Consider the following 144,179-nt stretch of genomic DNA (forward strand, 5'->3'; position numbering starts at 1 on the left):
CATGCAGACTAATTCTCTGCTGACATGAAGCCAGATTGTCTGTTACGGGACCTCTCTCCTCTGCCTGGGTGCTGGGCCTAAATTTATGACAATGGACTGTTGCAGTGGTGGCTGACGTGAAGCCTGATTCTCTGCTATGACATGCAGACTGATTCTCTGCTGACATGAAGCCAGATCCTCTGTTACGGGACCTCTCTCCTCTGCCTGGGTGCTGGGCCTAAATTTATGACAATGGACTGTTGCAGTGGTGGCTGACGTGAAGCCTGATTCTCTGCTATGACATGCAGACTGATTCTCTGCTGACATGAAGCCAGATCCTCTGTTACGGGACCTCTCTCCTCTGCCTGGGTGCTGGGCCTAAATTTATGAAAATGGACTCTTACAGTGGTGGGTGACGTGAAGCCTGATTCTCTGCTATGACATGAAGACTGATTCTCTGCTGACATGAAGCCAGATTGTCTGTTACGGGACCTCTCTCCTCTGCCTGGGTGCCGGGGCCTAAATATCTGAGAATGGACTGTTCCAGTGGTGGGTGACGGGAAGCCAGATTCTCTGCTATGGAACCTCTCTCCAATTGATTTTGGTTAATTTTTATTTATTTAATTTTTATTTTAATTAATTTCCCTATCCACATTTGTTTGCAGGGGATTTACCTACATGTTGCTGCCTTTTGCAGCCCTCTAGCCCTTTCCTGGGCTGTTTTACAGCCGTTTTAGTGCCGAAAAGTTCGGGTCCCCATTGACTTCAATGGGGTTCGGGTTCGGGACGAAGTTCGGATCGGGTTCGGATCCCGAACCCGAACATTTCCGGGATGTTCGGCCGAACTTCTCGAACCCGAACATCCAGGTGTTCGCTCAACTCTATTCATCTGATGAAATTACCTGATGCGCAATGCTTTCCTACAAATTTATCTCACAGAAAGTAAGAAATTTCAAGAAAGATCAACAAAGAGAGCTGCTTTTGTATGCAAAGAGACTTTCTGTCATTTGAAGTTTCTCTTAATTGACAATGTCTGATACGCTAACAATCTCCTCCTTTAACGTAAGGAGTATTAAGGGAGCATCTAAGAGAGCTGCTGTTTTGGCTTATCTGGAGACAGTCAACTGCGAGATCATCTTTTTACAAGAATGTGGAATAGAATACTCCCCAAACTACGCAGACCTAAGGGAAAGTTGGACACAGGGCCCTTCATTGTGGTCTGGAGACAACAATAACAAAGCTACTGGAGTTGGAATACTATTCAAAGGAAATAGTTGCCAAATCATTTCATACATACAATTGATTCCAGGAAGAGCTTTATTAGTAAATATCAACTTTAATGGCAGAGAAATCAAATTACTAAATGTATATGCTTCACCTGAACTTCATGAAAGAGCTGAGATACTAGAGGACATACAACCTTTCTTAGCTGGTCAATCACCAGTGTTTATGGTCGGAGACTTTAATTGTACCCTAAAAGAGGAAGACAGAACTAGTGAGCAAGTAAGAAGGGACAAAACAGTGCAGCAACTTAAAAATATGATTTTGGACTTTAATTTAATTGACATTTGGAGTAATGTAAAGGACAATGACCCAGGATACACATAGAGTAACTCTTTAGTTCAATCAAGATTGGATTATTTCTTCATTTCAAAAGTCCTGAAGCCTGTGACAATGTCCCTGGATGGTAATATCGTCTCTGATCATAAGTTGCTTCTAGCACAAATTCAAGTAAACGACGGTGAAAGGCAAAGACGTATGGAGGCTAAATGTGGATCTATTGAATGATGAAGAGGTAAAGAAGGTATTCGTTCAAAACTACAAAAAATGGACTTGTAAAGAAAAGTTCACATCAATATTGCTATGGTGGGAATATGTAAAAACCAAAACTAAAGAATTCTTCCTCAAAATTGGAATTAAAAAAGCAAAAGAAAAAAAACAGTCATTCAAAAAACTTAATGGAGAAATGGAGGCATCGATGTCTCAGACCTGAGAAAAAACTAAAGGAGAAATTAAAAAGGCAAAGAAATAATATTTAATACCAAAGTGAAGCAGGTTGAAGCTGATGAAAAATTTACAAGATTCTTCTTAAAAAAAACAACTGGGCAAAAAACAGTAATATCAAATATTGGTGGTGAAACAAAGAAAGAAGAAATGCTTAAAAAAGTCAAACAATCCATTTAAGAGCTGTTTAATAAAAAACAAATAGATACAGTAAAGCCTTTGTTGAAGATGCCTTAAACTCTTGGAGAGCACCCGACAGGATAGGGAGGGTGATGAGGGACTGTTGGTCCCCTCTTCCCTCTCCTTATTTTACCTGGTTTGGAGGAGTATAGGCCGGGTAGTGTTTGGTAGGGAGGATAGGAAGGGGTTAGTGGAAGTGGGAGGTGGAGTGTTAGGAAAGTGGGAGAGACGGTGGGAGGAGGTTTAGGGGAGGTATATATAGGGGAGTGTAGGGGAGAAGACTTCCTCTTGACAGGGTAAGCGAGTTGCCCGCCCTCCCGCCCCTTTTTAGTGGTTTGATTTGTTTTATAGCAGGTCTATTTTATATATTTATACAAAAAAAAAAAAAAAAAAGTTTCTCTCTTTTGAGGTTCGGTGGACAATGGAAGTCACAGCTGGAGGCGGCATTTGGAAAGCAAGTCGTGGTGAAGAGTGACTGGCGTACGTACGCCCTGGGGATCCAGGGTGGTACACCGCATAGGAGGAATGGTCTGTGGAGGAGGTGGTGTTTTGTTACCATTTTTGTTAAAGAATTTTTTTTGCTGTGGCCGATCATCACCCAGTAAAGGATTGGTTAAAGAGCTGAGGTGTCGGAGTTTTTATTTGGTTGAGAAAAGGGGGGGGGGGGTCCGGTGGTCCCCGCTCCTCCCTCTCTCCCTCATTCATTTCCCTGCCCTATCCCTAGGTTAGTACCAGCAGTCTTAGAAAACAAGCTGGAGAAAGAGGAGCAAGAAATGCTCTGCAAGGACATCTCGCTAGAAGAATTGCATGCTGTCTTTAAAGACTTCACAAAAAACAAAACGCCAGGATCTGATGGACTTACAGTAGAATATTACTTAACATTCTGGAATGTATTGAAAGGAGAACTGATGGCTATCTTCAAGGAAGCTTTAAATACAGAAGTGTTGCCAGAATCTTAGAGGAAAGGTATCGTGACATCGGCTTAGGTAGGTTTAGCATAGGACCTGCCTGACCTGAGATCACCTTGGTGCTGGGTAGGTAGGCACAGATGTGTTTTGATCAAAATATATTGGCTAAAAGTCTCATATTTTATTACATCAGAGACAGTGAAGGCTTGGTGTAGCTGGCCAGCTAAGACCTGTCCTAGGTTGCTAACATAGCGTATATGTTTATACAGCTAGACCTGCCAATAACCTTAATACAGTTCCTATGTTTGTGTGTTAAAGACAAAAGCAGAGTTATTTACAGTGACTTCATGTTTGGATGTCATGTAATAGTAAATTTTTTGGTCCACAGAAGTTAATAAAGAAGTTATTTCAAGCATTTGGTGTGCTCTTTAAACCTACTGCTTCCATAGAACAGCGCTAGAGGAATTACAGAGTAATAGACAGTCTGGTTAGACTAAAAAGTCAGATATATCAAAATTCTTCTAATGCGACAGCGCAAAAGGCACTTCATAGTGCTGCGCCTGCCATAGTGAAACTATTACCCTCAGAGGGCGAAGCGATAGCGCTCCTCAACTTGCACAGAAAAGAGCACATTAGGGCAGTGTAGCGCCAGCATATGCCGCCGTGCAGCAACTGTTCCCTGAGTAAGCAAGCAAAGACACCTCAGCGGAGCTACCATAAAGGCCATAGAACGTGTGCATTAGTCAAACTGCAGCCGACTCTTAAAGTAGCAGAACGGCAAAGGAAAAATAGTCAGTGAAAGAGTGCCAACCCTCCTGCGATTTCTAGAGAGAGAAAGAGATGCATGGTGGGAGGCCCAAGTCCAGAGCTAGAGTGCCCGCACCGCTATCCATGAAGAGACCACTTAGTGCAGCCAGCTAGTTTCCCGCCACTAGGCCCAAAGCCTGCAGCAGCGTATCCAAGCCAGAGCAACGCAAGTCTGCACAGAGCATCGCAGGTCTGCACAGAGCATCGCAAGTCAGCGCAGAGCATCGCAAGTCAGCGCATAGCATCGCATCACAACAAGAAAATACACGACTCCTTTAGGACTGACATTTGTTCCGCTCTTCAGAATAAGGTCAGAGCTTTTCTTTTATTACTTATCATTGCACATAGGTTTTGGCATAAAGAGACATTTTTGTGTTCAGGAATAAAAGACAAAGGACAGTTTGTAACACATGTCAGTATTGCATTTAAAGTGAAAGTCATTTATTTCTGCATTTTTTAGTATTGCATTTAAATTGAAAGGCATCTTATTATTTGTATTGATTGTGATAGCAGTGAAAGTAAAATTTCTGAGCCTAGTATTACCATGCCACTGTTAGAGGATGCAAAGATAGATAGAGTAGAGGGGAAGAGCAAGAGAACCTGTCAGAGGTAGAAGAGTCTGATGCAGCATTAGTCTTGCCTCAAACAAATCTAGTCCAAACAAATGAACTAAGATGTTCATCACATGCCAGAAAACAGACCCCAAAGATACTGGAAACTTTGGAGCAAGAAGCAGCATTAAAAGAGAAAACATTTCCCTGAATGTATGATAAATGGAAATTATACATTAGAGGCATTTGGTGGAAAGCTAAAACATGAAAGTATAAAAAGGAACTTGAGTGATATGGTAGAGACGGTAGAAGAATCTGAATCAGAGCTTATGGCGGCATATATCAACCTGCGGTCGCTTACGACACCTTCCCAGGACATTGTAAGGAACATGGACACATTTACTGCAGTCACTAAAGATTTAGTAAAGCTCATGAGAGAACTTTCATCTGCAGCTAACTATGATGAAGTTAAAGAAAGAAGTAGGGGGGGGGGGGCGGAGCTAGCGCCGGACTGTGATGGCTGCATAGTCAGGAGCTCTCTGATCTAAACCCTACACAGCACAAGCTAGCGCAAGCTGACAGACGTGACGATGGTCAAGATTGGCAACCCAAGGGCCGGTGACAATTCTGGCACTCCTAAACCTCCGAATAGCAGTGGTGACATGGACAAATTTTTTAAAAAGGCGGCCGCCACAGTAGCGGCCAGAGAACCTAAGATGGCGCCGGCTTCCTCACATAGAGCGCGCGAACGCTCCGCCGACATGTCTGAGGGAGGAAGTGACACAGAGGACTCGCATTGCAAGACCGCACTCCCGATCACTCGTCGATTTCTTAAGCAGTCCCTGAGCAAAGCTATGGAGCCGGTGCTGACTGAACTATCAGCTCTCCGCCAAGACGTCCACCATATAGGGGACAGAGTCGGGGCCCTGGAAGCGCGGCAAACGGCAGTCCTAGAACATCAATCTGCCACGGCTGTCTCTCTGCAAAAATGCCGTTCCTACCTGAATGATCTCCATAACGCAGTGGAGGACCAGGAGAATAGGGGACGCAGAAACAATCTGCGCTTCAGAGGAGTGCCTGAAATGATTGAAGCGGCGGACATCCCTGCGGCGGTGAACGAGATATGCACCTCCATCTTGGGCCCTGACCAGCCTGCTGACCTGATAATAGAAAGGGCGCATAGGGCACTGCGCCCCAAGCCCAAACCCTCGGAGCCTCCCAGGGACATTATCTGCAGATTCCTCAACTACCAATCCAAATCAGCGGTCCTGGAAGCTGCAAGAAACATCACCGACCTGACCTATGAAGGAGCTCCGATTGCGGTCTTTCAGGATCTGGCCCCTTCCACCCTGAAGAAAAGGAGAAGCCTGAAGCCCCTGACGGACTGGCTCAGGGCTAAGAAAACACCTTACAGATGGACCTTTCCTTTTGGAATCTCTTTTTTCTATGAGGGACGCCGCCTTACTGTTACAGCTTTCCATGATTTGGCTGGCGTATACGAACATCTCCAGATATCTCCGCTGCCGATTGAAAATTGGGAGCTTTATCAAGATCTGACAGACTTGCCTGAGATACCGAGGTTCGCTCCCTTTGAACCCCCGCGCACCCCAAGATCCCAGAAGAATAAGCGCAGGACCACCCAGACGACACCGTAGATTCCGGTTATCTAACAATAGTCTGAAAATTAGATATTGTTTGATTGCATATGTCTGATTTTCTGTTTCATTTATCTTCTTTATACATCTTTATACATCTCTGGTTTCTGAGGTGATTAACCTATTACTGGTATTACTCATTCGAGAATCCACTTGCTACCGCTTCCTATTCTTTTATCTCCCCCCCTTTTTATTCCCTTTCATTTCTCTCTCCACTCTATCTCCATAAAATCTGCTTTGTCACTCTGTCATAACGCCTCATGATTGGGGCTATTTCTAAGTGCTGTGAGGGTCACAACTGGGTTGACATACCTTTCCCCCCTTGCGATCCTTACCTCCCTTTTTCAAATGACCCATATAGGTGGGCTCTGTTTTTTGAAAGTTGATCTAATGGTTTTTTGTTCTGTTATTTACTTTTGTTTAAAGGTACTTACTCACAATGTCCTATTATGCATGACGACACGGAAGATTCCTCTGGCTCCTGACTCACTCCCCCAGATCAGCATAAATAGTCGCACCCGTCTAGGCTTACCTGGTCAGGGGACCTGGCATCCTCAAGGTAAACGCATTTATATCAGACAATATGGCTGATCTCACGATTGCGTCCTTCAATGTTAAGGGCTTTAACTCCCCTTCCAAGAGGAGTCAGATCTTCACATTGCTGCGCAAATCTGGAGCCAGTGTCCTCCTTCTCCAGGAAACCCATTTCAAATTTGATCATTACCCCAACCTTTCTTTTTCTAATTACCCAATATGGTACCATTGTGGGGGTAATTCTGCGGCATCTGGGGGGGTGAGTATTGGATTCCAGAGGAAAATTCCCTTTAGGTATATTTCCCACATCCAAGATCCAGAAGGGAGGTATATTCTAGTCAAGGGCTCTATTGGTCCTCAAACCTATACTATCATTAACATGTATGCTCCCAATACAGGGCAACATACCTGGTTTGCTAAAGTTTTCCCGATAATAGAATCTCACGCTGAGGGTCTGATAGTAGTTGGAGGAGATCTAAATATCACTATAAACCCTCTCCTGGACTCATCCTCCAATAGATCTGCCCTGTCTCTTAGATCCCTTCGCTTCATACAAGATGGCCTCCATAATCTTCACCTTTTAGATGTATGGCGGATTTTCAATCCTGACGTGAAAGACTATACGTTTTATTCTCACCCCCACAATTCCTATCATAGGTTAGATTACCTTTATGTATCGAAGGAACATCTCCAGTTGTGTAATAACCCCAAAATAGGTTCCATCCTCCTATCAGATCACGCCCCTATTTTTCTATCAATCTCGGCCCCTGTACCGAACCCCAGTAAATTTAGATGGCGTCTTAACGAATCCCTCCTCGATAACCAGGATACCAGGGAGAAGGTTTCTGGGCTTCTCAAAGAATACTTCTCTTTTAACAACCTCCCTGAGGTCTCAAAACAGTCACTTTGGGATGCCCACAAGCCTTTTATCAGGGGACACCTCATAAGTCTCGGTGCTTTCTTAAAAAAGGAAAGGAATAAAAAAATAGACTCATTAATTAGTAGGATATTCTCTCTAGAGAAAATGCATAAAAAATCCCTTTCAGAAACACAATTTGCTGAGCTCTCGTCTCTTAAAGCAGAATTGAAATCCTACATGAATCAATCCACTGCTAAGTATTTTTTAAATTCACAGCATAAATTTTTCGCGCATGGAGACAAGGCGTCTAAATTTATGATGCGCAGAATAAGAGACAGGCGTTCTGCAAACTATATACACCAGATAGAGTCCCCCCAAGGAGAGTCCCTATATTCCTCAAAATTAATTGGTACTCAATTCCGTGCTTTTTATGAGGCCCTTTATAATCTCCCCCCAACTCTGAATCCTGACTCTCACTCAAATCTTCTCAAGTCCTTTTTGGAGTCAATCTCTCTGCCCAAACTCTCCCCTGAACAAAAGCTAGACTTAGCTTCCCAATTTACTTTAGAGGAATTAACTTTGGCTCTAAAGCAATCCCCCCAGGGCAAAAGCCCAGGCCCAGACGGGTTTCCAGTATATTATTATAGAACATACCAACAAATAGTCCTCCCTCACTTGCTCTCGGTCAGTAATTCAGCCTTAATGGGGAATCAGCTCTCTCGTGATATGACGACAGCCCACATAACCTTGATCCCCAAAGAGGGGAAAAATCCTAAACATTGTGCAAGCTATAGGCCCATATCACTCCTCAACATAGACCTCAAACTGCTTGCGAAAATGTTGGCAAACCGCCTGGCCGCCTTTCTTCCCACGCTTGTGCATGGGGACCAGGTGGGCTTTGTCAGAGGTAGAGAGGGGAGGGACAATACGACTAGGGTTTTGAATGCGATTTTTTATTCTGCCCACCACTCCAAGCCACTACTCCTCCTGAGCACGGATGCAGAAAAAGCATTCGATCGAATTAGCTGGGATTACCTGAAACAGGTGCTATCTGGCTTTGGCCTGCCTGGTCCCTTTGCACAAGCTACCTTTGCAATGTATGCTCAAGCCTCAGCTTCGGTACTAAGTCAATGGAGACTTAACTGACCCTTTTAGGATTAAAAACTGGTACCCGCCAGGGATGCCCATTATCGCCCTTGTTGTTTGTACTGGCCTTGGAGCCTCTCCTTATCAAACTGAGGGCGGATCAGGATATTCGCGGTGTGACATTGGGAGGTCATGATCATAAACTTGCTGCCTTCGCCGACGACATTATGATCATGACCTCTAACCCGGGCATATCACTTCCCATAATCCAAAACTATCTTGATACCTACAGCCTCCTATCTAATTTTAAGATAAACAAGCAGAAGTCCCTAGTAAAATGTATAAAGATGTCACGACATACTCAATTAGGTCTTAAACAGCACTCTCCATTTGATTGGGCTTCTCCCCACCTCACCTATCTAGGAATTAAAATCAGTTCCAACCCCTCTGACCTCTTTGCTCTCAACTATCTTCCCCTATTGCAGTCCATAACGGCGGAAATAAATAGGTTGAATATACCTACCATTTCCTGGTTCGGCCGTAAAAATCTCTTAGTTTCATTAATACTGCCTCGTCTTACCTACCTTCAACAGGTCTTACCTATACCGGTCCCTAAATCATACTATATTTCCCTTAGGAAATTATTTAGCTCGTTCGTTTGGAGCCAGAAGAAACCAAGAATCGCCTATTCCCTTCTATCCCGACCCAAGCATATAGGAGGCATAGCTTTTCCGGATCCTGAGCTTTACGGCAGAGCTGTTCTGTTGTCTAGAGTGGTAGAATGGCTTAGAACCTCTAATCTTAAACCTTGGGTGGCAATGGAACAGGAATTGGTGAAACAACCCTTCCGCTCACTGTTGTTGGGTACCCCCAGAACAAACAACATCCCTTCCTCCCCTTTTCCATTAATCCAAGCTACCCTTCTTTCAATCCACACATTGTGGGATACCCTTTCCAACACCGCTTCTTTCAGTAGGAGATGTTATAGGCACTTCCCTCCCAGTGATAAGAGATTGCACTCCACGAGCCATCAGGGATTCGAACCTCTCTATTTTCACACTTCTTCAACAAGATACCCGCTTCTCCCACTTTAGGTGAAATTCAAACAAAATTAAATCTCCACCACATGTTTTCTCCACCCTTATTGTGCTTGCAGTCATTCATCTCGCAACATATCACGGGAAGTGACCAGCTTCGACCCTTGGTTTGGGTGGAATCTCTCATCATTCATCCCTTCCCCTCCTAGAAAGCTAATTTCACAGCTGTATCGTAAACTTAATACCCCTCCATTACTTGTCAAACCTGCATTCATTTGCAGATGGGAAAAGGATCTAACTGTTGATCTCTCAATAGTAGACCTGCCTAACCTGATGCTGACCCCGCACAAGTCCTCTCGCTGTGTTAGGGTGCAGGAGAATGGATACAAACTTTTAACAAGATGGTACAAAACTCCAGATGTGACCTCCCTTTACTCGAGCACAGCGTCGGATGAATGTTGGAGATGCCTGGGAGACAGGGGGACGTTCTTCCACATATGGTGGTCCTGTCCTATAATCAATAAATGGTGGAAAGATATTTTTGATCTATGCAACCAAATTTGCCACACTAATATACCGCTATCCCCTTCTCTAGCATTACTCAACCTGAACACCCAAACAACCCCTCCTCATCCCCCAATGCTCTTCAGACAGCTTCTAACTGCCGCTAGACTATTGGTCCCTAAGTTGTGGCTATCGACCTCTATCCCTCCAGTGGAACAATGGAAATTGAAAGTTGATCAACTGTATAGGTTCGAGGAGATGTCCTCCTGGGAAACACGCACACATAGCAATTTTTGCAAACGTTGGAAATTGTGGTCAGAATATAGACACCCCTAAGGAGAGGCATAGCATCTTCCCTGAGCACTAATGGCAAGGTTGTGATAACGTCTTTATTGAGGTACTATATTCCTGTGTCCTATACTTTCACCATAACGTCTGTACAATGTCAATATGCTATTTGTCTCTTCGGTACAGGTATTTGAGCTATGTGACAATGCCTCTTGTAACATGGACTATCCCTCTGATGTACCAATTTTTGTCATGCTTGACGTACAAGATACATGTACAAGTACCTTGTTATGTTCTTCTTTTATTAAATAAAAATTTTATAAAAAAAAAATAAATAAATAAAAAAAGAAAGAAGTAGAATGAATGAGCTTTTTATGAGAGACTATGTTAGGTTCTTAGGTGGAACCACAATCTCAAGTGTAACTTCCTTCGCTAGCAAAAGTGCCACCCACATATCAGAGTCCTCAAGTATTTCAGCCAAAAGAAAGGAATTGGGTGAACAACTTGCTGTCAGGAGAGGAGAAATTGAGATGGAAGCTGCCATCAAAGCACAGTGCTGTCAAATGGAAGCACAGCACCATCAAATAGAAGCTGAAATGGTGGCACAGCGCCATCAAATGGAAGCTGAAATGGAAGCACAGGGCCAACAGATGAAAAGTCTGGAAAGGCAGAAAGAAGTTAAGATCATAGAAGCCAGACTCAGAGTACACGAAGAGGATATGAATCAGAGTAGTCATAGGTTCAAATCTGTACTAAGTGAAGAGGCAGACTTCTACTTTCCTACATACTCCCAGGAGAATGGAAGGAAATCTCCAGCACTTAGTGAGGAAATAAGTCATTATCCTTCCATCTCTGCTCAGAAAGACAAAGATAGGCCTAGTCCAGTATCAGGAAAAAGGTGTGTGAATTTACTCTCTATCTTTACTAGAAAAGATAAAGAAAGGGACTCACCTAATTCAGAACTAAGTGAGAAAATAGAATAAGATGATTCTATTCCTAGATGTCACGGCAATGCTCAGGAGAGCTTTACAACCATTGTCCCAGCAAGACAACAGAGAACAGTCCTAGATAGACTTCCTGTTCTGGAACCTACTGTATTTTTAAGAGACGTACTGAAGTTCATAGAGTGGAAGGCAAGTTTTGAGATGAACATTGAGCATCATTGCTTCAGTCCAGCTGACAAGTTATTCTACCTTCAGTGATATGTAGGTAGACAAGCCAAGGAAGTTTTTGAAGGTAACTTCTATAGAAAAGACAAAGAAGCCTACAAGCAAGCTTGGGAAAAATGTAATGCAAGATATGGTCATCCTTTCATTTAATGCAAGAAATTGAATAACTGGCCTAAAATAGGTCCTAAAGAACACTACAGACTCCAAAAGTATGGTGACTTCCTGCAAGCATGCAGCAATGCCAACCCACATGTTTAAGGACTAGAAGTACTCAACAACTATGTAGAAAACCACAGGATGCTAGCCAAGCTACCTAAAAAAGTGGCTTCTAGATGGAATCGCTATGTGACTGAACAGTTAGATCTAGGCAAGAACTTCCCAAGTTTTAAAGAATTCTCTGAGTTCATAAATAAGGAAGCACGGATAGCATGTAATCCAGTAACATCATCTTATGTCTTAAAATCCTTAGAAGAAAGGCCTGCAAGATAGATAAGACATGCAGGAGCAACTAGCTTTGCAACCAATGCAGCAGCTAAAGGTCTAGACACCTATAAGAGCAGTTTCAAAGTCACTACTGGGATCAGTAGAGAGACAGAACCGACAAATCTTCAGACTACCTTCAAGTGTATGTTCTGTGGAGCGAACCACTCCATACACAAGTGCCAACAATTGAAGGAGAAGTCCCCAGAAGAAAAGAAGAAAGATAAATCCTCAATACCTAAAGATACTGAGGAAGGAAAAAAAGTATTGGTATTCTCTTGCAGAGTGAGGGAAGGAAAAAGCAACAGCACATCAATGGTTGTACCAGTGTGCATTTCAAATCCTAAAAGGAGGAACAAGAAGGTATACGCCTATGCGCTACTGGATGCCCAGAGTGATATTGCCTTTATTGATCAAGAAATCTGCAAGAAATTACAAGTGACTGCAGAACCAGTGAAGCTCAAACTCACCACGATGACGGGAAGAGACACATTAGTGAACAGTCAAAGGATCAAGGGACTGAGAGTTAGAGGACTTCATTAAAACTTCACATTAGATCTACCTCCAGCTTATACAAAAGACAACATACCTCTAGATCAAGATTGCATACCTACCTATGAAACAGCCAATGAATGGGAGTTCCTATCTGTCATATCTCATTAAATGTCCCCGCTGAAGAAGTTTGGTGTTGGACTGTAGGCTACGATTGTCCCGAAGCCTTGGTACGACGAAAGGTAATCACAAGAGGAAAGGGTGAACCCTACGCTGTTCAAACTGATCTAGGATGGGGTGTTGTTGGAGGAAAACAGCAGATCGCAAACTCAAGACAGGTGATAGGATTGTGTCATCGAATATCTGTCCAAGAGTTACCAACCGTAAGTCCAGCAAAAGTAATCAAGATCCTTGAATCCGACTTTGCAGACATAAGTTCTAAAGAAAAGAGTGTATCCCAAGAAGACATAAAGTTCGTACACACTCTAGAAGAAAATATTCAGCAAAATCAACAAGGTCATCTTGAAATGCCCTTACCTTTTAGAGAATGACCTCATCTGCCAAATAACTGAAATCTTGCCCTAGCAAGATTGAAATGTTTGAAAAAAAGGATGGGAAGAGATCCCAAACTCAAGAATGATTACTTGAAATTCATGGAAGGAAGGTATCCTCAAAGAAGGACATGCAGAGAAAGTTAATAACCAACCTAAAGAAGGAGAAGTGTGGCACATTCCACATCAAAGTGTTTACCACTCAAAGAAACCAGATAAGATTAGAGTCGTATTTGATTACTCAGCAAAGTACAATGGTGTTGCATTGAATGATCATCTACTAAAAGGACCAGTTCTTATAAACACTCTGCCTGGAGTACTCTGTAGATTCAAAAAGTATCCCGTAGCGGTTATGTGTGACGTTGAAAAGATGTTCCACCAGTTTCATGTGAAAAATGAAGATAGAGACCTCTCAAGGTTTCTATGGTGGAAGGACAGAGATACAGATTCAAAGCCAGCAGAATATAGAATGAAAGTACACTTGTTTGGAGCAGCATCGTCTTCACGTCTTCAGGTTGCGCCAATTATGGTATGAAGTACCTGGCCAATCAGAATAAAAAGGATTGCCCATCAGCAGCTAATTTTCTGTAGAAATACTTTTATGTAGATGATGGTCTCATAAGTCTAGAGTCCATAGAATCTGCAATCAAACTAATGAAAAAAAGCCAAGAGTTATGAGCAAGAGAAAACCTGTGCCTTTATAAATTCATCTCAAACAGAGAGGTACTGGAATCCATCAGTGACTCTGAACGTGCATCATCAATATAGAATGTAGATCTCAATTATGATCATCTTCCGGTCCAGAACGTACTTGGGTTGTGATGGAATGTAGAGAATGACAAGTTCTTCTTGGAAGTATCTATTGAAGAGAAAATTGCAACTAGACGTACCATTCTTTCCGCAGTGGCTTCTAAATTTGATCCATTGGGATTCTTGGCCCTAGTAATCTTCAGAGCAAAATAAATACTACAAGAATTATGCAGACAGAAGTTGGGATGGGATGAGCCCATACCTGAAAATTTGAGACCAATGTGGGAGAGTTGGATAAGAGACCTGCAAAACTTGAAAGAGGTTTGGATACCCAGATGTTTTGTACCTCATGATTTCGGAAAGAACAAGAAAATAGAACTTCATCACTTTTCAGTTGCCAGTAGTTATGGTTATGCTCAGTGCTCCTACATCAGAGTGATAGGAGAAAAAAAATACACTGTTCCCTGGTTATGGGAAAGGCCAGAGTTGCACCTACCAGTATTCAGACAATACCAAGACTTGAACTGACAGCAGTTGTTGTTTCAGCATCAGTAAGCAAGTTTCTGAGAGAAGAATTGGAATTAAAAATAGATGAAGAATATTTTTGGACAGACTCACAAGTTGTCCTAGGATACATAAACAACGAAGTGTGAAGATTCCATATCTTTGTCACCAACAGAGTTGAGAATATTTGGGAAATAACAAATCCGGAACATTGGCATCACATTGACACAAAGCATAACCCAGCAGATCATGCTTCAAGAGGCCTGAATGTAACAGAATTGAAACAATGCAAACTCGTTCACCGGTCCAGAGTTCCTTTGTGAAAAGGAAATCACGCCCAGTAAAGGTTACACAGAATTGTCTATGGGTGATCCAGAAGTAAAAGTTGTACAAACATTGAGCACTGCTGCCAAGTGTCAAGATGACATACTTGAAAGACTAGCCAGATGTTATAAATGGAATACGGTCATAGATGTAGTAGCTCAAATTCAACGTTTGGCAAAGGGAATCAGAAATAAGGAATCATTGAATGTAGAGGAAATAATGAAAGCTGAAGAAACAGTCATAAAACTCATTCAACAGATATACTACAGTAAAGAGTTGAAGAGACTTAGTCAAGAACCTAAAAGTCTTCCCAACAACCACCCATTGTACAAGCTTAATCTTGTTCTGCAGGATGGTATACTGAAGGTGGGGGGAGACTGGAAAATGCATCGTTACCTAGCAGAGTAAAGCATCCAGCAATACTACCCAAAAACTCTACCTTCACAAGATTGATTATTGGTCACTACCACAACAAATCCTTGCATCAAGGAAGAAGCTTTACCAAAAGCTGTTTGAGAGAAGGTGGTTAGTGGATAGTGAAAGGAAAGTTATAGCAAAGCATATAAGTAAATGTGTAGTCTGCAGAAAGGCATGTAGACCTACCATGAACAAAGAATAGCAGATTTAGCAGCAGATCGTGTAAACCCATCATTATCATTTCTTATAGCGGAATGGATTGTTTTGGCCCATTTATCACCAAACAAAAGTACAAGAGATATGGACTAATATTTACATGTCTAAGCTCCAGAGCAATTTATCTGGAAATGTCAGAAGATATATCAAATGATACATTCATCAACGCCTTAAGATGTTTCATAGCTATTCGAGTTACTGTCAGAGAGCTTAGATCTGACCAAGGATCTAATTTTGTCGAAGCAAAGAATTAATTGAAGAAAGCTCTAAAAGAGATCCATAAAGAAAAGGTAACTGAGTATTTGTTAGACAAACAGTGTGATTTTCACATGAATGCTCCACATGCAAGCCATACAGGAGGAGTTTGGGAAAGACAAATAAGAACTGTAAGAAATGTGTTAAGTTCAGTGTTGAAAAAGAACGCCAGAAGAATAGATGATGCTTCACTTAGGACCCTATTCTATGAAGTAATATCTATTGTTAACAGTTGTCCACCTACAGTTGATAATATCAACAATCAAACTTCATCTAAAGTCGGATTACATACAGCCACCACCTGGCAAGTTCATCAAAGAAGATTTATATGCTAAAAGGAGATGGCAAAGAGTTCAATATCTATCAGAACAGTTTTTGAATAGATGGAGAAAAGAGTACTTAGCCAATCTGATGCTAAGAAGTAAATGGCAAACACCCAGAAGAAATGTCCAAGTTGGTGACATAGTGTTAGCGAAAAAAGAAGATTTACCTAGAAGTCAATGGGAATTTGCCAAAGTTCTAGAAGTTCAAAAGGATGAAGACAAACTAGTAAGAAGAGTGCTGTTACAAGTTAGGAGACTCAAAACTTGACAAAAAAGGAAAACGTCTCACTACTCCACTCAAGTTAGAACGTCCTATACAGAAGTAGTTGTTCTACTTGAGAGTGATAAAAGACACTTGGAAGTTGAGAACCTGATAGAAAAATTATTCAAATTTATGTTCAAGTCCTACTACTGAGAACATAGAATTATAGGTAATTTTGGTGGGAGTGTAGCTGTCCAGCTAAGACCTGTCCTAGGTTGCTAACCTAGCTTATATGTTTTTACAGCTAGACCTGCCAATAACTTTAATACAGTTACTATGTTTGTGTGTTAAAGACAAAAGCAGAGTTATTTACAGTGACTTCATGTTTGGATGTCATGTAATAGTTATATTTTGTGTCCACAGAAGCAGAAAAAGATAATGTGCCTTTAAGATTTCTGGTATGCCAGACCGACAGGGGAAATTATACGTGAGGTCACGGTGTGAGCATTAGGTGGGCAGAGGTAAATACAGTTCTGGTTACTTATGGTTAAGTCTTCCCTGGGCAGGCTCGCATAAGTGAAGAGGAGAACGGCACAAGCATTCTCTGGGGCACACTCTGGTGTAAGGGAGACAGGCCAGATGGTGGTTTGAGGTGCCCTTGATAGTCTGTATTAATGTGCCTATGGCAAGGTCCCTTGTAGTCGTGACGCCAGTACCTTTTGTGGCGGTACAACAATTTACTGTAGTGTTAATTGAGGAACTGAAGACTGAGACGAGGATGGTGTAATTGAACTTAGAACTTTTACTGAACGTTGCTCCTTGTAACAGTAACATCCAAGTATAGAATAGTCTCTCCAAGATGAACTTTAAAATCAAAAGGTCCTTAGGCGCTCGTAGAGATGGCCGTAACCATTTGGGGGCTTCTTTAGTATTCTCCGAATTGATATCCTGCTGAGTATATGGAGCACTTCAACTCAGGGCTCAAGACTCCAGACTGAACTGGACAGTACTAAACTCCACTAGAGACTAACACCACACCCAGACTGCCCACCCCACTAGGCCTGAGCTGGACTATATATATGGGAGGAATTATCTCCCCCTAGTGGTAGGCTCAGTGTAATGTAATCTAAATACACATGTAAGCAGGGATTATACATAAAGATGTATTGCAGTATAAAACAGGCTATATAAGGAATGCAAAGCAATACACAACAACTTTGCAGTACCCACGAGGGTAGTGGGACACTGCAGATTCATTATATAATGTAAGGTGGGCTCAATGACACAGCAGACACAACAGAAAGCGCAGGGGTTAAACTGTTGTTGCTAAGCACGAGTTTTGACCAATCACAGCCAGCCTCACACACAGTCTGTGTGGGAAAACCCTCTAGCAGGAGCTGCTCAAATTATTATTCACCAGAGAGAGGAGCTAAACAGACACACACTCAACTAAGAGCTGTGTTTTATGGAAGCGACAGGCCAAAATAGGTATTTAAAACAGTTATATAAGTTCCTATTGTTAATATAGTGATTAGAACTGTATACTAAACTGGTTATATGTAAGTTTACTTACAGTTCCACCATACAAATGAACTACTGAGCCATACAATCATACAATTCAACCAAATTGCATACAAATGCGAACTGCTCATACCAGATCATAAGCAATTGTATAGAGCAAAGTGCAAACCAAGTAGAGCAAGTGAACTGATGGTTAACCTCAGATATACCTCTCAGAGAGATCATAAAGTGCTTAAATAACTGAAAGTACAAATACTCAAGAGAGAAATATATCCACCATTTTATGTTGAATGACAAGATTGAACAGTTGAACCACCATCTTATGCATACCGCCATTTTGTGATATCTTTTCAACACGTGTTATGTACATGGACTATAAAGTTAATAATGGAAAATAATAACGTCCCACGGCGCAAGAAACCATCCACAGGTCACCAGGATCAGGAGTACAATATTTTATTGCAGCAATACAACGCGTTTTTGGGAATCACTCCCCTTTATCAGGTACAAAGGGCTTCATATGTGTGTGACATATCCAGCCCTTTGTACCTGATGAAGGGGGGTGATTCCCCGAAATGCGTTGTATTGCTGTAATAAAATATTGTACTCCTGATCCTGGTTACCTGTTGACGGTTTCTTGCGCCGTGGGATGTTTTTGTTTTCCATTAAATACTTACCTTCTTGGGGACCCCAGGCATCTCCGATAAGAACTTTCTTCTTGATCCGTGGCTGCAGACTTCCATTTCCAGGTTTTCAGGTTCTTCTGACGAGCTTGTATTAGAGTTGTGCCTACCATTTGCACATCCTTACAAGGTGAGCCTTGCAATTTATTATTATTTTATTCTTTGGTTTTTGTAGAATTACCCTATGGTGCGCATATCAGTTTAATTACAGTACAAACCAAGCCTGTCTATAAAGTTAATAGAGAAGTTATTTCAAGCATTTGGTGTCTGTGCTCTTTAAACCTACTGTTTCCATAGAATGGAGCTAGAGGAATTACAGAGTAATAGACAGTATGGTTAGACTAAAGGTCAGAGATATCAAAATTCTTCTAATGTCACAGCGCAAAAGGCACTTGATAGTGCTGCGCCTGCCACAAGGACTCCAATGACGATTGTGTGCTGGACAGCTCCTGGGAGCCAGATCAGGGTGCTGAAGAGTAGGCAACATCAGAGGAGGAGGGTGATGGTGCCAAACAATAAAGGGCAGAGGTCATGTACCTTCCAAAGAACAGCCAGAGCCCCACGTCTGCTTAGTAAGCCTAGCTCAGCTGCCTCTACCTCAGCGTGCGTTTCTTCCATCTGGCAGTTTTTCTCCACACTGCTGAAACACAAAAGCATTGCTTTGTGCAAGCGGAGCAAGTGCAAAATAAGTGGGCAGGCAAACACAAATGTAGGCACTACAGCTCTATATATATACACTGTTAATGAACACAGTCTGAAAAAGCTTAGCACATGTGTTATGCTTTTTCACACACCTGTAAAGCTTCCAAAATGTGTCCCTTGTGCTGTTCAGTCCAAGCGTCCAAAAAGTATAGAAACAGACGTAGGATCCAACAAATAAAACATGTACAAAGATCCCTCCTGTACATAAGAACTGAAGCGATTTGTTGACCTGTACAGGTCTTAATCATAGCCCACCCCCCACTTCCTCCCACCATCATGTAATCCTTTGTCTTTTCCCTCCCTCATGGCTTTCCCTGCCAACATTAAGAGTAAAATGTCACTGGGCAGCAGCAATGATGTGCCCAATTACTCCAACTAACTACTGCAGCCAATCTTTAGTGACAGTGATCATCTGGAAGTCATTAATGCACAGGAAGTTTCTCAGCAGAAATGGGGTCTCTGACTACCTCATGTGAATGCTGAGACGAGTGATTGGATGCAGTGGTCACACTTAGTAGTAGGTGATATCATTGTTGGAGAACTGTAAACATGGACCTCCAGAAGCATAGGAGTAGCCTTCACAGTTTTTAGGGGTCTTGGAAAGACCTTAAAAAATGTTTAGTTTTTTTTTCAAAGAATCAACTCTGTGCCTTTTCTAAACACTTGAGATACAATGAAATTGATCATCTTGTGGTCTTGGAGAAATCTAGATTTGACATAAGTAATTCCACAAAAACTACTATTGTCTGTTGGCCAACTTTCAGTGACAGAAAAATATCATATTACCGTATTTTTCAGCTATAAGACACACCTTTGTTTACAAATAAACTTAAAAAAGGGTTAATTTGTATCAATTTCTCCAATTATTCTATTAACCAAAACTCATACTTCACATAGTACCTTTTACTTTATCTACAAAAACAGACGAAAAATCCTATCACCCTCATTATGGCTATCAAACTAAAACACTCCTGCTTCTTATTAACCCTTTCAATACCAGCTCTTCTGTTAACTCAACCTAATAATAAAAATAACTAGAAGACTTTTACTATCAAACTCTATAATTTCATACTTCCCCAATCCTAGGTCACTCATTCCCAAAAGACTAACCTACTATACCCAACATACCCCTACCAAACACATAGTTAAGGCAAATATTACACAAAAGTGAGGTGTGCAGGCAAATTCTCCATCCCTAAAGACACAAAAATGTGCGTACCCTACAATGACAGAGTTATGCACAATGAGACCCACAACACCCTCTACCAGCTCTCTACCCAGAAGGACCTGAGAGCCAGTAAACCTCAAAATTGCCTTGTTTGAGTGAATGGCCTTGGTAGTCCTGTTCAGCATGATTTTTATCATTAGCGAGATGAAAATGTAAAAAATTATTTTTGTATGTCGGGTAACTCTACTCTCACAGCCTAGTTGCAGTTCAGCCCCATTCAAGGCAATAGGACTGAGCTGCAATGCCAAGCACATCTGCTATAATATGTACTACGCTGTGCTTGGTAAGCTGCAGGGCGCCTGCATCGCTCACCAGAGCTCCGGCGAGTAAAGAAACCCCCTAAAACAGCTGATCGGGTGGTGGTGCCAGGACTCGGACTCCCACCAATGTGATAATGATGACGCATCCTGAGTAGAGATAAGCGAATAAAAGTTGACAAAGTGGAATTTAATCTGAATTTGAGGAAAATGTGATTCACACCGAAGCCGAATTTCCTCATGTTTCGTGATAAAGAATCAAATTTTTTCCTAAAATAGCTTATACATGTTAGGACATGGAGAAAGGAACTCTGGGAACGAGGGATCACCCACAATGTCATGCATGCAGCCAATCAGCAGCCAGCCAGCCCTGTGATGTCACAGCCCTATAAATAGCCTCAGCCATCTTGGATTCCAGTATACTTCGTGCAGGGAGAGACGTCAGCAGGCACTAGGGACAGTGCTAGGAAAAACTTTATTGTGCTGAAAAATTGATTTAGAAGTTCAGAAAAAGATTATTCAAGGTGAAGGGAAATAATAGGAAGGCATCATATACACTATAAAAGGAGAACATGGTGCAATAGGAGAGTGTACAGCCTGGGTAATAGGAGCGATTCTGCTACACTTTGCTGCACTAACTGGGATCCAAATTGCAGTTATCCTGCTGCTTTTAGGTTGTTTGCACTACAGGTATATGATACATCAGTAATTCCAGAAAACCTTGATTGTTATTGGGGTGCAAGTTCTGTGTGATACAGCCATTTATGGGCTGTATTAATAGGAAAAATCCGTATGTCCTATTAGCCGTTCTGCATTGATTTTACATTGTTTTATTTTTTTTGGGGGGTGTATTAATAGAAAAAAATTGCCGTTCAGCGGTGAAATTACATTGTACTACAGCCATTTACGGGGTGTATTAATAGGAAAGATACGTATGTCCTATTAGCCGTTCTGCAGTGAATTTTGATTGTTATACTTTTTGGGGGGTTTATTAATAGAACATGTATTAATTGCAGTTCTGCGGTGAAGTTACATTGTACTACAGTTATTTACAGGGTGTGTTAATAGGAAAGATACCTACGTCCTATTAGCAGTTCTGCGGTGAATTGTGATTGTTATATTTCTTTTCTGGGGGTGTATCAATAGGAAAAATAATATGTCTTAATTGTCGTTCTGCGGTGAAGTTACATTATACTACAGCCATTTATGGGCCGTATTGAAAGGAAATAAACATACGTCCTATATATTAGCTGTTCCGCGGTGTATTTTGATTGTTATATTTTTTTTGGGGGGTTATTAATTAAAAAAAATATATATATCTTAATTGCCGTTCTTTGGTGAAGTTCTTTGTACTACAGACATTTGCGTGGTGTATTAAAAGGAAATATACATACGTCCTATTAGCCATTCTGAGGTGAATTATGATTGTTATAGTTCTTTTTTTGGGGTGTATTAAAAGGAAAAAGAATACCTCTTAATTGCCATTCTGCGGGGAAGTTACTTTGTACTTAAGCATTTTTTGGCCTGTATTATTTAAATTTTAATATAATTATTTTATTATACAGTATGTCAGACAGACAGGTGACAGCCCCTTCAAGGGGAATGGGCAGTGGCCAAAAAGTTTCTGTCGCAGGCAGAAGTAGAAGCAGAAGAAGGGGGAGTGGCAGCAGAAGTCGCAGCGAGAGGCCTGAGCTTCTGGTGTCATCTAGCGGTCATGTCTTGACCAGCAACCCAGCAGTGCTTGAATGGTTGACTTGGTCTTTGACTTTGTCCCAAGTGACATCAGACAATCCCAGCCAAGAGTCGGTGGATTCCTTTGAGCCCCCAACTGTCCTCAACCTGCCTCTGTCATTTTCTGTTCAGCGTGAGAATTATTATATGCCGTAGGCTCGGCTCCACTTTTAAGCGAGGACGAGCTACTAGAGGACAGTCAGCAGCTACTGCCCAGCCAAGATCTGGAGGAGACATCCGCCGCTTCTTCCAGTATGCAGGCAAGTAGTTATGATGAAAGTCATGTGGGAGTAGGTGTTGTGAACGGTCAGGCTCCTGGCCCTGAGACCTTTGAGGGGGACATCAGTGATGTGCAGACAGCAGCAGATGCTGATGATGTAGTCGATCACAATTAGGGACCGGGTGGTAGCGTGGCCATGAGTCAGCAGGGTGGCAACATTGGGAGGTCGGAAGCCAAACATGCCTGGGGTAGACCCCCTGCTTCGTAGGAGCCTACCTGCCCCAAAAGTAGTGGTGCAGAGGCTCACAGAGGCAGCGGTAGTAGGCAGTCAGCGTGGAGTGTTTGGGGAAAAATGCCATACTAGGCGGTGTCGCAATTTTTTGTTAGGTTGCCGGAGGAGGTGAACATGGACATTTGCTGAATTTGTGGGCAGAAGGTGAAGCGTGGTCAGGGTACCAATTTTAGCACCACGGCCCTGCGTCAACACATGCAGTGTCACCATAAAATGGCCTGGGACAACCGTGGCTCCGATGTGGTGGTCCAGCCTGCTGCAGCAAGCGTTTCTTCACCCAGTGACACGCACCCAATTTCATGCAATCAAGGCTCCACCACCTCAGCTGAATGGAGCTGTCTGTCCTTCCCATCATCTGCTGGTCCTGATGGTCCTGCTCATCGTCCTCCTACTCCTCGTCAGTTATTCCGTCTGCAATTGATCACCGAAGCGATTGTCAAGAGTCAACAGTATGTGTGCAGTCATCCAACGTCGCAGAAGCTGAACGTTCTCCTGGCCAAGTTGCTGGTGCTGCAGTCCCTCCTTTTCCAAGTGCTGGACTCTGCACCTTTCAGAGAACTAATGGCTTGTGCCAAGCTGAGGTGGAGAGTACCAAGCCATAATTTCTTTGCCAAAAAGGCAGTACCAGCCCTGCACAAATATGTAGAACAAAAGTTGGGCCAGTCCTTGAGACTGTCGGTGTCTGCCAAAGTGCACGGCATCGCCGACGTGTGGAGCTGTTACTATAGTCAAGGAAAATATATGTTCTTAAAGGCCCACTGGGTAAAAGTGGTTCCTGCCCAGCCACACCAGCAACTTGGCATAGTGACGCCACTTCCGCCTCCACATTCTCACGCCACTGGTTCTGTGACAATGTCCGCCTCTGCCTCCTCATCCTCTACCTTTTTCTCAGCCTCCACTGCAGGGACAATTCACAGTGCTTCTCCAGCATACCACATGTACAGGGCACGGCGGTGTCACGCTGTTCTGCACCTCGTTTGCCTGGGTGAGCGGAGTCACAGAGGGAAGGAACTTCTCTGAATCCTTCATCAAGAAATTAAATTCCGGCTTTCTCCTCGACAACTCAAAATTGTGTCGGCACAGCGTTAATGAGGGCTGAGCCATGTGCCCTGCATGGCGCACGTGTTCAATGTGGTTGTAAAGCGGTTCCTGAAGTCTTGACCCCATCTGCAAGACATTCTGAAAATAGCCAGGAAACTTTGCATGCACTTCAGCCACTCGTACACCGCAAAGCACACCCTCCTTGAGCTGCAGCGACAGAATGGCATCCCCCAACATAGGCTGATATGCGACTTTTCCACCCGTTGGAATTCCACCCTCCATATGTTGGACCGATTATATGAACAGAGAAAGGCCATAAACGATTTTTTGATTATACAGGCGGACAGAGGTACCTGTGTAACTTTGATGTTAGCCAGTAGCAGCTCATGTGTGACACCTGCTGTTTGCTCAGGCCCTTTGAGGAGGCAACTTTATTTTTCAGTCACCAGAACAATGTAATTTAAATGATTCATGTCCTAGGACAGATACTGCTAAATCTGGCTGGCCAGGGGACTGGAGACATGGTAACTACATCTCATGGCCACATGAGCCCTGTGGGGGCTGAACTAGAGGGGGAGGAGGACATTCAAGCACAAGCAATGCGTAGAGAAATGGCTGGTTTTTGTACACAGGTGACAGGAGAGGAGGAGCAGGAAAAGCAGGAGCAGCCGGAGGAGCTACAGGGCAATAAGGAAGACGAGGCAGATGAACCAGATACACTGTGGCATTATGCACTGGAGATGGAGGCAGGGAGTCCCTCCGAGTCACTTATGCAAATGGCCCGGTGCATTTTCAGTTGCTTGCGTAGTGACAGCCGAATTGTCACCATTCGGTAGAGGGATGACTACTGGCTCTCCACCATGTTAGACCCCCGCTACCGGTCCGAAATGGGGGCCTTTTATACACCTGCTATAGAGACATCTTATGTAGTCAGTTGGCCACTGGCTATGTGCGCCATCGCCCATCCTCATGCAGGTCAGACCGGGGGTGTCCCTCTGCTCTCACGTTCTACTGCCATGGCTGCTGTTGGTGGGCCAGGAGCAGTACCAGCTCCATCAGCAGCAACTTAAATCTAGAGTCGCTGATGAGCAGTTTTCTTCACCCGCCTACTGAAGAAACTACTCACAAGCAGCAGCAGCTAGACATACAGCAGAAGCTGAACCAGCAGGTTGTGGCATACTTGGAGTGTTCCCTGCCACCCTACATCGAACATCCCCTGGACTACTGGGCAGCCAAACTCGATTTGTGGCCACAACTGGCCGAGTTTGCCCTGGACAAGCTTTCCTGCTCAGCCAGCAGTGAGGCATCAGAGTGGGTGTTTAGTGTGGCAGGGGCCATAGTTACCCCAAGGAGAACTTGGCTGTCCACCCAAAGTGTAGAGCAACTGACCTTTATGAAGATGAATCAGGCGTGGATCAGCCAGGATATTCAAAGACCACTGCTTGATGCATCAGACTAGATCATCCATGGCGCCACACCCAAACTTTGTCAAAAGAGACCTGTTTCTTCTGGCTACCTGTTTCAGCTCCTATTCTTATGCTGCCACCCTTCCTGATGCTACACCTGCTGCCAGGTGTTCCTACTGCCACCCACCATCTTCAGCTGGTACTGGTATTGCTCCCCACCTCCCCACTCTGTCACTGGGCCACTCTGTGTTCTCCTCATGCTGCTGCCACCTCACCACTCTGTTTTCTCCTCATGATGCTGCCATCTCGACACTTTGTCACCGGGCCACTCTGTGGTCTCCCTATGCTGCTGCCACCTCACACACAACAGATCATGTCTATGTAGCAGCTGTAATTCCTGAATGACATAGTCTCTATTTTGCATCAGAATTGGCTTATGATTTGGTAGCCAAAAGCAGGAGTGGGTGCAAAACACAAACGACATGCAAATATTCCATTCACGTGTCATCTCTGTTTTGGATCCACTCCTGTTTATTTTTTTTGCTTTAGCAATACTAATGGATTACTGACCAAATGCTAACCAAGTGAAGGCGGATGCTCAACAGACAGGATCCGTTTTTTGAGGGTTATTGTTCTGACGGATCAGAGGAAGGGCAAAATAATCAGTGATGTCAACACAAACTTACTGCTGACACCCTCTCCACTCTGTCGGGGGGCTCTACTTGTATAAGCGTTTAATAGAACAGATTCTGTAGAAATCTATGTGGAATCAGCTGACGACGGTCTAAAAGGAGTGTGCTCTTTCATGCTGTAGTAGGATCTTGGGGTCTGCATGTTTCTTTATACCTGGCGCTAACATTGACCTGTAAGGCTGAGTTCATACTTGAGTTATTTGTTCAGATTTGGCCCCATAATTGCCCAAATAAGTGAAGTGTGCAGTGATTCTAAGAGCGCTGCCTGTCATCTGCGTGCCATACTGACTTACAGTATTGTTTCTCTACCACAGCAGACTCCCTATGCATGTTTCTGAAAGGCAGTGTTCTACACCACTATACAGGCTCTCTGCAGCCAGGAAATAGCTGTTTTTTAAACACAATTCGCCACAAATAAATTTGTATGGAATTAAATCTTTTTGGAAAATTTGGCGAACAGACCGAATTTAATTTTTTTAAAAATTCGCTCATCTCCTCTAACCCCTTTAAGATTCTGTGCCACCTTGTTTTTTAGTCCCCAAACCCATTTGGTTTGGGGGAAGAGAGTGTTCTAGGTTTTTGCCCTTTTTTCCTTGTCTCCTATATTGTAAAGATATGCTATGACATGCCATGTATATATGAACAATTTATAATGAGACACTATAGACAAGCTTGCTGTCACTGGGGTCATGTATGGTGAGTGTACCTATGCACAGATATACTGTATAGAATGTGTTCTATTGTGTTCTATTTCCACTTAAAACCATTTTTAAGATTTCTTATGTTTTCAGACATGTTTGAGATTTTAGGACCACACAATATTACCACACAATATTTTCTGATTTCCATTTTGGAACAAATATTTTATTTTATTTTTTTATTATTTTTTTCTTGCATCAACACAGCAAAATGAGGCTTTAGTGGCCAATTAGGAGAACGCCAGAGCCGCCATTCAGAGCAGAGAGGAAGATTGGGGAACGGTTGAGTGGGGAGAAGCCAGGGACCACCTCCAGGACACTTGCAATCACGGTGGGAGGGTTAATAAAAGATGGATGACCCAGGTATGATTACACTTATCTCCCGTCACCTATATAGAGCTGTCAGCAGTTTTGAGAGGTTTTAAGGGAATTCACCCTAGAAAAAGAAACATAAACAGTTAATTATGAAAAATGTACATTAACTACACTTTACCATCTAAAGCTTATTTCCACACGGATTTTCTGCACCAAAATCGACATAAAGGGGGTCATTTATTATCAAATATATGTCAGTTTTGGCATATATCTGGCACAGATTGGGTGCAAAGGTTCAATATTTTGCAATCTGCAACTTTTCCACGCTCACGTCAGGTCTAAAAAAGGGGGCGTGCTGGGGTCGGGCAGGCAAGTCTATCTCATTTATCATTTTATATGCCTGTTTTAGGCGTACAAAAGAGTCTAAATCTACTCCAACAAGGAAGCTGTTGTACATTTAGAATGGTGCTAGATACGCCGAAGTTTTGGAGAGGCCGGCGCCTCTTCATAAATTAGACGCATCCACCGCCAGCGCAAGGGGTATTAAGACCGACATCTAAAATGCCAATCTTAATAAATTACCTTCATAGTCTTGAACCACTTCCAGACCAGGCTATTTACCTCCTAGCCTAATTTTGCTAAATTCTGACATGTGTCACTTTAAGTGGTAATAACTTTGGAATGTTTTTACTTATCTAAGCCATTCTGAGATTGTTTTTGGTGACACATTTTAAGTCATGTTAATGGTAAGTTTGCATCAATATATTTTACCTTCATTTATAAAATAAAAATTCAAAATTTACCAAAAATATGGAAAAATTCACTATTTTCAAATTTTTTATCTCTCTGCCTTTAAGACAGATAGTGATATCTCATAAAATCCTTATTAAATATCATTCACCATATGTCTACTTTATGTTGGCATCATTTCAGTAATGTTATTACATATTTTTTTTTTTTAGGACTTTGGATTTTGATTTCCAAAAGCACCCATAAATTAGCCCATTTTAGGAACTACACTCCTCAAATTATTCAAAACTGATTTAAGAAATGTTGCTAACTCTTAAAATATTCCATAGAAATTAAAGCAAAATGGAGGGGAAATTTTAAAATTTCACTTTTCTTCTCAGATTTTCCATTTTAATCCATTTTCCTGTAACACATCAAGGGTTAACAAAACAAACCTCAATATTTATTAATATTACTTCACAATGATTGGTGGTAGTCTTGTCTGGTTATAAAACTTAGCTTTTAATTGAGCAGTTTAAAAGATAAAGCCCGAAAATTGGTGAATATAACATATGTGCAATATAAAACAGTTCAAACATTATACCAGTGCACTCGTAAAAATGAACACTTATCACTTCTTGTGTGCCCGCACTATTATAAAGGGGTTATCCAACCTCTAAAATGCTCCCCCATACGCCCGGGCCCTCACACAGGTTGTACTTACTTGGCTCCCCGGCACCCGCATCACTTCTGACGCTCGCACGGCTGTCGCTGCATAAGCCGGGGAGCCAGATAAGTACGACGTGTGTGAGGGGCCCGGGCATATCCAGATGTATCCCAATTGTGGTCGTAAACTGCTGTTTGGGGATGCACCAGGGCTCAGAAGGGAAGGAGCATCATCTGGATTTTCTACCATGGATTTTGTTTTGGTTTTGGTGACTTTGCTGTGTGAGGGCTTATTTTTGAGGGACAAGCTGTAGTTTTTATTGGCACCATTTTGGCATAAATTTAGCTTTCTGATCGCTTTTTATCTTTTTTGGTGTGGAGTGGAGGTTAAAAATTGAAATATCATGTTAGTGTTTTTTATTTTAATTTTTTATGAGATTCTCCATTTGGTATGTATGATATGATGATGTTATTCTAATTTTTGATATGATTATGATGATACCAAATGTATTTAGTTTATTATTTGCATAATAAAATCCCCTTTTATTAAAAAATGCTATATTTTGCATCAACATATACTAACATCCATAACATTTTTATTTTTATGCCAATGTAGATGTCTAAGGGCCTATGTTTTGCAGGACAGTCTGTACTTTTTTTTGTACCATTTGTGAGTACTGTACAAAAGACTTTAAAATGACTTCATATTATGTTTTTTTGGGAGGCAATTAAAAAACTTTTGGCGTCATTTTGTTTTATTTATTTTTTTACACCATTCACCTGATGGGGTAGCTCATGTGATATCTTTATAGAACCGGTTGTGATGGATGCAAATATACCAAATATGTCTATTTTTTATTTAAAGTTTTACACAATAAGAGCATTTTTTAGAAAACAAAATTATATTTTTGTGTTGCCATTTTCTTACAGCCATTTTTTTTTCTGGCTATGGTCTTGTGTGAGGGGTATTTTTTAGTGAGACGAGGTGATGTTTTCATTGGTACCATTTTGGATGCATACAACTTTTTGATCTTTTTTGGGAGGTGAGTTGATAAAAAAACTTTTTTTTTCCTTGTTTTGTTTTTTTATGGCGTTCACTTGATGGGGTAGATCATGGGATATTTTTATATAGCCAGTCTTTATGGAGCTGACTTAAATTTTTTTTTTAAGTTTTACATTTTTAGAAAAAAAAATCATGTTTTTGTGTTGCCACTGGATATGGTCTTGTGTGAGGGCTTGCTTTTTTGTGGGATTAGGTGACATTTTTATTGATACCATTTTGGGGTAAGGTGACATTTTGATCGCTTGATATTATGTTTTTTTTGGGAGGTAAAAAATTGTTACATACTGTAGTTAATACGGTTGAACAAAGACCAAAGACCATAAAGTTCAACCAAGGATAGGTCGGGATGTGAATCCCAAATAACTGTTTTAGCATACATGTTTTTTCACCGTTCACATGATAGAATAGCTCATGTGATATTTTTATGCAGACACGGCGATACCAAATATATCTTTTTTAAACAAATTTTTTTTTAACTCCTTTATTATTAAGAGTAAATTAACAATGATTCAAAAACCGCATTGTCCATCTCGCCAGTCAACCGCTACATCGATGTAAAACCCTACACTTCTCGATCTATTTAGCGTCATGAGATAAAAGCTCAGGCAGCCCCAATAAATCGACTGAGCCATGTTTCCTCGAGCTGTTGATACAGCTTGTCACAGTCTCGAGGTCGAGTACATAGCGAGATGTGATCCACACCACAGACCCCACACCTTCACATTTTTGTGGTTTATTTCGGTGTTTATATACTATCTTTAAAAATGGTAGGATTTGGTTTATTTGTAGTTTGCACGTGGTCAAATTCGGCATAATGGGGCAATACCATTTCAGAGCTATACATTTACGTGCCAAAAATAATGTTTCCTTCAAGAATATTGTCATGTAATTCCCAACAGGCAGACCTCAGGAACACAATCTACCCGGTAAGGCAATAACGAAGAGAGTAAATCAGTCACCCGTTCGAGGTCTCAAGAAGAACCAACAGCTCTTGCGCTCCCTTGGCCGGAACAGGACAGGAGGCGGCACATCGCTTCCTTAGCTAAATACAAAACGTTTGTTCGGGAAGTGGTTAAGCTACTGATCATTGGGGGTCGGTCATCTGATCAGATATTGATAACCTCAGGGTAGGCTAAGCCAACACTTGTACATTGCACAATCCCTTTGCTATAGCCAGGGCTGCACAATCTCACTTACCCCTTGTGATTGGATCTCCACAGTATTTACAGTAATACGGCCATGTACTGCTAGAGTGTTGACCCGCTCCACAGGAATTCTGTGACCATATTCCAAAAATCGATTTCTATCCACAGAAACCTAGAAGAGAGAACCAGTTCAGATAGAGGAAGATAGAAAATGATTATGTAATTCTAACTGTCCATAAGTTACAGTGCCTTGAAAAGGAATTCTTACCCGTTGGACTGTTTCATATTTTTTCACGTTACTCCCACAAACTTAAATGTATTTTATTGGGAATGTATGTGATAGACCAACACAAAACAGCAAATGTGTGTGAAGTGTAAAGAAAATGATACATAGATTTCAAAATTTTTAATAAATAAAATTCTGAAAAGTGTAGTGTGGCTAACACCCTTTAGGCTACTTTTGCACTTGCGCTGCGGCAGAAGATCTCAATACCAGAAAAAAAAAAAAAAAACTTTCTGTTTAGTCCTCATGCATTCTGAATAGGAAGAGATCCATTCAGGATGCATCAGGATTTCTTCCGTTTCGGCAGCATTCCGTTTTGTGACCGGACACTAAACTGGTGCAAGCTGCGGTTTTGTGTCCGGTCATAAAATAAATAAAAAAACGGATCCAGCACTGAATACAATGTAAGTCAATGGTGACTGACTGGAATTTTGGGAGCCTAAAAAACTGATCTGTCACGAATACTTTGAAAGTCAATGGGTAAGGGTACTTTCACACTTGCGGCAGAGGATTCCGGCAGGCAGTTCCGTCGCAAACGGATGGCATTTGTCAGACGGATCCGGATGCGGATCCGTCTGTCAAATGCATTGAAATACCAGATAAGGTGTCATCTGGAAAAACGGATTCGGATTTACAGGTCTGCGCATGTGCTGACTGGATGAACGGATCAGTCAATGCGGCAATTTTAATACCGGATCTGGCACTAATATATTTCAATGGAAATTAATGCCGGATCCAGCATTCCGGCAACTGATCAGGATTTTTGGCCGGAGAGAAAAAAGCAGCATGCTGCGGTATTTTCTTCGGCCAAAAAACGTAAGAGTGACTGAACTGATGTATCCTGAACGGATTGCTCCTCATTCAGAATGCATTAGGATAAAACTGATCATTTTTTTCCAGTATTGAGCCCCGTGATGGAACTCAATACCGGAAAATAAAAACACTAGTGTAAAAGTACCCTAATGGATCTGGATTTCTAGGCTCCTTTTTCCATTATGATTTCACACAACCGCATCCTAATGGAACGGATGCATCCTGATGTGCAAAATCAAGATGGATCCGTTTAATTCTGGTATTGATATCCTCTACTGGATTTCAATACCAGAATCAACAACACAATTGTGAAAATAGCCTCCTAGGACTCAAAACATGTTTTCTCCCCCTCCACAAACTCTTAAATGCAATGACAGCAATAGTAAATGATGTCTGAGTGACACTGACATACATAACTATGGGTAAATGTACATTTGCAGAATCGATTGGCTCATCCAGGCTGTCTGTCGACATGGATGCCAATCAAAGCAATGGTTGGAAGGAATTTATCTTCTGCTTTATCAACCTGGAGCTTGCAGGAAAGGACGTCTGCTTTGTAGCTCTATACTGTGTGGCAGGAATTTGGCTTCTGCACTTTCTATCTTCTGCTGTGTGGGGACTGACTAGCTGAGGAGGAATATGACTTCTCCTGGGTCTCTGGACTTTACTCACAGTTGTATTCTCAGGGTATGCTTTCTTCCTGGAACTGGAGTTTGTCTGCTTGCTTCATCCAGCTGAGGCTGCAGGGCTCAGACTGGGGATTGTGATCAATGTCTCAGCCGTACAAGATCCTGGCTTTCTTCTCTATATCTGGAGCTCCTAACACACACACCCTACAACTCTAGGGTGTCACATATGTCAATTTTACAGAGTGACAACAATACGCACAAAACCAAAGATAAAATCGATTTTAGAAGAAAAATAGGAAACATTCGTTCCTGTATATTTACTTGTATATAAAGTGCAAGTGCTGCCAAAATTTACAAGGAAGAGGCACTCCGATACAGCCTGTATATCACATAAAGGAGGGCCTCATTCACATTGTGGTACAATTGTTCAGGTAGTGGGACTCCTACACTCATAAAGCCTATGCATTAAGTGAAAGGGCTTCCAAAAATTACAGGTAACAGGCACTCTAATACATCCTTTATTACACATAAAGGAGGGCATCATACACAGCCTTGAAAAATTATGATTGATGGCCTGCTGGAGACCCTCAAAAACATTTGGAGAAAGGGCCTGCTACTGACCCTCTAAAACATTAGGGCCAAGGGCCTGCTGCCGATCCTACCATCTAAAACATTATGGGTGAGGGTCTTCTGCTGAGTTGACCATCTAAAACATTATGGGAGAGGGCCTGCTGCCGAGCTGACCATCTAAAACATTAGGGGTAAGGGCCTGATGCTGAGCTGACCATCTAAAACATTATGAGCGAGGGCCTGCTGCTGAGCTGTCCATCTAAAACATTAGGGGCGAGTGACTGCTGCTGATCTGACCATGTTAAAAATTAAGGTTGAGGGTCTGCTGCTAAGCTGACCATTGAAAAAATTATGGTTGAGGGTCTGCTCCTGAGCTGACCCTTTAAAACATTAGGAGCGAGGGAAGCCTAATAAGCATGTTGATATGATGGAGGACGAGGAAGAGGATGAAAAAATAAATATTTAACCATATACAGTTTTTTTCAATACACCATAAAAGCCACATTCCCATGTGTCTTTATGTTCAGCTGCTTTCCTCTGGTGGAGTAGAGAAGTCAGGGGCAAACCAGGCCTAGTTAATTTTGATAAGAGTCAACCTGTATCATATACCGCAGCCCCTGAAGAAGCGAATAGCGAAACCCGGGTCGGGCCTTTTTATGTGCAAGTTTTAAACTTCTTGATTGTAAGTATAATAAAATCCTTACCATTGAAGATACCGAGGGTATTGCACCATCTGTCTTTATTCCTTTGAAGGTTCGGCGTTTGGATTCAGAGGCTGGATACTCAGCACGAGATCTGTGGATCAGCAGGAGGTGTTTGTGAACGAATTACTGACATTTTCCAGCAGCATTCACCTCTTTCATTTGGGTTCGGAACTTGGTCATTTGTATAAGATCAGATATGCTACTTATGGATTAGTAGCAGGAGAACTGTGTAAACATCTTATGAATATCCTGGTCCAGTGAACTTTCCATCTTCACCAACTGGACAATTTACTGAATTTTCGCTATATTTGCAGGAGAGATTCACTGACATTTACTGTGTATTTAGAGCGCGGTTCCCGCACCCTTTAACTTTATATACTTTAGGAGTTTGACCCTACTCCCTTAAGGGCGCCGCTGCTGGTGTCTATTTCCATATCAGATAACACTATATATATCTCTTAGAGAGTGCTGCCTTGCCTCTGTTGGAACTGCTGTGTGTTCCCCTTGTCTCGCCTCCTCGGTCGCCCAAGGGACTACATATTCTGCTGCCAGCGTTGTCAGCTGGAAATTTTTGTAGCAATTTTTCCACAAGGACCTTCTGGTATTGCACCATTTTGCTAGTCCTCTCCACCACAGGAATGAGAGATGAGAAGTTCTCATTGTAGTGGCGGTCAAGAAGGGTGAACAACCAGTAATTGTGTTGGCCAAAATGCGTATAACTCGAGGGTCATGGGAAAGGTAGCATAGCATAAAGTCAGCCATGTGTGCCAGAGTCCCAACAGACAAGACTTCACTGTCCTCATCAGGAGGATGACTCTCAATCTCCTCATCCTCTTCCTCCTCTTCGGCCCATCCACGCTGAACATATGGAATAAACCTGCTGTGGGTACGACCCTCTGTAGCGGAGGCAACCATCTTCTGCTCCTCCACCTCATCATCATCACCCAATTCGTGCTGAGAAGACCAACTGAGGGTGGTCTGGCTATCATCCTTTGTACTGTCTTCCCCCATTTCCACCTATTCCACATGCAAAGCATCCACCTTCATTGTGAGCAGCGAGCGTTTTAGTAGACACAGAAGTGGGATGGTTATGCTGATAATAGCGTATCGACGCTCACCATCTGTGTTGATTCCTCAAAGTTAGTGTAAAACCTCACAGAGATCAGGACATCCAGTGCCCACTCCTCGCTTGTGAATAGCGGAAGCTGACGTGAAAGGCGACGACCATGTTGTAGCTGGTATTCCACTACTGCCCTCTGCTCCTCACAAAGCCTGCCTGGACAACATGTGGAATGTGGAGTTCCAGCGCATGCTCAAGTCACACAACAGTTGGAGAGCTGACAATTGCAAGTGCTGCTGCAGCGTTGCCAGATCGGGGGCACCTGTAGATGACTTTTGGAAATTGGTACACACGCGGCCCACCTTAACCAGTAGCTCAGGCAAATTGGGGTAGGTTTTGAGAAACCGCTGAACCACTAGTTGAACACGTGGGCTAGGCATGGTATGTGTGTGAGCTTGCCGAGCTCCAATGCCGCCACCAAGTTACGGCCATTATCAGACACAACCATGCTTGGTTGTAGGTTGAGTGGCGAGAGACACAGCTCAGTCTGGTCCCTTATACCCTGCCAGAGCTCTCCGTGGTGTGCTGGTTGTCACCTAAGCAAATTAGTTTCAGCGCCGCCTGTTGCCGCTTCCCCACTGCAGTGCTACACTGCTTCCAGCTACTGACTGATGGCTGACTGGTGCTGCAAGATGAGAATTCAGAGGTGGTAGTGAAGGAGGAGATGGGGGGGTTGCAGCCATTAATGTAGGTGGTGGCAGATATCCTTATAGAAGTAGGGCCCGCAATCCTTGGCGTCGGTAGCACCTATGCCATCCCAGGGTACCACTCGCTCCCAGTGTGCCTTCAGGGAAATTTTGCATCCCTGGCCAAAAACACTTGTTCATGTGTCAGTCGTTAAGTGGACCTTCCAAATAACTGCGCTGGTCAGGGCATGGGTGATGTTACAGGACACATGTAAGGGGATGGCGCACCAGGAAAAATAGTGGCGGCTGGAGATTGAGCAATGAGGGACGGCCGCCACCATCAGGCTGCGGAAAGCTTCAGTGTCCACAAGCCTAAATGGCAACATTTCCAGGGTCAGACGTTCGGCCCACCTATTAGGGTGCTTTGATGCCATGTGGCGGATCATGCTGGTGGTGGTGAGGTTGCTAGTGTTCATGCTCCTGCTCATTTTGGTACAGCACAGGTTGCAAATGACAATTCTTTCATCATCCGCACTTTCCTCAAAAAAGCATCAGACTGCGGAACACCTACCCCTTAGCAGGGGAGATTGCCGCAAAGGGGGTGCTCCGGAGAACAGTTGCGGGCCTGTTTAGTGTGGCCAGCCTTCTCCCTTTTGCCACCCCACTGCCTTTTTCAGCCTGTTGTAATGCTGCGGATCCCTCTCTGTACTGCTGTCCTCGCTCGGCTTGCCACCTTCCCAGGTTGGGTCAGTGATTTCTTTTTCCACCACCTCCTCTTCCACTTCCTCACTCTGGTCATCCTCCTGACTTGTTGACCTAACAAGAACCTCACTTATTTACAACTGTGTCTCATTCTCATCATCAACCTCTTGAGACACCAATTGCCGTTGACTTATTGGCAACTCTGTCACATTATCATCATCCACCTCATGAAGCACTAATTGCCGTTCCCCACCGTCATCTTCTTGTAACTGTGGATGCTCAAGAGTTTGGGCATCAGTGCACACGATCTTCTTATGTCTCTCTTAAAGCGGGCTTGGCGAGAGGAATGGCTCCTCGGAATATCCGAGTATGGGATCACTTGTTTGCCTTAACTCTCCATGGTGGGAGGAAGGAGGATCGGGGTGAGGATTCTGTTGACCAGACTCTTGGCTACTTAGACTGGACTTTGTGGAAGACAGGGTGGTGCTTAACGGACTGGAAGCATTATCTGCTGCAATCCAACCGACCACCTGGTCGCTCTGGTCTGACTTATAGAGTGGTGTCCTGCGCCACCCTGCAAACTGGGACATGAAGCTAGGTATCATGGATGAGTGTGTTTCTTGTGCTCTGGCAGCAGGCACAGTTTCACCGCGCCCAGGGCCACAGCCTCTGCATGTGTGAGATTAAGAAGCAGCTTTCATTGCATGAATACTGTTCTATTGTTTAGCCACAAGAGGTCGCTGTTTCCCATGCACAGTTCATTTCTCTGCTGGGATTACAATATGCATGAGAGGTGTGGTTAACAAGCTGCAGAGAAGACAGGAAGCATTCTTTTGTGACCAGTACTGCAGACAAAGGGAGCTGATCAAGTCCAAATGCTGACCAGGAGAGAGGACGCCTGCCAGGAGTACTGCTGAGAGATGAGGATCGGATTACTTGTTCTGTGGTACCGCACGTTTGATTGAAAGACTGCTTGTTCGATGCGGAATCATCAGTGGAGACAGAGCAGTTTTGGGAAGGGGAGTGTAACACTGTATAGGCTAATAAGATTGTAAGCTCCTGTGTTGCTCCGTGGGCTAGCCTGTATATTACATCCCAAACAATCGCTCCTGTACTTTAGGGTAATAACAGATATGGCGAGGCAGTGTTAACCCTGCTCGCAGTAGGTAAATTGTTCCGACTACCATTAGAGGGCGCCATGCTGTGCAACACAGGGGTCTCCGCTTCAGGCTGAGTGTATGTAACTTTATTTAATGCTAACTGCATTTTGGAGCTGTAGGTTATATTGCTGTGATTCAGTAAAGAAGTTTTTGTTGTCAAAAGCCGGTGTCTGTGTCGCTTTCCTCGACTGTGACTTCACTGTATCCTGGGCAGCCCACCCGGGTACACGGCTTAGGCTACTTTCACACTAGCGTTCGGGTGTCCGCTTGTGAGTTCCGTTTGAAGGCTCTCACAAGCGGCCCCGAATGCATCCGTCCAGCCCTAATGCATTCTGAGTGGACGCGGATCCGCTCAGAATGCATCAGTCTGGCAGCGTTCAGCCTCCGCTCCGCTCAGCAAGCGGACACCTGAACGCTGCTTGCAGCGTTCGGGTGTCCGCCTGGCCGTGCGGAGGCAACGGATCCGTCCAGACTTACAATGTAAGTCAATGGGGACGGATCCGTTTGAATATGACACACTATGGCTCAATTTTCAAACGGATCCGTCCCCCATTGACTTTCAATGTAAAGTCTGGACGGATCCGTCTGAGGCTACTTTCACACTTTGCATTATATTGTAAAAAAAATTCTGACGGATCCGCTCTGAACGCAAGTGTGAAAGTAGCCTTATACGTGCACCATCAGCAGCACGGCCACTTTGCCGTCCTTACTGCTCGCCTTCTGCATAATAAATAGTATATATGCTTGCAAGTATGTCACACGTACAGTAGCGCAGGTTTTGTAAGTGTATGTGCAAATAAATTTATGCGCAAACATTATACAGGAGATGAAGCGCAGGTAATTTTGATGCTGTCACCAGCGGCTAATGTTATACAGGAGATGTAGCGCAGGTAAAGTTGCTGCTGTCACTAATGGCTAACGTTATACAGCAGATGTAGCGCAGGTAATGTCGCTGCTGTCACCAGCGGCTAATGTTATACAGGAGATGTAGCGCAGATAATGTCGCTGCTGTCACCAGCGGCTAAGAAAAAATTACAGTCAATGTCACAGATATTTGGGATGCGGAAACGTTATAAAGGAGATGTAGCGCAGATAATGTCACTGTCCGCAGCATCTACGGAAATAGTACACTGTATGTCACAGATATTTTTAGGATGCGCAAACGTTATACAGGAGATGTAGCGCAGGTAATGTAACTGTCCACAGTGGACATCGTCTATTGAAAAAGTACACTGGATGTCACAGATATTTTTAGGCTGCGCAGACGTTACACAGGAGATGTAGCACAGATAATGTTGCTGTCTGCAGCGGCCAAGCAATTGCAAGCTATTTAGCGCAGGTTGCGCAAAAAATATATATTGCTGCCAGACACAACAATAGTCCTTAAAAGGACTTTTGGGTCTCTAATACCAACCCTGCCTAACAAAAAAGTAAAATTCTATTGAATCAATTCCCTACACTATCTCTCCCTTCTACAGCACAGCTCTCCCTGACTAAGGCTACATGTACACGACCGTATGTGTTTTGTGGTCAGCAAATTGCGGATCCGCAAAAAAAAAACAGATGACGTTCCGTATGGCATCCGTTTTTTTTGAGGATCCATTGTAATAATGGCTATCCTTGTCCGCAAACTAGAAAAAATAGGACATGCACTATTTTTTTTGCAGGGCAACGGAATGGACATACTAATGCAGACAGCACACTGTGTGCTTTCCGTGTTTTTTGCGGACCCATTGAAATGAATGGGTCTGCAAAAAACGGAACAGACAGCATTAAAGTAAGTGGCAGTACATAACTGCACATTTCTTGGCTGCGTAGCAGCCAACAAACGTGCGGGGAGGAGACTCGAGCACCGCGCTCGAGCACAAGCGGTATTCGGGTGAATACCGCAATGTGCCAAGCGTCGCGATGCTCAAGCCGAACTGGTGTTTGGCCGAGCATGCTCAATCAACACTACTAACTATCTATCTAAATTAAATGTAAAAATAAAATATTAATATTCCAGATTTTTTTTTTCTGTAGACCTACTTTGTATTCTTGGCTTGCGAATAGGATCCGGACTTCAAAGTCTTGTCCCTTTTTGAATGGCATCTCTTCTTTGAGTTCTTCATTCCCCCAGATTTCCTTTTCCATTGTATTGCAGGAAACATGTCCTTTACTAATAAATATATTGAGATGGAAGGCGATGTCATCATTCTCCTTATCACCACATTGAATATCTATGGAAAAGCTAAAAGGAAAGCATATCAATCATCATGGATACAATTGTCTTCAGGTTAGAAAAAAATAAACATTTTATAAGGTGGGATGACTTTCGTGGAAAGATTCTCTCCGTTTGGGTGTTTTGCAGACGCTCCTGGTTTTGGCCTCTGAACTGTACTGACCCTCGTTATTGCCCCTGCTAAGAAAACTCTAGAAGTTTAGTTCATAGCTAGCCTGTCCCTGCAGGATGTTTCTCTTACGTGTATATTCATATATGCCATGCTGAAGTCCATGGGAAAACCACACGATTCCAATTCAAGTAATAAAAAAAAATGACAAATAGAAAAAAAGGAATGGGAAGCAGACTGGTCTCATTGGATGTGGCCAACTCTGCGTACTGACAAAGGCAGAAGGTGTTGAGAAAATCGAATGAAAACGAGGTGGAATTCGATCTGAATTTCAGGAAAAATTATATTCACCAGGAATCAGAATTTCTTGGTGCTTTGTGGTAACAAATCAATTTTTCTTGAGATGGCAGTAAAAAAACAAACGTCATACTCACCTCATCCATTTGATCGCAGTGAGGCTGTTGCAGACATCTTGATTGAAGAAAACGTGCCAAATTCTCACTCTGACGTCATCACATCAGCGCGCCTTAGAATTGGCGCATTTTCTTCAATCAAGATGGCCGCGACGGCCTCTCCGCAATCAGATGGATGAGGTGAGTATGTATTTTTTTCTTTAACCCCGTAATAGGATGAATGTGACTGAAATTTGATTTGTTACAAATTACTTTATTGGCCAATCACATTCAACTGTATGGAGCGGGCGCAATGACGGGGAACGGCTATAGCGCTGCCCCCCATCATTTAACTCCTCAGATGCCACGTTCAACACTGATTGCGGCATCTGGGGGTTTAAATGACAGGGGCAGCGCTATAGCCGTTCCCCGTCATTGCGCCCGCTCCATACAATGGAATGCGAATGGCTACGAAGTATTTCGTAACAAATAAAATTTCTCGTTGAAGTTTGGCAAAGCAGCCAAATCGAATTTTGGGAAAATTTGCTCATCGTTAATTAAAAGAATTACAAACCTTTTAGTCGCTGGTAGGACAGTGCCACGAATCCTAACCACGGTGTCCTCCTCTTTGATGCCAACCAGAAATGGGGTCAGGAGTGGAAGAGACTGGAAAATTAAGATCACAATCATGAAAGAAATCCAAGCGCCAAAAATGTCTCTGAAAAGGTAACTGTCCAGATATTGTCAAAAGGTATATGCTGTGTAATGTTAAAATATTTTATCGAGAAAAATTAATATTCTATGTACATTATAAAAATATTAGTTCCAGTTATAAATAATATTTAAAAAAAGCCATGGAAAATATTATGAGAAAAAAAAACTGGCAAACAAGATAAAGCATAGGCGAAACGCGTTGTGGTTTTAATGCCGATTGGAAGAAGTGATATGTCTCAGCCTGGTCACTATATGTAATACTATAGATAGTATGTTTACTTGATTATAACTTTTGAGCATACAGCTTCCTTCTTTAAATGTTTGTTTAGCCGGGTTGATATTTTACACTAGTTTGCTTGGTATTCTATTTGGCACTAGCACTTTATCTGGGCACTATGTTCACTTTATACATTTATGTGTAGTATCACCATTAAGGTTCATGCACACTAATGTATTTTTGTGCAGTAGCAACACCACGCTTGCACTTCTGGTTTGAAGGAAAGTGTCATCAGTATGGAGCACTAGGGGCATCGCTGCAGTGGTGCTCAAACCACATAAGCCCGCCTCCTTGGGCTCCAATAGCTCCTATACACTATAGGAACAAGCCCTCCCATTGAAATGAATGGGAACGCTTAGGTGTAATTACACCTGCTCACTGCTGCGAATGCGACAACGAGCAGATAAACAATACAGAGGAGGCAGCACTGGAGGAGCACAACTTATCTTCAAACAGAAGATCGGCAGGTGTGTCGGGTGTTGGACCCCCTCAGGATAGGTCATCAATAAAAATAACTTGGACAACTCCTTTAAGCCTGTAAGTGTACAACTCCTTTAAGCCTGTAAGTGTACATCTGAATATATATATATATATATATATATATACACGTGTATGTCCACATGCGTATGTACGTTTATGTATTTGTATGTGCCATAGCAGTTGTGCTTTTACTAGGCAATTCTTGTTGTGCTGATATGTGCCATATGTTAACAATTTTTTACCAATTTTCCCTATATGTGCAATATTAGTGTAACATATAAGTGCACCCTAACAAATGTGAGGAGGGCAGCAATAGACAGGCAGATCACACAGCTGCTAAGGGGCTGTGGACAAAAGGCCCTGCCCTTAATTACACTCAACACCAGCTCCCATCATATCCAGAGCCCCTACCAGGGCTCAGACTCCATTTTCCCTGCTTCCATTGTGCAGTAATTACTCCCCCCCCCCCAATTAGCATTAGCAGTGATACGGTAGCAGAGCCTGTTGCTTGGCTTGCCAAGTGTATGCCCAGCAGGGCTGTGCCACCCCGGGATCCTCTCTGCCAGCCAGTAACTACAGAGACTAGACACTGCAGACAACGGTTCAGGCCAACGCTGTGTGGGAATATTACCTCTGGGCCCTGACTGCTGCACTCTGCCACAGTGACAGCCAGCCCTCACAAAAAGTCAGCGTTGCCTGACACTGGTTTAGAATAAAAGTTCATGGGAGCTGGGGCCTAAGGCTGTGGATAAGGCCTCATGCATACGACCGTTCCGTTGTTTGCGTTCCACAAACCGCGGATCCGCAAAAAACGGAAGCCGCCCATGTGCCTTCTGCAATTTGCGGAATGGGCGGCCCATTGTAGAAATGCCTATTCTTGTCTGCAAAACGGACAAGAATAGGACATGTTATATATCTTTTTTGCGGGGCTACGGAACAGAGCAACGGATGCGGACAGCATCGGAGCCGCAAAAACTGTGGCTTGGATGCGGACCAAAACAACGGTCGTGTGCATGAGGCCTAAGGAGTGGGTTTAGGTGGGAGGACGGTTGGGCAGCAGCATACACAGTCCATGGGGGCTTATGGCACGCTATATAATACGTAGCAACATGTACAATTCATGGGGGTTATGTCACACTATATAATGAGCAGCAACAGGCGCAGTTCGTGGGGATATGGTACATTATATATAATGCAGCAGGCACATTTCATGGAAGGTATTGCACATATAATACATAGCAGAAGGAACAGTTCATGAGGGATATATTACGCTATAGAAAATGTTGAAGCAGACACAGTTCATGGTGGTTATGGGTGAGTTTAATTTATTTTGTTTCTTGCTTTTGTTTGTTTTTATGTCATTTGACCACATAGTTTATGGGGTGGCGCGGCACAATATAAAGTGATCAGCAATATGTATATATGTACATATAATACACAGCAGCAGGCACAGTGCATGGGGTATGACATATAATAATATATGGCACATATACTGTAATAAGCAGCAACAGGTACAGTTCATGGATGATATGTTATACTATATCTAATGCAACAGGTACAGTTCATGGATGATATGTTATACTATATCTAATGCAGCAGGCACAGTTCATGGATGGTATTGCACACATAATACACAGCAGGAACAGTTCATGAGAAGTATAGTACACTATGAAAAATTTTGAAGCAGGCTCAGTTTATCGGGGGCGTTATAGGTGAGTTTCATTAATTTTTTTCCTTGTTTTTGTTTGTTTTTATGTCATTGTATTGGGGTGGTATGGCACAATACAAAGTAATCAGCAGTATGTAGCTAGGCACCGTTAGTTTATGGGGGTATGGCACATATAATACACAGCAGCAGGCACAGTTCATGGGAGCTATGACACGCTATACAATATGCAGCAGCAGGAAAAGTTCATGGAGGTTATGAGTGAGCTTCACTTATTTTGTTTGTTTTTTATACCATTTTCACCCCATTAAAAAAAATCTACTTAATGGTAAGACTGTACCTTTGGGATTTGTTTATCTTGAAAATAAAGATGATGGAATCCAGACTAGAAAAGAATAACAAACAGTTAATCCTGAATAATTTCCTGAAACTGCACTCTATGACCTATTATATGCTGCAATGTTGGCTTACCGCTTCTGCTTGTATCTCAACGCTGTTCAGAAGAACACAGCCCATTATTACTAAGGTCTTGACTGTGTCTGGAGAAAGTCTGTGACTATAATCAAAAAGATGATCTCCATTCAAAGAAATCTGAAAAGAGAACCATTTTAGATGGAGAAAGAGGCATAATATGTTGAAGAAAATGGCAAGGGCCGATTGTCTCATTGTATCTGGTAACTGACAGCTATCTCCCAGAACCTCCCAACAAGACCATGATAGCCATTCAGTGACTGAGCACCTCCTGTAAAGAGACGAATATTCAAGCCTTGCTGCCTCTTCATGACATACCAGAGAAGTGTGTGACACCTGCTGTCTGGTGAAGTTAACCTCCATTTACAGTGACTGGTTTCTTCCTCTGCTTTCCCTTCATTGCCACCATTTTACACAACCATTAGAGAGGGGGGCGAATCAAAATAGATGTAGTGGAATTCGATCTGAATTTCAGCAAAAAAATGATTCTTCCTTGTGCTTCGTGGTAAAGAACCATGTATTATTTTTAAATGGCTGCTGCACGTTAGAAAGAGGAAGTAGGAATTCCTCGAAATGAGGGATCACCCATAATGCCGTGCAGACAGCCAATCAGCAGCTAGACAGCCCCTGTGATGACATAGACATCTAAAAAGTTCCCTCCTCCCCGGTCTCCACCATTTTCCAGTGAATTTAGGGCTGGGGCAGAGATTACAGGTAAAGATGAGAGAATTTCTCAAAAATTCAATTCGGACAGTTTGCCTAATTTCCCAAAAAGATTTGATTTGATCCAAATTTATTTGTGACAAATCGCTTGACTAAACAGCTATTTCCTGGCTGCTGAGAGCCTGTATAGTGGGGTAGAATACTGTGCCTTGCAGTAACACACATAGGGAGTCTGCTGTGGCAGTGAAATAATTGACAGTATGGGGTCTGTGTCCCCACCGCAGGGTGGCAGATCGCTGTCTGCACATCGCAGCACCATGGGTCCCGGTACTGGCTTACCTTGTAGGAGACGCAGGCGCCCACCAGCATACCGCCGCATCCGTCCTCACTGCCAGGTGTCATCTGATGCGTTATAGCACGCGCATGCGCGCGCGCGCGCGCCTCTCCCTTTCTTGTAGGAGTAGGCAGCTGGTTCCTGATTACCGTCCCCACCCGGAGGCGGGACTATTTGTATTTAAGGCAGCTTCACTCATCATGAAGTGCCCAAGTGTGGTTGTTGTACCTCTTGACTCCTGCTGAAGTGTCCCAATGTGTCTGTTTATTGGATTTCCTGGATTTTGACCTCCGCTTCATTTGACTACACATCTGCCTGCCGTCTGTTTATTGGATCACCTGGATTTTAGACCTCTGCATTGCCTGACTACGCATCTGCCCATCTCCTCCTGTAAGTCTGCCTGGATCCAGACCCTGCACTGCCTGACAATGAGACTGCTTATATCTGCACTGCCTGACTACGCATCTGGCCATCGCCTCCTGTAAGTCTGCCTGGATCCAGACCCTGCACTGCCTATGAGACTGCTTATATCTGCACGCTATATTGCTCTGAACTTTGTTTTGCCTGTATCTGTCAAGTGACTTTTGAATACTGTCTGCCAGTAAAGACCATCTGTTCCTTTATTCTGCCTTTGTTGGACTCTGTTCACACTACTGCAGGTAGCTGCATTTAAGGTAACAGGTAATCGGAATGATATAAAAATATATATGTGAAGAACTATAGGATGGTTATGAAAGATTGGTCCCTTTGACCTATTTACTCATGGAATAGGGTGAATGTAGATTGGGACAGGGCAAATGAAATTCAACATCAGTATAGATAATATCATCCTGATTTTACAAAATCAGAGGTTTAGATAATACTGTGAATAAAATCAGCGGTTTAGATAATACTGCGAATAAATCCCAGCATGTAAATATCCCTAAGTGGATGATCCCTCACTGGGACCGTTTGTCCATATATATTTTTCATGTGTTTCCTCTCTTTAATATACATATCCATGTATATTCTTCACATACATATCCCTTCTCTATGATAACGGAAAAATATAGGACGGGTCATAAAATAAAAATGTAAATAAAAATTGGGTATTCTATTATATACAGTTATAGAATAGGGCTAATGAAAATTAATATTATCATAGATAAAATCATCTTGATCTGATTTAATCAGCGGTCCAGTTAATACTATATATAGTTATGGAATAGGGCTAATGAAAATTAATATTATCATAGATAAAAACATCCTGATCTGATTAAATCAGCGGTCTAGTTAATACTAATAGCATGCATTTTAGCATGTAATAACTTGGAGTATATGCTCCCTTACCAGGACCCCTGTATACATACCCATGAACTGATATTGGTCTATGGGATTTAAAGGATCGTATGTATATAAAAGATAGACCAAGTACCTTAAGTCCTGGAGCATGCGCAATAATGATCGGCAACCAGAGGACTAGTTAACAAAGTCTGGACGCAAGCGCATAGTTCCACCTTCTGCCCTATGATCGGGTGACGCCATAGAGAAGCGACTACACCCGGATTGGCCCCCATAGACACTGACACCACGAGCGGGACTATAAAGTCATAAGCATTACAGACGCTTGTGTTGCCTGTAGCTCCATCCCCCTGAAGAAGCCGCCAGAAGCGGTGAAACATGTTGGGGGAGCTGCGTCGTAATAAATTTTAATTATTATACCAGGGAGAGGTATCCGGAGCACTGTGAACTGCAGACGCAGTTGCTGTGGATCGTTATCATGAGGGCATAGATGTAGCGATTTGTGCAGCAAACAGACACTAGTTTAAAGAAAATAGTAGGAAGTTACTTAATGACTAATGACACTAGTTCAAAACGGCACATCGCATACATTATATGAGTGAGTGTTTATTAATGATATAAGTTTGAAACAGCTGACAATTTACAAAGTTTGAATGAGAGTTTAGTTTGGTGGCAGATAATACCACTATACGATCAAGAGTGAAGATATGCCAGAGGCAAACTTTTGAGCTATATCTCTTCAAAAATTAAAATAAAGAAATAACAAACATCACTCCTAAACAGGAAAAATCCTGTACAGATATTGACATAGAGTCAAAATTACCCCGTGAATACTCTCCTATGGCATATACTTTTAATGACTCTCAATAGAGTTTTTTCTTGTTTTTTGTTTTTTGGTGATATAAATGGTTATTAATTATAAATAATAAAAGTTACCTTTTAAAATTTTGACCTTAAACAGGTACTATTGGTCTTATGACTATTGGAAAAGTAATTTAAGGTAACAGGTGCAGACACCAGGGTCCTGACTCTGAGAGTCAGTCATCAATATTGGACTAATTCCCAGTGCTCTATCAGCTGACACAGAGGATCCACATCCTCTGGTCGTAACAATAATACTGTGACTGTCACTGCACACTTCACTTATTTGGTCAGTTTCGGGGACAAAACATACCAAATAATTCAAGGTGAACTCAACCTTATTGGTTGATGTAAGCATCAAGAAGAAGCGCACTCCCTTTACAGTCGTCAGCAGATTCCACATAGATTTCTGCAGAAACTGTTCTATTAAACGCTTATACAAGTAGAGCTCCGATGACTGAGTGGTGAGGTAGCAACAGCATGAGGAGTCAACACAGTGGCCCAGTCACAGAGTAGGCCATGCTGATCATCCTCCGGCAGCTTGATGAAAAATTCCCACACTGCCGAGTATGGGATTTCCCCCCCACCATTCCATGCTGACTGCCTACTACCGCTGCCTCCGAGAACCCATGCACCGCTATTTCTTTCCGGACAGGTAGGCTTCTGCACAGCAGGCAGTCTACCCAGGGTATGTTTGGCTACAGATCTCACACTGCTGCCACTCTGCCGACTCACTGCCACACTACAACCCTGCTCGCTCAGCCACTGCCTCACGCACAGGCTACCACCCTCTTCTCCTGATGATGATGAAGCCTCCTCTTCACCCGGCTCTCATGGGCGATCGGCCACCTCATCGTCAGCCACTGTCTGAACGTTATTAATGTCACCCTCACCAGTCTCAGACAGAGCCACCAGCCTGACTGCTCGCGTATCGGAGAAGCAGCAGATCTCTCCTCCTCACCTGTCGGTCAGACATACTGTACTGTAACATTAACTGCAAGGGTATAAGAGCAATAGTATCAGGCTGAAATTTCGCACCAACTCCGCAACTGCTGATTGATGCATCAAATTAAGTGTAAAAGAGTTTGAACACCCTAAAACGTGTAGTATCAAACCAGGTATGGGTCAAGAACGCAGAACACGTGCAGATCTTTCCATTACATCTTATCTCTGAGTAGGCTTCACTACTGGTTTGGGCTCACAAAAAGAGATAGTAATAACTGTTCAAATAACTCAAGTGTGAACTCACCCTAAAGTGTGTAGTATCAGGCCACTATTTCACACCAACTCCGCAACTACTGATTGAAACATCAAATTAAGTGTAGAAGAAATTCTGCTTCGGCGACCGGTGGCTAACCCTTTTTGGGTTATCTATTCTCTGCCTTTTCTGGTGTGATCACCTCTAGTATCTTTTTTTTTTCTCTTAAAGGGAACCTGTCACCAGGATTTTGTGTATAGCTGAGGACATAGGTTGTTAGATGGCCCCTAGCACATCCGCAATACCCAGTCCCCATAGCTCTGTGTGCTTTTATTGTGTAAAAAAAAAAGATTTGATACATATGCAAATTAATCTGAGATGAGTCCTGTCCCTGACTCATCTCACGTACAGGACTCATCTCAGGGACAGGACTCATCTTAGGTTAATTTGCATATGGATCAAATCTGTTTTTTTTTTTTTACACAATACAAGCACACAGAGCTATAGGGACTGGGTATTGCAGATGTGCTAGCAGCCATCTAACAACCCATGTCCTCAGCCCTATACCCAAAATCCAGGTGACAGGTTCCCTTTAAGCCCAAGGAGCGTGCTTTCTTCACCCGTACAGCATGCCAGACCGAAAATACTTTATATATAAACTAAATACACCACAAAACTGTTTGTATCGGAAAGCAATTTCACCCCAGAATCAAGGAGGAATGGATATACTAATAAATCGGCACTTTTAGTACAGAAGCAATGGTGAACGGGAGTAGTTATATATCAACTAACTGCACCCCAAAACTAGTTGTATCAGGCAGCAAATTCACCCCAAAAGCAAGAATGAATTGGACATACTTTTATATATGAAATAAATACACTCAAAAACTAGTGATGATTGAGCATACCGAATACCACGTGTGCTCTAGCGCCATGCTTGAGTCTCCTCCCCGCACGTTTGTTGGCTGATACACAGTCAATAAACGTGCAGGTAAGTACTGCCACTCACTGTAATGCCGTAGCCATGTTAGTTACTGGCATTACAGTGATTGGCTGGTAGGAACGCGTGATCGGGTGCTATAAAGCACCGAATGACACGTGGTTCAGCCAGTCTTAGTCAGGGAGAGCTGCACTGAAGAAGGGAAAGATAGTGTAGGGAATGGAATTTTATTTAGGCAGGGTTGGTGTTAGAGACCCAAAAGTCCTTTCAAGGACAATATATATTTGTAGCGCAACCTTTGAGTCCAGAGGGAAAAAAAAACAACAGGCTGGTGTAGTGAGCTTCATTTATATTTATATAAGCAGATATATAATGCGACTTTGACCGCAACGCTTGGTTAATTAAGTGTGTGACTTAAGATTAAGTGACTTTAGATAGGGACTTCAGTGGGACTGCAATTAGCCAGTTTCTTATTACTACATTATATTGTATTTTTCGCTTTTGTGGTATGATCCCCATTTAGTATGTGTTGCACAATTGACAACCCAGTCCAGTGCACATCTTGCATGATGTATGCAGTCCTGCAACAGCCGTTTTGAGAATTACATAAATATTGAAAATTGGAAAGGTTGCTGCTTAAGTTTTTATAAAAGCAATTTGCATATACTCCAGAATGTTATGAAGAGTGATCAGATGAATTGCATAGTCCTTATTTGTCATGAAAATTAACTTAATCCCAAAAAAACCTTTCCACTGCATTTCATTGCTGTCATTAAAGGACCTGCTGAGATCATTTCAGTAATTGTCTTGTTAACTCGGGTGAGAATGTTGACGAGCACAAGGCTGGAGAGCATTATGTCAGGCTGATTGGGTTAAAATGGCAGACTTGACCTGTTAAAAGAAGGGTGATGCTTGAAATCATTGTTCTTCCATTGTTAACCATGGTGACCTGCAAAGAAACACGTGCAGCCATCATTGCGTTGCATAAAAATGGCTTCACAGGCAAGGATATTGTGGCTACTAAGATTGCACCTCAATCAACAAGTTATAGGATCATCAAGAACTTCAAGGAAAGAAGTTCAATTCTTGTTAAGAAGGCTTCAGGGCGTCCAAGAAAGTCCAGCAAGCGCCGGGATCGTCTCCTAAAGAGGATTCACCTGCGGGATCGGAGTGCCACCAGTGCAGAGCTTGCTCAGGAATGGCAGCAGGCAGGTGTGAGCGCATCTGCACGCACAGTGAGGCAAAGACTTTTGGAAGATGGCCTGGTGTCAAGAAGGGCAGCAAAGAAGCCACTTCTCTCCCAAAAAAACATCAGGGACAAATTGATCTTCTGCAGAAAATATGGTGAATGGACTGCTGAGTACTGGGGAAAAGTCATATTCTCCGATGAAGCCTCTTTCCGATTGTTTGGGGCATCAGGAAAAAGGCTTGTCCTGAGAAGAAAAGGTGAGGACTATCATCAGTCCTGTGTCATGCAGCAGTAAAGCATCCTGAGACCATTCATGTGTGGGTTTGCTTCTCATCCAAGGGAGTGGGCTCACTCACAATTTTGCCCCAAAACACAGCCATGAATAAAGAATGGCACCAAAACACCCTCGAACAGCAACTTCTTCCAACAATCCAACAACAGTTTGGTGAAGAACAATGCATTTTCCAGCACGATGGAGCACCGTGCCATAAGGCAAAAGTGATAACTAAGTGACTCAGGGACCAAAACATTGACATTTTGGGTCCATGGCCTGGAAACTCCCCAGATATTAATCCCATTGAGAACTTGTGGTCAATCCTCAAGAGGCGGGTGGACAAACAAAAACCCACTAATTCTGACAAGCTCCAAGACGTGATTATGAAAGAATGGGTTGCTATCAGTCAGGAATTGGCCCAGAAGTTAATTGAGAGCATGCCCAGTCGAATTGCAGAGGTCCTGAAAAAGAAGGGCCAACACTGCAAATATTGACTCTTTGCATAAATGTCATGTAATTGTCGATAAAAGCCTTTGAAACGTATGAAGTGCGTGTAATTATATTTCACTACATCACAGAAACAACTGAAACAAAGATCTAAAAGGAGTTTAGCAGCAAACTTTGTGAAAACTAATATTTGTGTCATTCTCAAAACTTTTGGAAACGACTGTATATCTTTGTTCAAGATGTGAGAAAATTACCCATTTGGAATTGCAAATCGAGTCTCTAAATGGGCAAGTTGCAACACTGAGAGGCATTGACAATTTGCAAAAGAGTTTGCTTCTCATCGAGCAAACACTCTTTGGGGTAGATGAGGGGGAGGGTGAAAGAGAGGAGGCTGAGGAAAATGAGGCAGCTATCTGGGTAACAGTTAGAAAGTGGGGTAGAGGGAAGAGTGCCAGCGAGGCTAGCCCTGATCTGACACACCCCAACAAGTTTGCACGTTTGGCAAATGAGGGGGATATCAGTTCAGGGACGGCACTGCTGCAGCCGGACACTTCCTCTGCCAGTCAGGGGAATGTCAGCTCTGGTAAGAAGGGAACCAGGAGAGCAGGGCAGGCCAGACAGGTGCTGGTATTGGCAGACTCCATTATTAGGGGAACAGATAGGGCAATCTGTCACAAAGACAGTGATCGCCGAACACTATGCGGTCTTCCTAGCGCTAGAGTTCGAAACATCGCATATCGGGTTTACAGATTACTGGGAGGGGCTGGAGAAGATCCAGCGGTCATGGTCCATATCGGAACCAGGTGGAGAGTCCTTAAAAATGATTTCAGGGACTTAGGTAAAAAGGTTAGGGAAAGGACCTCAAAAGGTACTATTTTCTGAAATACTGCCTGTACCATGGGCCACACAAGAAAGGTAGTGGGAGATTAGGGAAATTAACAAGTGGCTCAAGAACTGGTGTAGGAAGGAGGGGTTTGGGTTCCTGGAGAACTGGGCCAACTTCTCTATCGGCTACAGGCCCTATCGTAGGGACGGGCTGCACCTCAATGGGGAAGGGCAGCTGTTTTGGGGAGAAAGATGGCTAGAAGGTTGGAGGAGTGTTTAAACTGGGGACTGGGGGAGGGAAATTACATTATAGGAGGGGACTAGAACAGTTCAGAAGGCAAGGTGTAGGGTAAAAAAATATACTTAAACCTCTTAATTGTATGTATACTAATGCCAGAAGCCTAACTAATAAAACTGGGGAACTGGAATTAGTGATGTGTGAGGAGGACTATGACAGTGGGAATAACTGAGACATGGCTGGATGATAGCTATGACTGGGCGGTTAATGTACAAGGTTACAGTCTGTTTAGAAAGGATTGTCAAAACCGGAGAGGGGGAGGGGTTATCCTTTATGTAAAGTCCGGTCTAAAGCCCACACTCCGGGAAGATATAAGTGAGAGACATGAACATGTGGAGTAACTGTGGGTAGAAATACATGGAGCTAAAAACAATAATAAATTACTAATAGGAGTTTATTATAAACCACCTAATATACCAGAGTCCACAGAAAATATGCTACTAAACGAGATAGACGAGGCGGCAAATCATAATGAGGTGGTTATTATGGGGGACTTCAACTACCCAGATATAGACTGGGAAACTGAAAGCTGTACATCCCATAAAGCAAACAGGTTCTTGGCAATAGCCTAAGACTATTACCTCTCCCAACTGCTTCAGGACCCGACTAGAGGGACGGCCATACTGGACTTAGTATTAACCAATATGCCTGACAGACATGCAAGTTGGGGGAAACCTGAGAAATAATGACCATAAAGTAATAACCTTACAATTATCATTCAAAAGAGCTACAGATTTTCTACAGGGAGGAACAAAAATACCAAACTTCAAAAAAGCTAAACTTCGCCAACTAAGAGAGGCCATAGGCCTAACTAAACGGGACAAAGTCCTCAAAAATAAAAATACAGCAACAAAATGGGATATCTTTAAAAGCATCCTAAAATCTCATAGTGAGAGGTACATACCATACGAGAATAAAAGGTTAAGGAACAAAAAGAAACCAATGTGGATAAATAGAACTGTAAAGAAAGCAATAAATTACAAAAAAAAAGCATATAAATCACTGAAACAGAAGGGTAGCGAAGAAGCACTTACAAAACATTGCCAAAGAGAGTAAAACTAACCCTAAAAGGTTATTTAATTGTATAAATGTTAAAAAGTATAATTCAGCCATCAGTCAGTAGCTGGAAGCAGTGTAGCACTGCAGTCGGGAAGCGGCAACAGTCCGTGCTTAAACTAATATGATTAGGTGACAAACAGCACACTGACGCAGAGCTTTGGCAGGGGATAAGGGACCAGACTGAGCTGTGGCTCTCGCCACTCAACCTAGAACCAGGCATGGTTGTTTCTGATAATGGCCATAACCTGGTGGCAGCTTTGGAGCTCGGCAAGCTCACACACATATCAAGCCTAACCCACGTGTTCATCTTAGTGGTTCAGCGGTTTCTCAAACAGCTGCCGCCGGTCTGGCAACGCTGCAGCAGTGCTTGCAATTGCCAGCTCACCGACTGTTGTGCGACATGAGCATGCACTGGAACTCCACATTCCACATGTTGGCCAGGCTTTGTGATCAGCAAAGCGCAGTAGTGGAATACCAGCTGCAACATGGCCGTCGCCTTTCCAGTCAGCTTCCGCTCTTTACAAGCGACGAGTGGGCATGGATGTCTGAGCTCTGTGAGGTTTTACGCAACTTTGAAGAATCAACACAGATGGTGAGTGGCGATAACGCTATTATCAGCGTAACCATCCCACTTCTGTGTCTACTGAAACGCTCACTGCTCACAATGAAGGAGGATGCTTTGCATGTGGAAGAGGTGGAAATGGGAGGAGACAGTACGCAGGCTGGTAGCCAAACCAGCCTGCATTCATCTTCTCAGCGCAAATTGGATGATGATGAGGAGGAGGAGCAGGAGACGGTTGCCTCCGCTACAGAGGGTAGTACCCACAGCAAGTTTATTACATCTGTTCAGCGTGGATGGGCCAAGGAGGAGGAAGAGAATGAGGAGAATGAGAGTCATCCTCACCCGATTTCTGAAGTCTTCTACCCAACTCCATGACATCTTGAAAATGTCAAGAAAACTGCATGTACTTCAGCCACTTTAAGCTGCAAAGGCAGAATGGTGATCCCCTACATCACCTCATATGTGATGTTTCCACACATTGGAACGCCACCCTCCACATGCTGGAGCGACTGTATGAGCAGAGAAAATTTGTGACTGATTTATTGATTATGCAGACGGACAGGACTACTCCTCGGTGTAACTTCGATGTTACGCAGTGGCAGCTTATGCATGACACCACCGTTTTCTCAGGCTCTTTAAGGAGCCCAATTTATTTGTCAGTCACCTGGAATGATTTAATTCCACTCCTTCACATCCTGGAGGGGATGTTGATGAATCTGACTGGCATGGGATAAGGAGACTTGTCATCTGCATCTATCAGTCATCTGAGCCCTGTGGGGGCTGAATTGGCACAGGGGTAGGATGAGGACATAACTGCCCAGGAATTCTATACAGAACAGAGGTGGTTTATCTGCCCAAGTGACAGGAGAGAGGTAGTGTTGATCGAGCACCATAGTGCTCGGATGCTTGGGGCTCGGGCCGAACACATCGGGATATAATGGAAGTCAATGGGAGTATCCATATAATACCCGAGTATAATGGAAGTCAATAGGAGAACCCAAGCATTAAACTAGGCACCCCCTGCTCTGAAGAGGGGAGGTTCATAGGAAAAGGTCAGAAATTGATGGAAACACCACCAAAATGGTTAGAGAACAGTATGGGGAGGATGTCTGGATGCATCTTGGACTCCCAGGTCGCTGCTGAGAACGATGTTGTCTGAGTCGTACGCCAATTTTACAGACTGACAATAATCCGAACAAAACCGAAGGTAAAATCGGTTTTAGATGAAAAATAGAAAACATTCTTTCTTGTATATTTACTTTTATATAAAGTACAAGTGCTGCCAAAAATTACAAGGAAGAGGCACTCCGATAAAACCTGTATATCACATAAAGGAGGGCCTCATTCACATTGTGGTACAATTGTTCATGTAGTGGGACTCCTACACTCATAAAGCCTATGCACTAAGTGAAAGGACAGCCCAAACACTTTTGAGTATTGGATTGTGGTGATTAATATCTACTTGGTGGCCCTATTTCAACTTTTCACTGTGTATTCAATTACCCCTAAATTCCACATTTTTGTTCCTTGTAGTGCCTACTTTTACCTGTGCTTAAAATAGGGTTGCTAGGCATGGTCCGTCTATATGTTGAAGGACGGAGGACGCAGAAGCAGGCTGCGTGCAAGGTCACATTACTGACTGCCAGGGACTGTAAGTAAATTATGAAAGCCAAGTCCTCCCCAGCAGCTGATAACAGTGCCTGGGCTGTGTGCACTTCTGGGCTGTGTGCACTTCTCCCTGTCCCTGCGCTTGGCTCAGCAGAGCAGAGCAGAAGCAGAGTCGAAGCAGCGCAGAGCAGGGAAGGGAGATCTGCCATCTGCTCAGTGTATAAATGACAGCAACATGTGGTAAGATGACCCCTTTGTGCTGCAGGAGAATAACCCTTTAGGGGGGAGGGCTCTGGTTACTGATACTTTTGGGGGGCTATTGTTAGTGGCTAGTGAGGGCAGGCGGGATTAGCCTCAGGGTGAGGGCAGTGGCGGTCATCTTAACTGAATAGTGAAATTGCTGTTTAATGCAGACTGGTTGCTAAGGGCTGAATCTTATTAAATATGGGGAAAGTCAGTCTAATAGTAACCGATTTTCTGGAATATCATGTTATTAGTAACTACATATATGAAAATTGAAATTAGGGCCCAAGTGTGACAGTTATCCTTTAAATACACCCTTTGTTACACATAAAGGAGGGCATCATACATACCCTTGAAAAATTATGATTGATGGTCTGCTGGTGACCCTCAAAAACATTTGGAGCAAGGGCTTGCTGATCTAACCATCTAAAACATTATGGGTCTGCTGCCACTTTGGTGACTCTAGATAACTTGGGGCCGATCGCATGTCCCTATGACGGCGACGATCCATTCGGATGTCTGGCCTATAAACTTTTGATGTTATTGTCAGCGCAGACCATGGTGACTATGGGTAACGGGGAATCAGGGTTGGATTCCGGAGAGGGAGCCTGAGAAACAGCTACGGCTACCACATCCAAGCAAGGAAGCATAAGCGCAAATTACCTATTAGGTATAAATAGGTGAGGGCCTGCAGTTGAGCTGACCCTGTAAAAGATTTTAGGTGCAAGTGAGCTGACCCTTTAAAAGATTTTAGGTGCGGGCCTGTTGTAAGCTGACCCTGTAAAAGATTGTAGGTGAAGACCTGCTGGTGAGCTGACCCTCTAAAACATTATATTCGAGGACCTTCAGGTGAGCTGACCCTGTAAAAGATTGTAGATGAAGGCCTGCTGGTGAGCTGACCCTCTAAAAAATTATATGCGAGGGCTTGCTAGTGAGCTGACGTTGTAAAACATTATATGTGAAGGCCTGTAGCTGACCTGACCCTGTAAATCATTATATCTGAAGGGCATATATGCGAGGGCATTTTACGCGACGAAGGAGGATGAGAAAAGCAAAATTCAACCATATACCCTTGTTTGTGGTGATAGGGGTGCAGGGGAATACAGTGCATTCAGTACATTACAAACAACATATTTAAAGTGACTTTATGTTCATCAGCTTTCCTCTAGTGCAGTTGAGAAGTCATGGTCAATCAAGGCCTTGTTCATTTTTATAAGAGTCAACCTGTCAGCATTTTCAGTTGACAGGCGGATACGTTTATTTGTTATAATGCCACCAGCAGCACTAACTACCCGCTCTGACAAAATGCTGGCAGCAGGGCAAGCCAGCACCTCCAAGGTGTAGAGCGCCAGTTCGTGCACACATGTCCAGCTTTGACACCCAGTAGTTGTAAGGCACTGAGGGATCATTGAGAACGCTGACACGGTCTGCTATGTACTCCTTCACCAGGCCACGCATCAGGGTGAGGTTGCTGGCGGGGTGTCATGAAACTGTCCCAGGCTTTGGAGAGTGTTGCCCTGCCTCTGTTGGAACTGCTGTGTGTTCCCCTTATCTCCCCTCCTCGGTTGGTCAAGGAACTATGGACTCTGCCACCAGCGTTGTCAGAAGGAAATTTTGGGAGCAATTTTTCAACAAGTATCTTCTAGTATTGCACCGTTTTGCTCGTCCTCTCGACCAGAGGAATGAGAGATGAGAAGTTCTCTTTGTAGCGGGGGTTGAGAAGGGTGAACAACCATTAATCGGTGTTGGCCAAAATGCGTATAACTCGAGAGTCACGGAAAAGGCAGCATAACATGAAGTCAGCCATGTGTGCCAGAGTCCCAACAGACAAGACTTTGCTGTCCTCATCAGGAGGATGACTCTCAATCTCCTCATCCTCTTCCTCCTTTTCAGCCTATCCACGCTGAACAGATGGAATAAACATGCTAAGTACTACCCTCTGTAGTGGAGGCAACCGTCTCCTGCTCCTCCTCCTCTTTATCGTCCAATTCACACTGAGAAGACAGACTGAGGGTGGTCTGGCTATCACCCTGTGTAAAGCCTTCCCCCATTTCCACCTCTTCCACATGCAAAGCGTCGTCTTTTATTGTGAGCAGCGAGCATTTGAGTAGACACATAAGTGGGATGGTTACGCTGATAATAACGTTATCACTGCTCACCATCTGTGTTGATTTCTCAAAGTTTCTTAAAACCTCACAGAGGTCAGACATCCATGCCCACTCCTCGCTTGTGAATAGCGGAAGCTGACTGGAAAGGCGAGGACCATGTTGCAACTGGTATTCCACTACTGCCCTCTGCTGCTCACAAAGCCTGGCCAACATGTGAAACGTTGAGTTCCAGTGCGTGCTCATGTCGCACAACAGCCTGTGAGCTTGCCCTGCTGCAGCGTTGACAGACCGTCTGGAGCTGTCAATGACTTGCGGAAATGTGCACACAGGCAGCGCACCTTCACCAGTAGCTCAGGCAAATTGGGGTAGGTTTTGAGAAACCGCTGAACCACAAGGTTGAACACGTGGGCTAGGGATGGGATGTGTCTAAACTTGCTGAGCTCCAAAGCCGCCACCAAGTTACGGCCATTATCAGACACAACCATGCCTGGTTGTAGGTTGAGTGGCGAGAGCCATAGCTCAGTCTGGTCCCTTATCCCCTGCCACAGCTCTGCGACGGTGTGCTGTTTGTCCCCTAAGCATATCAGCTTAAGCTCGGCCTGTTGTCGCTTCCCCACTGCAGTGCTACACTGCTTCTAGTTACTGAGTGATGACTGACTGGTGCTGCACGGGGATAAATCGGAGGTGGAAGTGGAGGAGGAGGCGGAGGAGGAAAAGTGGGGTTTGCAGCCACCAACGTAGGTGCTGGCGGAAAACCTGATCGATGTTGTGCCCGCTATGCTTGGCTTCAGTAGCTCCTATGCCATTCCAGGGTACAACTCGCTCCCTGCCTCAACAACATTCACCCAGTGTGCCGTCGGGAAAATGTAGCGTCCCTGGCCGAATGCATTTGTCCATATGTCTGTGGTTAAGTTTTAAGTGTACCTTCCCGGTAATTGCGTTGGTCAGGGCACGTGTGATGTTAAGGGACACATGTTGGTGTAAGGCGGGCACGGCACACCTTGAAAAATAGTGGCGGCTGGGGACTGTGTAAAGCGGAACAGCTGCCAACATCAGGCTGCTGAAGGCCTCAGTGTCCACAAGCCTAAATGGCAACATTTCCAGGGCCAGTAATTTGGAAAGGTGCATATTTAGTGCTATGGCCTGTGGGTGGGTGGCTGGGTATTTTTGCTTGTTTTCAAAGGCCTGGGGTAAGGACATTTGGACGCTGCGCTGGGACATGGAAGTAGATGTGGTCACTGATGGTGCTTGTGAAGTTTCCGGTGCAGGGCGAGAGGCATCAGGGCCTACGCCTTCGACAGGGGATTGGCCAGCACGAAGCTTAGGGGAAGAGGAGGCAGTGGTGTGACCCGCAGACACAGATTGTGGGCCCAGGCATTCGTCCCACTTATTACGGTGCTTGGATGCCATGTGGCGGATCATGCTGGTGTTGGTGAGGTTGCTAGTGTTCACTCCCCAGCTCATTTTCATATGGCACAGGTTGAAAACTACAATTCTTTTGTTGTCCTCACTTTCCTCAAAAAAGCGCCATACTGCAGAACATCTAGCACTTGGCAAGGGAGATTTCCACAAGGGGTGCTCCGTGGAACAGTTGCGGGCCTGTTTTGTGTGGCCTGACTCCTCCCTTTTCACACCCCACTGCCTCTTCCAGCCTGTTGCGGTGCTGCGGATCCCTCCCCCTCTGTAGTGCTGTCCTTGCTCGGCTTTCCACCTTCCCAGGTTGGGTCAGTGATCTCATCGTCCGCCACCTTCTCTTCAACTTCCTCACTCTGATCATTCTCCAGATTTGTTGACCTAACCACAGCCTCATTGATTGCCAACTGTGTCTCATCCTCTTCATCAATCTCTTGAGACAGTAATCGCGGTTGACTCATTGGCAACTGTGTCTCATCATCATCCACCTCATTAAACACTAATTGCCATTCCCCACCATCATGTTCTTGTGACTGTGGATGCTCAAGAGGCTTGGAATCAGGGCACAAGATCTTATGTCCCTCTTCAAGCGTGCTTGGCGAGAGGACCAAATCAAGTAATGGCGATGAAAAGAGGTCCTTGGAATATCTGAGTGTGGGATCACTTGTTTCGCCAGACTGTACATGGTGGGAGGAAGGAGGATCAGGGTGAGAATTGTGTTGTCCAGACTCCTGGCTACTGAGACTGGACTTGGTGGAAGACATGGTGGTGCTTAACTGACTGCAAGCATTATCTGCTGCAATCCAACCGGCCTCCTGGTCGCACTGGTCTGACTTCAAGAGTGGTGTCCTGCGCCGCCCTGCAAACTGGGACATGAATCTAGGTATTGTGGATGATTGTTTTTCTTGTGCTCTGGCAGCAGGCACAGTTTCTCTGCGCCCAGGGCCACGGCCTCTTGAGTGCACCATCAGAATCACAGCCACTTCCCCGTCCCTTACTGCTCGCCTTCTTCATTTTGAATGTGATAAATGCTTGAAAGTATGTCACGTGTACAGTAGCGTAGTATTTGGAAGTGTATGCACATTTTTTTTTTTACAAAGGTATTTGTGATTAGGAAACATTATACAGGACAGGTACCACAGGTAATGTCACTGTTCGCAGTGTCTACGGAAAAAGGTACACTGGATGTCACTGATATTTTAGGGATGCGCACACTTTACACAGGAGATGTGGTGCGGATAATTTAACTGTTCCCAGCGGCCTATTACACAGTATTTAGCGCAGGATACAATCTTCCTATTACACTCCCTACACTGTCTGTCCCTTCCTATGCACAGCTCTCCCTAACACTGAGCAATTTAGAGCAGGTTGCACTACAAACCTATATTGCTGCTGTCACACACAATAGTCCTTACAAGGACTTTTAGGTCTCTGAAACATTTTTTGGTACCAAAATATTCAATTACACTCCCTACACTTTCTGTCCCTTCCTATGCTCAGCTCTATTTGACTACAAATGAGCCGAACATGCGTCATCAGGTGCTATATAGCACCTGATGACACGTTCCAGCCAGCCAATCACTGTAATGCCAGTTTTTCAACATGGCTACTAGCATTACAGTCATGGCAGTACTTACCTGCACGTTTATTGGCTGTGTAGTAGCATTCTGATGCACACTAACTGTTTCACTACCAGGCTTGTTACCATTGTGGCCTGCTATTGACTCCCCCGCCACCACCGGATATTTTTATTAGTGTTGATCACGAATATTAGAATTGCAAATTTTTATTGCAAATATCGACACTTCGAGAACTCGCAAATATTTAGAATATAATGATATATATTCGTAATTACGAATATTCAAAATGTATTTTTAATCAGTACACATGATCCCTCTGGGCTTCTAGCTTGTGGGCAAATGAGAAGGCTGCAATATCTTTGACTTTAGGAGTAGTGTTGCTTGCAAATTTTCGTAATGAGAATTTCCGTAATGAGAATCAATGAGATCGTGAAAAGATCCAATGGTATATTCTAACCCCCAGGCGATCCCATGGTGACAGGGACGCTTTTTGGGGAGGAGTATGCCAAAGTGATACAACTGTACAGAAAACTATATATATATATATATATATATATATATATATATATGAGTTTTTTTAGAATATTCGTAATATTATAAAACAAGAATATATAGCAGTATAGCAAATATTAGAAAAAAAACAAACGTAGAACAATTTAGCTAATATAGTGCTATAATCTTTTTATTTTTATAGTTGTAATTTTTTTCCAATCTGAACTTCAGATGAGAAAAAAATTAGAACTATTAGGCTACATGCACATGACAGTGCCGTTTTTTGCGGTCCGCAAAACAGGAATACGCAAAAAGTGGAAGCCGCCCGTGTGCCTTTCGCAATTTGCAGAACGGAACAGGCTTCCCATTGTAGACATGCCTATTCTTGTCCGCAAAACGGACAAGAATTGTACATGCTATATTTTTTTTTGCAGGGCCTTGGAACGGAGCAACGGATGTGGACAGCACACGGAGTGCTGTCCGCATCTTTTGCGCCCCATTGAAGTGAATGGGTCCGCACTCGGATGCGGACCTGAAAAAACGGTTATGTGCATGAGGCCTTAGACAAAGAAGATTATAGCACTATATTAGTTATTTTGAATATTCGTCTTTTTAAAAAAAATCTGTACAGTTGTTCCACTTTGGCATACTCCTCCCCGACAAGCATTCCTGTCACCATGGGAACGCCTGGGGGTTAGAATATACCATCGGATCTGAGTTCAAGATCTCATTGATTCTCATTACGAAAATTCGCATTACGAAAATTTGCAATCAACGCTACTCCTAAATTCAAAGATATTGCAACCTTCTTATTTTGCAGCCTTCTCATTGGCCCACAAGCTAGAAGCAGGGAGGGATTTAAAAAAATCTTGAATATTCAAAATTACGAATATATATCACTATATTCTAAATATTTGCGAATTCTCAAATATTTGGATATTACGTGATCATTACATTGCCGATTTTTCTAGTAAAAATTATGAATATATCGAATATTCGAATTTGTGAGTATTCTACTAAATATTCACGAAATATTGCAAATTTGAATATGACCCCTGCCGCTCATCACTAGTTTTTATCTGTGCCACGGGGAGCTACAGTGGCGGCCGTGCAGGCATCAGAAGCAACGGGGGTGCTGGGGAGTGAGGCAAGTGCAATCTTGGTGAGGGGTCCGGGCATTTAGGGGGTATATTATAGGGGTTGGATAACCCCTTTAACTGCAGGCTAGTATAGACCTGATTTAACACACTTTGTGACTAATTAACTTGTAACAAAGCAAATTTCTTGGAGAAATTCGTCAGAATCAAATTTTTGCTTATCTCTATTTATTACCTATATTGTGGATAGGTTGTAAATATTTTTTGCGGGATAACCCCTTTCAAGAGAAAGAGTTGCCATCTCTGTCTGACAACGTCTTGTATCCAGTAGAATCACACTACACCCCACAGCGCTGGCTCACCTACTGTATAAAGGAAACCAGGAGACACAACATGCTAATACACAGTTACTGTATGATCAACCAGTCTGTATTGTTATTTAAAAGTGAAATTTGCTAGGAAAGTAATTTATTGTGCTCATTCTGGTAAGCGTCTATCTATATAGTTGGAGGTGCACATTAGGTTATAAGACATCAAGCCTCACATTAACTAATAATAATAATAATAAAAATATGTATTTATATAGCGCCACCATATTCTGCAGCACTTTACAAATTCATAGTGTTCATGTACAAAACAAAAGTAACTGGCTAATATGCAACTGAAACACTAGGAGTCAGGGCCCTTCTTGCATGAGCTTACAATCTATGAGGAATTGGGGGTGACACATAAGGTAGTTGATTGTGATAAGTAGGATTTGAGCCATTTTTGAACTGACAGGAGTGGTGCCGGCCAATCTGCTTCGGGTTTGGGACTACTAGAGGATCGAGTTTATGCCAGAGGAGTTGGTTCGAACAAGGTTTAGTCTGGGAAAAGTCATTTTAGGTAGTTTGATAAGCCTGCCTGAAAAGATGTGTTTTTAATTCACGTTTGAAAGTGAAGTTCTGAATTGACCTAGTATTCCGAGGCATAGTATTCCAGAGAGTAGGTACAGCTTGAGAAAAGTCTTGAAGATGAGAGTGAGAGGTACAAATTATGGAGGTTATTAATCTTAGGTCGCTAACAGAACGGAGAGCACGAGTAGGGTGGTAGATGGAGTGGAGGGAGGAGATGCATGGAGGTTCAGCACTGTGGAGAGCTTTGTGGGTAAGGGTGAGAAGTTTGAACTGTATTCTGTGGTGGATGGGCAACCAGTGTAGCGGTTGGATGGATAGATGAGCCTGGCTGCAGCATTTAGGATTGACTGAAGGGGGGAGAGTTTAGTGAGAGTGAGACCGATTAGTAATGCATTGACGAGAATGAATTAAGGCAACAACAAGAGTTTTTGCCGTTTCCACCGAAGAAAAGGGCAGATTCTGTCAATATTCTTGAGGTACAAACGACAAGAGCATGTAAGTGATTGAATATGGGGAACAAAGGAAAGATCAGAGTCAAGTGTGGGCCCAAGACAGCGGGCATGTTGCACAGGAGTTATGATAGTGCTGCAGACCGAAATTGAAATATCAAGTTTAGGTGAGTTAGTAGTCACTTACAGACTAGAGCACCTCATAGTGGCTGCAAGTGGGTGTAGCTATTTCCTATAAAACACTTTTAGGTGAGTTAGTAGATGGGGAAAATACAAGAAGTTCATTTTTTGATAGGTTCAATTTTAGATACAGAGAGGACATGATGTTAGAGACAGCTGACAGACAATTACTAGTGTTTTGGAGTAGAGCAGGGGTGATGTCAGGGAATGAAGTGTATAGCTGGGTGTCGTCAACATAGAGATGGTATCGAAAGCCAAATCTACTGATAGTCTGTCCAATGGGGGCTGTATAGAGGGAGAAGAGTAGAGGACCTAGTACTGAGCCCTGAGGAAAGCCGACATCAAGGAGGAAGAGGAGAAGAAGAAGAGCCAGTGAATGATACACCAAAGGAGCGGCCAGAGAGATTGGAAGAGAACCAAGAGAGAGCAGTGCCCTTAAGGCCAATTGAGTTGAGCATGGAGAAGAGGAGTTTATGGTCTACTGTATCAAACGCTGCAGAGAGATCCAGAAGAATAAGTAGAGAATAGTCACCATATCTTTTTGCTGTTAGGAGATCGTTAGACACTTTAGTCAGGCCAGATTCTGTCGAGTGAAGAGGGAAAAAGGCAGATTGTAAGGGGTCAAGAAGAGAGTTTGCAGAGAGATAGCTTATTAAGCGAGAGTAGACAAGACATTCAAGGAGTTTAGAGATGAAGGGGAGATGAAGGGGAGGTTAGAAACAGGTTTCTAGTTAGCAGCACAGGTCGGGTCAAGAGATGGTTTCTTTAGTAGTGGGGTGATAATAGAGTGTTTGAAAGAGAAGGAATAGATACCAGAAGAGAGAGAGGTGTTAAAAATTGTAGTTAGATGAGTGATGACAGCCGGGGAGAGGGACTGAAGGAGGTGTGATGGAATAGGATCACTGCTATAGGTTGTGGGTCGAGAAGAAGAGAGAAGCCTGGAGACTTATTCCTCTGTTATAGGGTCAAAAGAGGATTGAAAGCATGTGGAGGAATTGGAGGGAGGAGGATTGAAATTATTTGTGGACTGGGAGATTATTTCCTGCCGGATACTGACAATCTTGTCTCTGAAGTAAGTGGCCATGTCATTAGCGCAGAGGTCAGTGACAGGTTCTGGAACTTTAGGGCTTAGAAGGGAATGAAAAGTGTCAAAGAGTCGTTTTGGGTAATTTGAGAGTGAGGAGATGAGAGAGGTGAAGTACTTTTGTTTGGAAATGTTGAGATCCGAATTATATGTTTTGAGCATAAATTTATAATGGAGGAAGTCTGCTGATATTCGCACATTTCTCCATAAGCGTCCTGCACATCTGGAGCGGCACTGTAGAAAATGTGTCAATTATGTGTATATGGCAAGCATTAGCACACATTATCATACAGTCATAGTATCCTTGTAAAGGAGAACTTTCCCAAAAAAGAAAAAGAAGCAAAAAATAAATAAAATGAAAAAAATTATAATGATATAATTTTGCTTTCTGTAAACCTACTTGATATGCGTGCTCGTCAACTAGGAACCGAAATTCAAAAGCTTCTTCTCTTTGAAGTGGCAGCGGTGACCTTTCTTCATTGATGTCATAAGCGTTATTTCTCTTTGTGTTGCAGATAAGTTTTCCTTCATCAAAACGAGGATTGAAATGGAAAGCAATATCATCACTTTTGTCACTACCGCACATGAAATTCATGTAACTCCTACAAGAGAAATACATCAGCCATTATAAATGCAGTTGTTTTATGTTACGGATGTGGATGTGGATACACTGTGTTAACCAACATATTTAGCTTTGGGCTAATCCTTTAGGCATCCATCTTTTAACCCCTATTCAGGGAGCTGGACTTTGGTGCAGGGGAACCATTAGGCCACTACCTGCTGAAATAGTCTCTGTTTGGTTAACAGCTGACCCACACGGTCATAGACACAGATGTATGTCTCTAAGGGGTCAGGAAAACTAGTAGTCAGTGACAGGCTTTGGACAGGGCGGACTACATGCAATTCGGTAACAGGCAATAGATCAGGGCAGCAGCTTTCTATTGATACTGGTTGCAGACAACACGGGTCAAATAGGGGATAAAAAGAAGATGTTGGTACTTTGGCAGCTAAGATACAACACACCAAGCAGGAACTTGGCAAGTTAAGAGACCTAGTGTAAGTAAAAAAGGAGGTGGCTCACTTCTGGTTGTTAATGGTGAGGTGCTACTAACTAAAATTGAGCACCTCACCAATCAACAGAAATAAATGGTAATAAAGAGAGTAAGCGAGCACTCACACTATGGCATCAACTATACAAATTTAAAGATAAAATAGAACAATAAGATAAAATAGAATGTAATATAAAATACAATAGGTCGGCAAAGCTAGAAGTGTTAGCAGCATATGAGGGGCCTCAGCATAAGTAAATAGCAGCAATATATTATCACAGTGATAGCAGCAAAAAAGTGATTAAATAGTGACAAGTATACAGACGAGTCTACAAATAGTGATAATGAACCAATGGCATAAAAAGAGTACAATTAGTGAATCCAAGAAAATATCGCTTAAAAAATTGTGACAATCCAACACAAATTAATACAATATGTGACTCTCTGGGACCTTGATATGCCAAATGTTTCAATAGTGTGCAATAAATAGGTTGCTCCAATTGCTATATATCAACCTTGAGGTTGTGCATGTCATACTGACTCACAGTATTATTTTACTACCAAAGCAGACTCCCTATGCGTGTTACTGAAAGGCACAGTGTTCTACACCCCTATAAAAGCTCTCTGCAGCCTGGAAATAGCAGTTTTTTAACATAATTCACCGCAAATAAATTCGTACCAAAGCAAATTTTTCTGAAAAATTCAGCAAACCGGCCGAATTGAATTTAAAAAAAAAATTGCTAATCTCTATTTAAGATAATAGATGTAATTATCCAAGTTTTATAGCAACTAATTTATGCATTTATGATCAGGGAACACAGCTGCTTATTTGGTTTCAAGTGTAGGGATTTTTTACCATATGAAATCTCAGAAATAATGTATAATATATTGTCTCTTGCAACTACTAAGAATAGTGCCTCTGTCAAAACATGTAACCACCAAGCATGGTGCCTCTGCCAAGAATCATAGCCACCAATTATAGCACCTCGGTAAATAAGTATAACCACCAACCACATCATCTTGATGTGTAACGGCGAAGTCCAGTACAGATTTAGCCGAGCTAAAATTGACTCTGATGACACATAGCACAGTCTTATCTTGGTTATCTTGTGACAAAAGCCATTGAAATCCATAGAAAAGTTAATTATATTTTTCTTGGCATTCTTTACTTAACACTGTAACCATGAACTTTAGCTCGGCTTCATCTGTACCACTGCCAAGAAGTTTAATAACAAAGCTTAGTGCTTCTGCCAAGAATTGTAACTGTTGAGCACAATGCCTCTACAAAGAGATTTAACCATCAAGCAGAGTGTCTCTGCCAAAAAGTAAAAATGCCAAGCATAAATCCTTGTCAAGAAGTGTTACCGTCAATCTTAGTGCCTCTGTAAAGAGCTGTTGTGTTGTAACTGATAAGCCTGTACACTTCATGAGAGAGTAAGACTGTAATCCGAGCATCCTCAATACTAAGTGAACTGTTCCAGTTAAACTTGCTCTGTCTGGGCTATTCACTGTTCTAATTTATTTTGGGGCCCAAGTTCAAGTGAGAAGTCAAGGGCCAATACGTCATTTAAAGGCTATGTACACCATTGGAGGCAATTTTTGTTTATGATTGCATTTTACTCGTTTTTGGGGGAAAAAAACATATTCTCAATTGGCCTTTATTAAAAATATTGAGCCAATCTGTCACAAAGGGTTTACTAGCTTTTCTAGCTTTATGACTGTTCCTTTCACGTTGTGCCAGTCAAATTACCCTTATCTCTAAACTACTAAGAGGTTACAAACACTTATTTAAGGCACATTCTTATCAGTAAGGTGAGTATTGAGCTTTGATGAGCTTTTATAATGAGACAAAAAATCCACAGGCTGCTAATACAGCATCTCAGCTATACACAGAAAAAAAGGAATCCATATTTTTAATAAAGACCAACTGAAAAAATGATTTTTAGCTCAAACTAAGTACAATGCAATAATAATAAAAAAAATTGTCCCCAAAGGTGTATATAGCCTTTAAGAACTGAACGCTTACATGTTACAAATGAAATGTCAACATAGCGAACTATTGCCCTGTTATAGCTGGAGTCTGAATATACATGCACAGCAACATTTCTTGCTGGTGACAGATGTTGTGTATCCTACGACCAGCACTTTAAGGTTGGTATTTGAGAGAACAATAACCCTTTGTGTTAGAATATTCTTTTTAGTCATAAATAGAGTTGAGCGAACACCTGGATGTTCGGGTTCGAGAAGTTCGGCCGAACATCCCGGAAATGTTCGGGTTCGGGATCGGAACCCGATCCGAACTTCGTCCCGAACCCGAACCCCATTGAAGTCAATGGGGACCCGAACTTTTCGGCACTAAAACGGCTGTAAAACAGCCCAGGAAAGGGCTAGAGGGCTGCAAAAGGCAGCAACATGTAGGTAAATCCCCTGCAAACAAATGTGGATAGGGAAATTAATTAAAATAAAAATTAAATAAATAAAAATTAACCAAAATCAATTGGAGAGAGGTTCCATAGCAGAGAATCTGGCTTCCCGTCACCCACCACTGGAACAGTCCATTCTCAGATATTTAGGCCCCGGCACCCAGGCAGAGGAGAGAGGTCCCGTAACAGACAATCTGGCTTCATGTCAGCAGAGAATCAGTCTTCATGTCATAGCAGAGAATCAGGCTTCACGTCACCCACCACTGTAATAGTCCATTTTCATAAATTTAGGCCCAGCACCCAGGCAGAGGAGAGAGGTCCCGTAACAGACAATCTGGCTTCATGTCAGCAGAGAATCAGTCTTCATATCATAGCAGAGAATCTGGCTTCCCGTTACCCACCACTGGAACAGTCCATTCTCAGATATTTAGGCCCCGGCACCCAGGCAGAGGAGAGAGGTCCCGTAACAGACAATCTGGCTTCATGTCAGCAGAGAATCAGTCTTCATATCATAGCAGAGAATCAGGCTTCACGTCAGCCACCACTGCAACAGTCCATTGTCATAAATTCAGGCCCAGCACCCAGGCAGAGGAGAGAGGTCCCGTAACAGACAATCTGGCTTCATGTCAGCAGAGAATCAGTCTGCATGTCATAGCAGAGAATGAGGCTTCACGTCACCCACCACTGCAACAGTCCATTTTCATAAATTTAGGCCCAGCACCCAGGCAGAGGAGAGAGGTCCCGTAACAGAGGATCTGGCTTCATGTCACCAGAGAATCAGTCTGCATGTCATAGCAGAGAATCAGGCTTCACGTCACCCACCACTGCAACAGTCCATTTTCATAAATTTAGGCCCAGCACCCAGGCAGAGGAGAGAGGTCCCGTAACAGAGGATCTGGCTTCATGTCACCAGAGAATCAGTCTGCATGTCATAGCAGAGAATCAGGCTTCACGTCAGCCACCACTGCAACAATCCATTGGCATATATTTAGGCCTAGCACACAGGCAGAGGAGAGAGGTCCCATAACAGACAATCTGGCTTCATGTCAGCAGAGAATCAGTCTTCATATCATAGCAGAGAATCAGGCTTCACGTCAGCCACCAATGCAACAGTCCATTGTCAGATATTTAGGCCCAGCACCCAGGCAGAGGAGAGAGGTCCCGTAACAGAGGATCTGGCTTCATGTCAGCAGAGAATCAGTCTTCATGTCATAGCAGAGAATCAGGCTTCACGTCACCCACCACTGTAAGAGTCCATTTTCATAAATTTAGGCCCAGCACCCAGGCAGAGGAGAGAGGTCCCGTAACAGACAATCTGGCTTCATGTCAGCAGAGAATCAGTCTTCATATCATAGCAGAGAATCAGGCTTCACGTCACCCACCACTGTAACAGTCCATTTTCATAAATTTAGGCCCAGCACCCAGGCAGAGGAGAGAGGTCCCGTAACAGACAATCTGGCTTCATGTCAGGAGAGAATCAGTCTTCATGTCATAGCAGAGAATCATGCTTCACGTCACCCACCACTGCAACAGTCCATTTTCATAAATTTAGGCCCAGCACCCAGGCAGAGGAGAGAGGTCCCGTAACAGACAATCTGGCTTCATGTCAGCAGAGAATTAGTCTGCATGTCATAGCAGAGAATCAGGCTTCACGTCAGCCACCAATGCAACAGTCCATTGTCAGATATTTAGGCCCAGCACCCAGGCAGAGGAGAGAGGTCCCGTAACAGAGGATCTGGCTTCATGTCACCAGAGAATCAGTCTGCATGTCATAGCAGAGAATCAGGCTTCACGTCACCCACCACTGCAACAGTCCATTTTCATAAATTTAGGCCCAGCACCCAGGCAGAGGAGAGAGGTCCCGTAACAGAGGATCTGGCTTCATGTCACCAGAGAATCAGTCTGCATGTCATAGCAGAGAATGAGGCTTCACGTCAGCCACCACTGCAACAATCCATTGGCATATATTTAGGCCTAGCACACAGGCAGAGGAGAGGTTCATTTAACTTTGGGTAGCCTTGCAATATAATGGTAAAATGAAAATAAAAATAGGATTGAATGAGGAAGTGCCCTGGAGTCCAATAATATATGGTTATGGGGAGGTAGTTAATGTCTAATCTGGACAAGGGACGGACAGGTCCTGTGGGATCCATGCCTGGTTCATTTTTATGAACGTCAGCTTGTCCACATTGGCTGTAGACAGGCGGCTGCGTTTGTCTGTAATGACGCCCCCTGCCGTGCTGAATACACGTTCAGACAAAACGCTGGCTGCCGGGCAGGCCAGCACCTCCAAGGCATAAAAGGCTAGCTCTGGCCACGTGGACAATTTAGAGACCCAGAAGTTGAATGGGGCCGAACCATCAGTCAGTACGTGGAGTGGTGTGCACACGTACTGTTCCACCATGTTAGTGAAATGTTGCCTCCTGCTAACACGTTGCGTATCAGGTGGTGGTGCAGTTAGCTGTGGCGTGTTGACAAAAGTTTTCCACATCTCTGCCATGCTAACCCTGCCCTCAGAGGAGCTGGCCGTGACACAGCTGCCTTGGCGACCTCTTGCTCCTCCTCTGCCTTGGCCTTGGGCTTCCACTTGTTCCCCTGTGACATTTGGGAATGCTCTCAGTAGCGCGTCTACCAACGTGCGCTTGTACTCGCGCATCTTCCTATCACGCTCCAGTGCAGGAAGTAAGGTGGGCACATTGTCTTTGTAGCGTGGATCCAGCAGGGTGGCAACCCAGTAGTCCGCACAGGTTAAAATGTGGGCAACTCTGCTGTCGTTGCGCAGGCACTGCAGCATGTAGTCGCTCATGTGTGCCAGGCTGCCCAGGGGTAAGGACAAGCTGTCCTCTGTGGGAGGCGTATCGTCATCGTCCTGCCTTTCCCCCCAGCCACGCACCAGTGATGGACCCGAGCTGCGTTGGGTGCCACCCCGCTGTGACCATGCTTCATCCTCATCCTCCTCCACCTCCTCCTCATCCTCGTCCTCCTCGTCCTCCAGTAGTGGGCCCTGGCTGGCCACATTTGTACCTGGCCTCTGCTGTTGCCAAAAACCTCCCTCTGAGTCACTTCGAAGAGACTGGCCTGAAAGTGCTAAAAATGACCCCTCTTCCTCCTCCTCCTCCTCCTCCTCCTGGGCCACCTCCTCTTCCATCATCGCCCTAAGTGTTTTCTCAAGGAGACATAGAAGTGATATTGTAACGCTGATAACGGTGTCATCGCCACTGGCCATGTTGGTGGAGTACTCGAAACAGCGCAACAGGGCACACAGGTCTCGCATGGAGGCCCAGTCATTGGTGGTGAAGTGGTGCTGTTCTGTAGTGCGACTGACCCGTGCGTGCTGCAGCTGAAACTCCACTATGGCCTGCTGCTGCTCGCACAGTCTGTCCAGCATGTGCAAGGTGGAGTTCCACCTGGTGGGCACGTCGCATATGAGGCGGTGAGCGGGAAGGCCGAAGTTACGCTGTAGCGCAGACAGGCGAGCAGCAGCAGGATGTGAACGCCGGAAGCGCGAACAGACGGCCCGCACTTTATGCAGCAGCTCTGACATGTCGGGGTAGTTGTGAATGAACTTCTGCACCACCAAATTCAGCACATGCGCCAAGCAAGGGATGTGCGTCAAATTGGCTAGTCCCAGAGCTGCAACGAGATTTCGCCCATTATCACACACCACCAGGCCGGGCTTGAGGCTCACCGGCAGCAACCACTCGTCGGTCTGTTGTTCTATACCCCGCCACAACTCCTGTGCGGTGTGGGGCCTGTCCCCCAAACATATGAGTTTCAGAATGGCCTGCTGACGTTTACCCCGGGCTGTGCTGAAGTTGGTGGTGAAGGTGTGTGGCTGACTGGATGAGCAGGTGGAAGAAGAGGAGGAGGAAGCCGAGAAGGAGGAGGTGGCAACAGGAGGCAAAGAATGTTGCCCTGCGATCCTTGGCGGCGGAAGGACGTGCGCCAAACAGCTCTCCGCCTGGGGCCCAGCTGCCACTACATTTACCCAGTGTGCAGTTAGGGAGATATAGCGTCCCTGGCCGTGCTTACTGGTCCACGTATCTGTGGTTAGGTGGACCTTGCCACAGATGGCGTTGCGCAGTGCACACTTGATTTTATCGGATACTTGGTTGTGCAGGGAAGGCACGGCTCTCTTGGAGAAGTAGTGCCGGCTGGGAACAACATACTGTGGGACAGCAAGCGACATGAGCTGTTTGAAGCTGTCTGTGTCCACCAGCCTAAATGACAGCATTTCATAGGCCAGTAGTTTAGAAATGCTGGCATTCAGGGCCAGGGATCGAGGGTGGCTAGGTGGGAATTTACGCTTTCTATCAAATGTTTGTGAGATGGAGAGCTGAACGCTGGCGTGTGACATGGTTGAGACGCTTGGTGACGGAGGTGGTGGTGGTGGTGTTGGTGGTACATCCCCTGTTTGCTGGGCGGCAGGTGCCAACGTTCCTCCAGAGGCGGAGGAAGAGGCCGAGGCGGCAGCAGCAGAATAGGCCGAGGCGGCAGCAGCAGAAGAGGTAGCAGGGGGAGCCTGAGTGACTTCCTTAGTTTTAAGGTGTTTACTCCACTGCAGTTCATGCTTTGCATGCAGGTGCCTGGTCATGCAGGTTGTGCTCAGGTTCAGAACGTTAATGCCTCGCTTCAGGCTCTGATGGCACAGCGTGCAAACCACTCGGGTCTTGTCGTCAGCACATTGTTTGAAGAAGTGCCATGCCAGGGAACTCCTTGAAGCTGCCTTTGGGGTGCTCGGTCCCAGATGGCGGCGGTCAGTAGCAGGCGGAGTCTCTTGGCGGCGGGTGTTCTGCTTTTGCCCACTGCTCCCTCTTTTGCTACGCTGTTGGCTCGGTCTCACCACTGCCTCTTCCTCCGAACTGTGAAAGTCAGTGGCACGACCTTCATTCCATGTGGGGTCTAGGACCTCATCGTCCCCTGCATCGTCTTCCACCCAGTCTTGATCCCTGACCTCCTGTTCAGTCTGCACACTGCAGAAAGACGCAGCAGTTGGCACCTGTGTTTCGTCATCATCAGAGACATGCTGAGGTGGTATTCCCATGTCCTCATCATCAGGAAACATAAGTGGTTGTGCGTCAGTGCATTCTATGTCTTTCACCGCTGGGGAAGGGCTAGGTGGATGCCCTTGGGAAACCCTGCCAGCGGAGTCTTCAAACAGCATAAGAGACTGCTGCATAACTTGAGGCTGAGACAGTTTCCCTGGTATGCATGGGGGTGATGTGACAGACTGATGGGGTTGGTTTTCAGGCGCCATCTGTGCGCTTTCTGCAGAAGACTGGGTGGGAGATAATGTGAACGTGCTGGATCCACTGTCGGCCACCCAATTGACTAATGCCTGTACCTGCTCAGGCCTTACCATCCTTAGAACGGCATTGGGCCCCACCATATATCGCTGTAAATTCTGGCGGCTACTGGGACCTGAGGTAGTTGGTACACTAGGACGTGTGGATGTGGCAGAACGGCCACGTCCTCTCCCAGCACCAGAGGGTCCACTAACACCACCACGACCATGTCCACGTCCGCGTCCCTTACTAGATGTTTTTCTCATTGTTATGGTTCACCACAACAACAAATATATTATTTGGCCCAATGTATTGTATTCAAATTCAGCGGGATATAAATTTGAGGCCTAGTATTTAGGCGCTGGGTGACCGGTATGGATTTAGTGACAGAATTAGACTTGGAAATGCACAGAAGCGTGTGTGTGAAGTTATTCTGAATGACCCTATGTGCACCTTCAATATGATCTACCCTTTTAGGGATAGATTTCAAATAGCTCTGATATAGCAGAAACGACTAAATTATGAAATTGCTAAATTGGGAATTGTATTTCAACCCAGAACAAAAAATGTGCTTTGACGGACACTAAATAACTTTCCCAGCCACAACAGGACAGCGGTAACGAGAGATTTAGCGGGATATAAATTTGAGGCCTAGTATTTAGGCGCTGGGTGACAGGTATGGGTTTAGTGACAGAATTAGATTTGGAAATGCACAGTAGCGGGTGTGTGAAGTTATTCTGAATGACCCTATGTGCACCTTGAATATTATATACCCTTTTAGGGATAGATTTCAAATAGCTCTGATATAGCAGAAACCACTAAATTATGAAATTGCTAAATTGGGAATTGTATTTCAACCCAGAACAAGAAATGTGCTTGAACGGACACTAAATAACTCGCCCAGCTACAGCACTAGGGACAGATTTAGCGGGATTTAAATTTGAGGCCTAGTATTTAGGCGCTGGGTGACAGGTATGGGTTTAGTGACAGAATTAGACTTGGAAATACACAGTAGCGGGTGTGTGTGAAGTTATTCTGAATGACCCAATGTGCACCTTGAATATTATATACCCTTTTAGGGATAGATTTCAAATAGCTCTGATATAGCAGAAACCACTAAATTATGAAATTGCTAAATTGGGAATTGTATTTCAACCCAGAACAAAAAATGTGCTTTGACGGACACTAAATATCTTGCCCAGCAAGAACAGTACAGCGGTAACGAGAGATTTAGCAGGATATAAATTTGAGGCCTAGTATTTAGGCGCTGGGTGACAGGTATGGGTTTAGTGACAGAATTAGACTTGAAAATACACAGTAGCGGGTGTGTGTGAAGTTATTCTGAATGACCCAATGTGCACCTTGAATATTATATACCCTTTTAGGGATAGATTTCAAATAGCTCTGATATAGCAGAAACCACTAAATTATGAAATTGCTAAATTGGGAATTGTACTTCAACCCAGAACAAAAAATGTGCTTTGACGGACACTAAATAACTTTCCCAGCTACAACAGGACAGCGGTAACGAGAGATTTAGCGGGATATAAATTTGAGGCCTAGTATTTAGGCGCTGGGTGACAGGTATGGGTTTAGTGACAGAATTAGACTTGGAAATACACAGTAGCGGGTGTGTGTGAAGTTATTCTGAATGACCCTATGTGCACCTTCAATATGATCTACCCTTTTAGGGATAGATTTCAAATAGCTCTGATATAGCAGAAACCACTAAATTATGAAATTGCTAAATTGGGAATTGTATTTCAACCCAGAAGAAAAAATGTGCTTTGACGGACACTAAATAACTTTCCCAGCTACAACAGGACAGCGGTAACGAGAGATTTAGCAGGATATAAATTTGAGGCCTAGTATTTAGGCGCTGGGTGACAGGTATGGGTTTAGTGACAGAATTAGACTTGAAAATACACAGTAGCGGGTGTGTGTGAAGTTATTCTGAATGACCCAATGTGCACCTTGAATATTATATACCCTTTTAGGGATAGATTTCAAATAGCTCTGATATAGCAGAAACCACTAAATTATGAAATTGCTAAATTGGGAATTGTACTTCAACCCAGAACAAAAAATGTGCTTTGACGGACACTAAATAACTTTCCCAGCTACAACAGGACAGCGGTAACGAGAGATTTAGCGGGATATAAATTTGAGGCCTAGTATTTAGGCGCTGGGTGACAGGTATGGGTTTAGTGACAGAATTAGACTTGGAAATACACAGTAGCGGGTGTGTGTGAAGTTATTCTGAATGACCCTATGTGCACCTTCAATATGATCTACCCTTTTAGGGATAGATTTCAAATAGCTCTGATATAGCAGAAACCACTAAATTATGAAATTGCTAAATTGGGAATTGTATTTCAACCCAGAAGAAAAAATGTGCTTTGACGGACACTAAATAACTTTCCCAGCTACAACAGGACAGCGGTAACGAGAGATTTAGCAGGATATAAATTTGAGGCCTAGTATTTAGGCGCTGGGTGACAGGTATGGGTTTAGTGACAGAATTAGACTTGAAAATACACAGTAGCGGGTGTGTGTGAAGTTATTCTGAATGACCCAATGTGCACCTTGAATATTATATACCCTTTTAGGGATAGATTTCAAATAGCTCTGATATAGCAGAAACCACTAAATTATGAAATTGCTAAATTGGGAATTGTACTTCAACCCAGAACAAAAAATGTGCTTTGACGGACACTAAATATCTTTCCAAGCAACAACAGTACAGCGGTAACGAGAGATTTAGCAGGATATAAATTTGAGGCCTAGTATTTAGGCGCTGGGTGACAGGTATGGGTTTAGTGACAGAATTAGACTTGGAAATACACAGTAGCGGGTGTGTGTGAAGTTATTCTGAATGACCCAATGTGCACCTTGAATATTATATACCCTTTTAGGGATAGATTTCAAATAGCTCTGATATAGCAGAAACCACTAAATTATGAAATTGCTAAATTGGGAATTGTACTTCAACCCAGAACAAAAAATGTGCTTTGACGGACACTAAATAACTTTCCCAGCTACAACAGGACAGCGGTAACGAGAGATTTAGCGGGATATAAATTTGAGGCCTAGTATTTAGGCGCTGGGTGACCGGTATGGATTTAGTGACAGAATTAGACTGGGATATGGCCAAAAAATAACCACACTATTGCTGGTTAAATGCACTTGGTGACGGGCGCAGCTTGCCCCTGATGTAGTATATGGCCAAAAAATGAACAGACTATTGCTGGTTAAATGCACTTGGTGTCACAGCTTGACCAACCACACTACTGAGGGTTAAATGCACTTGGTGACGGGCGCAGCTTGCCCCTGATGTAGTATATGGCCAAAAAATAAACAGACTATTGCTGGTTAAATGCACTTGGTGTGACAGCTTCACCCTGATGTAGGCTTTAGCCAGAAAACAACCACACCATTGAGGGTTAAATGCACTTGGTGACAGGCGCAGCTTGCCCCTGATTTTGTATATGGCCAAAAAATGAACAGACTATTGCTGGTTAAATGCACTTGGTGTGACAGCTTCACCCTGATGTAGGCTTTAGCCAAAAAACAACCACACCATTGAGGGTTAAATGCACTTGGTGACAGGCGCAGCTTGCCCCTGATTTTGTATATGGCCAAAAAATGAACAGACTATTGCTGGTTAAATGCACTTGGTGTGACAGCTTCACCCTGATGTAGGCTTTAGCCAAAAAACAACCACACCATTGAGGGTTAAATGCACTTGTTGACAGGCGCAGCTTGCCCCTGATTTTGTATATGGCCAAAAAATGAACAGACTATTGCTGGTTAAATGCACTTGGTGTGACAGCTTCACCCTGATGTAGGCTTTAGCCAAAAAACAACCACACCATTGAGGGTTAAATGCACTTGGTGACAGGCGCAGCTTGCCCCTGATTTTGTATATGGCCAAAAAATGAACAGACTATTGCTGGTTAAATGCACTTGGTGTGACAGCTTCACCCTGATGTAGGCTTTAGCCAAAAAACAACCACACCATTGAGGGTTAAATGCACTTGGTCGCAGCTTGTGCTGGCGCACCACAAGACACAAAATGGCCGCCGATCACCCCAGAAAAATGTGACTGACAAACGGTCTGGGCAGCCTAAAAACAGTGAGCAATTGAGGATCAGCAGCTCAATGATCCACAGCTGCAGATCGATCAGTTAATCAAGTCCTTTGGAGGAGTTAATCTGCCTAATCTCGCCCTACTGTCGCAGCCGCAACCTCTCCCTACGCTAATCAGAGCAGAGTGACGGGCGGCGCTATGTGACTCCAGCTTAAATAGAGGCTGGGTCACATGGTGCTCTGGCCAATCACAGCCATGCCAATAGTAGGCATGGCTGTGATGGCCTCTTGGGGCAAGTAGTATGACGCTTGTTGATTGGCTGCTTTGCAGCCTTTCAAAAAGCGCCAAGAAAGCGTCACAAAAGCGCCAAGAAAGCGACGAACACCGAACCCGAACCCGGACTTTTACGAAAATGTCCGGGTTCGGGTCCGTGTCACGGACACCCCAAAATTCGGTACGAACCCGAACTATACAGTTCGAGTTCGCTCATCCCTAGTCATAAACAATGGAACATACATATAAAAAAAAAAAAAATCACAAACCTGTGAGATAATGGAGGGACAGTGCCATTGATAATAAACACTGTGCCAACCTTGATGTCACTAGGAAACTGGGTGCCAAATGGAACAGTCTGGAAAGTAAAGGTGACAATTATGAAATAAATTCAAGTGCCTTTATCTGCTGTACATAAGTGTGTGTAATGTATACAATAAGTATAGTAGGTATAATGTACTATATACACTGACCAAAAATATAAACGCAACACTTTCGGTTTTGCTCCCATTTTACATGAACTGAACTCAAAGATCTGAAACATTTTCTGCATACACAAAAGACCCATTACTTTGCCATATTTTTCACAAATCTGTCTAAATCTGTGTTAGTGAGCACTTCTCCTTTGCCGACATAATCCATCCCACCTCACAGGTGTGGCATATCAAGGTGCTGATTAGACAGCATGAATATTGCACAGGTGTGTCTTAGACTGCACACAATAAAAGACCAGTCTGAAATGTGCACAGTTTTGCCTTCCTGGGAGTGGGGGGAGGGGGTCAGCAAACCAGTCAGTATCTGGTGTGGCCAGCATTTGCCTCACGCAGTGTAACACTTCTCCGTCGCTTAGAATTGATCAGGTTGTTAATTGTGGCCTGTTGAATGTTGGTCCACTCCTCTTCAATAGCTGTACAAAGTTGCAGAATATTGGTAGAAACTGGAACACGCTGTTGCATACGCAGATCCAGAGCATCCCAAACATGCTCAATGGGTGATATGTCCGGTGAGTATGCTGGCTATGCAAGAACTGGGATGTTTTCAGCCTCCAGGAATTGTGTACAGATCCTTGCAATATGGGGCCGTGCATTATTATGCTGCAACATGAGGTCATGGTCGTGGATGAATGGCACAACAATGGGCCTTAGGATCTCGCCTCTCCAACCAGCCAAACGCCATTGAATGTGAGCATTTGCCCACTCAAGTCGGTTACGACAGCGAACTACACTCACGTCCAGACCCGGATGAGGATGACGAGCATGCAGATGAGCTTCCCTGAGACGGTTTTTGACAGTTTGTGCAGAAATTCTTTGGTTATGCAAACCGATTGTTGCTGCAGCTGTCCGGGTGGCTGGTCTCAGACGATCATGGAGGTGAACAGGCTGGATGTGGAGGTCTTGGGATGGTTTGGTTACACGTAGTCTGCGGTTGTGAGGCCGATTAGATGTACTGCCAAATTCTCTGAAATGCCTTTGGAGACAGCTTATGGTAGAAAAATGAACATTCATTGCACAGCCAACAGCTCTGGTGCTGTGTGATCAAACTGCACATTTCAGAGTGGCCTTTATTGTGTGCAGTCTAAGGCACACCTGTGCAATATTCATGCTGTCTAATTAGCAGCTTGATATGCCACACCTGTGAGGTTAGATGGATTATCTCGGCAAAGGAGAAGTGCTCACTAACACAGATTTAGACAGATTAGTGAACAATATTTGAGAGTAATGGGTCTTTTGTGTCTGTAGAAAATGTTTCAGATCTTTGAGTTCAGCTCATGCAAAATGGGAGCAAAACCGAAAGTGTTGCGTTTATATTTTTGGTGTCTATATAGTTTGGGAGGAATCCACTAAAACGGCTTGTAACACCATTTTAGTGCATATGTTGACAGGAAAAAAAACACTATGGAAGAAGAAGGGCTCTCACATGACTGTGAGAGGAAGTGAACGGAGAGCTTGCCCTGACTGTATCCCAGGATGACAGATAGCCTGGATGAGCCAATTAGTGTTGCAGCAGGCATGGAGTTGCCCTAGCAGAATAAGCAGAATGCCATTCTGTGCTGGGCTGTTAAAAAGGATGGTGGGGTGTTATGGTGTCAGAAAAACAATCTTAGAGAGTCAAGGACAATGAAGGGGAAAGCTAGGATTACAAAGAAAAAATGTGTGTAGAATATGAACAAGCAGGGAAGCTGGCAGCGGAGGAGAGAGAAGACAGGAGTTGTGGCTGCTGTGCCTCCAGCAGAACTGCAGCTGCTGCAGTGCAGCTTTAAAAAGCAGCTACCTGCAAGGGAGCCACAGCGGACGAACAGGGGGAGGGGTTGAAAAAAAGATACACCCATGGCATCAGTGGGAGCCGCCCTACAAGGTAATACCATAATTAGCCTATGTCAAAACGGATGAAAGGTCCTCTTTCAATTTGAGTGTTAATGTGATATTAAGAGTCAGGCCTCAATTGTCCATTTCCTTATATTCACTTTCCACACGGTTGGAATAATATAATTCTTAATGACTAGTTCAAGTTATAGCAGCAAGCTACAGTATCTGTGAGAGTTAAGACTAAACTGACTATGAGGCCTGGCCCTTAATTATTTGCTAACATTAATTTATTTCCACACATGGTTGAAATTTTATTTTTTGGGGACTTCTTCAATTTAATTAAACCAGCATATAGGTTATCAACACCACTGCACAGGCAAGAATGTGGGTAGCAGCAGCACTAACTATCTAGCCTCGAGTAGTACTAGTAGTAGTAGGCCAAAGTTGTCCCTGCTTGCTTTGGAAAGGCGCAACATTATAGTTGAGGAGAAGGTGGATGAGATTATATATTAGATTGCTCACTCCTCCTCTCAGTTGCAGCGTTCCTCCTGCTCCTCATCCTTGTAGTCCCAAAGTAGACTTTCAGTGGAGGCCTCTTTGTCTTCCCTGCCCATATCTTCCCTTTAGACATAATTGTAGTCACGAGGAGAGGTTGGCTATTGGTGATCTGGAAAAGGAGACGTCCATCACTATCAAGCCATCCGATACGGGGGGAAATGTGGTAGTGATGGACACCTCCACATACCACTCTATGTGTCTTACTATCTTGAATGATAGGGTTAACTATGAATCCATTCCTATGGAACCCACTATGCAATATAGATCAGAGCTTTGCGAGATTCTGTTGAAAGTGAAATTTAACCATCTCATTAGTCAGAACGAATTAGACTTTTTGTATCCTCTACATCCAGTGATGGCTACATTTTTACTGCCCTCCCAAGATACACAAGGGGGTGTCACCCTTGAAGGGGCACCCCATAGTGTCTGGGGTAGGTAGTTTGTCACAGAATTGTGGTATTTATATTGACCAACTGTTAAAGACCATTTGTCGAAAGTCTCCTCTCATACATCAGGGACACGGGTGACCTTTTGACCAAACTTGAGGGTATCTCGATTGAGGACAACTGGTTCCTCGTATCAATCGATGTAGAGGCCCTGTATTCCTCAATACCCCACGAGGCAGGCATCTCGGCCATTAACCACTTTCTGAGGGCAAGGGGCCACCAGTTCTTGAGCCACAATGACCTCATTATTGAACTTCCTCAGTTCCTACTGACACGTAACTGCTTTCTTTTTAATGGCACATACTTCCACCAGCTCAGGGGCACTGTGATAGGCAGTTCTTGCGCGCCGTCGTACGCAAATCTGCTCCTGGGCTGGTGGGAAGAAACCATGGTATTTGGTAACCCCCCGATGACTGGCCTCACCAATGTAGTAATGTGGTCACGCTTCATTGATGATATTTTCGTCATCTGGAGCGGGCCAGAACGGTCATTTAAGGAATTCGTGGCTGGTCTCAACAATAACCAGATTAATTTGCGATTTACATTCAGTCATTGAGAAGGATCACCTGCCATTCCTAGACATCTCGATTCATAAAGGTTCATCTAGGCAAATTGAGACCTGTATTTATCGCAAACCGACATCTACTAATTCCCCTGTTAAAGTGGGAGAGTAACCATCCAGGTCCCCTGAAAAGAGGTATTCCCACAGGGCAATATCTACGTCCTAGACACAATTGCTCTAATGACACAGAATTCATCAACCAGGCAGGTGACCTACGCAGAAGGTTCCGTGAACGGGGCTATCCAGACAAGGTTCTGCGTATGGCCTTCCAGAAAGCGTTAGCCAAAGAACGTACAGACTTGCTCCATGCCACCAGCCACCCAGAGGGTAAGACCACCAACACCATGCAAGTGATTGGTACATTTGATACAGCAGCGGGCCAAGTCCGCAGTATCATCGCCAAACATTGGGATACCCTCCTTATGGACCCAGACCTGGGTGATGTCCTCAAACCCTACCCCCTCCATCACGTATCGGAGGGGCAGGAATTTGAGAGACCGTTTGGTGCATAGCCACTTCGCCGGAGCATCCGGCCACAAAACCTGGCTGGGTGGTCCTGTGAAGGGCTGCTTTAGGTGCGGCAGTTGCAGTTTCTGCAACTTTGTACAAACTGGCAGGTCATTCGCCAATCGTGATAACGGGTACAACCATCACATAAATGGCTTCATTAACTGCCGCACATCAGGATTGGTATACCTAATTACCTGTGATTGTGGTACCCAATACGTCGGTAAAACAAAAGGAGAGTTTCGCCACCGTATTGGGGAACAATGATGTCCGGAATAAAAGGGACACATCAGTGGCAAGGCATGTGAACGAGTGCCACCAAGGTCTGAGAAGACCCCCTAGGGGAGGGGACTAGGATAGACCTATTCTCCAGAGAGAAACCTGGTGGATATATAAACTGAATACTCCCAGTCCCAATGGACTCAATGAACAATTGAGTTTTGGATGCTTTATTTAACTGCTACATCCTCTAGGTTTGGGCTGTCTATTTAGCACAGTATGGGGTTACTACCTCTACTCTGTATTACCCGTGTTTACCGTGTTTTTTAACTGTATATCTATTAAACGTTAAGTCTTAGATTACGCTACCTCCTCTTCCTATACATTTCAGTACCGTGGTAGCTGGCGAGCGTTATTCACTTACTCTCGCTGATTGGGCAACTTCACTTATTTACCATATCTAGAGGGGCAACTTCCTTTTTCCTAAGATATGGCAAGCTTTCAGATCTGGTGATCCCACTGACTCTACGGATGGGTTAGGCCCAAAATGTGCCAGAAGTAAGCCGAACTCAGCTGCTGTGTGAGTATCTCCAGTCTGGCATTTTTTTCTCCATGCTGCTGGATGACAAAAGCATTGCCTTGTGCAAAATAAGACATGGGCAGGCAAACACAGCTCTATAAAACCACATAAAGCAGCATCACCCTATCCCGTAGGCAAACAGAGGTGGCAGCTAGCCATGGCAGCAGGAGTTCCTTCCTTCTTCCGGTCCCCTTGTAGCATCCAGGCCACATCCATGGGCAGAATGGTGTCTTTCACATTGTCATTCATCTCTGTCCACTTCTCGCGTTCAGACTCCACATCTTTATTACATAACTTGCACCTAGACATATGTAAAGGCACTATAAAGGCCACGCTGTGTTGGAGCTGATTGGTGTCGGAGAAAGTAGACACGAGAGAGCAGTTGCTCAAGTACACCAAGCAGCAAACATCCCGCTAGCTGTCACCCCACCGACTTCAACGGGGCAACGTGGTCAGCACTAATGGGCACAACATCTTCGGGGCCTAAATCTGGGCAAAAAACTACATCCTCCCTGCAAACTAGTGGTGCAGTGCTTCCTAAATATGTACACTGGTTTTCTAAATGTGCTAGCAAAATCCAGGAGACTGTCCAAGCACTTTAGTCACTCTCACGTGGTGAAGAACGCTCTCCTGGGCATGCTGTGACAGAATGGCCTGCCGCTATACCGCTTAAATCTGTGACGTGCCAACTCGTGGGAATTCGACATTGCACATGCTTGAGCGTCTGTACGAGCAGCAGAAAGCCATGAATGATTTTGTCATGCAACAGACAGCCTCAGCAGCAGGGAGGATGTGTTTCTTCGAGGTCAGGCAGTGACAGCTCATCCGAGACACCTGTCAGGTGCAGAAGCCCTTCGAAGAGGCCACAAAGTTTGTCAGCAGTGACAACTGCACCATGAAGAATGTCATCCCTCTCATATTTATCTTAAAACAGACGCTGATGCTCATGAAGCAGGGGAATCATAGCAGAAGAAGAGGAGCTGACGCATCTTGCTGTCCGCCCAATAGCTGTTGGGGACACATAAAGGGAATCTGCCATGGAGGAGGAGGAGGATGATGATGATGAAGATGATGATGAGGATGAGGATCTGCCACTGCAACACAGAGGAGGAGTCGAAGTTGAAAGAGCAAGAGGATGATGATGAGGATGGCACTGGCCAACACACCCAATCATCTCAGTGTGGGTCAGAGCTGTTTCAACTCTACAGCCCAGCCTGCTTCCCTGGAGGAGTGTCGTCCTGCACCCCAGGAGGATCTTGCCCCCGACTCCAATGTAATTCAAGCTTCTTAATGCTTCAGCCCCCAGCTGGTTCCCGGGCGGGACAATCGTAAGTATGCCAACATTTGCATGCCAACGTTTTCTGCAATAGGGCCCCAACATGGGTTAGTTGCCATGGTGAACGTTGTGGAGGCCGGGAGTGAGTCGTACCCTGGGACAGCACAGGTGCTACTGTAACACCCCAGAGTTGTTTTACTACATGCCTCTACCCCGCTACTATCTTCTAAGAGCTTTTATACTGTAATCTGATGTGATTTTGCTTATGTCCTCCACAAATGTGCATAAACCTATGTTAAACGCAATTGTTCAAGTCATTTTCCTGGTATACCAGCAGGTGGCAGCATCATTGGTAGAGATAGTTTTAATGTTATGGCAGTTCAGAGTGGAATGATCCTGTTCTATTCTGCCCCCCTGCTGAAGAGAAGTAGAGGATTCCATCTTCCTTTAGCAATGGAGGGAAAAAAACTGTTAGAGACAGTTGAGTTTCCCCCTGTATAGGGAAGACAGCAAGGACCAAGTCTTGGTCTGAGACTTAGTCATATTCCCAGTCTAAGCACCTACAGCTTCAACTGGATGAAGAAGCAGCCGAAAACTACAGACAACCTCCAGAGTTCCCGGAAGAAAGCATGCCCTGAGAATCCATCTGAGAGATAAGTCCAGAGACCTAGGAGAAGCCATTCCTCCACAGCTAGTCTGTCCCCAGAAAGCAGAATTTAAAGAAAAGTGCAGAAGATTAATTTCTGTCACAATTACAGAGCTACCAAGCAGACAACTTATCCTGAAAGCTCTAAGTTTAAAGCAGAACCATTCGTTTACTGCCAATCATTGCTAAAACCTGCTGGGACCAGAGACCAAAGCTGTATACTGCTTGGATACAAATTATCTTCAGTAAAGAAATGTTTGAACTTCATCTAAAGATCTGGACATCATTTTTGCTGCAAAATTCCTCTATTACTCCTACTATCACTACACTCAAATTTATTGCAAGTGAGCCAGGAGCCAGAAGTCCAGCCGTACCGTGACACAATTACCACTACCATACATAAACATTATAGGCCATTACACCACTCTGGCATTCCTAATCTGGGACGTGCGTTTAACACCTTGAAAGGCCCTGGGATAGTACCCTGCGCACTACTGCAATTGGCGTCACGACAAATACAGAACCTTTAAATACTCGTATCCTGGCTACCGACGCCAAGGATTGCGGCCCCTACTTCCATCAGGATTTCCACCATCAACTAAATTAGTGGCTCCACCCCCCTTCTTCTCCTCCACCTCCTCCTCCACTTCCAATTCTCATCTTGCAGCACCAGTCAGCCATCAGTCAGTAGCTGGAAGCAGTATAGCACTGCAGTGGGGAAGCGTCAACAGGCCTTGCTGAAACTAATTTGCTTAGGTGACAAACAGCACACCCCTGCAGAGCTGTGGCAGGGGATAAGAGACCAGACTGAGTTGTGGCTCTCGCCACTCAACCTACAACCAGGCATGGTTGTGTCTGATAATGGCCGTAACTTGGTGGTGGCTTTGGAGCTCGGCAAGCTCACACACATACCATGCCTAGCCCACGTGTTCAACTTAGTGGTTCAGCGGTTTTTCAAAACCTACCCCAATTTGTCTAAGCTACTAGTGAAGATGTGCCGCGTGTGTGCCCATTTCCGAAAGTCCTCTACAGCTGCAGCCGGTCTTGCAACGCTGCAGCAGCGCTTGCAATTGCCAGCTCAACGACTGTTGTGCAACATGAGCATGCACTGGAACTCCACGTTCCACATTTTGGTCAGGCTTTGTGAGAAACAGAGGGCAGTAGTGGAATACCAGCTGCAACATGGTTCTAGTCAACTTCAGATTTTCACAAACGACGAGTGGGCATGGATGTCTGACCTCTGTGAGGTTTTATGCAACTTTGAGGAATCAACACAGATGGTGAGCGGCGATGCCGCTATTATCAGTGTAACCATCCCACTTCTGTGTCTACTGAAATGCTTGCTGTTCACAATGAAGGGCGGGCGCTTTGCATGTGAAAGAGGTGGAAATTGGGGAGGACAGTACACAGGGTGATAGCCAGACCACCCTCAGTTGGTCTTCTCAGCAGCAAATTGGATGATGATAATGAGGAGGAGGAGCAGGAGACGGTTGCCTCCGTTACAGAGGGTAGTACCCATAGCAGGTTTATTCCATCTGTTCAGCGTGGATGGGCCGAAGAGGAGGAAGAGGATGAGGAGATTGAGAGTCATCCTCCTGATGAGGACAGCGAAGTCTTGTCTGTTGGGACTCTGGCACACATGGCTGACTTTAAGTTATGCTGCCTTTCCCAGTGACCCACGAGTTATACGCATTTTGGCCAACATCGATTTCTGGTTGTTCAGCCTTTTCAACATCTGCTACAAATAGAACTTCTCATCTCTCATTCCTGTGGTAGAGACGACTAGCAAAATGGTGCAATACCAGAAGGTCCTTGTGTAAAAATGGCTCCAAAAATTTTGAGCTGACAATGTGGCAACCGAGGAGAAGGAGACGAGGGGAACACTACAGCAGTTGCAACAGACGAAAGGCAACACTCTCCAAGACCTGGGACAGTTTCTTGACACCCCGCCAGCACCATCATTCTGATGCGCAGCCTAGTGTCACAAGGAGTGAAAAGATTTGGAAGATGGTGAAAGTGTATTTAGCAGACCGCATCAGCGTCCTCAATGATCCCTCTGTGCCTTACAACTATTGGGTGTCCAAGCTGGACACCTGGCACGAACTGGCGCTCTATGCCTTTGAGGTCACTAGCAGGCCCTCGCCCATATGGTTTTAGATGGTCAGCTGAGCAGCAGACCCTCAACCCTAAAGTTTTAGATGGTCAGATCAGCAGCAGGCGCTCACCCCTAATGTTTAAGAGTGTCATCAGCAGGCCCTTGCTCCTAATGTTTTTAAGGGTCACCAGCAGCCACCAATCATATTTTTTCAAGGATGTAGGATGCCCTCCTTTATGTGTAATAAAGGGTGCATTGGAGTGCCGATTCCTTGTAATTTTTGGCAGCCCTTTCACTTAGTGCATAGGCTTTATGAGTGTAGGAGTCCCACTACCTGAACAATTGTACCACAATGTGAATGAGGCCCTCCTTTATGTGATATACAGGTTGTATCGGAGTGCCTCTTCCTTGTAATTTTTGGCAGCACTTGCACTTTATATACACACTAATATTGACATAAAAACATCATAAAAAATTATTTAGAAACATTTTAAACAACTTTGATTTAAACAATAGGTTATTTTCTGATGACACGTTCCATTTAACCCTTTCAGGACCAAGCCATTTTTCACCTTTCTGCCCAGGCCATTTTTAGCAAATCTGACATTTGTCACTTTATGTGGAAATAACTTTAAAACGCTTTTACTTATCCATGGCCATTTTGAGATTGTTTTCTTGTCACATATTGTACTTCGTGACAGTGGTAAAATTGAGTCAAATTTTTTCATTTTTATTTATTAAAAAAATACCAAATTTATCCAAAATTGGGAAATATTTTCAAATCTCTCTACTTTTATAATAGATAGTAATAACAACAACAATTGTTATTTCTTTACATTCCCCATATGTCTACTTCATGTTTGGATAATTTTGTGAATGCCATTTTATTTTTTGGGGATGTTAGAAGTTTAGAAGCAAACCCCATTTTAGAAACTACACTCCTGAAGGTATACAAAACAGATTTTACTAAACTTTGTTAACCCTTTAGGTGTTCCACAAGAATTAATGGAAAATGGAGATGAAATTTCAGAATTTAACTTTTTTGGCAGATTTTCCATTTTAATTTTAAAAAATATCCGCTAACAAAGCAAGGGTTAACAGCCAAACAAAACTCAATATTTATTGCGCTGATTCAGCAGTTTACAGAAACACCCCATATGTGGTCAGTAAACTGCTGTACAGGGTACACGGCAGGGCGCAGAAGGAAAGGAGCGCCATATGGTTTTTGGAAGGTAGATTTCACTGGGATCATTTTAAGTTGCCAGATGGGAGATCTAATTAATATGTATAAATATATCAGGGGTCAGTACAGAGATCTCTCCCATCATCTTTTCATTCCCAGGACTGTGACTGTGACGAGGGGACATCCTCTGCGTCTAGCGGAAAGAAGGTTTGTACACAAACATAGAAGGGGATTCTTTACGGTAAGAGCAGTGAGACTATGGAGCTCTCTGCCTGAGGAGGTGGTGATGGGGAGTACAATAAAGGAATTCAGGAGGGGCCTGGATGTATTTCTGGAGTGTAATAATATTACAGGCTATAGCTACTAGAGAGGGGTCGTTGATCCAGGGAGTTATTCTGATGCCTGATTGGAGTCGGGAAGGAATTTTTTATTCCCCTAAAGTGGGGAAAATTGGCTTCTACCTCACAGGTTTTTTTTTTTTTGCCTTCCTCTGGATCAACTTGCAGGATAACAGGCCGAACTGGATAGACAAATGTCTTTTTTCGGCCTTATGTACTATGTTACTCTCACATTTGAAGACCCCCTGATGCACCCCTAGAGTAGAAACTCCCAAAAATGACCCCGTTTTGGAAACTATGAGATAAGGTGGCAGTTTTGTTGGTACTATTTTAGGGTAGATATAAATTTGGTTGCTTTATATTATACTTTTTGTGAGGCAAAGTAACCAAAAAATAGCTGTTTTGGCACTGTTTTTATTTTTTGTTATTTACAATGTTATCTGACAGGTTAGATCATGTGGTATTTTTATAGAGCATGTTGTTGCGGATGCGATAATACCAAATATGCATACTTTTTTGGTTGTTTGTTTCAGTTTTACATAATAAAGCATTTTTTTTTTAAAAAACAACATTTTTTAGTGTATGCATTTTCTAAGAGACATATTTTTTTATTTTTTTGGGTGATTTTCTTAGGTAGGGTCTCATTTTTTGCAGTATGAGATGATGGTTTGATTGGTACTATTTAAGGGTGCATATAACTTTTTAATCGCTTGGTATTACACTTTTTGTGATGTAAGGTAGCAAAAAATGCCTTTTTTGACACACTTTTTATTTTTTACGGTGTTTACATGAGGGGTTAGGTCATGTGATATTTTTATACAGCAGGTTCTTTCGGACGTGGTGATACCTAATATGTATACTTTTTTTATTTATGTAAGTTTTACACAATGATATCATTTTTGAAACAAAAAAAATCATGTATGTGTCTCCATAGTCTAAGAGCCATAGTTTTTTTTTATATTTTTGGGGTGATTGTTTTAGGTAGTGTCACGGGGAGTCGGTGGCACGCTCTTCCTTCGCAGCACCGCCGGCATCCTAAGCATATAGTGGAGTGAGGATGTGTTCGGCGTCCCCTACTCCATGGTGACCAGGGGGCGGGGGGATGTGTTTGGCGTCCTCCATCCCCTAGACCAGTGTTTCCCAACCAGTGTGCCTCCAGCTGTTGCAAAACTACAAGTCCCAGCATGCCCGCACAACCAAAAGCTGTCCGGGCATGCTGGGAGTTGTAGTTTTGCAACAGCTGGAGGCACACTGGTTGGGAAACACTGCCCTAGACAATGCGCAGCAGCGGATCTGAGCGCCAATAATAATGAATTGGGGCTCATCTGTATTATGCACAATACGAGTCACGTAACGCTGGCCACGTCACGTGAATCACCTGTAGGGGCTTATTTAAACAGGCAGCCTCCTGGCCACAGGTTGCCTGTGATTGGTCTTGCTACCCTCACCAGCACATTGTTATATTTTGTACTCTGTGTGTTTTGACCTCGGCTCTTTTTGTTACCTCATTCTTGTGACCTCCCTGGATTTGACGTGACCTCTTGGCTTCTGACTTTGGATTGTATTGACCTTGTGTTTTTCCCAGTGTACCTGCGTGACCTCCTGGGTTTGACTTTTGCTTCCCTGACTCTGTTCATGTTTTTTTCTCTTATAATCTTTAGGCCCGTGCACGTATATAAGCTAGGGACTGCTGCCAAGTTGTACGCCGTCAGTTAGGACGGGTTGTGCAAGTAGGTAGGGATAGAGGGGCGGGTGGATTTCAGGGCTACACTCTTCCCTCCCTTTCGTGACAGGTATGGTCTCATTTTTTTGCAGGATGACAGGACTGTTTGATTGGTACAATTTTGGGGTGCGTATGACTTTTTAATCGCTTGGTTTTACACTTTTTGTGATGTAAGGTGACCAAAAAATTGCTTTTTTTTTTTTTGCGGTGTTCACCTGAGGGGTTAATTCATGTGATATTTAATACAGCAGCTTCTTACGGACGTGGCAATACCTAATATGTATACTTATATAATTTTTGTAAGTTTTACACAATAACAGTATTTTTTAAACAAAAAAAATCATGCTTTAGTGTTTCCATACTCTGAAAGCCATAGTTTATTTTTTATTTTTTGGGTGATTGTTTTAGGTAGGGGCTAATTTTTGGGAAGAGGTGACGGTTATATTGGTATGATTTTGGGGGGCATAAGCCTTTTTGTTTGCTTGGTGTTGCACTTTTAGTGATGTAAGGGGACCAAAAAATGTTTTTTTTAGCACAGTTTTTTTAATGGTGTTCAACTGAGGAGTTAGGTCATGTGATATTTTAAAAGAGCCGGTCGATACGGACGCGGCCATACCTACTATGTCTACTTTTCTTTTTTCCCCTATTTTTCACAATTTCTTTTTACTTTATTTTGGGAAAAGGACGCTTTTTATTTATTTATATTTTTCTTTTTTTCATTTAAATTTTTATCCCACTCTGGGACTTCAACTTTTGGGGGGCATTTACAATGCTTTACAATACTTCTGTATGGCAATTCGGTGGCACTGTGGGTAGCACTAGGGGTACTGTGGATCGTACTGGGGGCACTGTGGATGGTAATGAGGACAGTGTAGATGTCACTCGGGGCACTGTGAATGTCACTTATTGGGGGCACTGTGGATGGCACTGTTAAGGCAGTGCTGTAGAAGTCACTGTTATGGGGGCACTGTTGATGTCACTTATGGGAGAACTGTGGATCATCTTATGGGGGACACTGTGGATGTCACATGATATAGCATGTCTTATTTTGGTCCTCAAAATGCAGACCTTGAACCCATAGAAGTCAATGGCTCTACAAAAAAACGCGGATCATAAAAGGAATGGTAGACTTATTTAGCAGATTTTGCAACTTGCACACCACAAAACACATATGGTCGTGTGCATGAGGCTCTAAACACACAGCTCAGCAGGCAGTATCACACAAGATAATATTAGATACACAGCTCAGCTGGCAGCATTACACACGAGAATCTTTGATACATCAACAGTAGACTGTATCACAGAGGATAGATTTTGATACAGAGACACAATAGACAGTATCTAACATGATAAGCGTATATCAGACAGTATATAAAAGATGGGATTAGATACACAACTCAGCAAGTAGTATCACACTACTGAAAAGACGCAGACTGAACAGTGTAGGGGTGGGGCCATCACTCTGCAGAGCAGCAATGTAAACAGGAAGTGCTGGATGTAGACAGACCTGCCAGGATAGTCTGATGCCCAGACAGGGGGGAGGAAAGCACAGACATGAAAAACAGGTATTGGGGGCATATGTATGTGTGGTGGGGGGTGTTAGAAGCACATAAAAATAATTTTGAATTTGGAACAACCTCTTTAAACACTAGAAGTTCATCCAGAACTTTTGATTTAAATGTTGTCAATTGTAGATATAAAAATAAGTTTATAAAATGAGCACAGTCAGCTTATAAATCATCATGGAGCAATTGAGTGCTGAATAGACATTCCACAGTGAAATCTGCACATATTTTTGATATTGTGGATTTTAAAGAGGACCTTTCATCAGTTTTGCAAAAGTCTAATTAGGGTGTTACCTTATAGGGTGGCCCCCACTAATGCCATGGCTGTTTTTTTTTTCTTTGTCCACTGTGACCCCCTGTTGATTTTGGCACCTTGTATTATAATGAGTATTGGAACAATGAGGAGGGGACTGAGTCTCTCTCTGTGGGCATCTACTTAAGTAATTAGCATACTGAGCAGGGAAAATACCGGAGGGCACAGCAGGCGAAAGGATAGGCGTCCAAGAATTATAGTAAGCAATATAGGATCCCTGCTTTATGCCCTACCTAACGTGCTACTTATCTTATAAAGTCTGGACCCATGAAAGGTCCTCTTTAAGTCTGCAGAATATCAACTTATGCTGCAGATTTCGGCCACAGATTTCATCTTTTGCAATGTATGGATGCCTGTTAGGTAGGAGGCAGGGTGAGGCACATTGTAGCCACCCAGGGTCCAGACAATTTGTGGAAAGTGTAGTGAAATTGTTTATTATTGGCAAAATAACCACTTTACTGATTGTAAAACTTACGTTTTCCTGTTGTCCTCCAGGAAAATAATAATGGTGAAATGGAACCTAGAAAAGAAACAGAAAAATCTATTTATGAACATACTAAAACTTTATCATCTGAAGTCAAAGCTATGCATACAGTATATACAGTATTACATACACTTTTGGCTGCAGTGTTTGTCAATGTTACAATGTAACCGAATACTGTAATTTGTTTTAGGACTTGATACATAGATTTTTTTATCTACCAGACAGCCATCTAGAAACAGCTAAAAAGTAGGGATGAGCGAACCCGCACTGTATAGTTCAGGTTTGTGAAGGTGTGTGGCTTAACCTTCAGGTTTGTGAAGGTGTGTGGTTTAATTTTGGGGTGTCCGTGACACGGACCCAAACCCGAACATTTTCGTAAAAGTCTGGGTTCGGGTTCGGTGTTCGTCACTTTCTTGGCGCTTTTTGAAAGGCTGCAAAGCAGCCAATCAACAAGCGTCATACTACTTGCCCCAAGAGGCCGTCACAGCCATGCCTACTATTGGCATGGCTGTGATTGGCCAGAGCACCATGTGACCCAGCCTCTATTTAAGCTGGAGTCACGTAGCGCCGCCCGTCAATCTGCTCTGAACAGTGTAGGGAGAGGTTGCAGCTGCGACGTTAGGGCGAGATTAGGCAGTGATTAACTCCTCCAAAAGACTTAAGTGAGTGATCGATCTACAGCTGTGGATGATTGAACTGCTGCTATTCAATTGCTCACTGTTTTTACGCTGCCCAGAGCGTTTTTCATTCACTTTTTTCTGGGGTGATCGGCGGCCATTTCGTGTCTTGTGGTGCGCCAGCACAAGCTGCCACCAAGTTCATTTAACCATCAATAATGTGGTTATTTTTTGGCTATATCCTACATCAGGGTCAAGCTGTCACCAAGTGCATTTAACCATCAATAGTGTGGTTATTTTTTGGCTATATCCTACATCAGGGGCAAGCTGTCACAAAGTGCATTTAACCATCAGTAGTGTGGTTATTTTTTGGCTATATCCTACATCAGGTGCTTGGCTGTGCTTGCTATTTTATTGAGGGGTGAAATACAATTGCCAAAATAGCAGTACCCTAAATCTGGTGTTTCAGCTGTGGCCAGCCAATTGTAATACTGTCTGCTGTCTGGCAAAGGATATATTTTTGTTCAGGGTTGAAATACAATTCCCAACTTAGCAATTTCCTAAATTAGTGGTTTCTGCTGTATCAGGCCAACTTTAAATCTATTCATTAAACGGGTATATCAGATTCAAGGTGCTGATAGGGTCATTCTCAATAACTTCACACACACGCTACTGTGCAATTCCAAGTCTAATTCTGTCCGTAAATGTATACCTTTCACCCAGCGCCTAAATATTAGGCCTCAAATTTATAGTCAGCTAAATCTGTGGTTACTGCTGTGCCTGTATTAGTGTAATACAGAACCTAAATAGATAGCCAGATAGTGTTAGGTGCCTGTAAAAAAAGGCCTGAATTTGAATTCAATACATTGGGCCAAATAATATTTTTCTTATTGTGGTGAACAGTAACAATGAGGAAAACATCTAGTAAGGGACACGGACGCGGACATGGTCGTAGTGGTGTTAGTGGACCCTCTGGAGAGGACGTGGCCATTCTGCCACAGCCACACGTCCTAGTGTACCAACTACCTCAGGTCCCAGTAGCCGCCAGAATTTACAGCAATATTTGGTGGGGCCCAATGCCGTTCTAAGGATGGTAAGGCCTGAGCAGGTACAGGCATTAGTCAATTGGGTGGCCGACAGTGGATCCAGCACGTTCACATTATCTCCCACCCAGTCTTCTGCAGAAAGCGCACAGATGGCGCCTGAAAACCAACCCCATCAGTCTGTCACATCACCCCCATGCATTCCAGGGAAACTGTCTCAGCCTCAAGTTATGCAGCAGTCTCTTATGCTGTTTGAAGACTCCGCTGGCAGGGTTTCCCAAGGGCATCCACCTAGCCCTTCCCCAGCGGTGAAAGACATAGAATGCACTGACGCACAACCACTTATGTTTCCTGATGATGAGGACATGGGAATACCACCTCAGCACGTCTCTGATGATGAAACACAGGTGCCAACTGCTGCGTCTTTATGCAGTGTGCAGACTGAACAGGAGGTCAGGGATCAAGACTGGGTGGAAGACGATGCAGGGGACAATGAGGTCCTAGAAGCCACATGGAATGAAGGTCGTGCCACTGACTTTCACAGTTCGGAGGAAGAGGCAGTGGTGAGACCGAGCCAACAGCGTAGCAAAAGAGGGAGCAGTGGGCAAAAGCAGAACACCCGCCGCCAAGAGACTCCGCCTGCTACTGACCGCCACCATCTGGGACCGAGCACCCCAAAGGCAGCTTCAAGGAATTCCCTGGCATGGCACTTCTTCAAACAATGTGCTGATGACAAGACCCGAGTGGTTTGCATGCTGTGCCATCAGAGCCTGAAGCGAGGCATTACTGTTCTGAACCTTAGCACAACCTGCATGACCAGGCACCTGCATGCAAAGCATGAACTGCAGTGGAGTAAACACCTTAAAAACAAGGAAGTCACTCAGGCTCCCCCTGCTACCTCTTCTGCTGCTGCCGCCTCGGCCTCTTCTGCTGTTGACGCCTCGGCCTCTTCCTCAGCCTCTGAAGGAACGTTGGCACCTGACGCCCAGCAAACAGAGGATGTACCATCAACACCACCACCTCTGTCACCAAGCATCTCAACCATGTCACACGGCAGCGTTCAGCTCTCCATCTCACAAACATTTGAGAGAAAGCATAAATTCCCACCTAGCCACCCTCGATCCCCGGCCCTGAATGCCAGCATTTCTAAACTACTGGCCTATGAAATGCTGTCATTCAGGCTGGTGGACACAGACAGCTTCAAATAGCTCATGTCGCTTGCTGTCCCACAGTATGTTGTTCCCAGCCGCCACTACTTCTCCAAGAGAGCCGTGCCTTCCCTGCACAACCAAGTATCCGATAAAATCAAGTGTGCACTGCGAAATGCCATCTGTGGCAAGGTCCACCTAACCACAGATACGTGGACCAGTAAGCACGGCCAGGGACGCTATATCTCCCTAACTGCACACTGGGTAAATGTAGTGGCGGCTCGGCCCCAGGCGGAGAGCTGTTTGGCGCACGTCCTTCCGCCACCAAGGATCGCAGGGCAACATTCTTTGCCACCTGTAGTCTCCTCCTCCTACTCGGCTTCCTCCTCCTCTTCTTCCACCTGCTCATCCAGTCAGCCACACACCTTCACCACCAACTTCAGCACAGCCCGGGGTAAACGTCAGCAGGCCATTCTGAAACTCATATGTTTGGGGGACAGGCCCCACACCGCACAGGAGTTGTGGCGGGGTATAGAACAACAGACCGACGAGTGGTTGCTGCCAGTGAGCCTCAAGCCCGGCCTGGTGGTGTGCGATAATGGACGAAATCTCGTTGCAGCTCTGGGACCAGCCGGTTTGACGCACATCCCTTGCTTGGCGCATGTGCTGAATTTGGTGGTGCAGAAGTTCATTCACAACTACCCCGACATGTCAGAGCTGCTGCATAAAGTGCGGGCCGTCTGTGCACGTTTCCGGCATTCACATCCTGCCGCTGCTGCCTGTCTGCGCTACAGCGTAGCTTTCCCGCTCACCGCCTCATATGCGACGTGCCCACCAGGTGGAACTCCACCTTGCACATGCTGGACAGACTGTGCGAGCAGCAGCAGGCCATAGTGGAGTTTCAGCTGCAGCACGCACGGGTCAGTCGCACTGCGGAACAGCACCACTTCACCACCAATGACTGGGCCTCCATGCGAGACCTGTGTGCCCTGTTGCGCTGTTTTGAGTACTCCACCAACATGGCCAGTGGCGATGACGCCGTTATCAGCGTTACAATTCCACTTCTATGTCTCCTTGAGAAAACACTTAGGGCGATGATGGAAGAGGAGGTGGCCCAGGAGGAGGAGGAGGAGGAAGAGGGGTAATTTTTAGCACTTTCACGCCAGTCTCTTCGAAGTGACTCTGAGGGAGGTTTTTTGCAACAGCAGAGGCCAGGTACAAATGTGGCCAGCCAGGGCCCACTACTGGAGGACGAGGAGGACGAGGATGCGGAGAATGAGGCATGTTCACAGCGGGGTGGCACCCGAACTTCTCGAACCCGAACATCCAGGTGTTCGCTCAACTCTATTTCCCATCAATACATCTAAACTTTACCCTAAAGGAAACCTTCTGACTAATCTCACTTACCATTTGTGGTTGGATTTCCACACGACTTAGAGTCACATCGCCCTTTACCCAAAAAGCACAGACTCTGGTCAGAGGAATTTTGTGAGGATAATCCAGAAAGAATGTTTTATCCACAAAAACCTGGAAGAGAGAACTATTTTAGAAGAGAAACGGGCAAAAACAGGTGATATAAAACAATCAGGGATGTGTCTGTAATTATAGCTAGGAAAACTCAGCTCCAGATGTGTCAATCTTACCTTTATCTTTAATTTCTCATGAAACAACTTCATAACAATATTGTGACTTTCTAGCAGAAACCTTGACAAGATGCTGTTGTCAGACAACCACCGGATGGCTGAACTCAGACTCATGTAGGATAGACATCTTGTGACACAGTATCGGGAAAACCTTTTTTTTTTTATTTCAGACATGGTGTACATCCTGCTGTTTGGACTTCTTGTGTCTTTATCTCTCTCTCTCTATATGTATATGTATATTTATATATATATATATATATATATATATATATATATATATTGTATATTGTATATGTGTTGTATAATATTTTAAAGAATCTGTATTATTTGTGACTACAATAAAATGTATCATACAGTATTTCAATATGCTTGGATGCAAAGCCAAGCAGTGGCCACCTGGTTCCTTATGACAAGCATTAGTATGTACATTATATCCCAGTCATGGTATCTCAGAAGAAAGGAGCAGAAAATAGCAAGCACAAAAAAATCTATACAAATTATATAAATTTGCTTTATGTCAACTTACTTTGTATTCTTGGTCTGTAACTAGGACCTGGATATCAAAAGGTTGTTCCGGAGCAAATGGCACTTTGTACCTCTTTTCATCTGGGCTCCATACGTTTTTCTCCCGTGTGTTAAAAAGAACATGTCCTTCATTAAAACGTGGATTGAAATTGAAGGCAATGTCAGCATTTCCAGGAGCACCACACTGAAAACTGAACAAAAACCTAAAAGAAAAATTATACAGTATCGGCCATGATGAATGCAATTATTTTGGGATTAGAAAGGTTCTCCTAGAAGTTTCCCTTTTATACAAGAAAAACAAAAGATTATAAAATAATTACAAACCCGTCAGCTGAGGGAAGGACAGTGCCTCTGATAACAAACACGGTGCCAGTCTTGATGTAACTGTGAAAATGGGTGCAGAATGGAACAGCCTGGAAAGTAAAAGTCATAATTATTAGAGAAGTCCTGATGAACCAAAATGTCTCCGAAAAAGTGTGTATAGCATGTCTCCTACCTTAACTTTCCCTATAATATATGTATATATAAACAGTAGATATAAAAAGTCTACACACCCCTGTTAAAATGTCAGGTTTCTGTGCTGTAGAAAAATGAGACAAAGATAAATCATTTCAGAACTTTTTCCACTTTTAATGTGACCTATAAACTGTACAACTGAATTGGAAAAAAAAAATGAAATCTTTTAGGTAGAGGGAAGAAAAAATATAAAAATAAAATAATATGGTTGCATAAGTGTGCACACCCTAAACTAATACTTTGTTGAAGCCTCTTTTGATTTTATTACAGCACTCAGTCTTTTTGGGTATGAGTCTATCAGCATGGCACATTCTGACTTGGCAAGATTTGCCCACTCTTCTTTGCAAAAACACTCCAAATCTGTCAGATTGCGAGGGCATCTCCTGGGCACAGCCCTCTTCAGATCACCCCACAGATTTTCTGTCGGATTCAGGTCTGGGCTCTGGCTGGGCCATTCCAAAACTTTAATCTTCTTCTGGTGAAGCCATTCCTTTGTTGATTTGGATGTATGCTTTGGGTCGTTGTCATGCTGAAAGATGAAGTTCCTCTTCATGTTCAGCTTTCTAGCAGAAGCCTGAAGGCTTTGTGCCAATATTCACTGGTATTTGGAACTGTTCAAAATTCCCTCTAGCTTAACTAAGGTCCCAGTTCCAGCCAAAGAAAAACAGCCCCTTGGCATGATGCTGCCACCACTATGCTTCACTGTCGGGTTGGTGTTCTTTTGGTGATGTGCAGTGTTGTTTTTGCGCCAAACATATATTTTGGAATTATGGCCAAAAAGTTCAACCTTGGTTTCATCAGACCATAACACCTTTTCCCACATGCTTTTGGGAGACTTCAGATGTGTTTTTGCAAAATGTAGCCTGGCTTGGATGTAAGAAAAGGCTTTCGTCTTGCCACTCTACCCCATAGCCCAGACATAAGAAGAATACGGGAGATTGTTGTCACATGTACCACACAGCCAGTACTTGCCAGATATTACTGCAGCTCCTTTAATGTTGCTGTAGGCCTCTTGGTCGCCTCCCAGACCAGTTTTCTTCTCGTCTTTTCATCAATTTTGGAGGGACGTCCAGTTCTTGGTAATGTCACTCTTGTGCCATATTTTCTCCACTTGATGATGACTGTCTTCACTGTGTTCCATGGTCTATCTAATGCCTTGGACATTCTTTTGTACCCTTCTCCTGACTGATACCTTTTAACAATGAGATCCCTGTGATGCTTTGGAAGCTCTCTGTGGACCATGGCTTCTGCTGTGGGATGCGACTGAGAAAATTTCAGGAAAGACCAACTAGAGCAGCTGAACTTTATTTGGGGTTAATCAGAGGCACTTTAAATGATGGTCGGTGTCTGCTGACTCCTATTTAACAGGATTGTGAATGTGATTGCTTTTTTTTTATTTATTTTTTTATTATATTTATTTATCATTTTTCATACATATGTTTAAAACAAGAGACCAAAGAAGAGGAAAAAAAAAAAAAAAAAACAATTACAGGGGAATGTACATTGCAGAATACAAAAACTTTACATCCTCATATATTTCATAATTACTAACTTCTAAGTTTAAATCATCATGTATTACACAGTTACTAAATAGCCTCACTTTTGCTACATATACTCCCCGTATCTACTTCATTTTGCTTTACAGCAATAATATAATATAATACCTCAAAAAAAAAGAACATACCCTCATCCCCACCCTAACCCACCCAACCCTCCACCCTAACCCACCCAACCCTCCACCCTAACCCACCCAACCCTCCACCCTCTTGGTTGTCCTGGGAGCCCCTGCAGGCGATTTGTTTCCATGATCCCTTTTACCAGGCATCTGTTTCAGACCAGTATCCCTCCTTCTTAATTTTTATTTATTTATTTATTTATTTCTCCCCTCCTTGTTATCGCCCTTTTCTCCTGACTGATATATTCATATCTCTGCACCCTCTCACATAGATTTTTCCATTCTTCCACATTTGGCGGGCTGCTCGCTCCCCATCCTCTAGCCAGCACCACCCGCGCAAGCATTAACCCTTTTTCCCATTTCCTTTCACTTTCTCTGTTCACCCCAATTCTTCTGGTGTCCCCCAGCACTGCTATGCTAATCTCCAATGGGGCGTCGTGCCCCGTTGCTCTACTAAGGTCCTGGAATACTTGCGCCCAGTAACCCTGCACAATGGGACAGTACCAAATCAGATGGTCAAAATCAGCTCCCTCCTTACTACATTTCCAGCACTTTGCCTCCCCTGTTTTATACATCTTGCTCAATGCCCAGGGGGTAATATAAGTCCGGTGGAGGATAAAGAACTGCGTCAGTCGAAAATTACTAGAAATGGTGCTCCTTTTTATATTTTTATAAATACTTCTCCAATCCAGAATAGACGGTGTCACCTCTTGTGCCCATTTATTTTCACTATTAAATCTGATCACCCCTCCTAACCCCTTCTTTATTTTTTTATAAATCTGTGAAATTGATACTTTACTCCCTACTCCCTGATAACAAAATTCAGCAAATTCAGAGTGTTTAGTGTTAAAATATTCTCTGTTTTCTGTTAAATCAAAGGCATGTTTTAATCTACCATATCTAAACCATGTGAGACCATCTATATCTGTGTTAACCCCCATTTCCTCTAACGTCTTCACCTGTCCTTCCACCACCATCTGAGCCACAAACCTAATACCCTTTCTATCCCAAAATACATAGTCTTCCAACTTCCAGAACTCTCTTAAATTAAGATTTCCCCAAATAGGAGTAAACCTTAATGAGTGATTTATACCCAATAATTTTTTAACCTTAACCCAAACTAAGTGTATCATCTTACTGATTGGGCACTTCCTGCCCTTAATTATTAAAGCACCAGTTTCTAAGAGGCTAACTATATTATATTGGAGACCTCCAGTTTCCCCCTCCAGATAACGACGCAATCCATCATCCTCCATCATTAGCCACTGTAGCTGGGATGCATAATAGTAGCCACGAAAACAGGGAACAGACAGGCCTCCATCTTCCTCATCTAGCCATAAATATTTTTGTTTCAGCCTGACCCTCTTTCTCCCCCAGATGAGATCATTTATCAGTCTTTCTAATGAGTTAAAGAAGTGATCCCCTATCCATACAGGGCAGGAGGAAATAACATACAAAATCTGCGGCAGAAGGACCATCTTTATTATCGCAATTCGATCCGCCTGTCGGATTAACAGTTTTTGCCAGACACATATTTTTTCTCTAATCCTTTTTAAAAGAGGGTCAATATTTAGTTCTGGATACTCCTGTATCCTTGAACTAACCTTGATACCCAGATAATCAAACGACTCAGTGGATTTCAAAACTTTGACGTTAATTTCCTCCTGCCCTATTTCATAACCAATTGGGAGCAGCACCGATTTTGTCCAGTTCACCCTAAAGCCTGAAATTGAACCAAACTGATTTACTATTCCTATGAGGTATGATACCATTGGTATACCCCCCTCCACAAAGAACAGAATATCATCGGCATAGAGGCCTATCTTATCCAGTACACTTCTTCCACCAAACCCCCTAATTTGGTTGTCCGCTCGAACCTTGCATGCCAGCGGCTCAACAAATATGGCGAACAATAATGGGGAGAGTGAATGTGATTGCTTAATTCTGAACACAGCTACATCCCCAGTTATAAGAGGGTGTGCACACTTATGCAACCACATTATTTTTTATTTTATTTTTTTCCTACACCTAAAAGATTTCAGTTTGTTTTTCAATTGAGTTGTACAGTTTATAGGTCACATTAAAGGTGGAAAAAGTTCTGAAATTATTTATCTTTGTCTCATTTTTGACATCACAGAAACCTGACATTTTAACAGGGGTGTGTAGACTTTTTATATCCACTGTATATATATATATATATATATATATATACAGTGTATTAAGGATGAGCAGGGTTTGGTACAAACTTTGCTATTTTTCGTACAGCAGACTAACCTGAATATTTTCAGGTTAGTTTTGGACGAATCGACTAAAATGGCGCGTAGCAATAAGGAGTAAGAAGAAGGGTTCTCACATGGCCTTGAGAGGAAGTTGGGGGGGGGGGGGGCCTGCCCTGATTGACTCCCAGGCTGACACACAGCAGGCAGGGTGGTACCCTAGCAGAAAGTGCTGGGCTTTGAGAAAAGGTGGTTGGGTCTTACAGTGTCTGCCAGGAAAACAATCTGAGTCAGGGAGAGTGGAAAAAAAAAAAAATGAGGGTCAGTCAGAAATCAATTTTATTGCCAGAGAGAGTGAAGGGAAAGGCTAGGATTCCAAAGAAGAATTTTGTGTATTGTGTACTATAGAGAGAAGCAGGATAGTTGACAGACAAGGAAGAGCCAGCTCTCAGAAGTGCAGGTGCTTCTCTAAAGCAGCTAACTACAAGTAAATCCCCCCCCCCATTTACACAGAAATCCTTTTTTCTGTGGTGTTCAATTTAAATAAGCAGCATATATACGTGATTACTACAGCAATACTAATGGTTGACAACAATTGACCAGTGTGTATTAAGATGTAATTTAGTGTCAAGCCTCAATCATTTGTTATACTTATATTCAGTTTGCACGCAGTTGGAATTTACATTTTTTGGGGATTGTTAAATTTAATTCAATATTGTGGCAGTGGAGCTGCCAGAGGGCCATATGAGGGCCATTCAAATGGTGTATCTCACACAAAGGAAGCTAGGTGAGAACAAGAAAGGCTGGGAAAATATTTTTTTGCCTCTGTCTGCAGCAGCTAGGCTGATAATTAAGTTAATTAGCAGCCAGCTGAGGAGCTCAGGTAAATGTGGGCTGAGCGCCTCAATCAGTGCTCCCTGTCTGGGGAAGAAGCAGGCTGCTCCAAGGCCTGTGGGAGCCGGGACCTTATAACCCTTTGTGGGGTAAGCACAGTGTTGTGTTTTGGGGAGCTGGGTGGTAGATCCAGATAGAGAGGGAGAAATACTGTGTGGTCAGTGGCCAGACGGCCGAGGATTTGTGTTTATGATTTGTTTGGACTGCTGTAAAAGTGACAATAAAGCTGGTCGTGGCCATTTTGCACCCAAATATGCAGTGTTGGAGTGGCTTCTTGAGATGTGCCAACCGTCTAAGGTGAGTAGACGGCGATCCTGGAGAGCTAAGTGACTCCGAGTTGTCACATATGGTGGAGGTATGAAAATAGCACGTGAAGCTGGGTGCTGCAGAGCTTAAAGGGCCAGAAGCCTATTGTGGAAAAGCTGTGTTTGCAAGGAATTGATGCGTTGGAGTTTAACGGGCCAGAAGCCCAATCTAAAGAGACTGTGATCTCTGCTGATAAGACTGTGATGTCTGCGGTGCAAAATAAATGTGAATGCTGAGATTGTCTCTAGAAAGAGACACCTGGAGGTTGTGGTCTCTGATTAAAGTGGACTTGTTTGGTGAAAATTCTGTTGCCATGGGCCTCATAGAGGAATATGCCAGACAGTTGTGGCAGAAAAAGCAGCAGGAAAACATGGCCCCGCTGTTGGGTTACACCCAAAATAAAATGGTGCAGTTTGATCCAGAGCGGGAGGCTTTGGAGGCACAAATGCATTGGGCCCTGGAGACCTAGTCTTCAATGCTGAGTGGTCACTTTGTAAAAGTCCAAGGTGTCGGTGATGTGCTGGAAGTACTGTTAAGTGTGCTGAGCTTAGAGTGGAGTTCATACTGGGCAGTGACTTCCCATATTTCTGACAATTGTGGGATGGGGGAAGGTCTCCTGCAGAGCGTGCTGCTCAGCTACCTAAAAGGGAAAAGCCAGATGAGTCTCAGCCAAAAGTCCGTGAGGTGATGGTGGCTAGAGTCTCACTATCGGACAGTCTGAATTGTGACTAGACAATAGTGCAACCAGAGAAGTTGCTAGGAAAGAGTCCGGAGTGTGGTGGGACCATGCTGGTTGAGTGCCTGGATGATAACATCAGTAAGATCTGCACGCTGATGGATGTGGTGGTGTTGGCTGGTAATGAGCCAGAGATAGCTGTTGGTAGTAACCTGGAGTATAACACGGCCAAGGAGGATGTTCATGGTAGAGAAGTGTATTTAGTAGAAATGCTGCCCCCTGTAGGTCATGAGTGGAATGTAGAAGCGGAGACCCCCGCAGAGCTCACTCATTTCCTGGTTGAGAGGGTAGCCACCGAAGGGGATGGCAAGATTGGTCCTGTGGGTGCAGATGTAAGGTATGTCCCGGTCACATATATTACAAGCGATGTAGACCAGGTTGCCTGTGGTAACAACAGAGATAAGGTTATAAATAGGGATGAGCGAACCCGAACTGTATAGTTCGGGTTCGTACCGAATTTTGGGGTGTCCGTGACACAGACCCGAACCCGAACATTTTCGTAAAAGTCCGGGTTCGGGTTCGGTGTTCGGCGCTTTCTTGGTGCTTTTGTAAAGGCTGCAAAGCAGCCAAACAACAAGCATCATACTACTTGCCCCAAGAGGCCATCACAGCCATGCCTACTATTGGCATGGCTGTGATTGGCCAGTGCAGCATGTGACCCAGCCTCTATTTAAGCTGGAGTCACGTAGCGCCGCCCGTCACTCTGCTCTGATCAGTGTAGGGAGAGGATGCAGCTGCTGCTGTTAGGGCGAGATTAGGCAGTGATTTACTCTTCAAAAACACTTAATGAAGTGATCGATCTACAGCTGTGTATCATTCAACCTCTGCTATTTAATTGCTCACTGTTTTTAGGCTGCCCAGAGCGTTTTTCTGTCACTTTTTTCTGGGGTGATCGGCGGCCATTTTGTGTCTTGTGGCGCGCCAGCACAAGCTGCCACCAAATACATTTAACCATCAATAGTGTGTGTTTTTTTTTTGTTGCTATATCCTACATCAGGTGCTTGGCTGTGATTGCTATTTTATTGAGGGGTGAAATACAATTGCCAAAATAGCAGTACCCTAAATCTGGTGTTTCAGCTGTGGCTAGCCAATTGTAATACTGTCTGCTATCTGGCAAAGGATATATTTTTGTTCTGGGTTGAAATACAATTACCAACTTAGCAATTCCTTAAATCAATGGTTTCTGCTGTATCAGGCCAACTTTAAATCTATCCATAAAAGGGTATATTAGATTGAAGGTGCTGATAGGGTCATCCTCAATAACTTCACACGCTACCGTGCATTTCCAAGTCTAATTCTGTCCGTAAAAGGGATAGCTGTCACCCAGCGCCTAAATACTAGGCCTACAATTTATTCAGCTAAATCTGTGGTTATTGCTGTGGCTGGTCAAGTTATTTAGTGTCCCTCAAAGCACAGTTTTTGTTCTGGGTTGAAATACAATTCCCAACTTAGCAATTCCCACGTGGCCAGAGCTAGCCTTTTATGCCTTGGAGGTGCTGGCCTGCCCGGCGGCCAGCGTTTTGTCTGAAAGTGTATTCAGCACGGCAGGGGGCGTCATTAAAGACAAACGCAGCCGCCTGTCTACAGCCAATGTGGACAAACTGACGTTCATAAAAATGAACCAGGCATGGATCCCACAGGACCTGTCCATCCCTTGTCCAGATTAGACATTAACTACCTCCCCTTAACCATATATTATTGTACTCCAGGGCACTTCCTCATTCAATCCTCTTTTTATTTTCATTTTACCATTATATTGCGGGGCAACCCAAAGTTGAATGAACCTCTTCTCTGTCTGGGTGCCGAGGCCTAAAAATATCTGACTGTGGCCTGTTCCAGTGGTGGGTGACATGAAGCCTGATTCTCTGCTATGGGACCTCTCTCCAATTGATATTGGTTAATTTTTATTTATTTTATTTTGATTTTGATTCATATCCATATCCACATTTGTTTGCAGGGGATTTACCTACATTTTGCTGCCTTTTGCAGCCCTCTAGCCCTTTCCTGGGCTGTTTTACAGCCTTTTTAGTGCCGAAAAGTTTGGGTCCCTATTGACTTCAATGGGGTTCGGGGCGAAGTTCGGGTCGAGTTCGGACCCCGAACCCGAACATTTCCGGGAAGTTCGGCCGAACTTCTTGAACCCGAACATCCAGGTGTTCGCTCAACTCTAGTTATAAAGAGTGATGTGGTACATGTTGTGATGGATGCCCCAACATATGAGCTTGTATGGGATGATCTTCAGGGCGAGTCATACTGAGTATAAAGAGCCTAGTGAGGATAGAGACTCAGCACTGTCAGTGGTCAAAGAGTTAACTACTGAATGTCTGTTTGAAATGGCACTTCCACAAGCTCAAGGTGATGAGCTGTGTAATAAGGATGGAGATGAATTGAGGGTAATGTCCCAGGAAGGTGTATGAGAGAAAGAGGAGACAAATGCAGAGAAGGTAAAGGATTATTGTGCTGCCAATGTTGGGCTAGACCAACTAGAAGGTTTAGGGCAGCATTACCAATATTAGGTGGATGTACTATGTTCACAAGGTACAGAGGTGACAGGTCAGAGGGTGTCCTAATACAGGCAAAAGAGTAATATGCCTGTTGTAGTGACACATGGTGCAGTACTATGTTCTGGACGTGATGTTTAGCCATCTAAAGTCCTGGAGACATCTGAGAGGAATGATAGGTCTAAGAGGGAGAATCAGACTCTGTTAATTGGTCCAGGTGTAGGTCCTAAAAGGCAAATTATCAACCAGTCTGTATGTAATGATGAGATCAAGATGACAAGTCCCAGTGTGGTGATAGACTATGTACAGAAGTTTGTTATGCCATCAACATGGATGGGTATTTGTTTTGGTGTTAAAACAGATTCTCACTGGGATTTATACCATGTATTTAACGGGAAAAATCACAAAATCAATGTACGTGTAAGGCAAGTAAGAGAATGGAAGAGTGGTTTCATGAAGAAAATATGGAGGAGTAAGTCCATGTCTGAACAAGTGCCTTGTACGCCGATGGAGGGTGATGTACATGGTATGCCTACTGCAGAGGTGACCCCAGATGTTTCTACCACTATTAATTAAGGAAAAATTTAGCATCAAGCCTCAATCGTCTGTTTACATATATTTAGTTTCCACACGGTCGCAATTCAAATTTTCTATTTTGGGGGTTTAATTTAATTAAAAATTAAACTATATATATATATATATATTATTGCTGCAGCATTAAACAAGGTGTAGCAACAATCTACCTGTGTGTCATACCTCAATCGCCAGTTTAGGTACATTCAGTTTGCACATGTTCACAATTATTTTTTTTTGGGGGGGGGTTTAACTTAATTAAGCTGCATATGAATGTGATTACTGCAGCAATACCCATGGTGTGGCAGCAATCTACCTGTGTGTATTAAGGTGAAATATAGCATCAAGCCTCAATCTTCCATTTCCATATATTCAGTTTCCACACAGTTGGAAATTGTTGGGAGGGATTTTTTAATGTAATTAAACCTGTGTGTGTGTGTGTATATATAGATATATATAGATATATATAGATATATATAATTTATTTATTTTTTATTATTTATTTATAATATACTACACGGCACAAGATATAGCTGCAATGTACCTGTGAGGGATAACAAATTTACGCCTGAATCAGTTTCCATACATTCACATGTTTTTAATCAATTTTTCTGTTGATTACTACACCAATACACAGGGTGGTGGTGCACAACATTATCTGAGAAACCAAAAAATGTCCAGGCTATGGAAGGGTTCCAAACCGAAGACCCAGAGCCAGAATTTGAGTAGTAGCAGCACCAACTATCTGGCCAGAAATAGTAGTAAGAGTAGGCCACAGTTGTCCCTGCCGGCTTTCAGAAAGGTGCAACCTTATAGTTAAAGAAAAATAGTATGAGATTGTGAATTGGGTGGATCATAGTGATGAGTGGCAGGGGCAATATTTGAATTTGCGATATTTCACGAATATTTTGGCGAATATTCGTCATAAATTCGAGAATTTGCCAGTATTTTCTTGATTGCAAAAATCAGCAATGTAATATGCGCGTATTACGCGCACAATACAGACGTGGGTCACTGAGACTGGAGAAAATGGTTGGCACGGCAGAACATTACAATAGCTTTATATGCAGATAGAGTGCTCCAATATATTGAGCAAATCGGCACTCAATGGTGCGCATATTTTAGCGCAATACGTGCAACTTCACATTTTAGCAGGTCTAACTACATATTACTGATTGGTGCACTAAGCCGTATTGTGAACTTGTGACATCACAGCACTATGTCTGTAGCATGTATGTATGGTCAGCCACACTATATCACGATCTAACCTACACTGACTATCTCCCACTAACTATCTGTAATATATACCACGTAACTAACTATCTAATATAATGACACAGCAAAGCACAGAGCACAGCAATGACACTGCTGTCTCTCTCAGAACTTTAAAAAACTGCAGAAAATGGCTGCTGGGGAGGTTCTTATATAGTAAGGGGTAGGCAACTTTCCTATTGGTTGCTAGGGATGTTGCTAAGCTCAGACAAAGACATTGCAGCCTTCTCATTGGCCCACAAGCAAGAAGCAAGGAGGGATCATAGGTTCAGATGAAAAAAATCTAGAATATTTGCGAATACGAATATATAGCACTATATTCTGAATCTTCGCTAATTCTCGAAGTGGCGATATTTGCGATTAAAATTTACAATTCAAATATTCGCGCCCAACACTAGTGGCTCACTCCTCCCCTCAGTTGCAGCAGGATGATATGGAGGTGACTTCAGAGTCCGACAATGTGTAGTGAAACCAGGGGTCACAACATTCCTCCTGCTCCTCCCCCTTGCAACCACAAAGAAGGCTTTCAGTGGAGTCCTCCCAGTCATTTACAGACTCTTCTTAGAGGGAACACCTTCCTTTTTCCTAAGAAGTAGCAAGAAAACTCCACCACGCCTTACAGTAGATAGTCAAGAAAGTCTCTCTGTTGATGACTTGTGTGAAAGCCCTTACCGTTTGGGCTACCCTGAAGAGGAGGCTGGTGACCCCATACATACCTGTGTTGATGTTGGCAGTAATAGTGGCACCTGTAGGCATGGCATTGGTGGCGGGGGCAGCAAGAGTGGCAGTAGGGGAAAACGGACAGGACCCGGGAGCCAGAAAGAGGTGCTAAGAAGGAGGCAACATCAGTGGAGAAGGGCCATAGCCTCAGCAATCAGAGGCCACATACCTTTCAAAGAAAAGCCAGAGCCACGTCTGTTTCTGGATCTGGTGTTGCCATTGATGCTTTGGGTGGGTGAGGCCCAAAACATGCCAGATCTAAGCCCAGCTTGGCTGCCTGTAGCTCTGTGTGAGCAACTCCCGTATGGTGTTTTTTTCCACAAGGGGGGCACACAAAACCACAGAGGTGTGCAAGATCTGTGGGATTAAAATTTGCTGTGGCTGTTTAAACACAATTATAGGTACCAGAGCTCTATTACAGCACATGAGGCGGCATCACCAGATCCTTTGGGAATGCTGGCCAGTTGTATTTTCACAATCAGAAAAAGTCTGTTCTCCTTCTCCTGGTCCTCTCCTGGCAGTCAACCCGCATCCCCAAGCAGTATAGTATGTCTGTCATAATCATAATCATCATCACCTTCTTCTTGTCCTGCTAAGATTCCTCCTCGGCTCCATCTTAAGATATCTATAATGTAACGTTTGGCCATGAAAAAACTTTTCTCCAACAGCAATTAGATTGTTTACAAGCTAAACCCCCACCTGGCCACTTTGCTAGCGGTGTAGTCGCTGTAATACCATTGTAGTAGTGCCTTGTACTCTCATGTGGCAGAGAATGCAAGCCACTCCTTGCGATTCTCACTGTGCATCAAGGTGCACTCAATGGTGGACACCTGGAGCAGATGTTACGGGCAGGGACAGTACATGTCTTTCATGGCCCACTGGGTCAATCTTTTTTCCAGCAGTGGAGAGACAGCACCCCAGCAACATGAAAAGGGTCCCTTTGACCCCCTCCCACCATATCATGGGGCTGGCTTTTCCAGCAGAAACTTATCTGCCTCCTCCTTCATGGACACGGTCCCGTCCCCAACAACAGCAGGGTAGAGCATCGATCACACTTCTTCCTATCATATGTGTCAGATGCCACGCTGTTGGGGCTGATGGGCCTGGGAGAGAGAAGCCACCCCGTTTCCCTGGGGGTGATACAGGATGGAGCGGGAACGTTTGATACCATACAGTTGGTACAGCTCATTAATTAGAGTACCCTGGCCCAAATGTATCCTCCGTGGACACCCGAACACCTGTATAAAGTGTTTGCAGACCGCTTTAGCCGCCAACTCTGCCGTCTGGTCTCTGGTGGGTGCAGCCACCGCACACTTTGTGAAATGATCATGACTAGACAGTACGAGTGTCCCAAGATAGAGTACCCAATCTGTACATAATCGATCATAAGAAGCTCTAGGGGCTCTGAGATCCGGATGGCCTGGACAGGAGCCCGCTGTTCAGTACTCTTACTCAGCCACTTGAGCCACTTGAACGTTTTGTCGCTCCCAAAATTGTCTCATTTCATGGGCTTCCCGGTGGGCCTCCAATCCCAATGACATGGGAATGACAATCTGTTGCCGTTACTGCAGCTCTGACTGAAAGTATATGGTCCGACACAGGAGGCCCTGGGTAACAGTCAGCTTATCCCATTGCCTCAACAACCCTTGGAAAAAAAAGAAATCACAAAATGAAATGGCCTAAATGGGAGGAAGTGCTGAAAACCCCAAACACTGTAGTGTGTTTATACCCGGGGGAGCAATCCCTCCCCCGGGTATAAACACGCTACAGTGTTTGGGGTTTTGAGCACTTCCTCCAATTTAGGTCACTTAATTCTGTGGGGTTTTTTTTTCTTGAAATATATGGAATGTGCCATAGTTTATCATTTGTAACATTCGGTGCACCTGGTAGCCTGTGTCACATGGCCTGTTATAGGTGGGCCTCGCAGCTTTCTTCTACCCTCCCATTGTATTAGTGATCTTACTATGTAGGTATGTGGGAGTTTGGCTGTGAGTCTGACCTCAGCACCTATCAGACTGTGTTTACACACTGTACTGTAGGTAGGTTAACGGTAGGACCCATGCCACACTGAAATACCTTGACGGGGTCCCTTTGGCTCCGATATGTTCCTGACTGGAATATATTGGCCAAAGTCTCAGTTTTTAACATCAGCGAGAGGGTTTGGCCAGTATTTTCAGTAGCATATTATTGTGGTGCACCTTTTGCAGTGATTTATCAACAACCTTTGGCCCTCTGGAGTGAGACATTAGATCTTGGTCCGGACTCATTCTTTCACTTTCCCCAGGTCCGGGCAGCCATTATGTACTTTCTCCCAATCAGCCAACATCTTTCCCAGCACCATGGGCAACCCAGATGTCGCCCCACTTAAGTGTTCCATGTTCTGGAACATGGGTAATAGACCAAGGTCAGGAGTTTCAGTGTCCTCTAGCTCCTCATTGACACTCTGAGTCGACAACCCTACAGGGACTCGGGAGAGTACATCGGTGTTGCCGTTCTCCTTACCTGACCGGAACTTGATGCAGTATTGGTACTTAGAAAGGCCAACCACCTCTGCTCAACCGCACCGACCGTCATCACGGTCACCTCTGCACCTGTCAGGTACTCTGATCCTTTCGGTCATGGCCCACCCCAGTGCCAGTAGTTCCAATTTAAAGGAGCTACAGTTGTCAGGGTTGCTCTTTAAGCAATGACTCTTTCACATCCATCTTGGACTTGGGATAACATGGCCCCCAAACCATGTAGACTTCTGTCAGTGTACAGCAGGAATGGGGTGTTGAACCGTGCATACGCCAAAATCGGAGCACTGTTCAGCGCCCCCTTCATGGCTTCAAAGGCCTCTTGTTGCCTGGGTCTCGATGGGATGATTTTGGGCCCCCCGCAGTGCCCCTTGATAACTCGTTTAACTGGCCCACCAAATGAGCAAATGAGCAAATTTGTTTATAAGTCCCACAAATGCCTGCAGCTGTCGTAGTGTAAGCGGCTGGGGCCACTTCTGTATGGCCTCCACCTTGCTGGGTGACCAAATGTCCCAAATACTCTATCTGCTGTCTAAACAGTTGACACTTCTTGGGCTTGATCTTGAGCCCATGGTCTCACAGCCATCCTAGGACATGTTGCAGCTTCTGGAGGTCATCCTCAAAGGAGGCCCCAAACCCTACTACGTCGTCCAGGTACATCAATACCGACTGGAAGTTGATATCCCCCAGACGGTGTTCCATGAACTGCTGGAATGTTCCTAGGGCATTGGACAGACCAAACGTCATCCGGTTAAACTCAGAGTCCCATAGGTAGGATAAAGGCCGTATTTGCTTTGTCCTTCTTGGCCACTGGCACCTGCCAATACCAACTGGCCAGGTCAAGAGTCAAGAAGAACTTTGCATGACTCAGGGTGGACAATGACTCCTCAATCCATGGAAGGGATGGGAGACTCCCATCTTTCTTATACACCAAGACTACTGGAGCAGCCCAAGGACTTTGACTCTCCTGGATCACCCAGTTTTCCAACATGCCAGCCACCATGTCCTTTACCTCCTGGTACATTTTAGGCAGGATTTGTCGGTGCAGCGTCCCCAGTGGGGATTTTGTGCTTAATTTGCGGAAGCACACCCAAAGTCCTTATCATGTCTCGAACGCCTCCTGAAATTCCCAAAAGGTGTCTTCCAGAAACTTCTGTTGTCCATTTAGTCAGGGTCTTGCAGTCAACCCCATCCGGACCATGATCATCCGACAGTTCCACTCCGCTGTTGGGGTCTCCCTTTGATGGACCTTTACCGCATAGGTCCAGGCTGATCTCCTATCTGAAGCCTTTGTCAAGGAATGTGCCCTTCGGATATTCAGCTGTCGTCCAGCCCCCACCGGCAGCATCAATATTTGTTCATGTCGAGATGGGATCTTCACCAGGGTCCTCCACGACACCGTCACGTGTCCAATGGGCTGACCGGACCTGTTGCTCTTTCACAGACTACAGCTTCTCATCATCTGCTGTAGAACCTTCTGGGTTGGCTAATGTGTGGTGACCTGTTGCCAATACTTTGGCCCTTTTTGGCATAGAGTTGATGGTCTAGGTCTCTCAGCACATTTATACCTACTCTCACATCCATTCCTCTCCAGGACGAATGGTCGACTCCCTTCTTGCCGACGTTTTGCCCAAACATTCGGACCTTCATCCAGACTATCCCTTCGACGTCATTCTCTCTGTTATTTGCAGCCATCTGCCTGGTTATGCTCCCGTCTTCCATCCCATCCAAAATATGTCCAAAGTGTCTTTCGAAGAACTCTAGAGGCATAACAGTTCACTCCGACCCTGTATCAACTAGGCAGCGTACCTTATGGCTTTTCAACTCTGCTTTTATAATGGGGCTGCTGTCATACAGGTCGTGTTCCTCATGCATAGGGCTTAGCTTCTGGTGTACTGCCGCAGGATGCCCAGCTACTGCAGCGGTCAGAAGTTTAACATCGGCTCAGACTTCACCTGTTCTGGGCACTCTCTGGCCATATGGCAGTACTGTCGAGTGTCGACAAGCCCAGCAGAGACACTCTTTTGATGAGCTCTGCACTTGAGTTATCCTGTGTAAAGTGGTGCTTGCGCTGGGGTCATTTCCAGAGGCCAGGGTGATCCTGCCTTCATCTGGGACACTTCCAGCCAAAGTTCTCTCAATTCTGTCTTTAAGGCCTGGACCACATCCTTTAAGGACTCTGAGTCTTCAGATGCAGACCGACCTCCTGTAGCATGGGTGCTACTCACTACTCTCACCACCACAGGCATTTGCTCTTCCTCCCTCTCCACGGCGGCTAGGTAGACACTGTAGAATGTCATGTAGGGCGTCATCCGTGTCATCTCTTGCAATTTGTCCTGAAAGAACTTATTGGAGAGCCCTATGAACTGGTCTCTTAGTAGCCAGTCCACCTCCTGGAAGGCTCCCATGGCCTCTGGGTCTCATCGCTGTATTTCATTTGACGTCTCTTTTAGGGCATTCGAGTACTGCATCAGGGTCTCGCCTTCTCGCTGTGGTCAGTTGAAGAAGGGGCTCTGCAGCTGCACTTCTTTAGAACACTCCCCCTGGGCTCTATCGAGCAGGGAGAATATTCTCTAGGGTGGCTCTCTCGGATTCGGGCCTTACCATGTCCATCTGATGTCACCCTCTAGAGCCCCCAACGCAACCTCTGCCTGCAGCTCGGGGGTCAGGTTACACATTCTAACCGCACTTTACACACTTTCAGTCCAGTCCTGCAACGTCATGTTTTTACTGTCAAATTTTGACAGATTACGCAATAGTGCCCCCCCACAGGGACGTACCCTACTGGGGCGGGCATGGCTGGGACAATCTGTATCAGCGGTGTTGGGACAAGTTGGCCTTGCACTGGCGCACCCTGAGATGGGTCCTAGACCGGTGCCATTTGCACTGGGGAAGGTCCCCTGCTGCTTTCCAGTTCATAACGGTTGCTGTATCCTGCCAACTATGCCAATTTGTAAGCCGTGTACCAGGATGGGCTCCCCAGCATACAGCAAAGTCACGAACGAGGAAAACAACTCTACCACCAGCTTTTGCCAAAACAGAATTTTACTTAAACGTGGTAATGAACACAGCCACAAATGCTGGGAACATACAGTAAATTTACTTACACCCAGCGCGAAGGCTGAGACCCTTGTGCTGCACAGTACGGCACCCTCTGATGGATGCAGGAGGAAAGTTCAGTAGTTTACCTACTGACAGGCATGACTAAACTGCCACACCTGATCTGTTATTACCCTAAAAAAACAAGAACAATTGTTTGAGTGTGTGGTTCAGGCTAGCCTACTGTGCATCACAACAGCTTACAAAGCTCTACAGTATTCCCCCTCCCGCTTTTTTATGGCGGTGCAGTCTAAGTGCTGCACGGGTCTCCCGTGCAGCGGGGAGCGGGGATCTAGATCTCACATGAGAGCCGCAGCCCTGCTCTAACAGCCCGGACCATCAGGAGTTTACATGCCGTGGGCAATGGCGCCCGCCCAGGCTCGGACTGGCCCACAGGGTTACAGGGGAATCCCCCGGTGGGCCCCTGAGCAAGGTGGGCCCCTAGTCACCCACCCTCTGCACACATGGCACACAACACAGTAGACTTACTGCACTACATACATATATTCAATGTAAAGCACCTTAACTAGCCTATGTTCATATAAAAACTTGTTAGATTATTTATTATATTTAAATGTATTCATACGGTGGGCCCCCAAAATAAATTTTACTGGTGGGCCCTTGGCAGCCCAGTCCGACACTGTGCCCGCCCCATGTAAAGTGCTGACAGAGGGAGCAGACTCCCTCTGTCTCCCATTGGCACCCCCACAAATGCGATCGCAGGGTGCCGATGTGTGTGAAGGCTGCCTGGGGTCTTATGTATCCCCCAGACCAGCCTTGAGTAATTTCTATGGCGCAGCCTACTGGTCAATGTCAGAATAGCACTGATATTAAAATGCAATGCACTATAGGGATAGTGCATTGCATTTTAAAAGCAATCAAAAAGCTGTCTGTTTTAGTCCCCATGTGGGACTATTAAGTGGTAAAAATAAAATAAAAAAATCATTTATTCAATTTAAAAAAATCCCATAAAAAATTACGCTTTTTTTTCATTTGAAAATACTATTTTCAATGAAAAAAATAGCAAAAATAAAATCTTCCCCATATGTTTGGTATTGCCACATCCGTAGCGACCTGGACTACATAAATATCACGTAAATTATCCCCTATGGTGAACACCATAAAAAAAAATTTTTATTCTTAGTTGCCACTGAAAAAAACTCAATAACAATTCCATTTACTCCAAAATGATACCAATGAAAAATACAAGTCATCCCCCAAAAATCATGCCCTCACACAACTCCATATAAAGAAAAAGAAAAAAGTTATGGGTCTTGGGAAGCTGCAATGCAAAAACATTGTTTTATTTCTTTTATTGTAAAAAAGTAGTAAAACGCAAAAAAAAACTATATGTATTTAGTATAACTGTAATCGTACTGACCCAGAGAATAAAGATATTATGTTATTTATACTGAAAAATTAAAGCCGTAAAATGTATAACTTAAAAACGCTGTGGCAGTATTGCTGTTTTTCCTATCTCCCTCTCAGAAAGAGTTAATAAGAGTTAATCAAAGTTATGTCTACACCAAAATGGCGCCATTAAAAACTACAACTTGTCCCGCAAAAAAACAAGCTCTCATAAAGCTATATAGACAGAAAAATAAAAAAGTTATAGCTCTTGGTCAGAAAACCACTTGGTCAGTAAGGCCCAAAACGGAATGGTCACTAAGGGGTTATTGTGTTTGTGTTTCATGTAAAATGTGCTTTTGCCTGAGTTCCCATAAATTTGCAAAGAGAGGGGAAGGTTCTAACAAACCTCCCAGGGCTGACTCCGCCCTGCCCTCTGAGAGGAGAAGAGTGTGATGTCTGAGGAAAAAGCTGCACCTCAGCAGCCATTTTGGAGAGTTGGTTCCATGTACCAGCCCATAGATGGGGAAAAATTACAGAAGATCAAGGCAACCCAGAGAGGGAGTGAAAATATTGGCAAAGGAAGGTAATTGTAGGTTATCAGGCTCTAGTCCCCTATGCATTTGGTGGAGAGATTCTAAGCTACCAGCTGCCCACCATAACCAAAGACATAATAGCCACCTGTCAGGAGATATTATTCCTAGAGAGGATACAGAAATATATGACTATACAGTACAGCATAGTACATCCCTCCAGCCTGGAGAAACAAGGGAGAAATATTGATTGCTATAGAGTGGAACTACCCCTTGTGCAACTTTTGTGAACTAACCTGAGCCATTGTAGAAGCTGCTTTGCTGTAAATGACTTTTGCATACATTAATGACCTTTGGATCAGCTTTAGTAAAGTACTGGGAATTTGTTAATTGAACTGGTCTCCTTATTGTGCAAACATATCACCTATTTGCACCCAAGGGTGCTGGCGTCACAAACACTTGGGACCCTGCCTCCCCTGCACCTTAACCCCCCCCCCCAAGGGCACCTCAACCACCATCTGGCAGGAGTCCCTGGACAACAGTGTGCACCAAAGGAACTAGTGCTGTCCTTCCATTTACTGCAAACCGGCCCAGGGAGCTCTTTAGAACTGTGAGTAAATAACTATTACCCTATTGGCCCACCATAACTCACATATTGCCCCTGCGGCCTGGTCGCTGCACATGGTTTACATTTTTTTATTTACTTTTTATAGTCACAGATCATGAAAGAATACAATTGCACCTGACTGTAAAAAAAAAAAAGGAAAAATGATGCCCCAGCTACGATCCTAAGGAACCAACAAAACTAAGTAGCATCCAGGTATCAACCTGCCCAAAAGCCTAAGTTATGGTATGTCTGTAGGTGACTATGTGGTGCAAGAGTCTTACAGTACATACAGATGACTACTACAGTTGACTCCTAGTGCTCTATTACATGTATGTTGAACAGTGAGACCTTTCCTAACATTAGAAGTCCCTAGGCTATAATAGGAAAGTAATGGACACCAAACTGTGTGCCCAAAACAAGTGTATTCAACACAAGCCCACGCTGCCCCCATCAACAACATATGTGTGTACAACCTATACTTACAGGATTGTGGATGATTTCGTCAGACATGGTGACTGGTAATACTAGCAGATATCTTCTGAGTTTCTGAGATGTCCCAAGCAAGGCTTGAGAACGTTACTTATTGCCAGGCTCCTGAATGTCGTCCAGAGCTCCGCCTAGTGGGCAGATCTGGACGTGGAAAAAGTTAAAAACATTTGGGTTTACTAGTCACAAGGTGTCATCTTGTTGCTGTGAATCTTTACTTTTAGTCACATTTTAGGTTGTACAAAGAAAAAAAGCTCTATTAATCACTTTTCAGATGATTATTCAGCTGTGGTTTGGTAATGCATGCAGCCATGAGTCTAACCTCGGGCAGCAACTCCGTAGTCATTAATTGCAAAGTATTTTCATCCAGAAATTTCAAAAAATGATACTTAGTTACAATTATTAACTTGTCCTAAAAATGCAGATTACAACACAGGGTCCCTTTTGCCTTCAGAACTGCCTTAATTCTACGTGGCATTGATTCAACAAGGTGCTGATAGCATTCTTTAAAAATGTTGGCCCATATTGATAGGATAGCATCTTGCAGTTGATGGAGATTTGAGGGATGCACATCCAGGGCACGAAGCTCCCGTTCCACCACATCCCAAAGATGATCTATTGGGTTGAGATCTGGTGACTGTGGGGGCCATTTTGGTACAGTGAACTCATTGTCATGTTCAAGAAACTTATTTGAAATGATTCGAGCTTTGTGACATGGTGCATTATCCTGCTGGAAGTAGCCATCAGAGGATGGTTACATGGTTTTTATGAAGGGATGGACATGGTCAGAAACAATGATCAGGTAGCCCGTGGCATTTAAACGATGGCCAATTGTCACTAAGGGGCCTAAAGTGTGCCCAGAAAACATCCCCCACACTATATACCACCACCAGCAGCCTGCACAGTGGTAACAAGGCATAATGGATACATGTTCTCATTCTGTTTACGCCAAATTCGGACTCTACCATTTGAATGTCTCAACAGAAATCGAGACTCAGACCAGGCAACATTTTTCCAGTCTTCAACAGTTCAATTTTGGTGACCTCGTGCAAATTGTAGCCTCTTTTTCCTATTTGTAGTAGAGATGAGTGGTACTCGGTGGGGTCTTCTGCTGTTGTAGCCCATCCACCTCAAGGTTGTGCGTGTTGTGGCTTCACAAATGCTTTGCTGCCTACCTCGGTTGTAACGAGTGGTTATTTCAGTCAACGTTGCTCTTCTATCAGCTTGAATCAGTCGGCCCATTCTCCTCTGACCTCTAGCATCAACAAGGCATTTTCGCCCACAGGACTGCCGCATACTGGATGTTTTTCCCTTTTCACACCATTATTTCCAAACCCTAGAAATGGTTGTGCGTGAAAATCCCAGTAACTGAGCAGATTGTGAAATACTCAGAACGGCCCGTCTGGCACCAACAACCATACCACGCTCAAAATTGCTTAAATCACCTTTCTTTCCCATTCTGACATTCAGTTTGGAGTTCAGGAGATTGTCTTGACCAGGACCACAACCCTACATGCATTAAAGCAACTGCCATGTGATTGGTTGACTAGATAATCGCATTAATGAGAAATAGAACAGGTGTTCCTAATAATTCTTTAGGTGAGTGTATATTAATATTCGTTATTCAAATATTCACAACCAACACTAGTGATTAGGACAGGTTTTGTGTGTACTAACTGGATGGTGGCCATTTTATTTCTCCTCATGATTGCTCCCCAGACAAAACAAACCATTATAATTAATGAAAGGTATTTGAGAATATATTTAGACTAAAGTAATATTTAAGTATTTTCATTTTCCTAATTCCCAGAGAACCCCTTTAATGTAAAATTCCTCGAGAAAGGTACGGAAAACATCTTTACAAAAAAGCAACAATTCTGTAAGGAGGCTGAATAATTACTGTGTTAAGACATATGATAATACAGGGCATGGATGGCCAGATGGAAAGGAACTGACATATATAAAGCAGTGACATCAGATGTGAGCCATCCATGGCCCTTGCACCATCTGAATTCACACGTGATGAGTAGCATTTATTTAGAATCCCTAATGAACCCCAGGATGCATTGAATAGGGGGCTGCAATAAATTATCAACTTAGGAGCACAGGGGCTCAGTCAATGATCCTACAGCCAAAACTATAGGTCTGAAACTAGGAAGAAAAACGTAAACGCTCAGTGCCTGTATTGCGGACCGTAAATGGCTGGTCTGCAATATATGGGTGCAGGCCGTGTGCACACTGTGGGGCAGATGTTATTTATTTGAATGGCTCCACATTTGCCAGATACAGCCAAAAATAGGACTTCACCTATCTTTTTGCAGTGCGGAGGCATGGTTCAGAAGTCCACAAAAGCAGTACAAAGCACTTCCATGGGATTTCAGTCAATGCCTCCGCACGCAAAAAAATAGAATATGTTCTATTTTTTTTGCAGCATAGAACTTATCTTTTGAATCGCTGACCCACTTAAGTGAATGGGCGTGCAAATGGCGTGCACTCGGCCGGCACCTGTGCATTGCAGACCGCTATTTGATGCCCACAGCATGTGCACGGGGCACACACGCTCGTGTGCATGAGCCCTTATGGGACTTTGGAAGAGCTTGGAAAATAGTTATCACAGGATTTTGAACAGAAAAATATTCTAGCTGTTTCTGAGAAACAGTCCATAGCTCTACCCTCAGAATAGAGGTAAATTCACTTTGAGAGCTACGGGTAGGTCAGTGTCCACTATAGTATAAATGTCTTGTTCACACATCATTGGTTTTACTTGTTTTTAATTAGAGATGATCGAATTTCTCAAAAATTTGATTCAGCCGATTCGTCGGATTTTCCCGAAAAAATTCAGTTTGATCTGGATTTATTTGTGGCGAATCACATAAAAAAACGTCTATTTCCTGGCTGCAGAGAGCCTTTATAGTTGTGTAGAACACTGTCTTGCAGTAACATGCGTAGGGAGTCTGCTGTGGTAGTGAAATAATACTGTGAGTCCGTATGAAAATAATGTATTTGGTGTAAATCAGGCGAGGGGCATAGTTGGAGACATTGACGTCACAAGAGATACAGAGCTGGGGGGGTTTGCTTTGAAATAAAAAAATGTCACCACTGCGTAATTTGGCACATACAGCAAAAGAAGGTGTACAATCACCCATAAATTTTCCGAAAAAAAAGCCATTGTCATATAAAGGATTTCACCACTAAGTAATTCGGTCCATACCGCATTAGGAGGTGTACAATCACCCATAAATTTTCCCCAAAAAAGCCTGTGTCACATACAAAATGCAAAGAGGGCTTTACCACATATAACTGCAATGCTGAGCAGCAAATAGGCCCTTATTATTTTCAACTTTTACACTACACAAGGCTTTTCAACATATAAGTGCAACGCTGAACGGCGAATATATTTTTATTTTGCCTACAGATTCCTTTTGCTATGGCTTTTCACAGGGAGCAAGGATGTTCCGCAAAATTCTGATGGAACTCCTGATCTTAAGAAACTGGACTTCGAATCCAAAGCAGAGGCTGTCATGTCTTGTGTGCTCTGAAGATCGCATTCAGACGGAGCAGATAAAAAATACATAAGTGTTTTTAACTTACTGAAGCTGTTTGATTTAATTGTGAATAGATGGTAAAGGCAAAGTCTGCTAGTGTGTTGTCATCAGCGTCTTCATTATGTTTACTGCAGGACCCACAACGACGTACTTCTGTCCATACAGCAAAAGGAGGTCAACAATCACCCATTAATTCTCCCCAAAAAAGCCTGTTTCACATAAAAAATTTCACCACTTCGTAATTTGGTCCGTACAGCAAAAGAAGGCATACAATTGCCCATCAATTTTCCCAGAAAAAAAAAACATGTTTGAAATACAAAATTTCACCAATGAAAGGATAATGGAATTTGGTTCATACAGAACAAAGTCTACAATCACCCATCACTTTTCCCCCCCAAAAACCTGTTTCACATAAAAAAAATTTCACCACTACGTAATTCGGTCCATACAGAAAAAGGGCTTCACCACATATAACTGCACCGCTGAACAGCAAATAGGCCCTTATTCTTTGCCACTTTTACATTACACAAGCCTTTCAACATATAAGTGCAATGCTGAACGGCGAATATATTTTTATTTCGTCACTAATACACAGAAAACAGGGCTGTAGAATATATCACTGCACCGCACAAGGGCAAATATATTTTTCTTTTGCCACTAATACACGGCACAAAGGGCTTTACAACATATAACTGCACCGCACAAGAGCAAATAAGGCGTACTGTAGAAATATTTCCTTGTAATAAACCCTGTTAATGACTGTCACTTGCACCCCAATAACAAGAACGGTTTGCTGGAATGACAGAGCTGTATAATGGCTATTTGGATCCCCAGTCAGTGCAGCAAGGTGTAATAGGATTGTTCCTGTTACCCAGGCTCTAAACTCCTCTACTGAACCCTGTTCTACATAAATGATTCCTCTCTATTAGTGTTGATCAAGCACCAAAGAGCTTGTGTGCTCGGGTGCTCTGGACAAACACATCGTTATGCTTGTGTGTTCTACCGAGCACCCGAGCATAATGGAAGTCATGGGGAGAACCCCAGGCACCACTTGCTCAGAAGAGAAGAGGATGTCTGGTTCGCACAAAAGGTTAGAAATTGATGGAAACCCCATCAAAATGGTTTGGAAACAGCATTAAGAGGATGGCTGGATGTGTCTTAGACTCCTATTATCTATGACATACAATACACAACCACACAACGGCTATATGCCAAAAGCCAGGTATGTGGAAGCCAACAACCTATCCATGAGACAGATAACAGTCAGCATATCTTACAATGGCAGCCTTATGCACTATGAGATATTCCAAACCAGCTCTCATCTGACTGAGAGCCAGTAAGCCTCAAAGTTGCTTCACATCTGTTGGATGGCTTGGGTGGACCTGCACACCTAGATCAATATCATTAGGGTGACAAAAAGTTTTCTGATTGTCCTAACATAATATTCAATAACCTTTCTATACAATTTTGTCCTGTAAACTCATTTGCATAAACATGGGCATATGGGAAAGACATATATTTAGAATATATAATATATTAATATATATAAATATATTATGGCTAAAACATCAGTAGTAGTTTCTCACATATTATGCATTCATATATATCAGAAGTATGATTTTATCTATATATATATATATTTATATATATTTTTTCCCTAGTAATTACACATTTATTTTGTGCCATACATTTTTACAATTACAAAAAAAAATATATATAAATCTAATTTAACCTCTAGTTCTGAAAAAGTTTGTGATGGGATTTGAACTCACAGCGAGTACAGTATGAGACTTCTGCTGTATAGCTCTCAGTAGAAGTACAGTACAGTAGAAGTCAATTTTTTTTTTAGTAACTGGCTATGCAGCTATTATAGCTGAGTGATTAAGTGCCTTGCCTCTAATGCAAAAGGTCGTGAGTTCAAATTACGGCAGAAACTTTTCTGAAAAAGAGGCTAAATTAGATTTAAAGGGAACCTGTCACCTCTACTATGCTACCCTCACTGAGCGTTTCTAAATGTTCATTGTGTTACCCTAAACATATAAATTACACTTTAATTACTTTTAATTTCATTTGCAGATGAATTCAATAAGTATTATGCATTTTTGTACTTTCCGCCTTTTATGCAAATTAACATAAAAGAGTCATATCTTACTTGTGTGACCAGAGAAGAGTCATATTTTCAAGCTCTGACTCATCTCAGGTTAGTTTGCATATGTATCAAATCGTGTTTTTTTTACACAATAAAAGCACACAGAGCTACGGGACTGGGTATTGAGGATGTGCTAGCGGCCATCTAGCAACCCATGTCCTCAGCTCTATACCCAAAATCCAGGTGACAGGTTCCCTTTAAATACACTGGGGTGTCCCCAAGCACTGACTCCATATATGGACATAGCTATATATGGAGTCAGAGCAGGACTCCTAAGCCGAACTAGAGTCCCGACACCCTCACCTCTTCAGAGCAGGGGATGCCTGGGGTTCTCCCATTGACTTCCATTGTGTAAACGAGCACTTTGGTGCTCACTCAACACTACAAGTAACGTCACAAGTAGCAATGAACGAAGTTTTGAAAAATTTGATTTGAACGAGTCGCCAAACTTCCCCAAGAAATTGTATTTGTTGCAGAAAAAAAATTATTCATTTGTCAATCACAATAAATCTTATATTCCCAGACTCCATTGCCTAATCATATTCAACAGACTTGGTGGCCCAATCACATTGTGAAGGCTTGGGACTCAAGCTGCAAGGAGACTCGGGAAGAGTGCAGGGGGAGTGTATCGCCATGTGCAGTACATTCCAGTGCACCCACATTCATACTTATTCTATTCTGTAGGTACTGTGCCATCAGTATTACAGGCAGTTATAATTTATCACTGTGCAGGGCATCAAGATTCATAGCCAATCCCTTCTGTTAGCGTGGAATTACTGTGCGTAACTATTACAGGTCAATAAAAGCGGCAGGTCTAATTTATCTCCATTTATCTGCAAAAAAGCTTCCGTTACAATAATACAACCTCATGGATCCAGTTGTATTATGTCTTCTATAGCCATGACGGATCCGTCTTGAACACCATTGAAAGTCAATGGGGGACGGATCCATCATCTATTGTGCCAGATTGTCAGAGAAAACTGATCTGTCCCCATTGACTTACATTGTGTGTCAGGATGGATCCGTCTTGCTCCGCACCACATCGCGGACAAAAAAAACGCTGCTTGTGATGGGGACGCAGCCAAGTTTTGTTCAGTTCAGTTTTGTCCCCATTGACAATGAATGGGGATAAATCTGAAGCGTTTTCTTCCTCTATTGAGATCCTATGACGAAATTGAAAACGCTAATGTGAAAGTAGCCTTAAACAAAAAGAAAAGCATACAGCACCCTTCAGTAAAGCAAAAATAAAAACATGCGCTCTCCTGCAGGAATGACTCCTTAGAGGACCAAAATTAAGAAATGGAGGCCACACCAATAAAGTAGTGGAGAAATCCATGTTGTCACAGTACAAACACATGCTTTTTAAACCCTTCTGATAGCTGTCAAATCACTGTGCGTCAGTCCAAGAGGTCAATATAAGCGTCAGGGCTAATTTATCACCATGGACGTAACCATGCAGTGCCCGTTTTGGCTATTTACGTCTGCTTTTTTTTATTAAGAAAAAAAAAGTCCTGCATGTAGAACTTTTGGCCTCTTTCAGACAGTCAGTATTTGGTCAGTGTTTTACATTAGTAATTGTAAGCCAAAAACAGGAGTGGGTCCAAAACAGAGATAAAATGTAATGGAAATATTTGCATCTCATCTGTGTTTTGGACCCACTCCTGCTTTTGGCTTACCAATACTGACCGTGTGAAAGAGGTCATACGGATGCTCAAAATACAGGATCCTTTTTACTCTGTTCTTCTGACAGTTTAGAAGGAAAAAATAAACTATCATATCAAAACACGGACAAACAGGGACAATAGTAGCCCCATTACAGAGAGGGCAACAGAAGTGGCATACAGCACAAGATGTGGCAGATCACAGCAGTAGCAGAAACCAACAACAGCAGTATGATAGCAAGGCCCAGTGGCATGCATATACTTAAAAAAAAAAAACATGTACATATCACTAGACCAAAAATCCCAGTTGTGGGGTTGGCAGTAGAGGCAGCAGGTGAGTGGCAGTATCAGAATGGTAGCAGCAGCACATGGACAGAGGTAATGGCCCATTTTGCAAAATATACCAGTGTGCCAGAACTCTACAGTATGATCATTAGTGGCAGAATGATCTATTCTGTTGCATCAGACACCAATGTCTGGAAATTCTGGATGATCCATTCCTGATTCATCTTTATGAAAGTTAGTCTCTCAACATTTTGGGAGGAAAGGTGAGTTGTTTCAGGGGTAACTATGCCCTCCACCGCACTAAATACCCGCTCTGATGCAACACTACTGGCTGGCAGGAGAGCATGCCCATGGCAAACTCTGCCAGTTGCAACAACAACTTAAGTTTGCATACCCAGAAGTCCAGTGGTTCTTGGATCATGGTTGACACAGTGCAGTCCAAGTATGCCGCCACCTGCTGGTTGAGGTTCTGCTGCTGCTGGGTGTTTTATTTTTCAGTAGGCGGCCGAAGAAAACTGCTCATCATAGACTCCAGACTAGTTGCTGCATATGGAGCTGTTGTGGCTCCTGCCCGCTCCCCCACCAGTCATGGCAGTGGAGTGTGAGCATAGAGGGTTCCCCCATCAGACCTTTATGAGGATGGGCGATGGTGTTCATAGGCATCCACCAACCGACTACACAGCAAGTCTCTGTAGTAGTCCATTTTTGCATTCCTCTCAGAAGGTCTGAATAATGCCCTGACTTTTTACTGGTAGCGAGGGTGTAACAATGAATTGCCAATAGCCATCCCTCTGCTGAATCCCGACAATGTGGCTGTCAGTAAGCGTACAAGAAAGCATGCATCTGGCCATTTTCACAAGGGATTTCCTGCCTCCATCTCCACTGCATATTGCCATGGTTGTCGGGGTGATCTGCGTTGTTTTCGTCATCACCCTCCATCTCCTCGTGCTCCTCCTGCTCCTCCCTGTTGCTTTGGCAGATAAAACACCTATCTGTGTTTAGAATTCCTGGGTTTTTATCAGTGTCGGACGGACTGGGATACCTAAAGCCCACCAGTAAAATCTATTCTGTGGTCCACTTCACAGATGCATGCAAATATTACCCACTCACAGAGTGGCATACAGCAGCAAAATGCTACAAGATGATTGATAATGGGGGTCCCTTTAAGAAGACGGGTCCCAGGAAATTAGAATAGTGAAGGAGGAGAACAGGGATGCCCAACCTGCGGCTCTCCAGATGTTGCAAAACTACAACTTCCAGTATGCCTGGACAGACTACAGCTATCATCCTACAACTGGGCATGATGGGAGTTGGAGGGCCACAGGTTGAGCATCCCTGGAGTAGAATGACATCATTCATCCCATAGTTCTGCCAACTGACAAACAAAATGGCCTCCTCACACATGAGCTGCCACTGGCTAACATGGGATTTACACTGGGGAGTCATTTAATCTCTAAGCTGCACCACTCACTTCAAGGGACGGCTCCTTCCTATATAATTGAACTGGAATGAGCCATCTCATAGAAGGGAATGGGACGTCTTCTTGTAATTACATCTGCTCACCGCTGCAATGTCGACAGCGAGCAGGCAAACAATGAAGGGAAGGCGGAGTTCGACAACTGATCAGTGGGGGCACAGGGTGTTGGAACCCCACCAATCTGATATTGATGACCTATAGGTAATCAATATTATAAAAGCGGACAACCCCTTTAAGTTTCCAAGTAGGAGCGCAAGCACAGGGGCTCTGCTTCCACTTCTGGAGCAGTGATTATGCTTGAGATGCTACTCGGAAACTTCTTACACTACTTAAAATTAAAGTACCTAAAATAAAGCCCTATATATCATTGAAGCAGTGGTGTAACTAGATATCAAAAGGAAGGCAGAAAGTATCTGTTGGGGTTAAAACAGAAATAAGCAGCACATTATAGAGTGAGTACGTCAGGAGGACTATGTATCGTCAGATCCCCGTAAATTGGAGGCTCACCTGTATAGGTTGTGCCCGATTAGACACGACTCTAATGTGTGCGTATCAGGATCGCAAAAGTTGTATGGGATGAAGCCGCAGTCACACGAAATTCAAGGTCAGGTGCCCAGTCTTCCATGGAGATAAGTAGAGTTGAGAATGATGGACTGCCAAGAGGAAAGGACCACATCAATTGTTGTTTTGGAGATATAATTCTTCTTCTCCAGGTTTACAGTAAACCCAAAAAGGGAGAATTATATCTCTGAAATGTGTTTTTTTTGTTTTTTTAAATAGAACAAATTAATTGATCGCACGACAGTTGATGTGATCCTTAGCGCCTGGCGGTCCATCATTGTCAGCGTAACTAGATATTATTGGGCCCCATAACTAATTTTTGAATGCCCCCCTTCCCAAGCAACTTCTTTGCAACCCCCTCCTTCCATGCAACTCTCACTCCTGAAGCTAGTCAAGATCGTTCTCTCAAACAAGGCCCAGCAGCCGGTCCGTCAGTTTCCTACAGTGTCTCTGTATATAATGTCATTGTTCTGTCCCAGCACTGGGGGACTCATTTCAGTATCATCACGTCTGCTGTATTCTGTAGTTATTAGTTAGCTTGTGGAAAGTGCCAGGCATCGTGGGTAGTGCAAGGCATTCTCGGAAGGAGAAGCCAGTCTCTAGTCTACATACAGACTAGAGCAGGGATCAGCAACATCCGGCACTCCAGGTGTTGTGAAACTACATCTCCCATCATGCACACTTGCTTGGCTGTTCTCTGAACTCCCACAGAAGTGAAAGGAGCATGTTGGGAGTTGTAGTTTCAGAACAGCTGGAGTGCCGAAGGTTGCTGATACCTGGACTAGAGGATATAAGCAGAGATGTTCCATGCAGTTCTAAACTCCACCATCTTTGTGCAAGTATATCTGTTGAGTGACATCTACCTTTCTTTCTGGGACAGTATGTTATGCAGAGATGTTCAGGTAGTTGTAGTGTCCCTCAGGGAGCTATTTCTGTTAGCCATTCAATCTATGTATAGGCAGCCATTTTTGACATCATTTTGCTCAGTGTTTCCAAATGTTATAATACATGCTGTTCTATGCTTTCTGTTGATACATGTTATGCCTTATACTTATACAAGCCATTTGTATTCTTGTAGTTTTACCAATTCACAATCCTGTTGACCAATAAACAAGTTAGACTACAAAGAACAGTCCTCTTATTTGGAAGACAGGAATGGTTCATTCTGAATGTCAGACTGCACACCGTGTGAACGTGTATGAAGACAGAACAGTCATTGTATAATACTGTTGTTCTGACTATAAATCTTTTAGTCCTCCTGGGTGGGCCCCTTCTGAGTTCATGCCCCAAAGCAGCTGCTTGCCCTGCTTTCCCTATAGCTATGCCCCTGCACCGAAGAAAAGTGTGAACATTATTTATATAATCGAATGGGAGAAAAAAAGTTATGGCTTTCAATGCACATGAACTAAATAAACAGAAAATGCTCCTGGGGGGTAAACTCCATCCGTAGTACTTCTCCAGGAGACGCACTTCATAAAGCAGGATGTGAGTTTGTTATGCAACGGTTGGATTGCAACCTCATATATCTCCTAACTACTCCCGAGGAATTTTCCATATTGATTCAGTGGAAAATTATCCTGAAGGTTAATGATTTTTTTCAGAGCAGTGTTTACTGCTGTTATGTAAATAAGAGATTGTGGATTGTTCTGTTTATCTCCCATTGGGCACGTACATAGAACTACTTATCAAATTGCAGAGATATGTAATAGAGAAACTAAACTGTCCAAGACCGATTTATGTTTTTGGAGATTTTAATGAAATAATGAATGTAGAAATGGATAACTGTTCCGTGTGCTGTCCAAATCCGTATTTCTTCCACGGTCATGCAAAAAAATAGATGATGCCCTTGTCACAGTGTAGTTCACTGTGTCATGGGTTGCTATACGTACTCGCTTTTGTAGCTTTCTGGCTGGGGTGGATTCAGTGAAGGCTGGTTGCTATGACCTAAGTGTAGTTGCTGCAGCCTGTGTGGGAAGTATTCCTTGTGTATGCATGCTCCTCTCTCTGTTGTCTCGGTTCTGGTCGGGTTAATGGTCTGTTCTGGATGTGTCTGGTGGGTGTCAGATGACCTTGTTATCCTGCTCTTTATCTACCTGTGAGAGGTGGGTTTGGGGTCAGTGTGTCTCCAGCTTTGCTGTGTGCAGGTGATATGCACCTGACCTGGGATATGTCACCTTGTCCAGGTCTGTGTCCCTCATGTATCATTCCGCATGGGGTCCAGACATCTGTCTGTATGTTCGCCCATGGACTAACTCCGCATGGGGAACAGACATCTGCTAGTGCGGTTCTGTGCCTTTGGTGAGAGGGCCCCTGGTTTCTGCAGAGGGAGAACATCTAAAATATGTGCGCAGCTCTGCCTGTGACCGCCATGTGTCGCTCTGCATGGGGTCCAGACATCTGCTTGTCAGCCTGTTTGGGCAGCATTGCCTGTGACCGCCATGTGTCATTCTGCATGGGGTCCAGGCATCTGCTTGTCTGCCTCCTTAGGCCGCTCTACCTGTGACCGACTTGCATCTGTTCTGCATAGGGTCCAGGCATATGCTTGTGTTCTGGTTCCTGTTTGTCTGAACTGTGTCCTGTGCAGTCATGTTTGGGTTCCAGTTCCTGTGCCTAGGTTCCAGCCTTATGTTGCTTGCACCGTTAGTCTCTGCAGAGTGGCCAAATGCATTGGAACCATTCTGGAGGGGCGACCAATTAGCCCTCGGCTAAGTTCATCCCCACCAACGGGGGCTCTGTGAAGAAAAGGGCTCAGTGAGTCTTTGCCTTTTGGGTTTGGGCCCAAGTCGAATCACTGCACTTGGTCTAGTGGTATTACCTGCCACTGATCCCTAACCTGCTGGTTCAGCTTACTGTCATGTCCTGAATCTGTTAATAAAGTATTTGTTTTTGGTCCTTGCTTTGTCTGTCTACTTATTTTATGCATAAGAGATGTTCTAGGAGTTTGTAGGACCCTTGTTAGAACATGACACTCCCATTTGTGTCTGTTTTACCGACAAGTATAGGACAGTTATACAGAGAGCAGGGCATTCTGTTCCTCAAAATGCGGAATGCACACAGCTGCTATCCGTGTGCATGAGCAACGGCAGTGTGCATGAGCATCTAAGATCTGTAACCAAGGCTGAAACAGTTTTCAGCTGTGCACTGCTCCTTAGGAATCAGCTGTTGGAATCAGGATGCGAATATGAAGGTGGTAAACTGACCTGGATTATTTTTTTTATTTTTTTATTGTAACAAGACTAGATCTGTACTTGATCATTCTCCTTTGATATTGGGCACCTTTGGGGAACTTTGTTTTATATTATTGTATTCTACTGATTTTGGGCTAAAATAATTTTTGCAATTGATCTTTATTAAAAATTGTCAGCTGTTTTTGCCTTATGCATTCACTATTGTATGTATTTTGCGGTTCTCAAAATGTGGATCTGTAAAAAATACAGACAATGTCCGTGTTGCATCCGTTTTTTTATAGGCATTTTTCTTGTTATCTTGCCTCACAAAAAGCGTAATATAGAATATAAAAAAATTATATGAACCCCAAAAAAGTACCAATAAAACTGCCACCTTATCCCGTAGTTTCCAAAATGGGGTCACTTTTTGGGATTTTCTACTGTAGGGGTGCATCAGGAAATCTTCAAATGTGACATGGTGCCTAAAAACCAGTCCAACAAAATCTGCCCTCCAAAATCCATATGGCGCTCCTTTCCTTCTGTACTCTGCCATGTGCCCTTACAGCAGTTCATGACCATACTGTATATGGGGCGTTTCTGTAAACTGCAGAATCAGGGTAATGTTGTTGTTAGGTTTTGTTTGGCTGTTAACCTTTAAATAAAAGGTTTAAAGGTTAAAATGAAATTAAAATGGAACATCTGACAAAAAAAGTGAAATTTTGAAATGTCATCACTAGTCATAAATCACAAAAAAAATGCACCACACGGATATGCCACTGACTATACTGGCTAGTCATAAATGCAGATATTAAAAGCTGAGACTTTTGCCAATATATTCCTGTCAGGAAGATATCGGAGCCCCAAGCACCACGTCACGGTTCTCAGCATGGCAAGGGGTCCTACCACTACGCTACCTATGGTGTGAACAAGGTCTGAGGGTGATGTAATCCAGCTCACAGCCAAGCTTTCACACAACCGCCTAGCAGGACAACTAGTGCAATGTGAACAAAGCCAGACTGTGAGCCACACCCATACCAGACCATGTAATGGAGGCTACCAGGTGCAAAGGAGAGTGTTTGAATGCCAGGTGAAGGCACATACACTACATATAAAACAAGACAAAAACACAGAAATATAGTGGCAAATCTGGGGGAGCTGCTCAACCCCTAACACTGTAGCGTGTTTTTCATTGGGGGAGCAGCCCCACCGCATGTGGACCGCAGCAAACGACTATCCCCAGCAAAAAATATTTTGCATACGGTGGAGGATGTCGGCGCGGTCCACATGCACCACAAAGGCATCCTACACACTGTACTGTTCGGGTTCGTACCGAATTTTGGGGTGTCCGTGACACGGACCCGAACCCGGACATTTTCGTAAAAGTCCGGGTTCGGGTTCGGTGTTCGTCGCTTTCTTGGCGCTTTTGTGACGCTTTCTTGGCGCTTTTTGAAAGGCTGCAAAGCAGCCAATCAACAAGCGTCATACTACTTGCCCCAAGAGGCCGTCACAGCCATGCCTACTATTGGCATGGCTGTGATTGGCCAGAGCACCATGTGACCCAGCCTCTATTTAAGCTGGAGTCACATAGCGCCGCCCGTCACTCTGCTCTGATTAGCGTAGGGAGAGGTTGCGGATGCGACAGTAGGGCGAGATTAGGCAGATTAACTCCTCCAAAGGACTTCACTTGATTAATCGATCGATCTGCAGCTGTGCATCATTGAGCTGCTGAAATTCAAATGCTCACTCACTGTTTTTAGGCTGCCCAGACCGTTTGTCAGTCACTTTTTTCTGGGGTGATCGGCGGCCATTTTGTGTCTTGTGCGGTGCTGCGACCAAGTGCATCCAAGCTGCGACCAAGTGCATTTAACCCTCAATGGTGTGGTTGTTTTTTGGCTAAAGCCTACATCAGGGTGAAGCTGTCACACCAAGTGCATTTAACCAGCAATAGTCTGTTCATTTTTTGGCCATATACTAAATCAGGGGCAAGCTGCGCCTGTCACCAAGTGCATTTAACCCTCAATGGTGTGGTTGTTTTTTGGCTAAAGCCTACATCAGGGTGAAGCTGTCACACCAAGTGCATTTAACCAGCAATAGTCTGTTTATTTTTTGGCCATATACTACATCAGGGGCAAGCTGCGCCCGTCACCAAGTGCATTTAACCCTCAGTAGTGTGGTTGGTCAAGCTATCACACCAAGTGCATTTAACCAGCAATAGTCTGTTCATTTTTTGGCCATATACTAAATCAGGGGCAAGCTGCGCCTGTCACCAAGTGCATTTAACCCTCAATGGTGTGGTTGTTTTTTGGCTAAAGCCTACATCAGGGTGAAGCTGTCACACCAAGTGCATTTAACCAGCAATAGTCTGTTTATTTTTTGGCCATATACTACATCAGGGGCAAGCTGCGCCCGTCACCAAGTGCATTTAACCCTCAGTAGTGTGGTTGGTCAAGCTATCACACCAAGTGCATTTAACCAGCAATAGTCTGTTCATTTTTTGGCCATATACTAAATCAGGGGCAAGCTGCGCCCGTCACCAAGTGCATTTAACCAGCAATAGTCTGTTCATTTTTTGGCCATATACTACATCAGGGGCAAGCTGCGCCCGTCACCAAGTGCATTTAACCAGCAATAGTGTGGTTATTTTTTGGCCATATCCCAGTCTAATTCTGTCACTAAATCCATACCGGTCACCCAGCGCCTAAATACTAGGCCTCAAATTTATATCCCGCTAAATCTCTCGTTACCGCTGTCCTGTTGTGGCTGGGCAAGTTATTTAGTGTCCGTCAAAGCACATTTTTTGTTCTGGGTTGAAGTACAATTCCCAATTTAGCAATTTCATAATTTAGTGGTTCCTGCTATATCAGAGCTATTTGAAATTTAGTGATGAGCGGCAGGTGCCATATTCGATTTCGACGAAATTCGCGAATATTCGATAGAATATTCGTTTTATATTCGTCGAAATCGAATATTCGTCATTATGCTAGTTATTGCGAATAATATGCGATTTAAAAAATCGCATATGCGATTTTTTAAATTTTTTTAAATTTTTTTTTTTTTTTTTTTTAAACTTAAAGGCTACTCTCCTATTGAAATCGCAAATGCGATTAATATAACACGAAATAATCGCATTTGCGATTTCAACGTAATTCTCAAATCCGACAGTACATTCTAGTATATGGAGACGTTCCCATGGTGATGGGGACGCTCCATGAGCATGGCATATAGCAGGGATCAGCAACCTTCGGCACTCCAGCCAGTGGCGTATCTATCATGAGGCAAACAAGGCATTTGCCTAGGGCGGCACTTGCCAATGGGGCGGCAAAATGCCTTGTTTGCCCCTTGTCCCATCAGTCTTATCTGCCTCCGGTATACTCAGAAGATCCGATGGTATATTTTAACCCCCAGGCGTTCCCATGGTGACGGGGACGCTTGCCTGGGGGTTAGAATATACCATCGGATCTTCTGAGTACACACAAATCCGACGGGGACGCTTGCCTGGGGGTTAGAATATACCATCGGATCTTCTGAAAACACAAATCCGATGGTATATTCTAACCCCCAGGCGTTCCCATGGTGACAGGGACGCTTGCCTGGGGGCTAGAATATACAGGGCCCCGACGCTCACAGGAGAACATTTAAAAACAAATCCGTAACCTTAACTTTATTCATTGGTGATGTCCGTCTGTATACCTTACTCTGTCTTTCAGCTCCGGTAACAGCAGGCAGTACGGGCGGGCGGCACTCACTCACTGACGTCACGCGCCTGCGCCGCCTAGTGGGAGGAGCAGGCGCGTGACGTCAGTGAGTGAGCGCCGCCCGCCCGCACTGCCTGCTGTTACTGGAGCTGAAAGAAAGACAGAGTAAGGTATACAGTAAATACCAATGAATAAAGTTAAGGTTACTGATTTGTTTTTAAATGTTCTCCTGTGAGCGTCGGGGAGGGGGGGGGGATCTGTGGATGGCACCGTTTAGGGGAGGGGGGGGGAGGAATCTGTGGATGGCACCGTATAGGGAAGGGGGAGGGGGGGAGGAATCTGTGGATGGCACCGTTTAGGGGAGGGGGGGGGATCTGTGGATGGCACCGTTTAGGGGAGGGGGGGGATCTGTGGATGGCACCGTTTAGGGGAGGGGGGGGATCTGTGGATGGCACCGTTTAGGGGAGGGGGGGATCTGTGGATGGCACCGTTTAGGGGAGGGGGGGATCTGTGGATGGCACCGTTTAGGGGAGGGGGGGATCTGTGGATGGCACCGTTTAGGGGAGGGGGGGATCTGTGGATGGCACTGTTTAGGGGAGGGGGAGGGGGGGAGGAATCTGTGGATGGCACCGTATAGGGAAGGGGGAGGGGGGGAGGAATCTGTGGATGGCACCGTTTAGGGGAGGGGGGGGAATCTGTGGATGGCACCGTTTAGGGGAGGGGGGGGAATCTGTGGATGGCACCGTTTAGGGGAGGGGGGGGGGGATCTGTGGATGGCACCGTTTAGGGGAGGGGGGGGATCTGTGGATGGCACCGTTTAGGGGAGGGGGGGATCTGTGGATGGCACCGTTTAGGGGAGGGGGGGATCTGTGGATGGCACCGTTTAGGGGAGGGGGGGATCTGTGGATGGCACTGTTTAGGGGAGGGGGGGATCTGTGGATGGCACTGTTTAGGGAAGGGGGGGGATCTGTGGATGGCACCGTTTAGGGGAGGGGGGGGATCTGTGGATGGCACTATTTAGGGGAGGGGGATCCGTGGATGGTACCGTTTAGGGGAGGGGGAGATCTGTGGATGGCACCGTTTAGGGGAGGGGGATCCGTGGATGGCACCGTTTAGAGGAGGGGGGATCTGTGGATGGCACCGTTTAGGGGAGGGGGGGGATCTGTGGATGGCACCGTTTAGGGGAGGGGGGGATCTGTGGATGGCTCCGTTTAGGGGAGGGGGGGGATCTGTGGATGGCACCGTTTAGGGGAGAGGGGGGATCTATGGATGGCACTATTTAGGGGAGGGGGATCTGTGGATGGCATCGTTTAGGGGAGGGGGATCCGTGGATGGCACCGTTTAGGGGAGGGGGATCTGTGGATGGCACTATTTAGGGGCGGGGGATCTGTGGATGGCACTGTTTAGGGGAGGGGGATCTGTGGATGGCACTATTTAGGGGCGGGGGATCCGTGGATGGCACAGTTTAGGGGAGGGGGATCCGTGGATGGCACTGTTTAGGGGAGGGGGATCTGTGGATGGCACTATTTAGGGGCGGGGGATCCGTGGATGGCACTGTTTAGGGGAGGGGGATCCGTGGATGGCACTATTTAGGGGAGGGGGATCTGTGGATGGCACATAGGAAGGGGTGGGGTTTAGAGAGAAAGGGGTTTGGCCTTGACAGGAAGGGGTGGGTCAAATTTATATTAGGGGGGGTGCCCGAGTGTAGTCTCGCCTAGGGCAGCACAAAACCAAGATACACCACTGACTCCAGCTGTGGTGCAACTACAACTCCCAGCATGCACACCTCCATGGCTGTTCTCAGGACTCCCAAAGAAGTGAATGGAGCATGCTGGGAGTCGTAGTTTGACAACAGCTGGAGTGCCGGAGGTTGCTGATCCCTGGAATATAGCATTACTAAGTAAAAATCGCAAATGCGATTATTTCGTGTTATATTAATCGCATTTGCGATTTTTTTTTTATTTTTTTTTTATTTTATTTTTTTTTTTACTTTGGTTGGCTTCAATGGTAGAATTAGCGAATATGACGAATATATTCGTTATATTCCACAAAACGAATATACGAATGTATTCGTCATATTCCACAAAACGAAGATAACGAAGTATTCTGCATCTCAGTTATATCTACCTATTCATCAACTTCGCTAATTCTAGCAATCATATAGGACAGTTTACTATAGAGACAGCTAAGTATAATTCGCTATGCGATTATATGACTGCTTTTTTTTTTATATAAATAGAATAATTATAATATCTGATAATTATTATAATCTATTTATATAAAAAAGCAAAGTAATATAACCGCATAGCGAATTATACTTATCTGTCTCTATAGTAAACTGTCCTATATGATTGCTAGAATTAGCGAAGTTGATGAATAGGTAGATATAACTGAGATGCAGAATACTTCGTTATCTTCGTTTTGTGGAATATGACGAATACATTCGTATATTCGTTTTGTGGAATATAACGAATATATTCGTCATATTCGCTAATTCTACCATTGAAGCCAACCATAGTAAAAAAAAATATAACACGAAATAATCGCATTTGCGATTTTTAACTTAGTAATGCTATATTCCATGCTCATGGGAACGTCTCCATATACTAGAATGTACTGTCGGATTTGAGAATTACGTTGAAATCGCAAATGCGATTATTTCGTGTTATATTAATCGCAATTGCGATTTCAACGTAATTCTCAAATCCGACAGTACATTCTAGTATATGGAGACGTTCCCATGGAGATGGGGACGCTCCATGAGCACGGAAGGCGGCAGAAGCGGCAACGGGCACTGACTGGAGCAGCCAGGAAGCCAGGAATCCAAAGGACAGGTAAGAACAACTTTAGGGAAGTGGGAAAGGAAAAAATATAACAATTAAAAAAAAAAAAAAAAAAAAAAAAAAAGAATATTCGAAATTGCGAATTTATAGCACTATATTCGAAATATTCGCGAATTAGCGAAGTGCCGATATTCGCGAAAAAAAATCGCGATTCGAATATTCGCGCTCAACACTATTTGAAATCTATCCCTAAAAGGGTATATAATATTCAAGGTGCACATAGGGTCATTCAGAATAACTTCACACACACGCTACTGTGCATTTCCAAGTCTAATTCTGTCGCTAAATCCATACCTGTCACCCAGCGCCTAAATACTAGGCCTCAAATTTATATCCCGCTGAATTTGAATACAATACATTGGGCCAAATAATATTTTTGTTGTTGTGGTGAACCATAACAATGAGAAAAACATCTAGTAAGGGACGCGGACGTGGACATGGTCGTGGTGGTGTTAGTGGACCCTCTGGTGCTGGGAGAGGACGTGGCCGTTCTGCCACATCCACACGTCCTAGTGTACCAACTACCTCAGGTCCCAGTAGCCGCCAGAATTTACAGCGATATATGGTGGGGCCCAATGCCGTTCTAAGGATGGTAAGGCCTGAGCAGGTACAGGCATTAGTCAATTGGGTGGCCGACAGTGGATCCAGCACGTTCACATTATCTCCCACCCAGTCTTCTGCAGAAAGCGCACAGATGGCGCCTGAAAACCAACCCCATCAGTCTGTCACATCACCCCCATGCATACCAGGGAAACTGTCTCAGCCTCAAGTTATGCAGCAGTCTCTTATGCTGTTTGAAGACTCCGCTGGCAGGGTTTCCCAAGGGCATCCACCTAGCCCTTCCCCAGCGGTGAAAGACATAGAATGCACTGACGCACAACCACTTATGTTTCCTGATGATGAGGACATGGGAATACCACCTCAGCATGTCTCTGATGATGACGAAACACAGGTGCCAACTGCTGCGTCTTTCTGCAGTGTGCAGACTGAACAGGAGGTCAGGGATCAAGACTGGGTGGAAGACGGTGCAGGGGATGATGAGGTCCTAGACCCCACATGGAATGAAGGTCGTGCCACTGACTTTCACAGTTCGGAGGAAGAGGCAGTGGTGAGACCGAGCCAACAGCGTAGCAAAAGAGGGAGCAGTGGGCAAAAGCAGAACACCCACCGCCAAGAGACTCCGCCTGCTACTGACCGCCGCCATCTGGGACCGAGCACCCCAAAGGCAGCTTCAAGGAGTTCCCTGGCATGGCACTTCTTCAAACAATGTGCTGACGACAAGACCCGAGTGGTTTGCACGCTGTGCCATCAGAGCCTGAAGCGAGGCATTAACGTTCTGAACCTGAGCACAACCTGCATGACCAGGCACCTGCATGCAAAGCATGAACTGCAGTGGAGTAAACACCTTAAAACCAAGGAAGTCACTCAGGCTCCCCCTGCTACCTCTTCTGCTGCTGCCGCCTCGGCCTCTTCTGCTGCTGCCGCCTCGGCCTCTTCCTCCGCCTCTGGAGGAACGTTGGCACCTGCCGCCCAGCAAACAGGGGATGTACCACCAACACCACCACCACCTCCGTCACCAAGCGTCTCAACCATGTCACACGGCAGCGTTCAGCTCTCCATCTCACAAACATTTGAGAGAAAGCGTAAATTCCCACCTAGCCACCCTCGATCCCTGGCCCTGAATGCCAGCATTTCTAAACTACTGGCCTATGAAATGCTGTCATTTAGGCTGGTGGACACAGACAGCTTCAAACAGCTCATGTCGCTTGCTGTCCCACAGTATGTTGTTCCCAGCCGCCACTACTTCTCCAAGAGAGCCGTGCCTTCCCTGCACAACCAAGTATCCGATAAAATCAAGTGTGCACTGCGCAACGCCATCTGTGGCAAGGTCCACCTAACCACAGATACGTGGACCAGTAAGCACGGCCAGGGACGCTATATCTCCCTAACTGCACACTGGGTAAATGTAGTGGCAGCTGGGCCCCAGGCAGAGAGCTGTTTGGCGCACGTCCTTCCGCCGCCAAGGATCGCAGGGCAACATTCTTTGCCTCCTGTTGCCACCTCCTCCTTCTCGGCTTCCTCCTCCTCTTCTTCCACCTGCTCATCCAGTCAGCCACACACCTTCACCACCAACTTCAGCACAGCCCGGGGTAAACGTCAGCAGGCCATTCTGAAACTCATATGTTTGGGGGACAGGCCCCACACCGCACAGGAGTTGTGGCGTGGTATAGAACAACAGACCGACGAGTGGTTGCTGCCGGTGAGCCTCAAGCCCGGCCTGGTGGTGTGCGATAATGGGCGAAATCTCGTTGCAGCTCTGGGACTAGCCAATTTGACGCACATCCCTTGCCTGGCGCATGTGCTGAATTTGGTGGTGCAGAAGTTCATTCACAACTACCCCGACATGTCAGAGCTGCTGCATAAAGTGCGGGCCGTCTGTTCGCGCTTCCGGCGTTCACATCCTGCTGCTGCTCGCCTGTCTGCGCTACAGCGTAACTTCGGCCTTCCCGCTCACCGCCTCATATGCGACGTGCCCACCAGGTGGAACTCCACCTTGCACATGCTGGACAGACTGTGCGAGCAGCAGCAGGCCATAGTGGAGTTTCAGCTGCAGCACGCACGGGTCAGTCGCACTACAGAACAGCACCACTTCACCACCAATGACTGGGCCTCCATGCGAGACCTGTGTGCCCTGTTGCGCTGTTTCGAGTACTCCACCAACATGGCCAGTGGCGATGACGCCGTTATCAGCGTTACAATACCACTTCTATGTCTCCTTGAGAAAACACTTAGGGCGATGATGCAAGAGGAGGTGGCCCAGGAGGAGGAGGAGGAGGAGGAAGAGGGGTCATTTTTAGCACTTTCAGGCCAGTCTCTTCGAAGTGACTCAGAGGGAGGTTTTTGGCAACAGCAGAGGCCAGGTACAAATGTGGCCAGCCAGGGCCCACTACTGGAGGACGAGGAGGACGAGGATGAGGAGGAGGTGGAGGAGGATGAGGATGAAGCATGGTCACAGCGGGGTGGCACCCAACGCAGCTCGGGTCCATCACTGGTGCGTGGCTGGGGGGAAAGGCAGGACGATAACGATACGCCTCCCACAGAGGACAGCTTGTCCTTACCCCTGGGCAGCCTGGCACACATGAGCGACTACATGCTGCAGTGCCTGCGCAACGACAGCAGAGTTGCCCACATTTTAACCTGTGCGGACTACTGGGTTGCCACCCTGCTGGATCCACGCTACAAAGACAATGTGCCCACCTTACTTCCTGCACTGGAGCGTGATAGGAAGATGCGCGAGTACAAGCGCACGTTGGTAGACGCGCTACTGAGAGCATTCCCAAATGTCACAGGGGAACAAGTGGAAGCCCAAGGCCAAGGCAGAGGAGGAGCAAGAGGTCGCCAAGGCAGCTGTGTCACGGCCAGCTCCTTTGAGGGCAGGGTTAGCATGGCAGAGATGTGGAAAACTTTTGTCAACACGCCACAGTTAACTGCACCACCACCTGATACGCAACGTGTTAGCAGGAGGCAACATTTCACTAACATGGTGGAACAGTACGTGTGCACACCCCTCCACGTACTGACTGATGGTTCGGCCCCATTCAACTTCTGGGTCTCTAAATTGTCCACGTGGCCAGAGCTAGCCTTTTATGCCTTGGAGGTGCTGGCCTGCCCGGCAGCCAGCGTTTTGTCTGAACGTGTATTCAGCACGGCAGGGGGCGTCATTACAGACAAACGCAGCCGCCTGTCTACAGCCAATGTGGACAAGCTGACGTTCATAAAAATGAACCAGGCATGGATCCCACAGGTCCTGTCCGTCCCTTGTCCAGATTAGACATTAACTACCTCCCCTTAACCATATATTATTGGACTCCAGGGCACTTCCTCATTCAATCCTATTTTTATTTTCATTTTACCATTATATTGCGAGGCTACCCAAAGTTGAATGAACCTCTCCTGTGTCTGGGTGCCGGGGCCTAAATATATGCCAATGGACTGTTCCAATGTTGGGTGACGTGAAGCCTGATTCTCTTCTATGACATGCAGACTGATTCTCTGCTGACATGAAGCCAGATTGTCTGTTATGGGACCTCTCTCCTCTGCCTGTGTGCTGGGCCTAAATATATGCCAATGGACTGTTCCAGTGTTGGGTGACGTGAAGCCTGATTCTCTGCTATGACATGCAGACTAATTCTCTGCTGACATGAAGACAGATTCTCTGTTACGGGACCTCTCTCCTCTGCCTGTGTGTGTGCTGGGCCTAAATATATGCCAATGGACTGTTGCAGTGGTGGCTGACGTGAAGCCTCATTCTCTGCTATGACATGCAGACTAATTCTCTGCTGACATGAAGACAGATTCTCTGTTACGGGACCTCTCTCCTCTGCCTGTGTGTGTGCTGGGCCTAAATATATGACAATGGACTGTTGCAGTGGTGGCTGACGTGAAGCCTCATTCTCTGCTATGACATGCAGACTGATTCTCTGCTGACATGAAGACAGATTCTCTGTTACGGGACCTCTCTCCTCTGCCTGGGTGCTGGGCCTAAATTTATGAAAATGGACTCTTACAGTGGTGGGTGATGTGAAGCCAGATTCTCTGCTATGGAACCTCTCTCCAATTGATTTTGGTTAATTTTTATTTATTTAATTTTTATTTTAATTCATTTCCCTATCCACATTTGTTTGCAGGGGATTTACCTACATGTTGCTGCCTTTTGCAGCCCTCTAGCTCTTTCCTGGGCTGTTTTACAGCCTTTTTAGTGCCGAAAAGTTCGGGTCCCCATTGACTTCAATGGAGTTCGGGTTCGGGACGAAGTTCGGATCGGGTTCGGATCCCGAACCCGAACATTTCCGGGATGTTCGGCCGAACTTCTCGAACCCGAACATCCAGGTGTTCGCTCAACTCTAGTCATCACCCTTTTCCTTTAATTCTTGTGGAACACCTAAAGGGTTAACAAAGTTTGCAGTTTTGAATAACTCGAGGGGTGTAGTTTCTAAAATGGAGTCATTTATTGGTGGTTTCTATTACATGAGCCCGACAAAGTGACTTTATAACTGAACTGATCATTAAAGGGGTTCTTCGGAAATTAAGAAAATGAAAATACTTAAATATTACTTTAATATAACTATATTCTCAAATACCTTTCATTAGTTATAATAGCTCATATTGTCTGGGGAGTAGTGTTGAGCGAGCATGCTCGGCCGAACTGCTGTTCGGCTCAAGCATCACTATGCTTGGCACACCTGAGTGCTCGGCTGAATACAATGAAAGTCAATGGGAGACCTGAGCATTAAACCAGGCACCCCCTGCTCTGAAGAAGAGAGGGTCTCTGGTTCACAAAAAAAGGTTAGAAATTAATAGAAACCCCATCAAAATGGTTTGTAAACAGCATTAAGAGTATGGCTAGATGCATCTTGGACTCCTCTTATCTACAACATACAATAGACAACCACACAAAGGCTATATGACAAAAGCCATGTATGCAAGCCATTAATCTATCCATGAGACAGATGACAGGCTTAGTCAGCATACCTTACAATGGCAGCCTTGTGCACTATGAGACATTCCAAACTAGCTCTCATCTGACTGAGAGCAATAAGCCTCAAATTTACTTCAGATCTGTTGGATGGCTTGGGTGGACCTGCGCACCTAGATCAATATCATTAGGGAGACAAAAAGTTTTCTGATTGTCCTAACATAAGATTCAATAACCTTTCTATACAGTTTTGTCATGTAAAAACAAATTTGCATAAACATGGGCATATGGAAAATTTGTGATCTACACTACTCATGAACAGCGCCATCTATTCGTTTCATAGTCTTATGACAAGACGATTACTCTTGTCATAAGACTATGAAACCAATAGATGGTGCTGTTAATGAGTAGTGTAGATCGCAAATTTGCATGTCTTTCCCATATGCCCATGTTTATGCAAATGAGTTTTTATAGTACAAAACTGTATAGAAAGGTTATTGAATATTATGTTAAGACAATCAGAAAACTTTTTCTCTCCCTAATGATATTGCTCTAGGTGCGCAGGTCCACCCAAGCCATCCAACAGATTTGAGGTAACTTTGAGGCTTACTGGCTCTCAGTCAGATGAGAGCTGGTTTGGAATGTCTCATAGTGCACAAGGCTGCCATTGTAAGGTATGCTAACTAAGCCTGTCATCTGTCTCATGGATAGATTGATGGCTTGCATATACCTGGCTTTTAGCATATAGCCTTTGTGTGGTTTATTGTGTGTCGTAAATAATAGGAGTCCAAGACGCATCCAGCTATCCTCTTAATGCTGTTTCCAAACAATTTTGATGGGGTTTCTCTCAATTTCTAACCTTTTTTTGTGAACCAGACACCCTCTTCTCTTCTGAGCAGGGGGTGCCTGGGGTTCTCCCATTGACTTTCATTGTGCTCGGTAAAACACACGAGCATACTGATGTGTTCGGCCAGAGCACCCGAGCACATGAGCACTTTGGTGCTCGATCAACACTACTGGGGAGCAATTATCAGGGAAAACAAAATATCCGCTGTCCCATTAGTTCGCACAAAACCTGTCCTGAGAACAAGTTACTTTACAACACCTGAGGTAAAGAGCTGCCTCATCCTCTTCCTCTCTAGTTGTCAGGGATTGTGATCCTAAATACAGATGATAAGAACTTTAGTAGACTCTCTGAAGGATTTAGTTCATGAGGAGACATGAAGTACCGAGAGGATGGAAAGGACAGGCTGTGGTAATGTTTTGCTGTGGTAATGGATACTGCATACAAGTGCTGCTGCTCATTAGCCACACCTCAACCTTCTCTCATGTCTCCTCATTATCGCCATTCCCACAGAGATTTACCTGTATTCAGGATCATAATCCCTGACAAGCAGAGCAGAGAGGAGGATGAGGCAGCACTATGGCTCATTGTGGTGAAGTAACTTGTCCTCCTGTAAGGTTTTGTGTGTACTGGTAGGTAGGCGACCATTTTATTTCTCCTAATTATTGCTACCTAGACAAAACAAGTGTAACGGTCACGTCCACACACACACACAGGGGGAAGGATAGTGACCACTGCGCTCCACCCTCACCCCTGGCCCTGCCTACTTGCCTCACGAGTCCCTGATGACAGGGGACAACTGGACGACAGTCCCTTACTTAGGATATGTGCAGGGAAGACAGACAAGACAAAATACGGAACGTGAACGGACCGGGTCAGAACCAAGAGAGCTACGCAGTACAAAGGGTTAAGCAAAGAATGGTCAGGAGAAGCCGGAGTCAAAAACCAGGAGAGTAGAGAAGTACCAGAGGAGTCCGCAAAGAGTAGTCAGGTGGGAGCCGAGGTCAAAGGATCGTCAGGGAACAGGATCAGGTGAGTATTCAGTAGTCCAACAAATAGCCAGGAACCTAGAATTAACAGGCAACCTGTGGCCAGCAGAC

At 44.2% G+C, this 144,179-nt stretch overlaps 1 protein-coding gene across 1 annotated transcript; it reads right to left on the reverse strand.

Annotated features, from left to right (window-relative positions):
• Positions 1 to 26,712: 26,712 nt before the first annotated feature.
• Positions 26,713 to 117,508, reverse strand: LOC122942473 (galectin-9B-like). Its single transcript, XM_044300115.1, has 13 exons — positions 117,374 to 117,508; positions 97,704 to 97,792; positions 97,381 to 97,582; positions 96,619 to 96,738; positions 92,395 to 92,439; positions 77,872 to 77,960; positions 64,883 to 65,084; positions 43,402 to 43,521; positions 43,271 to 43,315; positions 40,368 to 40,459; positions 39,100 to 39,301; positions 30,517 to 30,636; positions 26,713 to 26,982 (listed from the first exon to the last, which is right to left on the reverse strand). The coding sequence occupies exons 1-13, from the start codon at positions 117,398 to 117,400 to the stop codon at positions 26,968 to 26,970; spliced, it is 1,368 nt and encodes a 455-aa protein (XP_044156050.1). The 5' UTR covers positions 117,401 to 117,508; the 3' UTR covers positions 26,713 to 26,967.
• Positions 117,509 to 144,179: the final 26,671 nt, after the last annotated feature.

This window comes from Bufo gargarizans, chromosome 6 (assembly GCF_014858855.1).
Source record: "Bufo gargarizans isolate SCDJY-AF-19 chromosome 6, ASM1485885v1, whole genome shotgun sequence".
Classification (NCBI taxonomy): Eukaryota; Metazoa; Chordata; class Amphibia; order Anura; family Bufonidae; genus Bufo; species Bufo gargarizans.

Bases quoted from the DNA above. Each gene is read 5' to 3' on its own strand.
- LOC122942473 (XM_044300115.1), bottom strand. From the start codon at position 117,400: ATGTCTGACGAAATCATCCACAATCCT. The intron at 43,522-64,882 runs GTAGGTTTACAG...TTCTCTTTTCAG, and splicing joins TTGACGAGCACGCATATCAA to ATTTCTTTGAATGGAGATCA. The intron at 39,302-40,367 runs GTTTGTAATTCT...CTTTCCTTTTAG, and splicing joins GTCCTACCAGCGACTAAAAG to CTTTTCCATAGATATTCAAT.